Genomic DNA, 144179 nt, shown 5'->3' on the forward strand with positions numbered 1-144179 from the left:
GAAATGTACGAACAAAATATAACATTAAGATACATTGGATTAAGGCACATGTGGGTTTCCATGGTAATGAGAGGACTGACGCACTAGCAAAAGAAGCCACACTTGGCAACTGTAAAGAAATTAAACTGCAGGGCTCTAGAAGAAAGACTATTGGAATTTTATACAATAGTATAAAATATACAATAGTATATGAAAAATGGAAAAACAATTGGGAATCCTAGGAAATTATACGAAAAAAAAGAAGATTAAAAAAGAAAAATTATATGTATACTATACAGATTTATAAAAGGAAGAAAGTGCTATACTGATATAGATCTGAATCAGGTTTTGACTGGACATGGTCGTTTTCCCGTGTACTTGAATAGATTTGCCGTGCAGGAAAATTTGCAGAATTCTTTGTCGGCTATGTAGAGTAAGAGGTGATGATGTTTACTTCGTTGAAACCTGTGTCCTGACTGCTAATATTAGAGATAAAATGGAAATAGAATTTCCAAAAGATCTTAAGGACTATAGTAAAATGCTGTTTTATTCCAGGGAAATAATGAATATTATCCACGCACAGAGATACTCAGCTGAAGTAGATGTGTGAATGATATGTATCTCTTTTCTTTCCTTTATGTATCGTTTTATTACATATTTAACTATTTAATATTTCTTTTTTTTCAGTTCGCTTTTATTTTGTCGGGCTGGCTTCTAAAGGCTTTGCGGCTGAATCATCGGCCGGGGAAGCTGGGGGGGCTTCGCTCTTGTAACATAGTAACCAGACTAGTAGGGCCACGTACTCTTTATAGATGCGCCTTCATTCAACATATAGAATGATCCCTGAAGGACAATGATATATCGAGAGCCAGGAACAAGGTATCGGGCTCCAAAAACCGTCCAAAGAGATCTATTTACTTGTATGTACTTGAAGGCTTAATCGTATGAGCTGGGATAGCAACGGACGGTCGCACCGACCTGTACGTGATTCTTTGTGGTTCCCTTACAGCAGTCCGATATCGCGACGAAATTCTAGACCCCCTTGCATCTTTTTATTGCTGCAATGGGTACTTGACGTTGTCTGCAGCTGTTTCTTTGGCCTTTTCGATCACCAGTAACGGAGCGGTAAAGTCGCTGAGCACTGATAGCTAAGTCTGGGGTTTGTGTCTCGGCGAACGGGATAGCTGCATGGGTGTTTTCTCCATGTGTAACGTGCATACCAGCCAGTTTCCTTTAGAAAGTCTTCCGCGAAGGCTTCATTTTCACTTGGCAGATAGACGTCTAGAGCATTGTCATAATCACATAAACCAAACCATCTTTTGTCCTTTACGCCTCAAACATTTCTCTGTAGCATCGAACTGTATCGTTTATTGTTCGGCGAAATGTAAAGCTGCGTTCAGCTTTGAAATCCATTCCTATTACATTGAAGAAATTAAATAATGAAGAACCTGCATAAATGTATGTATGTTTCTCGCATTGTGATAAAACAACGGTAACTAGAGCCATCAAATTTTGAATGACGTAATTTGAATGACTACTGCGAATATGGGCATCTATGAGCCAAAATTTAAAATTTGGAATTTGTTTTATTATCGATTTCATATTTTGTAAAACTTAAACGAATTTTTGATTAACAACCTCAAGGATTTCAAAGCCAGCAATGGCAACATTGTGTAGAAAATTATTTTTTATCTCCAGCGCATGAGACTGTGTATCGGAAATTCTAATATATGCTCAATTTAAAATTATTTTGCGATATTGCTTTTGAACCGAATTTTATGATTTAAGTGCGAAGAACATGATATTTAAGAAGTAAAGGTAACACACAAAATGTTAAAAAAACGCCCTTTTGGACGTAATTTAAAACCTGAAACCTTATAGATTTTTTTTGAATATTCTGCTTATTGCGGTTATTAAGAGGCAGCAGATCATGTGTGCGCAGCTTTGCGCGAAAAACTACTTCCATACAAACAACCTTCCAAACAACTTCTTGAGGACTATAATTTGTCAGCAGGGCGGAATTCTGTCTTTTTACTAAAATAAAAAATATTACAATTTCTGAATATTCTAATAGTTCATATTGAGAATCGAGAAACAAATGAAAAAAAAATAAAAATAAAATTTAAAAACATCAATCAAATTTATTGAAAATATGTTAAAAAAATCTGAAAGCTTTCAGATTTTATATAGTTTATGTGGTACCTTTATTTAACGTTTTATGTGTTACCTTTATTTATTAAATATCATGTTATTTGCACTTAAACCATAAAATTCAGTTCAACAGCAATATCCCAAAATATTAGAGCATATCTTTGAGTTTCCGATACACAGTCTCGTGCGTTGGAGATAAAAAGGTTTTTTTTTCCTGTACACTGTTGCCATTGCTCGCTTTGAAATCGTCGAGTTTGTTAATTAAAAATTCGTTAAAGTTTTACAAAATATGAAATAGATAATAAAATAAATTGCACACCAAATTTGGGCTTCCAGATGCCCATATTTGAGTGGAGGACAATATTCAAAATTTGATGACTCTAGGTATCGTTGTTTTTTCACAATTCGAGGAACATACATACATTCATGCATAATCTTCATTATTTAATTTCTTTAAATATAATTCAGGGCTCTAATATTTGTTGGCAACAATTTGAAAAGTGAAACACCACAAAATGCTAAAACGAAATTAATAGCCTTTCTGGGCTAACGCCCTTTAGCCTGATTAAAATAAATTAAATAAAAAAAAAATAAATAAAAAGTCTGAAAGGTTTCAGGTTTTAAATTACGTACAAAAGGGCTTTTTTTTAACGTTTTGTGTGTTACCTTTATTTATTAAATATCATGTTCTTTGCACTTAAACCATAAAATTTAGTGCTATAGCAATGTCGCAAAATAATTTTAAAATGAGCCTATCTTTCAAATTTCCGATACACAGTTCCGCGCACTGGAAATAAAAAAGTTTTTTTCCCGTAGAGTGTTGCCATAGCTCGCTTTTAAATCGTTGAGTTTGTTACTCAAAAATTCGTTAAAGTTTCACAAAATATGAAATCGATAATAAAAGAAATTTCAAATTTGGTCTTCCACACGGCCATATTCATAAGAGGATTAGGTCATTCAAAATTTGATGGCTCTATGTACAGTTATTTTATCACAATGCGAGAAATAGACATACATTTATGCAGAATATTTCATTCTTTAATTTCTTCAAATATAATGCAAGACTCTAACATTTGGTGGCAACAGTTTGAAAAGTGAAACGGACATTTATAGTGATTCAACGCAAAATCGCAAAACGAAAACCATAGTCCTTCAGGGGAAAAACCCGTTTGAATTAATAAATTCAATTAAATAAAAATAAAATTTTCATGAACACAATTTCTCGAGAATCACGACTCACGATTTTTTTTGTACATCGAGATTTCTCTCAAAGCTAACAAGCACCAAAATAGGTTAGAAATAGGCCTAATCCTTTATGAAAATGGTAAGTTAAAATTAAAAATTTATGTATTGTGTTGAAACATAAGTAATGGTTTTTTTTAATTTAAAAATTTTCATTTTGACAAAACAAAAAACAATAATTTAGTCAATAATATTTCAGTTTTGGACTTTCCCCATAGACCCAAGAGGTCGAACTATAGTCACTTGGCTACAACCCATTCGTCCGGCTGTTTCTAGGGTGGCTTGACGCGTCTTCGTGCAAAAGTTGATCCAAACGCTCTTCATCAAACTCATTTGGTTGTCCGGAACGAGCAGCGACTGCGAGGTCGAAATTTTCATTTTGAATTTGGCAAACCAATTTCTTGCAGTTCGTTCAGGCACTGCACCTTCTTCACACAATTCAAAAATCTCTCGGTCTGCAGCATAGGCGCCTCGATTAAACGTAAAAAGAAGAATGTGTCAGAAATGCTTATTTTTGTCGACTTGACACTCCATTTCAATGATCTGAAAAATAACAAAATTTACTGAAAAATAACAAAAATTAGCTCAGGGAAAAAAAAAATCAAATACGCCATCTTGAAGATAGAAAGATTCTCTTTTGAATAACGTAAAACATTATGCCAATGTATTTTCTTTTTACCGCGTAATTTTAAACACAACATAAACAGCCATTACTTATATTTCAACCCTATAGCTGGTTGGTTGCTTTTTGAAGAGCACTTGAGTGCTAAGCTACCGTGATGCCCTCAGAGGAGATGTTTTTAACGAAAACTGCATCACATTTATCTTATACATAGAGAAAATATGAAAACAACTATGCAGTTAGCCTCCGAAAAGCGATTGGCTACAGGGACGTTTTCTAGGAATTCATGTGTAATGTGAATATGAGCTAAACATCCTTACAGTGTCTTGCCCCAAACCATCGATTTCAGGTAGATAGCTTTGGAGAGCACTGTAGTATTTAAATTATTTAAACCAAAGCTGGGGTTAACAGGTATAATTAACTAATTGACTGGAATAAATGGGTAACAGACCTGTACTGATAGCTAAATAGTAGTATCGAAATGATTGATGTAGTAAAACACTTGCAGCTTATTCTGGTTCTAGGTTGAACGGGGTACACGCATCCCCTGTGTTTCCGCATTCCCCTCCCCTGGTTCCTCATTCACTCTTTTGCTTCTGCTGTGGCTCACCAGCGGCCAAGTGGTAAAGTTGCTGAGCACTGATAGTTCGACCGGGCTCATAATCCCGGCGAATGGACTGGCTTGCATGGGCGTTTTGTTCCCCATTGTCTAACACGGATACGAATTTATTTCTTTTAGAAAGTCCTCTACGAAGCCATCTCTAATCTTAGGCGCATAGCTTCGCATGCTTCGTCATAATTAAATAATCCAAACCTTCTGTTTTGTGCTTTCTAATTACTTTCCGGATACATGCGTAGCTTCATCCCGTAGTTCTAGGTATTTTGCGATAAGAGTCACCATTTTTTGATAATCTTAAAACGAGCTTTTGCACGTCAGTACTTGTTTCTATTCGAGGTTTAATATTATCTTCAGAATTAAAAGATTAAAGTAAAATAAAACAGACTATGTGGAGGAATAAGCAATAGTTGTCCACAATGATGATGCGGTTTGGTTTATGTGATTATGGCAAAGCCTTGAGGTCTATCTGCCTAAGGCAAGTGATACTTCGTGGAGGACTTTCTAAGGGAAAATGTTTTGTATGCGCGTTACACATGGGAAAAGCTACGAAAAGGCCCATGCAGCCAGCCCGTTCGCGGGATTCGAACCTCGGACAGAACTACCAGTGTTCAGCTAGGCCGCTGGCTAGTTGGGCACACCTCTAGCCTGCTGGTGGGCCCCAATGATGATATAAGTCTACCCTTAAACTTTTAGTGAAAAAAAATAAAGGTAGTTAAACACATTTTTTTTTTTTTTTTTTTTTCAGAAATGCGTACTTAGATTTTTAATCGTAAAATTTATGTGATAATGTTTTTGAGTTTCATTAAATGATCATATTTTAATCTAAAATAATTTTACGTATATAGACAATCAAATGCCCGTATTCTATGGGTAACCATAAAAGTTTTATAAATTTTATGTCATTTGCTTGGCATTTCCCAAGCTACGTCCACACTTAAAAAAGAAGTGTATTCTTAGTTTTTGAAATCACTGTAGCTGCTACCTGGTTCCTTTTAGAATACCTTTTATAAAATAATCGTTTCACTTAGACAGATAACTCCAGCATTCCTTTTGCGACAATTTAATGATAGTGTCAAATAGTATATAATTGTTTCGTTTACTACCAGAATTACAAGGTGGGAAGCCCCTCGTAGGATTCTCTGAAAAGCTCTGGTAAAAGCGGAATTAATTCCCGCTGTAAACCAGAATATGCAACGAAAGCATCAAAGCATCAGAATTACAATTACAGAAAACCTTTCATGGTTATAATCTGCAAAATACATTGAAGGAGATATATGAATTTTTTTCTAGCCTACTAATTTATTAATAATTAAAGAAAGGCTTAATATCTGTTAAAACGAGTAATCAAATCGTTTTCTTCTTTAAAATGTTCTGAGGAAAAAAAAAAAAATAATGAATTTTCAGTGCATTAAATTTCCTTTTCGTATTGTTACATAAACTCTATTGTTAGATAAACTGTCGTAGATGTAGCTGTAGTTCAGTAGCTAGAAAAGTTTGAGATGCAATATTGAAAGGGTGTGGTTCGATCTAGACTGGATTGGGAATTCTTTTCAGATTCCCATGAGTTTTACCTGCACTATACTTAACTGCACGGCAGTTATCTTCTGACAATTCTTTCTGGGAATAAGTTAAAACTCCTCCGCATATGAAATGCAAATACAAGAAAGATAATTTTAAAGGTTAAATAGGCAAAAAAATAGTAAAATATTTCTTTCGCTATTAATAGCAAAATTTTAACGCTCAGTACTTGCTTTCACACATATCATTTATTGGACTCATATTGACCATCATATTGATTGTAGGCCTTTCAGATATCATTACAATACGACAATAGTTTGTAAACTACTACAGTATTGAATATTGAAGCCCAAATTAACCTAAGGGCATTATTGAATTTTCTCAAATAACTAAGATGAAGGACACTAGGGCGGCCTGCTTATTGGGTGTACTGCCTTCGTAGAAGCTCCTAGGTAAACGCATGCACATGAGAAAATAACGAAAATCTCACGCATCAAGTTCGTTAAACCACAAAGAATAGAAATCATGGCAGTGCAGTTGTATGTCATAGCTTTTGATACTTTGGTATGGTTGGTAAACTTAACATGCCAAATGTAATTTTTCTCTACAGCATTTTATAAAATCCTGGCAACACGTTAATTATTTGTATCAAATCAAGTTTTACAGGAATGAATATTTAATATGTCTTTATTTAACATAATTAAGCCTTATAATAAAATTTAATTTATTTGTAGAGGCATACATATATAGGTTTTTAATTTTAAATGAAATCACATATTTTATGAACATTGTTGTTTTTAGTATCGTTATGAAGTTAATATTTGAGTGTTAACTGTAATGTTAATCTAAATGATACTGTACAATTGTTATTCAAGGATATTTTGACATATTCAGGTGCACACTGTAAAGAAAGGATCTTCTCTGTTATAGGACAACACGCCCCAAATAATTTTGAAGAGAAAGATGTATTCGCTAACTTGATACTTCCAGGTAGAAAACATACTTTCATCATCATCTCATTTCAATTTCAGAAAACATTTCTAGAAATAAAAAATATATCTCTTAGATTAGTTATTTTAGTAAACGAAGAACGAATAAAAATAATGCTCTTTAAAACAAATTATTGACAATACTTGCTTTATAGCAAGAACATTATTATAAGAGATAAGAACAGTATATTTAATTTAACAGTGACCATGTAACGTTGGAGAATCTATCTTTCTGAAAAATTGAATGTTGTAGAGAAAATTGTTCTATAATAAAAAAGATACGAAATGGATGCTAAAAATATACGATATGCTTTAAAATAAATGAAATTAAATTTTAAGTGAAAGTCGTTTTCTGAGACAATCTTTAATTCAGATTTGTTAGAGGTTATTGTTTGCTATTTTTTGCACGTAGAAACACTGAAAGAGGAAGCTAAACTAAAAACTGTCAAAACAATCTCTTAAAATACGAGTATTTTTTATCCTTTCCGATCAAACCTCGAGATGTTCTGGGTCAGAGATGTTTTACGGCTGTGGTAGCGAGCTGGTATATTCTCGGCAGGTACAGTCGAAAACCAGTATGGAAGAAAAACATGCTAATATAAAATATAAAATTAGGTCAAAGTGCAACTTCAGACTGGCATAAGTTTTAAATAAAACTTTATCTATTTTAAGTGGGAATTGACTCAAAAAAGTAATCAAAGAGAGAAAATTATGCTATTAAAATATTGAAAGTGTTGGAAAACACTGGACTGGAATTAGCATGTGTGTAAGTAAATTTTTGTAAATGTGCAAAGTTCCATTTAATCAAACGAAGAAGTTTACTGAATAATTTTTGCAGAACGAAAACATAAGATGTATTAATAAATCAATATAAAATTACGTTTATTTTGACGGATTTTTTCCATTCTATAGTAATTTTGGCTATGAAATTAAATACACATAGAATATCCAACACTTAAATAGTAGATAATACGTATGTAGCTTAAATAAGTTAATTTAAATAAAACTTGCATGTCTTTATAAATGATAGATGGCTGTTCAAAAACAATTTTGACTATGCTTATTAAAAGTAAGATGGAAAAAGGCTAAGAAGACAATAGACAGAATGAGATATGCAGTTTGATCATAATAGTTTCCACATTACAACATCTCTTGTAACTTAAACTATTTTTGTAAAAATTATTGTGTGCTATTAAATTCTCAAATTCCAGTTATATTAAAGAGATGTTGTTATATTTTCATACATCAAAATTAGAAATAGAAATTAAGTGAAATGTTAAATATTATTTCAATATTAATTCACTGACATAGCTTCGAAACTTCGACTTTAAAAATTCTGAATTTTGCTTAAACGTTTCATATATTGCTAATGTAGCTTTAATTGAATATCGAAATTTTAAAGAAATTATATTTCTGGCATTAAATAGATTGATTGAATTAATTATGATGAAGAAAGTGAAGGCGAACTGAAATCAAACCCGTAAAAAATGGAAAATATTCATTGGAAATTAAACTAGAGCTACAAAATGATGGTAGAAACTTTTTATCCAGCCAGTCACTTTGTGCACTTATGAAATAAGAGAAGGTATATGCCCATAATCACTTCATTCGAGAAGTTTATAATATTCTCAGTTGTGTTTTGTGAAGCAAAGGAACAAATGCTTAAAGGTAATTTAAAGGTAAGTGCCTCATTTTTATTTCATGGTGCTCAAGAAAAGTCATTAAAAAACAATCAGCTATTAGGGAAAAATTTTACGTCTTGTGAGAAAACTGCACATGTCTATAAAGAAAACTTAAACGAAAAGCTCCAGCTCTATTATTCTCGTTTAAAATATATTAATTCAAGTCTCTTTCTTTCTAAACTTATTACAGAATCTTAAGAAAGCAGAATTTGCTTCTTTCGAATTGTAATGTATAAAAGCACACCTTAAAACTCATTTTAAAAATACAATATTCGCTCCCAGCAACTTGCGTGATTTTATCTTGAATCAAAAGCGACGGAACAGAAAAGTATAATGAGTTGTGTCACGGAAAATTAGAAGAGAGAGAGAGCGGGGATTTGAATAATTCGAATTTCTAAACACCGCCAAGTTTGGCGATCGGAACGTTCCATCGAATACTTCTAGAGTACGCCAAAAGCAATCAATACGAGATGGAATAAGACTGTTGGCCGCTGTGATGAGCCAATGAGCGTTTGTCCTAGAAGGTACAGTGTGTTCGTATAGTTGTTCCTGCAAAAGTGCTTCACGCGTCGAGAATTGGGCCGAATAATCGGAGCCCATCAGATATCTTGTTGGTCTAACAGGTGGCGGGGGAGAGGTTCCCCTGGCAAAGGACGGGTCGGGATGTCAAGATGCCTGGTGGACGGAGGGGTCTCGTCGCACCGCAGAACACCTTTCTGGAAAATATTATTCGCAGATACAACTCATTATGTAAGTCACTGATCCTTCATTCTACATGATTATTGCGTAGCATTAGTAGCTCTAAGTGTAACAACTAAACTATTTCTGTCGGGGTTACTTCGATTTCTTTCGACCACCTGTAGTTGAGTTTGTTCTTAACGAAGAAATACTCATTCAGAGTTTTCTCATATTTCTTACCCGATCGATGAACGGCTATCGATCGTTTTGTCCTAGTCGACCTCCGTCCCTAATACTTCCCCTCGAATGGAGAAAATGTCATAATATTATCCTTTCGGACACTTTGCTTTCTTTCGCTGACGAAGGTTTTCAGTAACGAGATCGCCGCCTGTTGCCGGGCTTCCTTGACCTACATTGCATCGTTAAAAGCAATAACGACACCGGAATTCCGTCCTGTATCGCATCCACTTGGCTACCCACAGCAATTCTGCATGCACCTGTAGCACTTTTATTGATTAATAAAAGAATATTAATGTTAAAAATAATACACATTTAAGAAGCTATATAACATGAATAAAAATCTTTCAACCACTGTTTTTATTTACCGTAAAAGACAATTTTTTGATATTTATGGATTTCATTTTTTTCGTTATATTGTTCCTAACCATGTTATTAAAAGATATAGAAGCCACCTTAGAAAATATTTTACACTTTCAGTATTCCCTTTGATTATTGTTTTAAGCTATAACATCTCATTAAATGGCTTTCTAAGCTGTGTAAAGTAACAGAAATTTCTTTTGAAATTGTTTAATAAGCAATCTCAGCCCAGATCTTGAACGCCATTTGAAAGCTACAGAATATTTTAAAATCTGATTGCATTCTTTCGAAAAATTTATTACTTATTTTAAATAATTTATTATCTCATGTAAATAGTTTAACGAAATAGTTTCTGTAAACTTAAATCATACTTGATTACAATACATTTTAAATATTTCCTCAGTTGTTTGTTTTCCAATTTTAATTGTATTAATCGCATAACGATACACGTGTTCAGTGAGAGTATCAAAATTGAATAATCAGGAAATTTTTTTAAAGTTTGCCTATGAAATAATTTAATGATTCTCTTTTAAAAAAATACTTAATTTAGTATGACAAAAAGTGTAATCGTAGAATAAAGGCCGTACAAAATCCCATAAAAAATAAATTAGATATTTCCTAAAAATACCGATTTGCCAACGATAATGAAGGTTACATAAGAATAATATGCAATCTACAATTAAATAAATGCTCATTTTATATCCGATTACATTTGTTAGATGTAATTAAGATACTTATTGTTCTAACCATTAAAACATGTTTATATAAAGCGGATTAATACCAGAAAAATGATTCTTACTCAATGTTTACCGAAATGAGTTACTGGAGAATATTTTATTATAAAATTAGAAAAATAGGAAGAATGATGAGAAAATAACATTTTTTCATACTTATTAGAAACTAAGTTTCAGTAAATAGTAGCGTTCATCTATCTTAAAGCTTCCAGATTAAGAATTTGACTTTTTACTTCAATGATATTTGTTGAAATATTAAGTTTCGATTTGCAAAAAGTCGTATAATTCTTTATATTCTCAATTTTATTATGATTGCGTTTTCAGAGGTTTATAAAGCTAGTGCTAAGAACAGCAAGTAGTTCAAATTGTAGATGTTTTTGCGTTTAAATCTTGTAGGTTTCGTTTGTGAAAACAATGTTGTAGTCATGCAAGCAATTTCTGAAAAGCTATTTTCACCGCAAAATGCGGAGTCTATTGTTTAAATTCGTCTCAAATGAGTATTTTACAATTGTTGATGTATAATGATGAATTTTGCAGTTACATGTTTTTAGTAAAGTATCATAAAAATTATAATCCATTATATATTATACAAAGTTCATTTATGGTAAGTGATTTAGCTTTAAAATTATATCCATTTCATCCTGCAAGCTTATTTTGTTTCAGATGAGAAATTCACTGTTTTTTTAAGTGTAATTTAGAAGTTTAGATTAGGGATGGTTTTTCCCTTTCCCAGTTTTGAAGTTTCTTTTTCCTCTCGGTCAAACTGACATTAAGGAACTTTTAATAAAATCATTAGCAAGTTTTCTTCAGGAAAAACATGTTTTTTAATCGACAGTAACTAATGTTTCAATGAACTGTATAGTTTTTTTTATAAAAAAGAGTATCATATATCCCATACCAAAACTTACTTTATCCTTTCGTTTAAGATACTTCCTCCCAGTAAAAACATTAAAAAAATAAGCTTGTGAATTTCACTATATGTCTGTTGTAATTTATAAATGATATTTTACATAATTTAATATTTTAATAAAGCATTTATGGGTTAATCTTTGGATTATGGTAACTTGGCGAAAATTTGGCGACCAACCCTGCTACAGCAACCTGCTAGTTTTTGTTTGGACGCGATTTTGTTTTCACAAAGTAAAGGCATTCCCCCCCCTCAACATTTTTTTTCCAACAATCTGCTAGCCGAATTACGCTTATGCTAGAACTTTTCTGGAACAAAAGTGCTTAATCATGACGAAGATTAGGTGCGAAATTGGGAGAAAGGGCAGAATCGCAAACTGCTTGCCGCGTTTTTAAGAATTGCACATACACGGTATCCATGTACACGTCGACCTATTTTCACTTAAAAAAATCTCAGAATTGCACAAAAATGGCATTGCGCACACTCTTGACTTTATCCATGTATACTGCTAAAGTCCTAGCTAGTAACCTTTATCGTCTTACCAAAATGTCGCCAAACTACCTGTTACCATATTCCAAAGATTAGCCCAAAAACATTATGCTGAGGTCCTTGGTTCTCAAAATTAAGCTTGTTAGTCAGTTTGCAAACTAATGCAAAAGATTTCACTGAAATGCAAAAACGGTGCGAAATAAACTGAATAGTTTATACCTAATATAGCCCACCAGCGGCCGAGCGGTAAAGTCGCTGGACACTGGTAGTTCGGTCCGAGGTTCAAATGCCGCGAACGGGCTGGCTGCACGGGTGTTTTCATGGTTTTACCCATATGTAACGTGTATACGAGCCAGTTTACTTTAGAAAGTCCTCCACGAAGGCATCCCTCCCCTTAGGCAGATAGCCCTAGTGTGCTTTGCCGTAATTAAATACACCACCACCAGTTATACCTAATATATTTGTCTTAATAATTTGCTTGTTGAATATCACTGAAAATGTATGCAGAATCTTTTAACATAACATACAGGCAAATATCCGTGGATTTCATGCCTCAGAAACTCTTTCAGGAATGTGATTTTTGCTGAAGTTAGAATAACATTATAAATTTTATTCCTCTTGTTTTATTCTTCATTGTAAAAGTAATAACTCCGAGAAAGCACTTAACTAAAGCAAATGAAGTAGATTGTCAGTTAATAAAAAGTGTAATTTACATGATGAAATACTATTGAACCATTTGAAAACGAAAGCTATTTTGATATCTTTAGCTAGAAACAATGATAGAGATGTCACGTTTTATATGAATTATTCCTGATTTTAGATACAGTTTTATCTTAAATATAATTTTTTAAGTCTCGTCAATTAATTCCCGATTAGGATGTCTTAACCGAGGAAAGAAGTCATGCTTTTGAGCGTGGGCTTTTGCGCATGACTTTTCTATTAGCCAATAACCGAAATAACCACCCTGTTATCATATTTATTACTAGAAGATCCACCTAGCTGATAATCTGGAAATTGTTTGATAATTGATGACAGATAATTTGCATTCAGTTCCAGCTATTTATAATAAATATGCGATGCAATGGGAGTTATTAAAAGCACAAACAATATTGATAACTGAATAAAAATACCCCAGCGTTTAAAGCCCGAAAGACTAGTAATAAAAAATTCGCATATTTTTGAAAATGTTTATCCTAGAAACGAAGCATCAATAACAAAGCTCTCAAGCTCGATCTAAACGTGAGATAACGTAGTTAAACTTCGAGTGCGTATTTACCGTTTCCTGAAAATATGTTTTCCTTAATATTTTTCTGTGTAAACTAAACATGAAGATGGTTCCGTACACAAAGGCAACTCTTAGCTGCAGAGTTCTTAATCGCCATTTTATAGTCTTTTACGCTGTTTAAATGAGGATTAGAGCAAAGACACTTAATGCATTTTAGTTCGCAGTTTCGGCAGTTATGTAAAACGAAATTATTGAGTCAAATTTTAAAGGCGCGTTTCTAATGAATGAATGAATGTTATAATAAACTTTGAATGATGTTTGATTTAAACTGATATTTTAGTTTTAAAACGAAATTGAGGCTACATTCGCTAAGGTAATAGCGTCTGGGCAACATTGGCTGTGCTATGTTTGTCGATAAAGTTGTTACCTGGGAGCTTCGAGATAACGTGAATTTCTGGTAATATGCAGTAACTTGAAAATCGAAATAATTATTCAGATTTCATGGTATATTTACAAATCGGGGATCATAGATGAACTTTTCATCTGTCATTGGACAATTGCTCTTGATTCCAAAGCTCACAGCTCTTGATTCCAAAAGGGTGGGGAATTGAAAACTGAATCTGTAGCACTTGGTGCCATTTTGCACATTATGCTGTGTGGAAATTTGCTTGTTGCGTGCGTTTCTGCCGTTAGTTTTATAATTTTTTACTTCATGGTAATCTCAAAAAATCAATTCAAAATTTCTGCAAAGTTTGTTTAATGATACGAAACAGTAGACTAGTGCGTGATTTGTAGGATCGATTGAGAATAAATGTGAATATATCCAACATGAAAAATAAAATGTGATTGTGTGAATTGAAAGAATCATAGATAAATTTCATTTGCAGTTTGTGAAACCTCTGGTTGTAACGTACAAAATATATACAGCAGAATGAGAGGAGAATACATGGTTTACTGGGGAGTCATTTGAGAACGGGAAAGATACTGCTAATTTCATATTACTGGATTAGTTGTCACTCGACTACTAGTTGTTACTTGGATCTCGGATGTAGGTCTAAGCAATCGTATTGTTGCCAACCGAAATACTTTGAATCGAGAAGTCTATGGGGAATTTTGTGATGATCTGCGTATGCTTGGGGTATGGATGCTGTTGGAAAAACGATTAAGGAAGCATACGTGTGAAAGGGGCAGAAAATTGGTGTTCGGTGGGATTGAAAGTGGGAAAAAATAAAAAAAAATGCTTTTTCTCTAAGCTTGGGACTACTACAATCAAAGCTGGCTTACGTTTCATTTAAGCAGTTATATTCTACGAAGTAGAAATCATATTTCTCTTTGGAGGATGAAAGTTCTGACTTAGGGAGTACCTTGCTGCTAATGGTAACTTTTAGACTGCCAGACAGTCGTGATTATATATATATATATATATAAGGGCAGGTGGGGTGTAATTAAAAGCTCTATTCAGATATTGCGACAAAGAGGATTTTGAGCATTATTTAGTGAAGCATGTATGATGGAAAAAGTAAAGAAATAAATCATGAAAAATGTTATTGGTGTTTTATAAGTAATCCTCCACGTAGAAAATATTAAGATTAGATAAGTTTAGTTTTTATCATTTAGACATTAATAGACATAATATTATATTATGCGCTATTTTAAATTATTTCACGATCATTATTTTATGGGCAGCAGCCCACTCGAAAACTAATTTCAAGGTTTAAATAATTAACCCTTTGCGGCACAGTGTGTCCGGGTTTGGACACATCTAAAAATTTCCTTCTGTCCGCACAGAAAATTGAATGAAAAAGGATTTATAGGTTACTCTGAACTTTCTTTATTTATAGTAGATGGCAGCTCAACACAAACCAGTCCGTATATTTTAGCCATGTTTAGTTTTTTAAGACCCTTATTTTTCAAAGAAATCTTCCAAATTTTTTTAGGGTACAAAAGGAATTGTTTGAAAAGAAATTTCTCTGTTATTTTTTTTCGGTGTATGCTAATTTCCTTATTCTATATTAGTTTTAAATTTTTACCTTGAAATCTTGTATAAAATCAAACGGCGAACCGTAGGTGTGCTCAGACCGGGCTCGCCGATAATTTACGACAACTGGAGAACCTGTATTCTTTGTTTCTCCGCATCTCATTGGTCAGTTCATTGACAACAATGCTTATTTCGTCACTCTTTTCGAAGCTCTATTCAATGAAGAAGCTATTTTCGAAGCTCTATTCAATGAAGCAACCAGTGTGCCCACAGAATTAAAAGATAAGTGCTATCTTCACAAAATTTTACTTGTGTACTCTTCTAGGCCTAATTAGACTGCCTACCTTTTTTTAAATCAAAACTCCAATTTTAAAAGGTAGTGTGCCGGAAAGGCTCGATATTTCAACTACCTTTTTCATTTTGTCTTGACTTTATGTGAATACTTTAGTATGTATTATATCGTTATTTCATAGCATATCGCGGTAACAGTATCACATATACTGTTATATCTTCAAAATAACTAAGTTCTATATTTTATTTTAAATTATATTAAATGTGATAGTTTCACTGCATTGCGAAGTATTAATTTTGCTGTATTTTGAGATTTTCGCCTGAAAGGGAAAAGCGTTTTTAAAGTTTTTTATTTGTTGTAGTTTATTGCTTGGATAATCCATAGACAAAACATAATTTATTACTTTTACTTCTTTAAACTTCTGCAAGAGCGCATTTTGAATTTTATGCACGTTTTCATACCCCGGGGAAAGAATTTCTGAATTTACGTTTTTCTTATTTTAGCGACAAAGCATTTTTACTTACATTTTCTTTTCGTGATTTCAGCGATCGGGCATTAAGTATTTTCTTGCATATTTCATTTCTTCCATTTGAGTGATAAAAGGTTTTTCGTCTTTTTCATTCAGATTTTTTTCTCGAATCAGCAGATACAGCGAATCCACCACGCACAATTCCAGATGATTTTGATCATCTAGGAATAAATTCAACTGAGAAAGGTGACATCAACTAGTTTATGTTCATCCTCAAAAGCACTGGCCGCTTTCAGAGAAGATTGTCTTTCGGAGATGGATTCACTGTAGTGTGAAACACTGAGCGCCAAAATTAAGAAATCTAATAATCGAATTGCATTGTCAAAAGAATAAACCATTATCTTTATTAATTTGTCAAGGGCGCGCAACGCTTTTATCACTTGTGATAAAAAATTGTAGAGGAATTTTGTAGGAAAATTATTTAATCTTTTGTTTCCATTAAACTATATTGATAAGTTACTTTTTTCTTTTAGTTCATTAATTATTTTATGAGTCTTAAATAAAAACTTATAATACAATTTTTTACATTTTTAATTCATTTATAAGACAACACAATTAGGAAATAAATAGAAAATTAGTAATAAATAATTAAAATTAGTAATTTTACATCCCACGATTTTAAGTTTTGACTGATTTTATTTGATTATAGCAAAATATATTATGGCTATCTATCTGAGAGGAGGGATGCCTTTGGGGAGAACTTTCTAAGGGAAACAGTTTTGTATCAATGTTAAACATGGAGAGGTCCACGAAAATGTCCCTGCAACCAGCCCGTTTGCCTGGAATCTAACTCAAGTCGAACTACCAGTGTTTAGCGACTTTACCACCCGGCCGTTGTCAAAGCCTACCAACGGCCGGTAGACTTTGAGTGTGGAAAATGAAAATCATTTAGAACATTTAAGTATTTTACTGTCGTTTTGTAATATATTAGTTAAAATGATCAAGATCGTATAAATGCAGAAATGCAATATTCTTTTTATTTTGAAACATAATTGACCATTAGAATTATTAACTATCAGCTTCAAGAGGAGGAGCATTACTTAAAATTTAATGCAAACTTTTTTCATATATTGAACTGAATCAACTGAATAATTTATTAAAATAATTTTTTAATAAATTATTCAGTTGTAATTCTATAACTGTATTTTATACTCTGTAACTCTATTTTCCTACACTTCAGAAAAAAAATTATCGCGAATTAATATTTTAATGAATTTTTATAGAGCTCTACATGGAGGAGAATAACTCCTATGTAAGAAAGTAAAACTAGATAATAAAATAACCTTGAATTAGTGTAGATTTATTTAAAATCTGCATTAATCTCAGATTTTTTTAACTCGTCTAGTTTTGCCCATACAGATGTTCAGATGTTTTCTCATATCTTAAAAGATTTTATTTTTTGCAGTATTAAAAGTGACTGCTTTAATTAATAGACAATGTGGTAAAGCTTTTTATTGTTGATAGATTCCAGGTTTCGTTATACTCATGTACTAAGGGTTGGCTGTGATATGTATGTGTACTGGAAGATTGAGTATCTATATAAAGTTACTCGCTGCCCTCACTCTTAGTTGATCCTAACGCACAAAAAATGTTTCTTCTTTTCATACTTACAGTGATGTATAAAAGTGAAGATACATTTTGAATTTTTCCCCAAAGTGGGAAAAAATTGTGAAATGCATTACTTTTATCAAAATAATTATCATTTATATAAGGTTTGGAACATTATAAAGATGACTACATGATGTAAAATAAAAATGAATGAACTTGTAAAAATAAGCAGAACATTCCAACCAATAAAAATTAAAGATAAAAGTAAAAGCACAGTGAAGAAAATAACGGAATAAAATGTAGTCAATAATTTTGTGGTGAATACTCTGTTTCTGATAACAGCCTTGAGCTTAATTGTCATAGAATTCACCAATGATTTGGTTGTTTTAGAAGAAATTTTATTAGATTTTTCTAGAAGAAACCTTTTCATATGGTGTACATTCATTACCGTATTTTCTTATCCTGTTGTCAACTACTCTCCATAAATGTTCGAAGGGATTTAAATCGGGGTATTGAGCTAGATGACTGAGAGTATGGGGTGTAAGATACAACAATTACAGAGGGACTATATGTGCCGAATATTTGGGACCATTGTCCTGATGAATAAATGAAGCTTACGGGCTGTTGCATAAATGAAGATTACGTTTAATGATATTTCAGATAGACATGCCTGTCCATTATGTCATCGGTGAACTAAAGATTGCTGTCACTCGCAACCGAAATGCCACCCCATACCATCACACTTTTGCCCACTGTTTTCCTGCTGTTTGAACATGCTGCTCTCGAATGAAGTTTTCGGTTGTCTAATAACTAAAACTTCTTCCACTGCAATGAATAAACAAAAATTTACTTTTATCGGAAACAGTACATTCGACCACAAGGCACTATCTTTATTCAAGTGCGCCTTTGCAAAAGGTGGATATTCCTTTCGGTTAGTTTTGCTGATGTATGGTTTTCCTCTGGCAACTCTAGATTTGTAACCAGTCCAGTGAGAATTTAGCGGAGAGTTTTTGGATGAATTACTTTATTAATGTCTTCCTTGAGTATTGTTACAATAGCATTTGAAGAAACTTTTGGACTCACTTTAACAATATCGACAACATTACTCTCTTCTCTACGAGTAAGCTTTCTTGGGCGACCACGTTTTTGGTGTATTTACGACGTTACGAGATGATTTGAAATTTTTTATCACAATTCCTACCCATGTATTGACTACTGTTCATACTTCACCAATTTCTTCACATAATTTTTTTCTGATTATAAAAATGAATGATTATTTTCCTTAATTCAATCCCAGTTTCCTCACACTTACTAGCCATTTCAAAATTTCGAAGAATTAAGCAGAAATAGTTAAGCTTTCACAGATATTTCAGGTAACTAACACTATTACTCGTCTTATAACACTCTTATTGGTATGTACAGAATGAAGCAACATAATTTAATTTGAATAAAACTCAACACTGTGCTTTTACTTTTGCCCTTCATTTTCATGGGTTGAAAAACTGCGTTTATTTTCTGGAAGTTTATTAACAATTTAACATTTTGTACCTACCTTTATAATATTCTAAAGATTATATAAATACGTTATGAAAAAAAATAGTGAATTTAACAATTTTCCCCGTTCTTTGAGAAAAAGTAAAGTGCGCTTTCACATATGTCCATCACTGTAAGTCGTGCCGTAAGAATAAAATGCTGAAAGTGGATAGAAGCCTGATAGAAAACTTGTACTTTCAACATGCATAATCTGTACTTATATACATATATGTATAATGCCTACCCATTCATTAGAAACTTGTGCTAATCGCAAAGCATACCTTTCCAGAATGTGGTATTTATTAACCCTTAGCGCTCCGTTGGCTCCGCTACGGAGCCGTCCGTCATTTGTTCCGTAACTCCGTAAGCTCCGCTACGGAGCCCAATGTTTTTAGCATGATGAGGCTTAAGATGTTACGGAATCGTCGGCGTTGGCAATTGTTATCTGTAATTAAAACGTGCTCAGTCTCGCCACTGTTACGATTGAAACATTATTTAACCCATTTTGTGGTTAGCAACATGGAGAAAATTAATTATTGTGATGAGAATATAGAGTTGAGTGATAGTGAAGATGTGTTTGATTTTTCATTGTTAGAACATATTGCGGAAGACAATGTTGATTATAATTCTGACACTTCAAGTAGTGGTTCCGAAATTATACTACCGAAGAGACGACGAATGGTAGTTATTGAAAGTGAAAGCGAAGGGTCGCCAGAAGACTTAGATGAATGGCGCGATGTACGGAAGAATTAGATATTCCGGATAGAATACATTTTAGTGTATCGCCAAAGGTGAATTACAAAATTTAAAATTTACTTTTCATTTACAAGAAGAAGGTGCATATGTATAAAATAAATAAAATCAAAAACATTCACAAGCACGTGTATTTCTTCTCACTTAAGACTCCTTCTTCACACTCGTTCCGCTGCGAAAATGTGCCGGAGTTGCTGGTAGGCGGTGGTACAAAAACGTGCATAGCGCTAAGGGTTAAAAGTGTAGTTGGAAATGATTTTCCTTTGCGATGAAATTGATCTTTCTTTAATTGGAAATGTTTATAATTTTAAATTAAGGAGTACTCAGATTCTACTTAGACATTATGGACTTGCGCAGTATCATCAATCGGTACCTCTTTTTTTAGTCTCGTTTTGGTTTCTGGAACAGGCAAGAAGGACGCGTATCTAGGCCAATCAAATCTGGAGTAAGTTTGATGGACACATTTTTCTTTCGGTAGAAAGTTCTTGAACAGAGCCAACTGAATGTGAAGAATCGCTGTCCATGGTTCAGTAACTATCGATTATTTTGACTCAGCCCGTGACCGTTTCTCTTATAACTTTGTCCTTCACTCGATACCAAATCTATTTAAAAACGTCTCTATGGATATTTGATTACTGAATGCAGAATAATTTATGAGCAGTGTATCGAACACTAAAAATTTTGTCGAGTTAACGCGTGTTGTTATAAAAACGATAATTATTTTAGAAAATGAATTCGTAATTTTACAAATAAGATTTACTATAATAATAAATGGTGAAATTATAATTAATTCATTCGCAAAATTGCCAAATAAAGCCCAAATTTGTAGTATTAGGTAAGCTTTAAATGAATCACACAAAACGTCTATTGGTACCTCAGTTGTTAAATTGTCAGTTATCAGGTTCTTAGATTACGACAAAGCATACAAGGACTACCTTCCTAAAGAGAGATCTGCTTTCGGTGGAGGACGTTTTAAAGGAACTGGCAAATATTTGTGCTACACATGGCGAAAGGAACAGAAACCCTAAGATTTGAGCACGAATCGGCCTATCAGTGTTCACCGATAGACGCCGGTGGACATCAAGTTTTTATTTACAGAAACCATTAATTCAGTTTACAGTTTATCAAATGCAGTCATCTAAAATTAGCTAGCTATGATCTTGAATTTTCGAGGAAAGTTTGTTTCCATCCTTTACTCCCATGATGTTTTACACCGTTAACTTCAGCAGTAAATCTGGGAAACCTTCACTAGAAATTTACTTTTAGTATTTAAATGAAATCTTAAAATCATTTCTAATAATAATTTATTACGTCAGTACAGATGAACAGATGAATCCAAATTGACTTTAACTGTTGGAAAACTTAGATGTACACTTCAATGACAAACATGTAGTTCCGATAAGATTTTCAAAATTTCATTTACTAGTAGGAAAGAGGAATTCATATTTTATGAAAAATATTTTATAGAGTTTTGTGTTTATATAACATGCAAATGAAATTAACTGTCACTATAAAATACGTTATCAAAGTGTGTTTTGAAACAGGAGCTGGCATTTTAGGTAAATTCATATATTCTTTGCTTATCTCACTTTAAAATATATTATGACTGTTTTCTAAATTTGTTGTATTAAATACAGTGAGTCAAAGTATTTATTTAAAGGAAATGCTTTACTTAGGAAGCGGAGTGCTTAGAAACAATAAAATAGGGCCAAGCAAAATCGAAAATTTTTAAAATAAACTAAAATAACGTTGAATAAATAATAAATTATGTACTCCTTGTGTACAAAATAGCGTTAAATAATTATACATATAAAAATAACGTTAACAACTAAACTAGAAATAACGTTAAATGAATAGCAGATTATATACATTTTGTGCAGAAATGGGAAAATAACGGTGAAAAATATTTTTTTAGAAAATTCTACAAACATTCTTTAATAATGTGTTAGATCTCCTTTTCTTTTCAAGACTTCAATGAATTCTCCCAGCATAAGTTTAAAAAAATTACAGAATTTTTTTTCCATTTTTTCTCATTCAATGATGCATTTCTCGTTAAGTTTACATCTACTGAAAATTTTAAATTTATTAATTCTGTCTTGCAAAATGCGCCCAAATGCATGCAATAGAATTGAGGACTGGACTCTGCGCAAGCCATATTATTATGCATGGACAGTTATACGAAGTCCAACATTTGCAAATAAGATCTTTATGCTTTGGATCATTGTCTTGGTGAAGCTTGTAACGTGACAATATGCTCATTTTTTCTCTGTACTGTTCTGTGAAACGTGACAATATGCCCATTTTTTCTCTGTACTGTTCTGTGAAACGTGACAATATGCCCATTTTTCTCTGCACTGTTTCTGTGTAACGTGACAATATGCCCATTTTTCTCTGTACTGTTCTGTGTAACGTGACAATATGCCTTTTTTGTAAAAGCTCAAATATTTCTGTGTAACGTGACAATATGCCACCTGTTTCGTTTTAAAATGTTCAAATACACGAACTTATTTATTTTGCCATCAATAAAATGTAAATTTTTAATGCAGAAAGCATTCATACAATCTCCAGACCATTTGGATGTTTCCTTCATATTCTATTGAAGAAGGAAGTTTCTTCATTTGAAATTTAGTACTGGGTTTTTCGACATACTATCTGCCTTCCATCACTCCCAAAAATATAAATTACTTTTATCTACAATATAACCGCATTTCAGAAAATGTGAGGCTTTTTAATGTGGATCTTGAGTGATTGTAAGCCTGTCCTTCGATACCTTTTCCTAGGAAATGATTTTCTTCTAGTTATTTAGCTATGAAAATTACATTTTATTTTAAGCTATTTCTAATAATTTCTGCATTAGCTGACTTGCTAAGCATTCGCTGGGCTTCTTATGTCAGTTTGACTGCACTGATTTTAGGATTACAAATAATTCCTAAGGATTCATCTTTCTTCGCATTTAATGAAATTCCCTGGGCGCTTTGTTTGTAGTTTGTTTTCCGTCAAATTTGTTTGTGGTATTCCGAGATTATATTATGAGCAATAGATATGCTAACATTCCATAGTACATCGATATTTTTTCATTTATTCTTCTGCGATTCCAATGAAATGTCATAAGTAATCAAACTTTTTTTCCATTCATGTTAACAAAGTGGTTCCCCAACTTTTATTGTTTCAGTTTCAAAATTATTTTTCCAGGTGTTTTTTTCAAGAAAAGTATGACAGAATTGGCTTTTTATTATGTTTGTTACCACAATGCTCAAATGCATTTTTTATCTTAATTTTATATTTAAATACAAGATATTTAAAATATCTAATTTATTTATTAATGTTGTTCATTTATTTTTGAACTGTCAATTTAGCATGGGTTTAGAAAACTATAAAAGTATTTAGTTCTGAATAGCAACACACATTTCAGTTTGCTAATTAAAACTAATTAACATTGGAATAATGAACAAATTATCTTTTTGCACTAAAAGGAACTTCACTATAATTACTTACCTCTCATTACATATCTATGTATTACAAATCATTAATTTTAAGTGACTGTACGACAATACAGTTAGCGTAATTATTCTTTTCGCAAATAGTTAAGTCATTTAAGTTCAATAAGTTTATGAACATATAATGATATTACAAAAATAAAAGTATCAATTTACATTTTCCTATTAAGAGCCAAAACTCACGTAAATAAAGTAAAAAAATTCTTCTTCATCAAGGGCGCACAACAATTTGTTACGTTGCAACTGTCGTGGAATTTGCCTTACTCTATTTCTGAACACAAGATGTCCAAGGCAAAAAGAGGCTCCTCGAGGAATAAAGGAATGAGTCGCACTTTTAAGTTTTCGCGGACGACTGGTCTTCCCGCGGCCGGGATGTCTGTGAAGATACGCCGCATCAGCATTCTTATTCACCGGGAAAAATGGACTTCCGGACCGCGCCCAGGATTAAGGGCCGCAGGAAGAGGCCGAAGCCTTACCTCTCCCGCACTTTTTTTTTCGTAATTTCAATAAGTGGAGAAATTCCCTCCCAGCCTTTCGTGCAACAGCTTTTAAAACCTCGACTTCTCAAAAATAAAAGCCGTCTCTAAATTCACCATTGGCTCGAATTAGTTATAAATTAATCTTTGTCCATTCTAATCCTTTCTTAAACTCTCTCAAACCAACGAGAAAAGGGTAAAGTACTTACGGAATATCCCGTCGACCACAAGAGACGACGGCAATCGCGCCAAACCAAAAAACCCATTTACTAAATACAAGAAAAAACGGTCTATTTTTATTTTTCTTTCAAACTTATGGCCTTCATAAAAAGGCTGTATGCGCAAACTTCTCTCAGGTAATTATTCCAATTTATAATAGTCTTGTCACTTAATTCTAATTCGTCTTTTCCCCATTCAATAGTCAATTCTCTGCGCCAACTATAAGTGAATCGAGGACCCACCAGCGGCTGAGCGGTAACGTCGCTGAACACTGGTACTTCGGTCCGAGTTTCGAATCCCGCGAACGGGCTGTCTGCATGGGTGTTTTCGTGGTTTTCCCCATGTGTAATGTGTATACCAGACAGTTTCCCTTAAAAAGGTCCTCCACGAAGGCATCCCTCCCCTTAGGCAGATAGCCCTAGTGTGCTTTGCCATAATTAAATAAACCAAACCAAACAATATAAATATTTCTGATCATAACATTTAACAAAAAAGGACTCACCAAACCCAGCGTGTTTGAAGAAGACCATTTTTGGCGAAAAATGTAGTAATGTAGTTTGGCGTCTTTTCTTTAATAGGCAGAAAAGGTCGACGGGATTTTCCGTAACTACTAAGGGGTAATAACTTATACCATTTTTTCCAAGAAGAATGTCTTAACACTTCTAAAGATGCTAAAACTTTGCAAACTTCAGTCAGTAATAAACAGTTTAGAAAAGTTTGCACTTCAGACGAAGCCGAAATTTCGCGCATCTTCCCTCGAACGATACACGTGAAAGTTAAGGATATAGCTATTCTCGTGGACCTTTGACCCTGAAAATAGTGGCAGCATGAGAAAAATCCCCCACTACCAGCCACACCGCATTTAAGAGAAAACTGAGCTTAAATGATAATACATTAACTTCATTAAGATTTAATACACAACTATAAAATTCATTATTGAAGTAGTACATAACTATTCCCATATCAAGTTCATTATACATCATGAATAAGCGATATCATTTTACGTCATTGTATATCAGGGTTCATATCAGAAAACTAAGTCTGGAGTTTTCTCGTTTTACGCTCAATGAGTTCCAAAGTGATTAATTATTATGTCATGCAAAGCATATGTTATCATCCTTAGAATACATATAACACAGGCCCACCAGCGGCCGAGCGGTAAAAGACGCTGAACACTGGTAGTTAGGTCCGAGGTTCGAATCCCGCGAACGGGCTGGCTGCATGGGCGTTTTCCTCATGTGTAACGTGTATACGAGCAGTTTCCCTTAGAAAGTTCTCCACGAAGGCATCCCTCCCCCTTTAGGCAGATAGCCGTCGTGTGCTTTGCTATAATTAAATAATCCAATTCAATCCATATAACACAATAGCTGAAAAATTGAATTAATAATTTGAAAATGACTATTGAATACCTTGTAAACTACTATATAGGCGGCCTAGTCTTAATTTACTGTTTAATAATAAATACACATTGTACCCAAAATTGATTGAATAAAAGGAATTTTACTTGTTAATTAACCTCTAATGCATTTACCTTGCTATGTACAGGCTTAAAACTATGTTGCAGAATTGAGCGAACACCTTGGATTTCAACTACAACTTTCCATGGAGGTTTTATGAATGCCAAATTTAGTATTTTTAGAGGTAATTTCAGATACTATGGTATGCTTAGCGAAAGCTTACTGAACGACATATCGAAAGCTTGGGTACTTAAGTATTATCCTGTCGATCGTAAAACTGTCTCCAAGCAGTGCGATATAGCGCCAGTTTTGGATAAACGTGACGCCATAACATCAATGCGTTTCTTAGATGTGAACTGTATTGATTCTCGGTAAGCCACATTTTGTTTCAATAAACAAGAATATAAATTAACTGTTTTTGTCTTATTTTTCCCGTGCATTTTGAAGAAAAAAATGATTAAAATTTGGGATGAGCCTTCTACAGAACAGCAAGTGGTGGATTATTTTTAACGTTGTGGGCTTCTACTATCAACAAAGTGTATTTAATGGACACGATATGGTCAGCTGAGTATGGCCGTCAAAACAAAAGCAGATTAGAACAGGGTAAGTTTGTACTCATAGCATTCTAAACAGAGCTTTCGATAAAATCGGAGAGCCTAACAAAATAGTAGAAATTAATAAAAGTCTTTTTACGAATCACAAAAACGAAGCGGGTTGAATACTGATTGTATGTTAAATAAAGAAGCTTTTGTTCCTTCAGAACTCCACAGTAATGATTGGGGCATCTTTGCCAGCTTTCACGGTTCGATGTTAGTCAACTTTCCCAGTCGACGGGATGTTACGCAAGTACCTTGCGATATCTTTGCCAGCTTTCACGGTTCGATATTAGTCAACTTTCCGAGTCGACGGGATATTACGCAAGTACCGAAACTTGGTTACTTACCTACAGCATGACCCCTCTCTGAGGGGCCAGAGCGGAAGTTGAACCTCCGCGCCTGGTTCTGAGGAGTGGGTGGACCTGTATATGCGACTGTAGGTAAGTAACCAAGTTTCGGTACTTGCGTAATATCCCGTCGACTGGGAAAGTTGACTAACATCGAACCGTGAAAGCTGGCAAAGATGCCGCAATCATTACTGTGGAGTTCTGAAGGAACAAAAGCTTCTTTATTTAACATACAATCAGTATTCAACCCGCTTCGTTTTTGCGATTCGTAAAAAGACTTTTATTAATTTCTACTATTTTGTTAGGCTCTCCGATTTTATCGAAAGCTCTGTTTAGAATGCTATGAGTACAAACTTACCCTGTTCTAATCTGCTTTTGTTTTGACGGCCATACTCAGCTGACCATATCGTGTCCATTAAATACACTTTGTTGATAGTAGAGGCCCACAACGTTAAAAATAATCCACTACTTGCTGTTCTGTAATTAAGTCTCGCGAAGACAGAGAAGCCTAATACTTACGTACCTACAGCATTATATATAAAAAGAAATAATTATAAAAAACCCTTTAGATGACGTTTATTCTCATTTTCAAACATTCAGCAAAATCAGCAAAGATGTGATTCCTGTAACCCAGTGAAACATGGAAACACCATAACATTCTCCAAATTCACGCCAGTGGTCGAGCAAATGCAATCGTTAAACGCTGATAGCTCGACCAACGGCTTGGCTGTATGGGAGTTTTCGAAGACTTCCCCATATGTAACGTGAATACGATTCAGGTTTCCTTGGAAAATCTTCCGCGAAGGCCTCTCTTCCCTCAAGGAGATAGCGGTAATAGTGTGTTTTCTTGTAATCAGTCAAGCTTACCTAACACGATTCAAAATATGTCGTCAGTACTTGAAAAAGCTCTGGAAAACTATTACATTACAAGCAAATTAGACTTGGAAGTGATGTCGCAATAAGAATGAGATAAAATATCTCAGAAAACTGCAAAAGACGTTGTACAATTCATGCCAAAGGGATTTAAAGTTGTTATTCATTGCATAAAATAGACAAAAGAATATTATTGTATAATATTGTAATTGTGTGTGGATTATAGCAAAATAGCGGGGATGAGCAGAATAAACATACATTAATTGCCTTTAAGTAAAGTATATACACAAGTTAATCCCTCACTTTTTGCGATTACTCACTTTCAATCATTTGAATAGCATACTTTCTCCAGGTTAAAGTAAGCAGTCGTTTGAAACGTAAATTTTTAGTCTCTTCATACTTAATTCATTAACATTAAGAGTAAATGAAACTGAAGACTCGCAGGAAATGTCAGTTCTTATTTGAAAGGGAATAAGTTTAACTGAGTACGACAAAGCACAGCAGGGATATCTGTGTAAGAGGATGGATGTTTCGTGGCGGAATATCTAAGGGAACTGACCTGTGTATACAAGTACAAGTGACGTGGGCACTGTGCCTCTACCATACTGGTTAATCAGTACAGCACCACGTCCACCATTAACTAGAACAGCTCCAGATGTCAAGAAGGGGGCACACTGGCACCTCGCCGATTTAGTATGCATTGATTATATTTATAAATACAGGGTGTTATACGTCGTTCAAGATACATATTACAAGATTTCCTACGGTGACCTTGATAACAATTATAATTACCCGCACAAATTATAGTTACACATATTGTTACATTAAATAATACTTTGACAATATATGACTTGCTTAAAATATACCTTGAAGTACGTTTAAAATATGCATATAAATATGAACACTGATACGCATGATATAACACTGATTATATATGTTACCGTGAAAGACCGAAATTGGAGAATGTCGACTTTCACCAGAGAATATCAATATTCACCAAATACGTCGGTGAAAGACCGAATATTTCACTACATTCTTGTATATTCGGACCCTCACCGGTGTATGTCGACAATCACAGATATGCTCTGGTGAAAGTCGAAAAGAGAGCTCATAAAGTACCATAATAGTTTAAGTTGTTGCAATAAATAAGATTTGAATCACATAATTTAGTAAGTTTTTTATTACTGTTATTTTATTTTCTCATTTAGAACGTACTGTATAATTAAGTAAGTTTTTAACTTCTATTATTTTCCTTTCTCATTTTGAATGTATTGTGTGTTTTAGGTTCTCATGTTAAGTTCTTATTTCAAGTCTCAAGTGCGTTAATTCGCGACTGAATTACGGAGAAGAAAATATAATATTGTTATATGTTCAACATTCACCATTAGTACATAGTGAATGTCGACATTGACCGGTGTAAGTCAGAAATAAGAGTATTTGGAATTTCGGACATACACCAAGAAACTATGTGAATGTTGACATTCACCAGTGAAAGTCGACATTCTCCAGATTTCGGTGTTTCACCGTAACATATACATTACATATATATGCAGTAGCTACTTAATATAATACAGGGTAAATACATTACATTATGCGGTTCAGGATACATTAGCACATAGTAGAGAATACAGGACTCGTCGCAAAATGTTATGATCATAGTAATTTGCCTTGGATATATAAAATCACCTATAACTTGGATTACACATGCATAGATAAGTAAAGAAATACTGATACAGGAATAAAAAAATATATGTACATTAAATGCATGGAGACGCATTATGCATTAAGTATATAGTACACGACCTGTGTATACAATACACAACTTGAACCTATGCATTTACATTAAGATAGCGGTAATAGTGTGTTAGTGTAATAGTTACATTAGGTATCATCGGGCCTTGCTAACTGTTCTCCTCAGTTTAGACGAACGGCCTGGTTGCATGAGAGTTTTCTCCATGTGTAACGTGGATACGAGCTAGTTTTCCTTTAAAAGTCCTCTATGAATGCACCTCTCACCTTAAGCAGATAGCCCTTTCTTTGCTACAATCAAACAAATCGAATCAAAACAAACTGACCCAGTTTTAACGGAGAACACATCGGGGGGGGAGACGAGCTGTCAGAGACTCCTCCACCTCTGCCCCTTCCTCTACCGTCAACATCTCGGAAGGACTTTCGGCCCGCCTGCCGTACAGAGCGTATACAGCAGTCATCGTCACTAACTACTATACCAGCTGGGCGACCGCGTACGGTATACATACTTATGCAACTTACAGGAATTTGGTCCTGGATAATAGTCTTAGTTTTCAGAGTTCTTGACCTCTCTGCCATTCTTAGGCTATGCAAAGAAACAAGAAAAAGAGAGATGTTTGACTCAATTCTTTGAGATGCAATAAGAGATGAATTTTATGGGCTATCAGTTAAAAAATTTGTGTAGATGAGATACACCATAAATTATACTTGTTATTCGAAACTGTCCAGTGTATGATAGCATCATGGACAAATGAATACTAAATGATAGCATTCAACTTACCCCAACATTTACTCTGCTCCCCGTATAAGCACAAACGAAGAACGCTAGTAATTAACAAATGTATAAATATTACTACCTATTTCATATCAGTATTATAATAAATTTTAATAAAATCTTATGTCCCACCAGTGGCTGAGTGAGCAAAAACAGCTGAAGACTAAAATTTCGAGACTAGCGGACGGGCTGGCTCGGGTTGTTTTCCAATGAGAAATTAAAATACGAACTAGTTTTCCCAAGGAAGGCCACGGAGGCATTCCTCCCTTTAGGCACGTAAAACTTCCGAAGCTTTGCCGTAATCACGTAAATCAAACCAAACTCTAAGGAATGTCTACTACGAAGTCATCTTTGCAGAAGGAGAAAGGCGGATTAAGCGGCTGATTGCCGTCAGGGATTCCGATGTTGAAAGGGGCCTCCCGATCTCAGGATCTACTCGGAATATAAGTTTTCTAAAAATTAAAAATAATCGTCCAAATTGTTTAGAAAACTTAACGTAAATATGTACTTGTACATTTTTATTTTCTTGGTAACAAATCTGAAAATAAAATGACCATTTTAAACTTTTTCACAATTCGCCTTATTTTTTTTTCCTTCTTGGAAAATGCCACTTTTTGAGACTTAGAGGTCAGTTACAGAGATTAGGTGTTGCACTTTAGGGAGGTGCATATTAGGGAGGTGGCTGCTCTGAAAGTTTTCTAATGTGTTTTATATTTGACATGTTTCTGACAAGACATATAGTGACAAACAACCTTCGGTACTTGTAGATTAAGTCTGATGGCGCTCATACATAAAAGCCGTGAGTTCGCTACCTCAAATCAATACTTGATCGACTCTTTCCTAATAGCTTTTGTGTAGTATGTTGACTGTATTCCTTTTCTTTAAAATTTTTATTCGTTACTTTTACGTTGCATGTGCGGAAGGCTTTGTTCATACGTAGAAATATTTAAATATGTTTCGCGAATGAAACAGTGTTTGGTAACTTTTGCTAACTGCAATTAAAATCAAATTATGTATAGCTATTTTTCAAGACAAAGGAAATGATTTTCCTCTTGTTCAAATATTTCAGCAATTCAGCTAGATATTTTCAATTGGACTAAAGTTGTCCTCGTTGGCTAGTTAATTATATCAGTTGTCTGCACTTTTGAAACTCTAGTTTTTTTGATTCAGATGCATGCCACGAACAAGTATCATGTTAAAAATACTAGTCATTGTCAGTTAACGGTGTTTGAATGAAATGAACGTTTCATAGATCATAGTTTTAGCATGTGATAATTTGATTAGTTATGACAATGTCAGATTTTCAACCATATCTCCAAAATAAGCCTTATGTTGTCACTTTTCTTGCTTTACTCCATATTCTCCTAATTTACCTGCAGAGAACTTTCTTGGATTTTAGGTGTGAATCAAGCGAATAACATGTCTCCTTCGCGACCATTCAGATTGAATTTTTAAGGGGGGGGGGACAATTATTTTCTGTTTCTCTGAACGTATTATTACAGTTTCGATTCATCTAAAACTTTCATCTTCATATTTTTCTTTGTTAGAAAATGTTTTTGTTCGTTTTAACGAGATTAATAGTATTTTTTGCTTATCTTGAAATTATCGGCAATTTATAGCATGAGACAGGTTTTGGTTAGAAACTAACCTCACTGACGTAATTTATTTCTGTTGCTTAATGTTTCTTCTTTATAATTCAATTCACATTTTATTAATGTCCTTTTATTTTTACTGCTACCATACTTCATTTACATAGCAGTTATTGCACAGCACTAACAAGAGATCTATTAAACAATTTAGCAGTTTACCTCTAAGATATCATTTATTAAGGTAAAGTAAGATTTTTATTGTTTATTTCCTCCTTAAATTCTCTTCGGCATCTACATACAATACTCCTTTAAATAAGCAGCAAAACACTGTTCTATAATATGTTAACTTTAAAATAAATGTTACTGTGAAAGACCGAAATCTGGATAATTCTCTGGTGAATGACAACATTCACTTTTGTCAATTGGTGCATGTCCGAAATATCTGGTACATATCCTCATTTATCACTTAACAACGGCAAATGTCGCCATTCGCCATGCACTGATGGTGAATGTTGAAAAAGAGTACTTTTGTTACTTAAAATCGTACTTTATTATTAAAACTTTAAAATTTTAATTTAATTTAAAATTTTAATTACTTTAAAATTTTAATTACTTTTGTTACTTTAAAATCGTACTTTATTATTAAAACTCATGATAAACTCAAAACAGGAAGAAAATTAAGTAACAGCACGCGCAAATCAAAGGTTGAACGTAAAACGAACAGTACACTCTGAGAAAAGAAAGTAACATCCATAATAAACTTACATAATTATGTGATTCACGTTATACAGTCTTATTTATTGCAACAAAAACCCGTAATGGTCCGAATGTATAAGAATATAACCAAATATTCTGTCTTTTACTCATGTAATTGAAGAATATAGATTTCTCCATTTCGGTCTTTCACGGTAACATAAACACTTCAGAGTCAATTCTTTCCCTCAAATCCTGACCCATAACCATGAAAATGACTGCTGCAGAGAAACAGTCGAACCTCCTAATTTATTGTAATCCTCTAATTTCCTCTGTGCGGTGATGATACGCGTTGCGATCGTAAATGAGGAGAGATCAATACGACCTTGAAGTGCCTATTTTAAAATAACCCTATAAATTTTATTCATAGTTATTTTTTACAGCTCCGTTGATTCCAACATCGTCCTTTTTAAAATATAACTTAATAAAATACATTTTATTCATTATTTAAAATAGAATGGTTGTATTTATTAGCAAATATTTTTTTTTAAATCGTTTCTTCCTGCTAATATCGACTGCTCGTACAGAGACTGAAATATTGTTACATTTAAAATATCGTTACTGTTTGTATGCGGTAACGCTTGGCATCCTATCCATAAAATACGATTTTGTTATTAATATGCACTGAAATCCGTTTCAGCTATAAAATTACTGTTAAGTGGATTATGATTAGCATTTAGAAAACATAATAGTCAAAAATTAATAGGAAAAATAAATTATTTGACAGGATTTAAGTACCTATTAGGTGAACGGACAGATATGTAGAACTACATTTATAAAAATACGGTTAAGGAAAAGGAAATGTTGAATATTTGTGAACTAATATTTACATTAAATTTATAAGCATCTGTAGCAACTATTTAAAATAAGATATATAGTAGAAGAAATCAAATCTGCAAATTACTATCATCACTCAACTCTTTGCTTATAAACGAATTTACATTTTCAGAGGTGTCAATTAACCAAGCGCAAAAATTAGGCTTTTTAAGAAGTTAGGAGAATTTTCACAGCAAACAAACGTCTCTTCCTTTAGTATATTTTAAGATTAAAAAAGTTAAATGAAACTACCAAATCTCCCAAAGTAACCATAATACACTGCCGGAGAACATTTCCTTCCGTCCGAGCCGATAAAGTAACACATTTTTTTTTTTACTTTTATTGATCGTTTCGCAGTTTAATGAAAATCCAACTCACAATTGCGTTTTCAAACTTCTTAAGACTTTTTTTCCCCTTAAGACGAATTTTAGAATCGCATGCATACATGTAGGTTTTTGCAACTTTACTTATTTAAACGCGAAGGAAGAGAACATATAAATGAGGTGAGAATGTTTTTTTAATCAGCAGTTGGGTTTTTGCAAATTTTGATCTTTTCTCTTTTGGTGCTTGGGCTAATGTTTACTTGCCTTACTTCTATCCTAAAATATCGTTTTTAATTAAACTAGTTCATCCTGAAAATTTCAACGTACTACTTTTAACAAAATATTAAAACTTAGTAAAATAAAACATTTTAAAGCGAAGGAGAGTTATTCTCATTCAGCATGAACCATTTCAGCTTACTGAAAAGCATCCTTGAGTGTTATTTAAAAACAGCCAGTAATGAAGTTGCTAATTTCGCAGAATGCAATTAATTATTGGTTGCTGAATGACCTGGCTGTAAGAGCTGTTTGTACCTATTCCGTCTGTAATTTTATATACAGATTAAAAAGAAATCCTCCATGAAGGCAGTCTTTTTCATAGGGCAGACAGTTTAGTATGCCTTACCATGATTAAATATTTACCTTTTTATTTACAGCTTTTAGAAATTTAAAAAGAATATATTTTCTACAATATTCGTATACTAGTCAAAAATTATTTTCAGTTAAGAAAAATCAGATGTGGGAATTGAGCAAACGAGAACTAAATTTCATGTCTCTAAAGAAAGTTGATAATGATTTATCAATACTATTATATTCATAATGCTTAAGAAAACATGACCATATATACAGACGATACCTACATTTAGAGAATATTTTAAGAGTGATTGACTTGTATTCATATTACAAATGAAGAAATCGTCGAAAACCCCATGAAACAGCAGAAACCAAATGCCGTGCGGTTAAGTCAGGCTAATTGATCTAAGCAAAGAAACTTGAGTGATACTGCCAATGAGGTAGGATCCCTTCGTCAAGGAATTTTAAAGGAAATTGGCTTCTATAAAGGTTACATACGAAGAAAACCGCAAAAAATCTTATGCAACCAGCTCGTTCCGCTCGTCTGAACCAGGGTCGAACTACCTATGCTGAGTCAATTTACCATTCGGTCACTGTGGGTAAACACCCCAGTATATTTTACCAGTTTTAGTGACATTTAGTGACATAAGTACCAGTTTTAGTGACATTATCCAGGATTACCACCACTATGTTTATGAGAGGGAAAGCTTAAAATATTAAAATACGATTTGCAAAGATCATGAAAAATATTCATTAAATGTGATAAGTGCATCCAGATGTAGTGAAGAGTATTTTAATAAAAGAAAAAATTAATAAAAGTTATATGAATATGAATTAATAATTATAAATTTTGCTAAGAAACCGCTTTGAATTTTATTACCTTTTTTTCAACCATAACTTTTTAATCGATATAGATCGACATCTTCCAATTTAAAACATAGTTTGGATTTTTTTGCAACTTCTTCAGAAACAAAGCAGCCTTGCTGATTTATTTGCACAATTGGCATATGAATGGAGAGCGCTTAAACTATATTTTGTGCTCAGTATATGATAAATCAATAATGCAACTGTAATCTTCAGCTGTATATATTGAAATCTTTAGTTTTCCAGAGAACATGAGAGTTGTATTAGCTTTTGAAATACATTCTATTTAAAGCATTGTATATCTGTCACGAAACGTCCTACTTATCTTGGTGTCCCAGATTCTTGACGCCAAAATCAATTCTTTTCCCACATGAATATTACGTTTGCCTCTGTGGGTAACAGTTTTAAATCAATAAAGTAAGTTCTTTTTCTTTTACACCAAGATAATCTGAAATCACTATTTGTTAGCAAAATTTTTAAATTTCAGGCATTGAGCTGTGTAAATTAGAACGCAATATCAATATCTAAACAACAGGTATATTTTAGAATACATGGTTTCAATTATTGGTTAACACATACAATTTTGCACAGAAATATTCTGTAGAACTAGCAGATCAACCATATGAAATTAATTTTATTATATGGAAAGAAAGTAATATGAAAGGGATCCAATAAAAGTGTTACGTTAACCGTCAATTCACCCACAGTTGACTGTGATGTACAGTTTAAAAAATTTAATTCTGCTATCAAATTCTATACAAATGTCTGGCCGCCAGCATATCTGTGAAATTTTATATTTCAAGTTAAACGGAAAGGGGGACATATTATTATTTCTGAATGGTTATTTCTGAATCCGATTCTAAAGATTTTCTAACTCTTCAGAACTAAGTTCGAATTCTATAGAATGTGAAATTACTAACAAAAGCAACGAAAAGGAAATCTATTCTTGGCCTCTGTTGTAATATCTTGTAATATCTAAATACTCCTATATTAAAAAAATGTAGTCCAGTTCTATTAGAAACGTAACAAATGATCATATTGTTGTGTGCGTAAGGGTTCGTAATAGATTAAATGCACAAGTCCGATAAAAGGTTAATAAAATTCATTATTATCACAAGTCCGATAAAAGGTTAATAAAATTCATTATTATCACAAGAAATATAACAGAACGCTGAATTTTTCCTCAGAGATACTCTTACACTATCACGAAATATAATCAGTAGTTATACTTTAAACTACTAAAAGCGTTAAATAGAAAGCAAAGCACAAAGAAAGCTAATCCGATCTCTCACTTTACTCTAAACAATAACAACAGCAGCTAACTAACAACCGAGATGAGATGTTTCCTGTCTAGCTTTTTATAGCTTTAAATCGGTCGTGAGAGAGTCTAGTAATTTCTGTTTCTCGAGAATTCTGGAAAGCAAAAGAGTAGAATTACAGTTACAGCTAACACAGTAGTCAATTACATTTATTCAATTTCAATATAAATAAAAGAGATATTCATTTATTCAACGTTAAGTGTACATTCTCTTATATTTTTACTTTTTCTGCGTAACTTTCTCGTAAAATTTATCACGCGTTGCCTTGCACGGGGAACAAAACAATTTTAATTATAATTCTACTAATATTAGGTATCTAAGTGTAAAATTTATAACAATATAATTATCTTCTAAGTAACATTCCTGGTAAAATACACATTTGTTTCAGCGCTTTGACTTTTCTGGAAGCGACCACCAGCAGCCTAGCGGTAAAGTCGCTAAACACTAGTAGTTTTGACCTTGGTTCGATGTCAGGAGAATGAGCTGGCTACCAGCTCGTAAATATATACGCAAATACACATTAGAAATACGTTTATTTACCAAAGAGGAATTGAATAGCTACAGCTGCTAAATACTCATGCAGTCGATCCCCATTATAACAATTACTAGGTATAGCAACTATTCCATTACTATGACCGACACCAAAAGTCAAATAGTTAATTAATTCCTTTTAGAAATCCCTCCACAAAGTTATCCTTACTCTTAGGCAGATAGCCCTTGCGTGCCTTGCTGCATTCGAATAATCTATATCTTATGGCTTCAGTAATGCAGAAATTTAAACTCGCAATATAAAAGACACTCTGAGTGTTTAATTTCTAAATATCTTCAGAAATGTGTACTATTAACAACAATGGGATATGGTAAATTGCATTTTAATAAAAAGTAAATATTAAGCCTTATTTGCACTTTCCTGAAAAATTTTCAATCTCATGCTAGCTCGTGCTCTTAATCTTTACAGGAAGTTTCACTCTACACAATGTTTGATAATGCATAAACTTCGTAAGATAAGTTATTTCCTCCAAGCTTACAGAATTCGATACTTTGGGGAAGACGCACTATCCATTTCTAATCTAAAAATCTGGGGAATGATACATTATTTCAAACTTGAATTTGACATCTGTACATGAATTAATAATTCAGTTTCCAGTTCGAAAATAAAATTTTCCGAAGTGACATTTTCCATATTGGAAATGTTTCCTAGTAGCAAGGATTTTTTTTCCAGCTGAAAAAATTTTAACATTTCAATCTTCAATCTTTGAATGTATGTTTTCTTGTTGCTGATAAGACTGAAAATATGTAAGCAACTACTTCATATTAGAAATATGCTTATTTCCAAAGAGGGGCGTAGTAGGTACAGCTGCTAAACACTCATACGGTCGACTCTTATTATAACAATTACTCGGTATAGGAAACATTCTGTTATAATGACTGGTCAGAAAAAGTCCCCATATGATGAGTTTATATTAAGTTATTTTCGTTACTGCGATGATTCGTTAAAACATCCTTCATTATAAAAAAGTGAAAGAGCATTATAACGAACATCAAATGTAATTTGTTCCGAGTTTAATTTCTGGTGACTCGTCACGCGGAGTTTTTGTGTTTCGTCGTGTATGCAGTTTCCTTTAAATATTTTCCACAAAGTTATTCTTCCTCATAGAGAGATAATTTTTTTGCTTCGTTATAATCAAATACTACAATCAAAGTCAGTCCACGTATATTTCTTAAGTCAAACTACCGAAATTTCAGTTAGCGGTTAAAGACCGTTAATAGTGTTAGTTCCTCCCGGTTTCGAGCTGAGATGAACAGGCTGGTTTAATGATTTGCTTTCGTGATTTTCCCCATGTGTAACATGGATACGAGCCAGTTTCCTTAGAAAGTCCTCAACGAAAGCATTCCTCCCCGTATGCATATAGCCCTTGTATGCTTGGCCACATTCAAACAAACATTTCTTGAAGTGTTGGAAGAATACGTCCTTTGGGTATGCCATGGACGTCCAAAGAATAATAGAAACATATATTTATATCTTGATGAGAGGGATTAGCGGATTTAAAGAGAAAGAAGTCTAATAAGGTGGTTGTAAAGAGATAGGTTTTAGATTTCAGACCTTAAGCTTCTTTGATTAAAAACGATTTTTTTTCTCAAAATGCAGCATCACGCCGAACGGATGAAAGATGCTTTACCTCCCTTTACACCACTGCCTGGGGGCCAACCAGTTGTTTAGTGGTTAAGATCGCTAAACTACTGGATCGCTACTAGGAATTCGACTTAGATTTTAACATCGGCGAATAGGCTGGCTATATGGGTGTTTTCGAAGAGTCTATTTCAGTTTGGAAGCCCCCCTCGTAGGCATTCTTCTTTTAAGCAGATAGTTCTAATATATTTTGCCATATTCAAATAATCTGCTCCAACAGCACGAACTGCGCTGTTCAAGTCTGAGTAATCTGGGTTATGACAAAGCACTAGAGCAGGATCTGGTAAAGCAGGTTGGTTTTTTTTCTTTCTTTCTTTCTTTTTGACAAAATTGATAATGCCTTTCATCATAGAAAGAAATTTCTTTAGAAAAAGGAAATTATTTGATATTATGATTTAGAAAGTAACTTAACAGGAAATTTATACTAAAATGTTCATTAGAATCCGTTTATTCTAGTTAATTCCGGTAGAAGTAGTTTTGACGGTACCTTTTTTCTGACAACAAGCTATTTTCTGCAGTCGAAGGTAAAAAGAAATAATTAAATCATATTAAACAACAGTACTTATTACAACAAACTTATATATTTATTAAATTATGAATATAATTAAATCAGATTCAAACAATTCATTTTGTAATAATGAATAGGTACAATTCAATTAGTAATGCAGAAAGCTATTGTAAAAATACTACAGGAATATGAGTGCTGTTCCAAAATTCACAGGCAAACCAAAGTTTTGTAAAAACATTCGTACAAAAATTACCATATACGCAAGATAAGTGAGAACAGAGTGCAAAAGAATAAAGACAAATAGATTTTACATCTTCCTGTATATCTTCGCCATGGGCTGATCTATCAAGTAATGTAAATAAATTCTGTTTCTGAACTGAAAATTGCATAAATATGTGAAATAAATCTTAAATCAGGAAAATATAAATTAAATCAATGTGTATTAATCAATCCAGCCACTTCAGGCTGTAACTAGAAAAGTACCGAAGCTGAATTAAAATAATAAATTTATGTATATATTGTAATATATTTAAAAACCTATGTTATGTAAAACAATGAACACCCCAACATGTTATGTAAAACAATGAATGATCGTCTTTAAATGTTTTTAGTTCCGTTTCAACGCTTGGCATCATTATAAGTTTCACATAGTCTTGATTTGTTAGGTGAGGATAATTTTCATGTCAGAAGAAAAATTTGCTCATTTTTATGCTCATCATTTTAGATCACAGTATTATTTTTAATGCTTTTTTCATGAAATAATAAGTTTCATCTTGAAGTTTTTATTTTCATTTAAATCATACAAAATATATAGTGATTACAAAAAAATGTGTTGAAAATGTTGATTTCATTACAATTATTACTTCACTTCCTGAACTAAAATCTCACAAATGAAATAACAGACGAATATGAATAGCACTATAATTTAAAGCATAGGAGTATTTACAAAATACTACAACTTTAAAAAAATTAAATTAATAAAGCTCACAATACCCTAAGAAAAAAGCTTTAAATTTTCTGTTTCGGTTATATTACGAACACAAAAAAATGGACGCTGAAAAATTTTCTTATAGTGCTAAAAAACATTTAATTGAATTTCTGCAAAATAATTTTATGCTTCATCTTTGATGATTTCGCTTTTGGTGGTGATATAGAAATTTTCTATTAACCCTTTGAGTACATCGCATTTTTTAATCTTGGTTATCCAGCTGAAAAACGTAGATATTTGAAGCCAGTCCTTGAACAGATTTATTTCTAAGTTCACAAATTTTTCAGTATTTTTATGCAATTTACTGATTACTTTTTCCCTAATATAATGTGTAAATAACTCGGTTCAAAGATCTAAAGATGACTAATTTTGGGATTGAAGAATTTAATATCAAGAAAATCTTCTAAAGCACAATAATTATCCTTCTTGAATGAATCCATTTAGAACTATTGCCTAAAACACACTAAAATATCTAGAATGCATATAAGATACAATACACCAATATTACGAGCTGTTGTTTCTTAACAAAAGGAAAAGTATCTGTATATACTCGTGTACAAAGAAGCCATCATGACGAAATACGATAGAAGACTTTTTTACTTTCTTCTATAATTAAACTGATGTAAATGAAACATGAGAAAAAATAGAATATACTATCGTAAAGATTTTTAGAGGTAACACGTTTTTAAAAGTCTCAGGGTTAATTAGAAACCTTACGATGTTTCGCATAACCTTAGAACTTTAGTAGGAAGCTGGTGTCTATTCAGGTTTTGGCATAGTTCCGCCAGAGGTTAGCGTATAAACGGTGAAAGCAGAAAACTCAGGAATATTACCAAATTTAATTTGTGGTGAGGGAGAAGAGGTAACAAAGCCGTCATATTCCGTCTCTCGATATGATCTCGCGAAGACAAAAGTAGAATGAAGCTTAGGCTGATTAGTTCTTGTATGATCTGTTTAGATTAAATAATCCTATCCTAATCGTGACATGATCATTATGGACGTTGAGAGAGCTTCAGTCCTTGTTATGGAGAACAAATTTCTCAATAGAAGACATTTAGGTAACTCCACTCTAGGTAGAAAATTAGGGAGATGAGTGGCCAGCGAGTTCAAGACTGTTTCTGCAATTGTATCGCGGTTCATAGGCGGCTTTCAAAACGACACGCGCAGCTGTTGTAAAGACTGGCAGTCGTCCCCCGAGCACATAAGCTCCCACTGAATGATCGCGTTATTGTCTTACAGAGCAAAGGGATGCGTCTATCCTTTGCCTTGTACGCATGCCGACATCAGATAGCCGATACTGTCGCAGTCCAGCAGGTGGAATCGTAGAGACTAGGTACTTCTATTCGTTATAGCCAGACGATTCCATAAATGTGAGCTGTTTACTTAGCGTCCAATACGTTGTGTCAGTTTCGAATTTATCAATAATTACTTGAAGATAAATAATTTAGAATAATAATTACTAATATTTACTTAGTATTTACCAATTCAACAGTTATAGTTGAATTAGTAAACTTTTAAAGTTAACGATTCATCTAAATTTAAAGTATATAATAGTTATTTTAATTTAAACACGAGCCTGAAAAGTGGCTGCTAATAATACTTTTGATGGAAATGAATATACTAAATTTTAAAGAAGTTACCATGACTGATAAACATTATAATTCTAAACACTATAAAAAAAGTTCATAAATACCAACAATGGCATCACTAATGTATACAGATTGTTAATTTTTTCATTATTATTACGAAAGAAATTACGTAGCTGTTCTAGATCTGAATGATATTTATTTGATTTTTTTAAATTGTGAAAAATAATCAGTTTATCTACTGAAATTTCCTAAATATCAATTAAAAAGTGTCAACAGATTTTAAGAAATCCTTAACTAAGGTAAAGTTTACGATTTGTTTCTTCATTACATGCTGTTGCAATTTTAATGTAAATTAGCCTTTAATAAAGCATTCCTTATTTGATTAGCATTACCTAACACAAGATGCAACAACGAAATTAAACTCGGGAAGGGGAAAGGTTATATAAAGTATATATATATATATATATATATATATATATATATATACACACACACACACACACACTCACTCACACCTAAAAGAATGTTTGACTACCACTGATAGGGAAGTCGTAAATGGCTACGACTAGAAAAAAAGAATGTTTGACTACCACTAATAGGGAAGTCGTAAATGGCTACGACTTAAACCGCCACTTTCATTCTATTGTAAGCATGGTCTGTTTCTTTAAAATACTCACTTCAACACCGTTGATAGCCTTCTCTCATACGTGTGTCATTGCAGCACAGCACTCATGTTCTCACTTCATTTGAAACTGTAGTAAGCCTTCATTCACTCGCTTTTCATAAAGCGCTAAATGGAAATGGATTGAGTCAAAAATTAGGCGACTCGAAACATCTGTCGCAGCTGTCGTCCATATGGTTACGAAATTAGTAGACGATGCAAAAAGACCCTGAAGTTTCTATTTTAAAGAAATAAATTGTAGCTAAGGTGATTTTTGAAGTACTGATCCAGTTAGGATGTAGGATGTTCCTCATTTTACATGACAAATTATTTTAAATTTGGTACCTTTCCTGAACCTCTCATTTTACTCCATTTTATTTGTATCTTGGCGTTTCCTCGCCAAGATACAAATTTTAAGTCAGAAGAAAATGAGTATTTAAAAGGACGAATCTTGTAGTTTATTCAGAGTGTGATTTTGCTAGCCAGCGTACCTTACTAGTTTGTCCTTGCTGTTACGTTGAGTTGCTGATGCGCCTTTTTGGCCATTTAATAAGTATAACTCTGGGTAGATTGTCGAGTCAGCCTAGTTAGACTTAAATTAAATTGTTAGTCCAGCACTACTTCTTTGAATTTATTGTGAAACTATTCTTAAGTTACACCGCAAGTCGCCGGTGTTATTGAAAGCACGAAGTGCGTGCAGAGTTTCACGAATAATAAAGGGTTATTCTACCCTTCTTTTGTACTGGTATTAGTTTACGCCTGCACGAGAAGTCGCCAGGTTTCTTAGTGAGATCTGCCCACCAGCGGCCGAGCGGTAAAGTCGCTGAACACTGGTAGTTCGGTCCGAGGTTCGAATCCCGCGAACGGGCTGGCTGCATGGGCGTTTTCGTGGTTTTCCCCATGTGTAACGTGTGTACGAGCTAATTTCCCTTAGAAAGTCCTCCACGAAGGCATCCCTCTCCTTAGGCAGATAGCCCTCGAGGCTTTGCCATAATCACACACACACACACACACACACACTTAGTGAGATCTACCAAGCTTTATGATAGCAAAGTGGGTTAAATCCCACAAAGAAAGACACAGAAGTTTTGTAATTTGTTCAAGTTTCATGTTGATTACGTAGATTTCAATTAAAATGGTTGTTATTTTAACAGTAATAAATATTCTTCGACTTTTGTGAGTATTAAATATTATATTGTACTATTACTTCTGCACTGTTAGAATATGCAAAAAAATTCAGTATTTATATTACCCTAATTTTTTATTAAGCATGCTTTAAGTGCAAAATATACATGAGACGCTTTTCGGTACTAGAATAACAATTTTATTTTCTTACTCTATGATAAAAGAGCAAGATAAACAAACCAAATTAAAAGATAAAATGAAAAAAAAAATAAATAAAAAATTTTGGTATAAATTTAATGTATTTAAAAAAATAATCGTACTGTTCGTAATTTCTGCAATTTTAAAATGTTAAAAAATATATTTTAAAAGAAAAATTCACGTTTTAGGACCTAATACCTGGTTGTCTATAAGTGTCGTGGCTCGAGGCATAAGCAGAGGAGTGTGAGTAGTTTACTTAAGCTCCGTTTCTACCAGCGCTTGCTAGTGGTCGAAAGGTAAATTCGTTGAACACTAGTTCGACCGTAGTTCGATTCCAGGAGAACGGGCTGGCTGCATGGGTGATTTTCTCCATATGCAACGTGGATACGAGCCAGTTTACCTTAGGAAGTCCTTCACGATGGCATTTCTTTCCTTAGGCAGATAGCCCTAGCATGCTTTGCCATAATCAATCCTTTTAGAGTTACAAACTAGCTACGACAGAGTGTTCCTAATTTACATTATGTGTAATACAAATATATGAAGGACATTAAAATATGAGCAGGAGAATATTAGCTAAACATTATTTATTGAGCACTATAAAATGACACTCACTGTTGTAATAAAGTCAGTTGGCACTGTAATATACATCTTTCAGGACTCTGAAATTTTAATTCCATGAAAATCAAAATCTTCTAACTACATGCTGAACTATTCTTACACAGGGTCAATAACCTGTTCATTTTAACTTCTAAAGTTTTTTTTTTTAAGTGGACCGAAAAGACGAATGCAGATGTGCAAATTAAATATTTTCTCTTCATACTGAACAATTCAAGGTATTAACCAAACATGCAACATTTTTTTAACTTAATTGGCTGTAAAATATTAAAAATGGAAATATTTTTCAATTAAAGAATAATTGCTTTTTTATCATATAACCTTTCTCGTAAATATTCCTGACCTTTCTGTTCTGAAATGTTACTCAAAAAATAGTTATCTTCAAGGAGCTGTTAGACTGACACTGAGTGTAACTCCTCTTATTATGGTGAGCTTTCTTCCTCTACATTGAAATGCTTCAAATTTTTTAGTCTAAACCTTATTCATCCTTTACAAGTAAACGTACTTCAATTTGAACGCAGAATTTTTTTTACCCATTGTGCATGGCTTACCTAAAAATAAATCTCGTGCTCAGATGCGGAAAAATCTTCTTGAGAGCCCTTGACATTTAAATAAATGCGTATTTTTTTAAGGGGATGGGGACTCATTAGGATATTTAACATTTATTTTTGTTAGTCCTGCACAATGTATCTACAAACTGGTTTGAAAAGTTTTTTAAATGTGGTAGATACCATATTTTTAAAAAATTCTGTAATTTTGGGTTACAAAATAAAATATTTGTGCGTATATTCTTAGCACAAAAATATCTTGTAATAATTAGCTTCAAAATGATTGCAAATTTAAGATACGAATTTTTTTCTTTCATTAAAGTTATTCATTGAAAGGAGATACCTGTGTTTATATTGACAGTTTTATAGCATTTAACCCGTTTCGAAGATCATGAAAATAAAACAAGAAAATAATTACGTTTCATTGCGTCATTTGACTTAACATGCAGACAGATTGCCATTGAAAGATCAATGTTCTCAGCCCTTTTGTAAGAATTGCCTCAATCGTATAATCCTTATAAGACTCTTAACACAAGGCACGGAACTTTTATGAACAGTTACCAATTTGCACAAATGAACATGAAATGAAGGTGTAATTATTAATGTGTAAAAGTAAAGGGTTTTTGCTATGACTGAAAATGTTTTATTCAATAAAGTATTTATTTATATTTAATCATATTTTTGTGCAATTCAGTGAATTTCATAGCAAGTATGGATGTTATTTTCTGTTTATGATTGCAAATAATTAAATTAATTTGATTCATTCTAGCCTAAGAAATAATGACTATGATTAAAAGAGATTAATATTTTACTCAAAACTTTAAAACAGTTTTCTTTTCAAATTTATACTTAAAATCAAGCAATGATAAATATGCAAGAATTTAATGATTAAATACGCCAGAACAAGTTCCTTTTCTTTATATTTCGCTTTGAGGCTTTGAAATTTAACTATGGGAAACTTTTAAATTTGATTTTTATAGCCGTTATCACAGTCTAATGATCTCTTTAGTTTTTATTTAATCATTGTAAGTCCTGGTCTGTTTAAAAAAAACTGATTTTTAACTTAATAGTATTAAAAATAGAAAATAATACATAAAAGCACACTAGTTAATGTGGACTAAGGTTTAGAAATTCACTGATTTCGGGAGGTTTCTTGCTGAACTTATATTACAATTACATTAGCTTGATGTATAAGGACATTTCATCATTGATAGTTTTTCGGTTTTTCATCTTACCCAAAAAGTATCCGTTAAATTCCTTTATGTAGTTTGTCATATATCTTAATCTTCCCAATTTTTTAAAATATCAAACTATTCAAATATTACTATAATTTAGTATTCCCCTAAATTGCGTTTTTCATGTGTGGTGTATGTTTAAGGGACGTGTAGAGAATTGTTTAAAAGATGGGAGGTAAGTAACGGAGCGCCTACAACCAACCTTCGCTGTAACACTGTTGAGATATTAATGAAATCAAAGCATTCCTATGATAGATCAAGAGCATTTTGTGCCGTTTGCATTATAATAATATAAATCAGCAGCACTGTTTGGAATCCTTTAAGAAAATTTACGGCTTTAAACTGTGTTAGATTCAGTGATACTAACTTCACCGCAAAATAATTATTTAGTACATAAAATTTATAAGCTTCTTTAGAGGGAGAAATGTAAAACGAAATTTAAGAAGCCCTTATGATATAATTTTAAAAATTAATTAAATTGTTAAAAATTAAAATTTTCAAAAATTCATTCTAGGTTGAGAAATAATAGCAAAAGGTTTCAAAGATACTAACTTTTTAGCCTCAAAACTTATTTCATTAATATTTTATGATAATAATCCACCAGTAAATAAAATATAACGTAACAATGATTTTATTTTACTTGCCTACAAAAATATAAATTTTAATTAATTTAAAGCAAAACTAGGTTTAAGTCATTCAAAATTACGTAGATAAAATCGTTCAAATTTTTAATTAAAAAAATCCTAAATAATCATAATTCTAGCATGCTCTAAGGTATTATTTTACATATATTATTCATTAAAATGTTAAGAACTATCATCCCATTCGTTATATCCAGCATTATCTTATCTAGGGAATTCTAACACAAAAGAAGACAGAAATAATGCAAATAAAGAGGAAAATATTAATAATTTTATATTAAAAAATGGCATATTTTTAGAAACTAAAATTTTTATTTTTGATGCATAAGATTTTTCTGAACATCCAATAGCAGTATAATACACTCATGTCCATAAATTAAGGATAGTGCAAAATCAGGCAAAGGAAGAGTTAGAAGCAAAACAAATTTGACTTATTTGTAAAGCTTATTTATTAAACAAAAGGTAAAGAGCAAAAAAAGATGCTATATGTTTGATATTATTAAAAAAATTAGCGATTTTTTCTCCCTGGAGCAAATTACAAAAAAAAAACCTATTTACAAAAAACCAATATTACATGGTTGGTATGATTATTAATACATTGTATGTCTCCCAGACGATGCAATATAGTCCGTACAACGCCTAGGCATGCTGAGTATCAAATTATCGATCTGATCTTGTGGGATATTACACCACTCAAAAAGCAATGCTCTCCGAAGTTCCGATAGACATGCAGGAGGAGGTTGACGGGCTGCAACTCGTCGGCCAAGCATGTCCCACACGTGCTCTACTGGATTAAAGTCCGGTAAGAATGCTGGCCAGTCCATACGGGTGAAATCCTCCGATTGAAGGCATTCGCTTACGATGTTTGCACGGTGAGGACGGGCGTTGTCATCCATAAACACAAATTGTGCGCCCCGAAACAAACGTACATGTTGTTCCAGAATGACGTCCCGGTAGATTGGCTTGTCATGGTTCCATTTTGAACATGCAGGTCAGTTCTGGAACCCAGAATAACTCCACCCCAAACGAGAACTCCTGCACCACCGTAATGGTGTCGTTCAATGATGTTTTCTTGGTGGTAACAGGTTACCTGGAGCTCTCCATATGAAAGTCCGGCGAGAATCAGACTGCAAGCTAAACCTGGACTCGTCGGAAAACATCACACAAGCCCACTGTTGTAGTGTCCACAATGCATGCTCTCTACTCCAGGCTAACCGCAGGCGACAGTGAGTTGCAGTAAGTGGAACGCATCTGACAGGTCTACGAGCATATAGACCAATCTGCCCTAAGCGTCTGTACACGGTCTTGAAATTGTCGTACCAGTGGCTGAAGAGATCTGACGAGACAGGTCTGAGGATGTGCTCCGCCTGTTTCTTTTGGCAGTAACTGCCAAATACCGGCCCTCATTCGGCGTTGTAACTCTGGGGCGACCTGTGTTGTAACGTCTACTCACATTACCATCATCTTGGAATCGTTGCCAAAGCCTGGAGATGACACTCTGGTCAATTCCAAGTTTGTCTGATACTTCCAGTTGGGTACGCCTACATTCCAGAGGGCCAATAATTATACCACGTAAAAAATCATCCAAATGCGTCCTTTGTGTCACAACTATTCGGTTATTGCACTGAAATGCTTATAAGGCGGCTGCGAACAATTTTACTTCTTTGCCTGTATTTCTTATATACACTCTCTTACACTCTCGTCATTGTGACGTTCCATCGGTGTCATCTGGTTACTTCCTGAAATTTGCATATGATTCTTGAAAATATGTGTAGTGATTTTACAGGTGATATATTTATTTTAGAGTTCGATTTCCGCGTGACTCCGAATTATCCTTAATTTATGGAGAGTAAATCATGAGTGTAAATCATTATATCACTTTAAAAATATCGAAAATTCTGTCGACGGAATCATCGACGCACATAGCATCCATTGTAATTAGGGAGAGGACGAGGGTCGATAAAGAAAGGAATCGGGGAGGTGTTGCATGTGTTTTCAGTTAATAACATAACCTTAAAATATAATTTTAAATCAACCCGATATTAAAACTTTAAAAGTGCCTTATAACTTTCCACACTCCACATTTCTAGCGCCAGTTGTACAGTTCATACAGCAGTCTTAAAACTTTGCAACTTAACGTAATCACCTTCTTTTCAGCTGATTGCAGTTTTCTACTGGCCAACGCCCAGATCGTCGACTTTCCAATCGTGTATTGCTCTGAATCGTTTTGCAAAATATCCGGTTATAATCGTGCCGAGGTGATGCAGAAGTCTTGCCGCTGTGCATTCATGTATGGTGAACATACGGACAGACAAAGCACCGCAAAAATTGATCACAGCCTTGAAAATCACAATCAGATGCAAGTGGAAATTCTTTTGTACAAAAAGAACAGTAAGTAAATGATCTTGCTTTCCCTTTATTTTATATAGAGATTTTGTTATTTAGTGCTAATATCTCTAAATACTGGAAGGCAATTTGTTAGTTAGCCTGTTGATTTTAGAAGCTGAACATAGCAAGGAGTATGAATGAATCGAAATTTAGCTGTAGTGTATTATTTTATTTTTATTTATTTTCTTTCCCTTACAGCAATATCATTTTATTTTTAATAGGCAGTTATTAACATATTTTGACTTTGCAAGTGTAACATGTCTCTATTGCTTTCTAATAAAGCAATAATTTTTATATCCTTAAAAACTGAAATATATTTGTGCTTTTATTATTAATTAGTTAACTCCCAAATATGATTAGCTTACTGTATGGCATCGTAAGAGTTGTATATGAAAATATTATTTAATAGTACCGTTCTCAAGAAGTAATTATTAAATCCAATTCTGATGATTTAAACTAATGAATTCTATTAAAAATATACTTTCTTAAAATTTTAGTTGATTGTTTATTAATTTCATAACAATTCCTTAAGTTTTGAATATAATTTAGAGCGTAAGGATTATTCTGAGAATAATTTAGAACGTAACGATATTTATTTTTGCTATATTATTTAAATTTACAGCAAATAGAGAACCAAATGACGTAGGTTGTTTCTTTTCAAGTGTGACGAAATGTTTTTCTTCCATAGGATCTCCACTATGGCTACTGTTACATGTAGCACCCATCAAGAACGAGAAAGATGTAGTAGTGTTATTTCTCCTCACGTTCCGAGACATCACAGCCTTGAAGCAGCCCTTAGAGGACGATGCATCTAAAGGTGAAACAGTTTTAAATCATAATTTACTTTATTTCAGACTTTTTAATATAAAGTTCTGAGGAAAAAATTGCAATTAAACAGTGTAGGATTTAATGGCATATTATAAGGAATATTTAATAGATAGAAAACATGGCACAAATATTGTATGTCATGTATTTAATTTTAGATACTAAAACTCTTGATAATATATTTATGTGTTTAAGCTAAAACTCTTGAAAATGTATTTTTTATATGTTCAGGCTAAAACTCTTGATAATATATTTGTTTTGTGTTCAGGCTTTAAGTTTTATGTATAATGAAATATCTTCAATGAGTAATTTAATATCTGGTTACAATGAATTAAAATTGGATAATTATTACTGAATTATTAATAACTGTGTCTTATTTATTCAACATTATTTTAAAATTTATTGAAAACTAACAGGGAATACTGAACGGGTGTTCTTGCCATCTATGAAGCTGACTAGTAACTGAAATTTTTTTACATCTGTGCTTTTAATCTCTGCTCTTTCGAACTAATTATGGCCTTTGTAACTTAATTTTCGGTTAAAGAAGTTCTACAATATTCCTTCTTTTTACAACTCTGATAAAGTGCTTTTTTTAATTTCTTTCTCTTCCTCCCCTTTATCACAAACTAATACAACTGAGATTTTCTTGAATTATATACAAAGAATTTAAGCAAAGAATTGGTACTTTCAAAAATTCTCCAATAAAAATACGGATTCAAAATATGCGACTTAGTTTTATGCGATTAATTCGTATATTTTGGATTATTAAATTGCAGAGTCAGCTCCTTAAGCTGAACTACTATACCAATTCCTACTAACAGCTGAAATTTTGGATACTTACATAATTACAAATTTATAAAAAATAATGCATTTTCCTTGACTTTTGGGCCCACCAGCGGCCGAGCGGTAAAATCGCTGAACACTGGTGGTTCGGTCCGAGGTTCGAATCCCGTGAACGGGCTGGCTGCATGGGCGTTTTCGTGGTTTTTCCCATGTGTAACGTGTATACGAGCCAGTTTCCCTTAGAATGTCCTCCACGAAGGCATCCTTCCCCTTAGGCAGATAGCCCTAGTGTGCTTTGCCGTATTCTCAATACACCATCTTGACTTTGATTGTAGGTCTATTATGAAGCTCAGTGATAATCTGCTAATTAATTATTAATCCCATATTTTGAATTCTTAACATCATTAGAGCTAAGAATTCAAAACATTGGATTAATTGCAACAGAGATAAGAAGTGGATATCAAATGTTTTACTTTATATTTTGAGTTCTCATGATATTTTGATAATATTAAGATACGTGACTGAGGATACAAGATAGTGGTTTGTCTTCATAGATTTGCTTCTTAAACCTTACTGGGTTAGATGGATATTTTATTGTATAACGGAACATGACCCGTATAAGAACAAGAACAAACGATGTGATACTCTATGGACTACATGATAAATTTAGTCAGAGAATGCCTAGATATATCTTACCATACGCGTAACCTGATATTTTAAAATAAATAAAGATCCTAATGAATTCCATGAGGTGGCAAAGCAGACAGCAGGGAAACATTCCAATATTCCACAACTGCTATCAATCGGAGACGATGGCTTTCGTTTCGATATTCCATAGGTGTGTGTATATAGGGGTGGGAGTAGACGATTATTAGTCATTTATGGATGAAATACCTGATCTAAATAGGAATCCAATTATGTTGATCGACTGTATGTGGTTAATGGTTTCGACAATCCTCCTCATCGATATTTATTTTTGCTATTATTCCTTTGTCTGTAGTTTCCGATTATGACGAACGGTTAAAGTTATTGCTCGTCAATGTCTAGAAATCATCACTCCCGACTCTTTCGTTCTGAGCCCCATCAGTTGCTCAATATCTACAGTCATTGAATATTCATACTATATAGTAAATTAGATTTCTGAGGGTTCAGCAGTTTTTTTCAGTGTGTAATGTAAATAGTAGCCATTCTTATACAGGCATTATTATCTGCTCTGAAGACAAATTTAGTGTGCTTTGCAATAAACTTAAGATCGGGAAAATGGAGTGTTCTTTTCAGTATTTCACGGTGATATTTGACAGCTTTTGTCTAGTAATACCTATGAATTGATTTGATATGTTTATTTAAACTCAAAGAGATATCTGCCAAATAACACTTGAACTATATGCATGTGGTGAGACATACATTTGCGGAGAATTTTTTAGAGGGCACTAGCCGTTATTTACAGTACAAATGTAGAAAACATCGTAAATTAAGCCCATTCAACCATCAGGTATAGAAACCTAAGCGAACTCCCAGTAATCCGCAGCTTTAAGTACTGTTCCTAGTAGGCATCCCCCACACCCAAGATTTATGCAGCTTTATTGTCTTATGAAAATTAAGATTCATAAAATTATATAATAGATTAAATCCAAGTAAAACGATATGAATAGCTGCAGATTTTATTTTAGCAGAACGTTTTCAATCATTCTTGAAAGAGCATATGCTAAGATAATATAAAATCTATGTCAGATAACGTTGGCTTTCTCGCAGTCAGTCTAATTTCTTTTGCTATTCTTTCCTATAAATAATATTTTTTTTTACTTTAACTGATAATCCTTATCTAACTGATTCAACTGATAATGCTTATTTTATTTCAGTATATATGTTTTCTTTCCTGTGAAGTGTTACTTTAATTTACTAGTACTCTTTATTTGTGCCTTTTTTATTCACTTTGCTTTTCCATTACTTTTCATACTTACAGTAATTAATTACGATACTTAAGTATTAACGCAACTTCTTGGCACAATATGGCGATTATTTACAGATGAATTAAGTTATTTACAGAAGATTATTTACAGAAGATACTCAAAGGATTAATCCCTTGAGGAGGTCAAGAAGCCCCTAACTCCACAAAGTTAAAAGTTACTCATCAGGTGCAAGTTGGTGGTTTTCGCGCCTTTTTTCTAGAAAGATCCCCAAACTATCCATATTTATTGTACATCGATAAATATTATCAATATGTGAAAAGGAAACATACTTTAGTAACTTAAAATACAAATTTGAATTATTAAATACACGAAAGAAGGAAAAACATATTCTTCAAATCTTTCAGTATTTTTTGCGCTACTCTCCCGAAGTATACAGCGATCTGTTTTCGCTTAAAAAATTCAGAGAATTTCGGAAACTCGGCTTCGTGCAATCCTCGACAACAGCGGCTATTTAGGAAATGCATTTCCTCATTGTTCCGTTTAGAAAATTTTCAGCAGAATTCTGTATTCCTGCAGAAATTTTACCGCAGTTTCTTCCATTACTGGTAAATTGTACAAACTCATATTTTAAAACTAAATTTAAGGCAAAAAATATCAGGATTTGCTGATAAAAAACATTGGAACTTGAAATACGAGAAAATAGAACGCATACTAAAATGGCGGGGTGGCTTGACTGAAGTACTGTTATGGACACGGTTATGCGCATGGTTGTCAGATTCTGGCACCTTCTGAAAATTTGGCGACTTCTATTGAGATGGTTGCGTTAATACATAAGTACCTTAATTACTTGCACATTAGCACTTATTACTAAAACGAGCAGGCTTTATTTTCAAACTTATTTCTTTCAGGGCTGAGCAAGTTCGCACGACTAGCGAGGTCTGTGACGAGAAGTCGATCCGTTCTTGTTCAACAGTTTTCGATGCATCTGCCGACAATAAAGTCGGAAAACACGAAGCAGTCACAGATCGCGCATGTAAGTTTTAAATCAATATTATTAGAGTTTTCATTTTATAACAGTAAGCTGTAATGAAGACATATTGTAAACATACCATTTTTAGTGTCATTAGAAATACTTGTATGTTGCCATTTTAACAAGAAAGTTTCCATTTTTATCTTAAAATAGGATAGTGTTTGTAAAGAATATTCTATTTGCTTGGAATTCTAGACCAACATTAGAATACAGAAAGATTCTGATTATTTTTCGTTAAAAGTGATAATACATAATGTAATATTTAAAAACATATTAATATTCCATATTTATGTATATATGTAAGATAAAAATATGAAACTCAAAATTACTCATTTTAATTTGACTAAGTCTCCTTCTAGTAATCAAAAATACGCATTAACGGCATTTGCACACTTAAAAAAAATCGCTTAAAAATAACCGCATTATTACCATCTGTAGTGCGCAGAACTCTTAGTGTAATCACAGTTTAAAACTTAAACAAAGGATTCCGATCTATATAGTATAAGCCCTGCTGAAGTACACATTCACTTTTTCTACTTGCTCTTTTTTTGGCTAGTTCATATCTTTTCGCTTAGCTGTTTTTTCTGTTATTTAAAAATGTCATCAACGTGTATAGAAATGTGGGATGATTGTCACATTCATATTGACCTGTAAATCAAGAATAAATGTCCTAAGAAGTTATTCGTCAAGCAATAATGTTATGTGGGGAAAATCCAGCTATTTGAGGTTCCCTTGACAATGCAGCATAGAGAGAGACAGTGACTCTGGAGCGCCAAACGACAAAGCTGGGTACAGAAGTGGCACAATGTCACCTTTTCAAACGACTCCCGGTTCTACGTGCAGTGTTTTGATGAGTGCATATATGTCTGGAGTGTCAGAAGAGATCACACGTCGCCTGCTTGCATTCGATACCGTCATAGGAACCCTGCACCTGATGTGATGGTTTGGTCAGCCACTGGATACACTACACGCAGATTCTAGTTCGGATCGACGGTACTTTGAACGCAGATGGGGAACATATTTGACATCTTATGTCCATTGGATGTGCCCTATCTTTGAGGCCCCCAAACGCTATGTTCTAGCAAGATAATGCTAGGCCACATGTTGCACGTCGTGTTCTGACCTTCCTTAATACACAGGGTATTCGATTGCTGCCCCTGGCTTGCACAGCCTCCAGATCTGTCACCCATTGAAAACATCTGGCCAAGAGTTGCTGAGAGATTGTCCCGCCTACCCTCTCCAGCTAATACGGTTGTATGAAGTGTGGCATATACTTAAAGCAACATGGAATGAGTTGCCCATTTCTGTCATCCAAGCACAGTTTGACTCCATGCCTAATGGGGTAAAGGGCGTTTTAGCTGCCAGATGTGGCAGCTGTTTCTAATTTCGCACCTCTGAAAACCTCCAAAATGCTTACAGATTTACTCATTTTGTCTTCATGACATACTGTTTACGTGAAATAAATATCTTTTTTCACTTACTTTCCTTCATGGTATTGTAATTTTAATGGCCAGCCATGTAGTAATTGCTTATAATGAACCTCTCTATACTGCGTCATTTCAAAATTATTAGCGGTCATAAGATTCTTATGTAACACTTTGACGCAAATAACTTACACAAACCTTCAGCCAATAATAATTTTAGAACCTAAAATTAATCATTATTAACTAAACTAAAATTGGATGTAATTGATTCTGCGTAAAGATTTCACTTCAAAAACATAGAAGTTACTTTCTGCTTCTGTTTCTAGTTAGACATGCTGACATATCCTCCTCCAAACATTTCAAAATTATAAACGGTACTTATGTAGTTCTTCAAAAACAGGCATGCTTATAGCTCCTAGGTATGAATGTTGGCTTATTAAAATGTTTATCAGTGTAAATAAAAACGAAATATTAATTTTGGCAACTTCTGAAAGTTTCCACTTCTATTATGCTTTAACATAATGATTTTAACATTTTCCAGATCACCTCGGACTTTATTCTCTCCCTCCTCTCTTTCAAAGAGAAAAAGGGTCTGCAACAGAGGAGCTAGTTTAGAGGAAAAGTATTAAAACAGTTAAAAAAAATGGAAGAAAAATATTACAGTAAACGCTTAACTATCCGGCATTCAATTAAAAGTAAAGCTCAAATAACGGGAATATTTTAACATTTTAGAAAAAAAAATTTCCTCTGAAAACTTTAGTAAATGAGAGATTTGAAAACCCGTTATGGATCTCGATTTAGGTATATACTGACGTGAAACATTGTGATTTAGCACTAATAATGGATAAGCACAACATCACAGTAAAGTCTTAAGAAGTTCGTTGCAGTTTAATGTAGACTCGATTTATTCTTTCGATAAGCCGCTTTAATTTTGGCAAAGAAGAATATAAGTTAAATTTTTTCCTCGCATTTTGAAAGAAAATTGTTAATGTTTGAGACGGCATCCTGTAAAGTATTTTTTAATTTACAGGATCAGGTATCATGAAAAGGCTACGATATGCGACTTTGAAAACGGATGAACAATGGCGATGCAACCATTTAAGTGTTTTTCATGCTATATCCGTAATTTGTATCTGTTTACTATCTAAGTAAGTAAAGAACGATCTGTTAGTTTAAACTTCTGCTGAAGTGATTAGCAACATTTCCGCCATCTTTCCTGATGGATAGGAATTCATAATCGGATCAGATGTTTTACTTTCATGTTTAAGGCCTACGGAATATGTCGGATTTTAGGTCTGAAATACAATTTTCTTTATAATCTTATAAAATTTTAAATGTAGTCTTTTGATATTCAGATTGGTAACAATACTTTCTTTACAATTTTAGAGTGAAAAATTTTCCCATTTATTGCGCTTTTCTAACAGGACTCCTATTGTTTATGCTCTCAAATATTCAGAAAACGGCATTTCCAGAGATTTTCGCACAGTCGAGCTTAATAATGCAGAACATAAGCTTTGAAGGTTATATTTTTTAAATAAATAAAATTTTTAGAATTCTATTAAAAATTTCAATATTCAGCTCAATTTCAGAAAGTCCTTGTTTTTCAATCCAAATAATTGAAATCTTCAGGGAAGGTTTTTCTTTTCTTAGAACATAACAAGTAAATTTTTTCCATACTTGTTACTAAACTTGATACAATTTAACAAATATAAAAATTTTATAACATGAATTTTCATTTTATAAATTACATTTTAACATCATAAATAAAATTATGGTTACATTGTTATTTTATCTCATTTCCAATTCCGTAATTAATACAATCTGGAAGGCTCCATTTCTTCAAAAATAAATATTTCCATCAATTTGGATGTATCCACTTTGACTGACTAGTGTGTAACTGTACCTGTGGTCAAGGGACTGCTTGGCATTTATTTGAAAAGGCCTCCGTTCATAATATGAGGTAACTGGCCACTAAGACTTGCACTAAAGTAATGCATAATAAAAAATTTAATTCTGTTTATACATACTCTTTTGCAAACAAATCGAAGCACCATGAAGGAAGTGGTTGTTTTTGATGAAATTGAATATCTGTATAGCTCATACACACATAATAATGTGATTAAAATGTCAAGGTCATACTACCTGTTCACGGCTCACAATCACCCATTAAGTGTTCAAAATAGTAGTTGTTCGAAGAACCGCTCCTGTCGTCATTGCATGCTTGAATTCGTCAAGGCAAGGAGTGGTAGAGGTTCCTAATGTCACCCTGCGACACATTCTGGCAGGGGTTCATCAGTTGTCGCTCCAAATCTGCGACATTTTGTGGTACCTGAATCTGGCGGCCTACCATGGTCCCAGACATGTTCGATTGGTGAAATGACTGGTGACCTTGATGGCCAAGGAAGAGTATCTACCGCACGAAGACAGTCCAGATATATGTGAGCGGTATGTGATCTGGCATTATCATGTTGAAAAATGGCCCCAGGATTACGTGCCGTGAAGGATAATGCAACCGGCGGCAGGATAGTATCAACATATCGTTGAGCTGTTAAAGATGTACGGAGGATGACTAAAGATGACCTGCTGTCATAAGAAATAGCGCCCCACACCATCGCACCAAACATTATAAAGCTGTATGCCTTTGTAAGACAAAGGCTGCTTGGGACCGCTGACCCCCTCCTCTCCAGACAGACACGAACGTCATCTGCTTCAAGAGTGAAGACGTCATCTGTTTCAAGAAGTGAAGCGGGATTCATCGCTGAACACTATACGTTGCTAGTCTGACGGCAGCCATGATGATCGGCTGCGACACCATTCCAGACGACTCCGCCGATGTTGTGGGATCAAACGTCTTAAAGGCCTCTATGAGCGTAACCCCGCCTTTGTGCTCCTTGGCCTTCCAGAGCCTTCATTTCGTCGGCAATTTCCTTGTAGCAACCATTGCTGCCAACATCTTTGCACAGCAGTGTCTGTATACTGCAGGTGGCGGCCTGTTGCTCGGTATGATCATCCAGCTTCACGCAACCCTACAATGCGACCACGTTCGAAGTCGTTTAGTTTTCTGTAAGGTTTTCGATATCGTCGTTATGGCATCTTTAGTTGATTCTTTACGGAATTACAATAGCAGCAACAAAAAAAGATAAATTTCCGCCTCTGTTACTGGTTTTATACTTTGCGAAATTGGGCCCTAGAAATGCACCCTATGATCGCAATTCATGTTTATTTGCCTTGCAATTTTGATCATTTTCATGTTCGATCAAGATGTTTTTGTATACCAAATTTCGTCATGATCGCAAAAGTCCTTCTTGGTGTTTCGACGTTTTTGAAAAATAGTGTATATGGAATGAGTTTAATGTTTTCCTTAATTTAGAGATAAAAATAATATCCTTCAACCTTTTTCAGAGAGAGTAAAAGCAACAATTACACAGAATAAAAACAGGTCTTTGATCCTAAACTGCTACTCCCTCAACATGCTCTGTTCTTTATATACCCCTTACACAATTGTAACATTACACAATCGCCCATTACACAAATGTAACATTCATTGAAGATATTTCAAATTAATTTTCCCTTACTTTTAAATTACATTTATTACTGTTTTATTACAATTATTCATTTGCATAAGTTATTAATATTTTTATATTCATATAATTATAATATTGTAATATTTTCTGCATTATGCTGAAAAACACTTATTAGTTTCTTTGTAATTATAATAATCATATTAAAATTTAATACCTTTCTAATTCTCTAACTATTTTAGACATTTTTTAATTTGTTACTAAATTTATTTAAAATTATTACAGAAAATAAAATTGCTGAAGCCATAAATTGTTTAATATAATATTTTCATAAAAACAGCGTGACATTTTCAAAAGAGTATTAATTGTAATTTTCTATTATATAAAGGTACAATAATTGAAGGAACAATTACTTATTTCATGGTAAAAAACTTTTAACATATTTATCAAGATAACAGCATAAATTGTATTCAAAATTTATGTATCGGAAACCACTGAAATTATGGTATTTTCGGATTTTTGAAATAATATATGTATTCGTTTTCCCAAACTCTTGCGGTAGACGAACGTAGCAGAAATGACGAAGCGTCGAGGAACTGAAAAAATACTTTTCATGTAGTAATTCAAAGCATATTTTTTTAAACACTATTAACCATAATCGTGTTGAAGAATTTAGAATGAAAAATAAACACACTTGTCTTAATTCTGTAGATGAACGTTTTGGCGAATAAAGGATCTTTCTACACAAATGTGGCATCCTGTCGACTCTAAAACATGTGATATTTTTGGATGAGAAAAGATATACTTTTATTCATGGCCGATGATAGTGATAGCTTGTAGATGCGTAAATGCGTAGTTGCAGCAAAATGCAGCTGTCACGTTGTCTAACGTACTTTATTTCTAGATAAAACAATTCTTGAGAAGCACATACTTATTATGATTTACACATGGCAATGGGCCCAATCTTCGTACCCGTTCTTAATCATATTTGTAACTTTCCTACATCTGACGGTAAATACGATGGTTGAAATAGAGAGGTGAGCGACGACATTTTAACTACACAGCAAGCAAGAGAAAGCCTCGGAGAGAAGAAAAAGTTATGGTTCCCTAAAGAGTTTGCATTATCTGGATTTAATATTAATAAAAGGTTTCGGTTCTGATTGAAACCTTATTCACTGAAGAGTTTATGTAAGTGTCTGCATCAGTAGCGTTATGTAAAATCATATGACATGGATTAATTTGAGAAATGATGGATTTAGAGAGATTTATCAGAAGCAGTTACTAGTTTTAAGGCAAAAAAAGGGAAAGTAGCCAAACTAGAATGGAAAGTTATGGGACTACAGCAAATTAAAATTGGAATTTTCCTTTGCATACTTTTTAACCTTTTAACTTTTTTGTATTAGCGAATAATATAATACAATTTTAAATTAAAAGAGGAAATCATATGAATTAAAAAATAGGATAGGATATTTAAGGAAATTTGATACAAGCAAGAGTCACTTTAAATGTGCAAAATAACCTAACGAGCATTTTATAAACAAAGTGCACTGAAAGTCTTAGGTTTGTAGCCCAAAATAATTACATACTTGAATAATAACATTTATATAATGCTAGAAACTGCTAATGATTTCGGTTATTATGCCAATATTTTTTTTAAATATTTGAAGTCAAGCTAAAATGTTAACTTCAGATGCGAAGGATACCTGAGTATTCGAATAAAAAAAATGTAAAAACTTATTTTGTTATATAAATGCTCGAAAATTTTTTTTTCTCCTCAGACACCATAGGGATGTTCACACTTTCTGAAGAACACCTGCAATAAAGTTCGCCTTCTGTTCAGAAATCTGAGAGTTTATTTCTAAATTCTGCTTTCCGAAGCCAAATTTTAGCCAAAGTACGATACAGAAAAATTTCAATCGCATATTTTAGAGCACCAAATTTTTCCAATAGAAATTCTGCTAGTAACGCACTTTTATCCAAAGATTGGGCCCCTGCCGACCAAGCATGGACCAAGGATTATGGCCACATTCATTGGTAATTTAACCGTTTCATCATCGAGAACACTGCCCAGGATGCAAAACATGGGACGACTGATACTACACCCAAAACGTAAGGGGAAAGATAAAACACGTATAATCATGCCTTTCACGGAAGTTGAATTAGCACTTCGGGTTCGGACTGATAATCATTCTGCATTAACCGCCATATCGTCTTGACCGGCTTTCAAACAAAAAAGGCAACCTCAAAACTTTGTTATAAAAGTAATACCCTAATAAGTATGTAAAGTTGATATTAATACTTTTTAAATAAATGCAGCTGCTTGTTTTTAAATTTTAAAATTAATTACTTTAAAAGAGAAAATTACAAATTTGACTTTATGTTCAGAAATAAAGATTTCTTTTAGTCAGAAACAAAGACACAATTAAAAGAAATGCAGGAGAAACAAACGCCCGAGTCAAACGGAAGTTAGTTACTAAAAGAAATGGTAAATTTAGATTAAAAAAATATATTAAAGAAAAATGAACTGGCATAAAATCAAAAATTACACGACGAATAAAAGCAAGGGAATAAAAATATCAGATTAAACAGACACGAGAATAAACTGGAGCTAATCTTTTACATTGTATATTATAGAGAGGTAAAGCGTGGTTCCAAAGAGGTTAAAAATATGAACAAAATGAATTAAAAATTGCAAAATTACATACTTACCTAAGCTAATATAATCAGAAATATTAAGTGGAAAAGAAAAAGCTAAAATTAAGTTAAAAACTAACGACCAGTAAATAAATTATTAAGATTATGGAAGAGTTAAGGAATTTTATACAAAAAGTTAGAGAAAATTAAAAATAAATATCTAAATAAATTTATAGTTAGCATATCTTTCTTATTCCTCCTACGGTGAAGTCATTCAGTGTGACTAATCGGGGTCATCCAACTGAATGAAAAATGCTTTGATCCCCTCAGAAAACATTCCCACATTCGGAAGAAGACATCTAAGAAAATTTCTTCCTCCTTCAAAGATTTGAGAGGTTAGTACTAAATTCTATTCTTCGAAATCGATACATGGCCTAAAATAAATATATAAAGTATTTTCATCTTCCCCTCTACGTCCTCTCGGGGTATAACTAGCAGTACTTTCCGAATAGCAACCGGAAGAAGAGAAGTTCGAATCTCGGAGAAGGCATTTCTGACCTATCATGTTTCTAACTGTTAAATAACCCTACAGGTATGCTCGACTAAAAGAGGCGGTGGATGGTAATTTGTCACATATTAGATCTGGTCGATTGGGCCTCGCTTTTTTCTTCCCAGTCAACTGCTAAGTGAAGGAGAATATGAAGTATTTTCACCTTCCCCACTGTATACTGCCGTAGTGTAACTGTTAGACTATCAGCGGAAGATCTGGCGTTCGAAACCCGATGATGAAATATCAGATTTTCTCAACGTTTAGAAACAAAATATTTTCAAATTAACTAAAATATTTCATTAATAAAGAGACAAAAATAATTAAAATGAATCGAAGGCAAAATGCTCTGCTTGACTAAGGAAATGTATGAGAACTTAAAAGATTTTGTCTTCTAGCTATTTTAGTATTGTGTATCTTTGCGGAAGACCAACAAAAATAGTTCTAAATAAAGGGAGCAAAAATGAGAAATGTTAAGGAAGCAATAAAGTCAGATGAATTTGAATGTAAAAAAGTGAGTATGAAACAGAAATAAGCGGTATGTCAAAGTATGGAAAGGGGAAGGAAAAACCATTTCTATGTATCTATTATTTATGTGATTCTGTTGAACGTTAAACTTACGGTAAAATTCATTTTATGAAGAAATTGTTAAAAACTCAGAGGAAATCTTTTAAATTGATATAAATTTCAGAAAACTGATAACCAGAAGGAACAAGTAAGTAAAAAAAATATATGGTGTTATCTACAAGAGAGAAATGAAAGTTAAATTCTACAGGTAAGAATTTAAACCATATATGTGTGATTTTGTGTTAATATAGATTTAATACTAACTGAAACGTTTGTAGAAATAGGAAACGAACTTAGGCATTAAACTTATTTATAATAACTATAGAGATATAGTGATAGTTCATAAAATTTAAAAAATATTAATTCATAATTGGGATTAAATTATGCCAGAGTCAACCAGAGGAAGACTTCAGCGCTTTTCAGTTTGTGAGTGAAATCGTAACTTCAGCGGGGGTTCCGTGCTTTGCTGTGTAACTACATCACAGTATTAACTGAAGATTCTGTTGAATCGAACCATAATATTCCGCGATTTATCCAAATCGATGACATATATTGCCATAAAAGCACATAACATAAATGCAATCATGATAAGTAGGATCATGCATGATAAGTAGGATCTGAAAGGCAACAGTGAGTGGAGGCAAAGGTGGTCATGAGGATCATAAATGACACCGCATTATAAATAAAGGAAGAGCTGGAGAGTGTAAAGATTCTGTTGTTAATGCAGCCTTTTATATAGCAGCTAGTAAAACCTGCATAAGAACTAGTTATGCAATCTTATCTTCAAAAGAGCAAAATACGCGGGAAAACTTCACACATTGGGAAAAATAATCACTCCCATCTAAATCCGATCTCGTTAAGAAGAACCGTATTAGTGGACTTTACCAGTACTCACTAAACTTCGCTGAACATTCAGGGGATACTGGCTCTCCTTTTTTAGGTGAAATTATATTTAACCGAATTTGAAGCCCGAGCCATAGGAGCAGTTTTGTCTCACATGAAAGAATACCACTCAAAATACGTTTTTCCTTTACAACCATGCTTTAATCTATTACTATGCCTATCATTAGTTTACTCACCTGTCATTTGCTTTATTATTTATTTCAATACGTTATTTTAAATTATTTATTTACGATTCATTTAACTAAATTTGTTGGTATTTTTATTTACTGCATTATATTTTATTTAATTTTAATTATTCATTGTTTGCTGTTTTTTCATTTACTTCTGTTAGACCTTTCATATGTACCTTCGTAGATCTACGTCACTTCTAATTTTAGAAGACAAGTCCTGATTCGTTTAAAATTAGAAGTGTGATATCAGTTTCTGAAAAACTTTAAAATTTTACTAAATATATGTATAATAACTTCTATGAGATGTTTGTGAATAACATAAAATACATACGTTCATATTTTTACGTGTACACCTAATTCTATATTTACGTGATAGATAACGTTCCTGAAGAAGACGTACAAAACATTTGGCATAGAAAAGACTTTATAAAATTGGTTCTGGATCTAAAAGGTCAACAAAACATAGCTTAAAAATCCATCTGAAAATATTCATTTTAAGTTTATTATTTTATTTCGAGGAAGAATACCTGTAATGAAAATGTCTTACATTTGCATTTAAAATGAAATGATTCTTCATGGGGGGGGGGACAACTTGTTTCACACGCAAAAATTAATTCATTTTCACTTTCTGATAACAAAGTGCGCATAAGTTTGAGTACGACTGAAATAATATCATCAGTATTACTAGAGTTTTGGGGGACATCGTTTTCCTTTCTCAATGGCATGACCGGTTTTTATCCGGTCTGGTGATTTTTGTCACTGAGTATATATTAGCTCGTAATTTAAAATATTTTTCTTTCTTTAATGATGTTAATATCACCTTAAAGAATGGAAGTTTATGAAAAGAGAAACTAAAATAAGTAATTCTACAGATTTAGCTAATAAATGCTCTTTAAATATAGATCTTCATGAACAGATCCAAACAGCCGTGCCACTCGGAGGGTTTCCTTCTGTGATCTCTTGATCAAAATCAATACCGGTCTCTTCTCGTATTAATATTTCATAAGTTTCAAAAACAAATTCAGTTATTAATCTTTGTGTTCGTGTTCTGGTTAGGCTCCTTTATAGCTTAGGCTTATATAAGTTTGGTTATGCTTTGTAAGAGGCTGTCAACAGCTTCAGATCATGTGAAAAAGCTCCCAGTGCATTCCGCATTGTGGTCATATTTCACAAAATGGTCACTTAATTTTTTTGGCCAGTTCTAGACTTTCTTTTATTAAATCTGGATTTCGAACTAAATTATCTTCTTTAGTAATCACTATGTTCTATGGGATCAGGAGTTTCAAGGGCAATCTAATATTTGATTGTTGCTCAAGGGCGTTGTTGATTAACAATTCATTAATATCTTCAAATGATAAATTATCGAATCACCTACCAGAAGCAGAGAGGTAAAATCGCTCAACAGTGATAGTTTGATCCGAGTTTCGAATCCCACGAACGGGCTGGCTGCATGGGCGTTTTCGTTGTTTTCTCCATGTAACGTGTATACGAACTAATTTACCTTAGAAAGTCCTCCATGAAGGCATCCCTCCGATTAGGTAGATAGCTCTCGAATGATTTGATATAATCAAATAAACCAAACCTAGATCATCGAATCCTTCTCCACCAGCTGGCATAGAATTTAGGAAAAGAAAAAAAAAATAGAAATTCGTTCGGATGTCTCATGTTAAATCAAGCGTAAAAAGAGAATGAAATATATATTTTGATTTCATGTTAAGCCAGTTTCGTGCAAAAACAGAATTAGGTGTACACTGTTTACTTCTGAAAGAACTTCTTTACATCAGTGTGACTTTTCAATTTGTGCATCTTATTTTTCAGATGATAAGTTTGAACTCTGAAGTTCTCCCCCAATACCGTCAAGAAGCCCCCAAAACTCCTCCACATATTTTGCTTCACTATTGTGCTTTTAAAGCTATTTGGGACTGGGTGATATTGTGTTTGACATTCTACACGGCCATTATGGTGCCGTATAATGTGGCCTTCAAAAACAAGACATCTGAGGACGTTTCTCTTCTCGTCTTGGATAGTATAGTGGACGTCATCTTTTTCATCGACATTGTGCTCAACTTTCACACCACTTTTGTAGGACCCGGAGGCGAGGTAGTCTCCGATCCAAAAATCATTCGTATGAACTATCTTAAGAGCTGGTTTATTATAGATTTGTTGTCCTGCTTACCTTACGATGTTTTCAACGCATTTGATCACGAAGAAGATGTAAGTGGTTATCTTAATGCAATGTTTGTTATTTAATTCTCTTGCAAAATGCAATTTTTCTAAATGTAATTAGTACACTACTTAAAAAATTTACTTTGTTATATAGATATTTGAAAAAGAGAGCTACAAAAGTTATTTCCTTAAATATTGATCCTGTATCCTAATTTCCAGTTACAAAGTTTGTAATTGTATGTTAAAGAAACAGCTTCAGTCGCAGAAGTAGAACAGTTTTGGAAATGGAAAATTTAGCTGTTGATTCAACTTCCGTAGAATCCAATTAGGGAAACATCAATTATGCTTTAATAGATTGAAATAAAATATCCTCATCTTTACGCGTAACATTCTTGAAGATAGTACAAATCCAATTTTCTGATTTAATTCACTTTTCAGCGTATTATTTTGATTGAAATTAATTATTCAGTCTCGTATTGGAGAATAACACTTTGATTAGGTAAAATAACACTGGTTCTTAACTTTATAGCTGTCTTCGAGAAAATACTAATCATCCATTCCTCATTGAATTGTTTATGTAATGCGCGAGACATTTCGCCATGAACTTTCTAAGAAGTACTGAGTACTTCATTTTAATGTCGCAGAAGTAGTTTATGTTCCTTTCTCTCATGAAATGCTTCACAAAAAGTCTTTTTCTTTTAAAAAACCCATCTACCTATAATCTGGAAATATTCTCATAAACTTCTCTACTTTAGTTCGAGAAATATTGTAACTGGAAATATCTGCCTAGGATTTAAGTAAATAAGACATGTAGCCCTCTTTTCTGAACAACCTGCATGTGAAAATTTCTTACTTAATTTTATAAAAATTATCATTTAAGCTTCACTTGCATTTTTAAAAATAGATTAATCTTTGCATTCTTCAAACCAACTTTGAAATATTAAAAAAATATAACGCAACTTTTGAATTTAATTTTATATCTGCTAATGATGGCTCTGAAATATCTGTCCTGAAATATTTTCTGCCAACAAGAAACTATGTAATCATTAAAAATAACGAAATTTTAAATTATCTGAAATACATTATTTTATTTCAATAATTGGGACACAGACTTGTAGCAAAAATCTGCTTATAATTTCGTTTACTAGAGAAAAAAACTACCGTATTTACTCTCGTATTTTTCCCTTAGCTTTTTAAGGTTCTGTATATTTTTTATGTATTCACTTAATTTTAGCTAGTTTAAGGCGTTTAAAAAACGAGCTTCCTTTGATTTTAAAAATATAACGCAATATTCTGTCAACTTAGTGATTGTTTTCGTCTTACTAATTGATTTTCTCGTGGATTTTGGCTGCATGATCTGTTAGTGATGAAGCAATGCTACTGAAGAACTTCAAGAAAATGAGGATATCTAATGTTCTGTATGTTGTTGATGGCTCTGAAATTCATTGTACGTGGCAAGACGATGACAGTGGTGACAATGGCGACGATTTGCAAGCTGTAGCAGACGACGCAGACAGCATCTCGAGTAGCGTTAAATGATTTCAGCTCTAGGGAGCAGCAAACAATGATAACAAAAGAGGATGAGATTCAAGTGGAAATGAAAATATCGTATTAGATATTGTAATGTTAATGTTACTATGCATTCTTTTCGAAATCTAAATTTCTCTTAAATAAATAATATTGTGATAGTTACTGGCAGTTATCCATGAATAATTTTCATTTGTTATGTTATTATTATGACCTCATTCTGTGGAAATTTACTTTTTCGCATAATTTTCCTCTCTCGATTTTCGGACGACAAAATTAGTAAAAAAAGGAGGAATACGCGAGTAAATACAGTAAATAAAAGCATTATGTGGACAAAAATTTGGATGCACTTTTACGCTAGAGAGGACTAGATTTCAATCTTTCCATAAAATGAAAGACTACCAATTAGAATGGTTATTAAAAAGTTTGACCGGATTTCAAGTAGCTTTATTTTGAAATTTACAACCACAAAATGATAAGTAAAACATGCAGTAAAAGCTAAAACTGTCGAAGTTTTGCTTATTTACAAGCATTTAAGCCTTCCTTTTTTTTATAAAAACAATATGAGGATGATAATGAGTTACGTGTCTTACGTATTCTAACAAGTTCTTTCTCTAGTTGTAACACCGCTTTTATTGAGAGTTTATCGGATTCTAACAAGGCGACTCGAACAAAATCTTTCATTTATCGCCGAAATAAAAAACAACTTACGTGTTATAAGATAGGGTGATATGGGAGAACACTTATGGAAAAAGGATTCTTCAGTTTTAGCTCTCTGCTTTGATCGATTAAACATTAGGCAAAAACTTTTTTTTGTTTAAAAAGTAAAGCATACAGTTTTATTTAAAACAGTTTAAAATAAAAAGTAAAACATACAGTTTTACTTCGTTATTTTAATGACTTTCTAAAATTCAGACTTTCGCCTGTATGCTAAATGAATACACATTCACTCATAGGTAAAAGTATGCTTATCTGAAATCCGGTCAATAATTTTGAATAACTCTGCATTTACAAACTTAGAAAAGTTGGCAGATTATCGTGTTATTAAAGTTGAATAAATAATATTTGTAGTTATTTATTGAATGTAAATTTTATTTTATCTTGTGAAGCTGTAAGATGTAACATATTTTTATGAATCTAAATCTTAGCTGTAGAAGTAGACTTTAGATATAATTTTAGTTCTGTAAAATTTAGCGTGTATTTGTGTATGAAATGTTTTAACTGAAGTTTATTTATTTAAAAAATTATCTTTGCATGTATGGGTATCTGCTTATTAAGTATAATTTACCTTAACATTTCTTGGCATTACTTATGAAATGCATGAGAGCTTCTAATTCCTCGGTTAATATTTGGCAATATTTGGCACTGACAGTAAAGTGAAAACTTATTCATAAAATTCAAAATTTTAAAACTGCTTTTAGTTTTCTAATATATAAATTAAATATTAATGAAAACAAACTCGTAACTTTCGATAAAATTAAAAGATTTGTGGGGGCATTTTCTAGAAAAAAAATAATTAAAAATTAAGGAAGCAGGGATGCATTAAATGGTGATGGTTATCTCACTCTTTCGAACTTAAATATTTCGCTTTTATAATTTAAAAAATTCAAAGCCGATAGGCGTATTAAGAACTGGCGTTTTTCTCACAAAAGGCGAGGAAAACGAAGGGCCTTTTGATTGTTGGTACCAAGGCTCTCTAAAATGCACGTTGTGTCCCAGTAGCAAGGCATCGGGAGCCTGTTCAGCGCCTTGAAGGTGGTCCGGTTACTGCGTTTGGGTCGCGTCGTCCGAAAGCTTGACCGCTATTTGGAATATGGAGCTGCCATGCTTATTCTCTTGCTCTGCTTCTACATGCTGGTTGCCCACTGGCTGGCGTGTATCTTCTACAGCATTGGACGCAGCGACGCCGAAAATGGGGTCTCCTACAGCTGGTTGTGGAAATTGGGAAATGTGACACAACAACAGTTCAACTTCAGTCGAGTAACAAACAAGGACACTGTGAAATACGAGTTAATAGGAGGGCCACCAAGAGGAACTATGTACATCACAGCTCTGTACTTTACAATGACATGCATGACATCAGTTGGCTTCGGCAACGTCGCAGCCGAGACCGACAATGAGAAAGTGTTCACCATTTGCATGATGATCATTGGAGGTAAGAAGTTTATTAATGTTTTAATGAAATATATCGTATAAAATACCCAGTGGGGAAAGCAAAGTGTTACTTTAGGTTTAGACCTTTTCCACATAGTTAATAAGTCATCTGCACTGGAGGTGAAAACACCGTTTTATTAAACATGCAGAAGCGGTGCCATATTAAAGGATGCTAAATTTAATATGAATGAAAAAAAGTTTCTTAAAATATTACACTAAATCACCAAAATATTTGTCTAAAACATTTCACAAGATATAAATTAGCATACATAAACAAAAGACTATCGTTAACTGCAGTTTCATTGAAGTTGAATCCACCTTTACCAACACCATACAGATATATAGTGAACGCAGTAAAAGTGGTAGTGCCTTATGCAGAAACTGAGGGTAGGTGAGACTTAGAACCGCCTTCGACAGGAATGACATAGTACTTAATTTAATTACAGATTCAGAAATGAATGCTTAAACTCATTCGGTCCTCAGTTTGAGTTAGTCAGAAGCTTCCGCAATTTTCCTACATAGCAATAGTGGGAAAACTCGTTCCAACCACCACTTTTCTCCTTCTTACCAAGCACTCAGTCTTTCTCATGATGAACTGAAACTTCTATTGCGCTGAATATGGCAGAAAAGCTTTCGTTTCAGTAAGTTAAAAAAGGCCTTTAAATTACTTCATAAATTATAATTTTATATTCTTATTTACAAAATCCCTTATATCCCTGGGATTTTTATTTGGCCCAAATAGTTTGAACTATCCTATTCGTAATTTCGCGAACGATGGTTTTGCCTTCTTATATTTTATAATTCCATTGAATTTAAAACTAAATTGTATCTATTTGGAAGCAACAGAATTAGCCAACAAATATCAGATCAAAGATGCTTGTCCAGAATTTGTGAAGGAACCATTTTTTTTATCAAAAGCATTATTTAAAAGACGGAGCTAAATTACTTGTATTTCTCACTCTATTCGATATTCATTTCATTCTATCCACGAAAACAGAATATTTTCACTGTCTTTTATAAATCAGCTTATGTGCTTCATTCTATTTGTGTGCCAAATTTGCTCATTATAAATAACAAGGTTTAAATTCAGCAGTTTCTGTGCATTTTCAATAACATGATCAGAAACTGAATGAAGGGAGTATAATCTTTTCCAGAACAGAATATATAAAAAATTTAGGAATGTCTCGAATGTGAAAATATCCCATCTCCTCCTCGTCATGCACATCTTCATTATAATTTGTCTTAACTTTTTCTTGATGGGTTTTAATACACAAAAATAGCCTGCTAAAATGAATAATGATCAAGTAGACCAATTTCAGTAAAAATACTACACATACTTCAGTAGAAAATATTTTATGTAAACTGAAATTATTATATAAGCAACGAAGAAGTTTAGAATACTTTTTGTTGCACTTAAAATTTTATTAGAACACGTTAGATCAACTTGTACTGATTTAAGCTTCCCTAAGAAAAGCTACTTCTGTTTTCTCTTTTCTAATATGCCGCCTTTATGTTTTCTTGCTGCTCTATATCTAACAGTACTCTGCAATTGCATTAACATTCCAACGATTTTGACCACTCTCGTTTCTTTAATATCTTGGTTATTGTCTCTTACTTCCTAATTTAAGTTTTTATAGGGGGGGAACCTATCCTCAATTTAAAAGCGAAGTTTTATATCTACTGAGCAACTTAAAGATTTGAATTGTCTTAGGATATCTTCATCTATGGCTGCATAATCAAGGGCAATTATTACCCGAAAATTAATATTCTTTAAAGCACTTCATGCTTCCTTTTCTAACTTCATAGCTAAAAAATTTGAAATTTTCTTAAAGAATTTATTTTCTAGTGTAGTTTATTTGAAAATGATTTCAGACACTTCAGAAATTGGTTCGTTAGATCTAATCGCGTGTGAAACAAAATTTTAATAAAAATTCTATTTCTTTGAAAAGCTTAAGACTAAAATGGGCTAATCTTTGGAATATGGTAACAGGTAGTTTGGCGACATTTTGGTAAGGCGATAAAGGTTACTAACTAGGACTTTAGCAGTATACATGGATAAAGTCAAGAGTGTGCGCAATGCCATTTTTGTGCAATTCTGAGATTTTTTTTAAGTGAAAATAGGTCGACGTGTACGTGGATACCGTGTATGTGCAATTCTTAAAAACGCGGAAAGCAGTTTGCGATTCTGCCTTTTCTCCCAATTTCGCACCTAATCTTCGTCATGATTAAGCACTTTTGTTCCAGAAAATTTCTAGCGTATGCGTAATTCGGCTAGCAGATTGTTGGAAAAAAATGTTGAGTGAAAAAAAAAAAAAAAATGCCTTTACTTCATGAAAACAAAATGGTGTGCAAACAAAAACTAGCAGGTTGCTGTAGAAGGGTTGGTCGCCAAATTTTCGCCAAAAAATCGCCAAGTTACCATAATCCAAAGATTAACCCTAAAATGTTCTTTTTTGATGTTTATAGAATTTTCTCATGGACACAGTTGTTGTTCTTACTTTGCTGAAATATTACTCAACTGTCCCACTCATGTATGAAGCGGATTTAAAATTAAGTGCTAATGCTAAAAGTTTTGTTATAATTTATCAGCTGTTCAAGAAATGTACCTTCAAACGCTTGCTCATGTTTTAAATGAAATTTTGTATTCTAAGTTCAGTATACATCTTAAAAATGTAGCGAATAATAATAATCTTCAATTAAAGGATAAAATCCTATTATTAATAGCTGCATAATTATGCGAAGGTATTTTAAGTATGATAAAATACATTAACATACAACACATACAAGATGCATGCATCAAACAGATTAAGAATCGGTCTGAGAAGTTCGCATGTTTAATTGTAAAACAGAATTATTTGAAGTATTGTACACAAACTTCATAATGGTTTTAACATAGATTTAAGCGATATTGTTATAATCGCAAACACGTAAAAGCAAACTATATTAAAAAAATGTAAAACTCTTTCTTTCTCTCCCCCCCCCCAAAAAAAAATTGAAGATTAACTTAAAAGCTATCTTCACACTAGTTGCTGGGATAGTTTTTTACTGAGATGTTTGAAATCTTAAGAATATCAAAAGGGAGCCCCCATTATAAGGTTCCGCTCTTTAATTCTCTTAACTTTGACCCTACTGGGACAATCAGTTGAGATATCGCCTCATTTATGTAAGTAACAATAAAGTTCGAAGAAGGTTTAAGCAAATCTTTTTATTTAAACTTAACGATGTACGGCTTGTACTTAAAATCTCCGCTTCTTGTGAGATTCCAAGGTCACATAAAAATGTAATTTATAATTAAATAGTAATTAACTTCGGAGATTTACAAATGCACAGTGCAACAAGCCTTGCGTCATGTCTAACTAATTACGCCAATAACGCGGCTGGCGAAGAACTAACGCCGAGTAACGTAATACGCAGAGCTGGATGAAAAAATAGTACAATGGTCATCGTCGCTGCCAAAGATCTCTGCCTTTCAAGAACTCTGATCTTATGTACGTGTCTGTCATTTATATTTTGGTAAGAGCTAACGAAAAGTAGCAGTGATAGTAAAGTTCAAATTATAAGAAAATTGATTAATTAAACTAAATACCCTTACATCGTGTCTTTCCCTTCTCGAAGAGAAAGGCGCAAAAGTAAAATAGCGATGAATCTGAACATAGACTGGAGCTGAAGCTTCTTTCTGCAAAGGTGCTGTATACCCAAGTAAAATTACTAAAATGAATTCAAGCTGTTTTCGTCTTTAATGAAATCTGACCATGTGAGATAAAATTTTGTGCCTGATGGAGCGTTCACATAAACACTTTGTTTGGGTATAAGTGACATAAGCTGAACTGCGTTGCTAGGCAACCAGACCTTGCTGCACAAGGAAACTGGTACAAAGATTTTATATAACTTTTAACTACCAAGATTTATGCCATCTTGGTACAAGAACCGATTAGTCACAGTGAAGCAACCAGGAATTAACATTTGGTTGAAGATTTCGCTGAGTCACCTGCACATCCGTACATGTGCAACTTGACTTTCTCCGACTAGCTGTGGCTTAAACCGTGTTCCGCAGGTATGAACAGATTTACTTTTACGCCTTTATGATAATAATGACGGCTAGACCTAGATGTGAAGATTCACCCCTGAGATTATTCTTTCCATACCAGTATTGCTTGTTCATATTATTTATGCAATATTAGCTTAGTACCTAAACTTTCTCCTTGTTTCTTTGTATCAGTCGAGCTGTAAAAATGTATTTAACTACCTTTATTTTTTAAAATTAAAAATTTAGGGATAAGCTTGTATCACCATTGGGGCCCAGCAGCAGCCTAGAGGTGGGCCCAGCTAGCCACCGGCCTAGCTGAACATTGGTAATTCGGTCTTAGTTTCGAATTTCGTAAACGGGTTGGCTGCATGGGCGCTTTCATGGTTTTTCCATGTGTAACGTGTATACGAGCCAGTTTCCGGTATAAAGTCCTCCACGAAGGCGTCTCTCCCCTTAGGCAGATAGCCCTCGTGTGCTTTGTCGTAATCACATAAACCAAACCAACTTTCTTTGCAACTTCCTTTAGAACAGTGGATACGAGAAAATACTATCAGGTTTTCCTTAGATAACCAGTTGCTCCAAAGGAATATTCTTTAAATATTTTCTTAATCTTCTTTCAAAAGCATAGCTTAATCATTATTATTTATTACTTTATCAATCATTATTAAATGTAATAATTTGTACGATATATTAGATATCTCGTATATTAGAGTTATTACATTTGAAACTAACTCCAGATAAACTGAGATTAAAAAGCAATGTTTCCGGAGCGTTTTAGAATATTTAACTTACATAGATTTTTGATAAATGCATAGTATCTTTTTGATAAATGCATAGTATCTTTTTGAGAATGCTTTTCTTCAACTAAATGCTTGGTTAAAATTTTTGAACATGTTACTTCAAAATTCGCTTAACTTTTTAGACATTTATTTTACTAAAGAATAAACATAAATATCAAAATAAATGTACATGTACGAGCAGTTGCATAAATTAACTGTATTTAAAATGTGTTAATGCGGACTGCCCTGTTATTTAGCGTTTTGAAAATAATATTCATTCGTTCTCCTGATTTTAAACAGTGTGAATATTCTCTTAATTTCTTCTTATATATGAAACGTTGAAAAAAAGGAGAGAGGTAGGAAATTAGTTGAACATTCATCTGCAATATTTTGCGTGACTTACGTGCAAGTGAGCAGTTATGTGATACATGGCTTTGCATTCTAAATACGAAAGCGAGCTGTTCAGAATTTTGATGTACTTTTTAACCTAGTGTGTGTCACAGGCATAACCTGTTGCATGTACATGTTTTTAACCTGTTGTTTGTCCTTTTATTTTATCAGTTTGATGATATTAAATCAAGCTCCTTATTTATTTTAATATTTTCGTATTTCTGTAGAATTGTTCTGATAAGTAACAAGTATTTCTCTTCTTACAGCCTTACTATATGCCACTATTTTCGGTCATGTGACTACCATCATCCAACAAATGACTTCGGCAACTGCGAGATACCATGAGATGTTAAATAACGTTCGAGAATTCATGAAACTGCATGAAGTTCCAAAAGCCCTAAGTGAGCGTGTCATGGATTACGTTGTATCAACTTGGGCCATGACAAAAGGCATTGATACAAGCAAAGTATGAATCTTTTTTTGGAGGGGAGTTGCCATTCTACCTATCAGTGTTTAGCATCACTTAGTTTTCACTATCAGTGTTTAGCATCACTTAGTTAGTCACTTAACTGTTGTAATTAAATAACTAGATGGAAATTAATGGGGTTTTTTATATTTTTTTATTTCTAAGCTTAATGTCTTTATTTTCGTAAATAATTAAAAATCTTTAATCCTTTTTGCCATCTGTTTTGAAAAACTATTATTGAATGGAAATTAACAACGTTGCCTCTTTGTAAGCGACTAAAGGCTAACGTTAGAAGATAAGTCAGGTTAGCAACTTCGAGTATTTCCAAATAAAATAATGATGCATTTCAAATTTAATAATATTTTTATGACACGTATTACATTTGCGTCCTCACTTTAATGTCATTATATAATTCTTAAAATATGGTGCGAATATATGACATAATGAAGATCTTGCTTTATGGTTTAAAAGCTTCGTTATGAATATCTTCCATACTTCATTAATTTCCCTTTTTCTACTATCTGTAAACTACTTACTACCTGTAACTATTTACTAGATGTAAATATTTACTGTTTAATACACAGTATGTAATACCATTCCGTCCTAACTTATCCTTGCTTATTATTTATACTAATAAAATCCTTGCTTATTTCTTTTCATTATTAGCTCGGAGACTGTTTTTTTTTAACTTTAAGTGGCTTTCTTATGTAAATTGATATTTTAACGATTTAGGATACATTTTACAATTTGTTTTAAAGCTTGACTCACTTATGGGAACATTTAAGATTGAAGCTGGAAAAAAAAAAAAAAAAAAAAATCAAAATTCGAGAGTAAAGGAAAACCCTTCGCATATCTGATGAAATCGATTCTCAGAATTAATGAAATCGTAGCTGAAATGATGCATAAAAAATTGTATATTAGAATTATTACATTTGAAACTAACTGCAGATAAACTGAGATTAAAAAGCAATGTTTCCGGACCGTTTTAGAATATTTAACTTACATAGATTTTTGATAAATGCATAGTATCTTTTTGAGAATAGTTTTCTTCAACTAAATAAATAAAGATTTCAGTTTTCGGAACTCCTGATTCAAATTTACTTAACTTTTTTCTTTAAATGAATGAATCAATTTTTCTTTCTTTAGGTGTTGAGCTACTGTCCCAAAGATATGACCGCTGACATATGTGTACATTTAAATAGAAAAGTATTCAACGAACACCCTGCGTTTCGTTTGGCAAGTGACGGTTGTCTTCGAGCTCTTGCAATGTATTTCACAATGGAACACAGTGCTCCAGGTGATTTATTATACCACACAGGAGAAAGTATTGACACATTGTGCTTTGTAGTAACAGGTTCTCTTGAGGTCATCCAAGACGACGAAGTTGTTGCTATTTTAGGTAACCCTCAATTATGCTTTGTTCTTAATGACATTCTTTCAGATTTAAGACTATTTTTTTATGCATGACATTTAAATTAGACAGTAAACAGAATACTAAAAGCCACAAGATAAATTATTATATTCATTTATTACTTTAGACCAAATTCTAAATGGTAATTTTCTGATACCTCACAAGCTATTTGTACGACTTTGTTCTTCTAAACTAAATGCAAATGTATGGACTTCAAGTAAAAATGTGTAATAAAAGTGCGGATTTTATAAGGATAGCAGTGAAAGTACGAAAATGAACAAGGATCACATTTATTTGTGTTACAAGTTTAATTATTTGATAAGGACAATAGAGAGATAACCTGGGGAATAGTTTAAGATGGTTACAGATAGGATACTACCTCGAAAGCAAACATCGCTAAAAATGTGAGATCTTATGTGCTTGATCCTACTGTTTAACTAAGGTAAATGTACAAATGTTGAATCAAATGTTGAGTACAAATGTTAGTCATTTAAAGACATTTAGTAAATTAGCATCGAAACTGTACAGAAACGAAACACAAATACATTTTTATCAATATTCAAGCTATCAAAACTAATTATATTAAGGCACAGACAAAATGCTCAAATTTTAGTAAACAGTTAAAATTTTTGTCTTCTTTATATTAAATTTGATTTAGCTGTTGCCATTACGAAATGGCAACTCAGTTACATTAGATATGGAAAAATAAAGTTACATTTGCCGTATATTGTTATTCACATAATTGCTAAAAATAAGATGCTGAGCTGATTCCACAAAAAGGTATGCTAAGGAAACATTTTTAGTATTAAATAAGTTTTAATCTTAGTTAAATTATAATTAATTTTTCACAGCTTACATTTTACTAAAATGTATTTAATTCGTGATCGTTTACTCGGGATAGTTTCCAAACAGTTCCAAACAGTTTTTTTCTGAAATATGTTAGAGAATTAAGTGAAAAACTTTTTTCAATAATAACAAAACTTTTATTTTTTGTTAAATTCAATCTCTTGAATACATTTTAAATTTCTTCAACCACATACTACATTTTTCTGAATTTCATTCTCATTCTAAAACTGGCACAAAATATTTCTCCTACACTTCAGTTTTTATGGTATATTTCTGTGCTCATTCCTCAGAAGCAGAAGTTTCAGTTAAAAGAGACTTGCTCGAAATTTTTCTAGCTGTCTTCTCTTTCTCTCTCTTTTTTTTTTCAGGCTTCCCCCTTTTTTCAGTTTTATTATTTTTTATTCTATTTTCTAAAGAACTGAAGCAACTGTAAAGCCATAATCATAGCGAATTTCACTCGCTCTCTAGTTTTTCTTTTTTCTTGTCAGCTTCTATTTCTGGCTGGAAAAGAGCTCTCTTCAAAGGAAATGATACAGTTTTATCACCTTTCGAAGTTGTATGTTATTTATATATCCTTTTACCACATCTTTTTTTGTGTTACCACACAATCTTTTTTTCTTTAAGGTGTCTTAAAGTTTATTGCGAATTAAATATATACTATATGTAGAAATTAATTGTTTATATTTTTTGTATCACTTCTTATCTGGCGTTGGTTAAATTTTGGCCTGTCTGCAGTGTGATATCAGGTTGGTTTTTAAAAATGTCTCAAATTACTTTCCTCGTGATAATATAACTTCAAATTTTTATTCAGATGTTACTATGCTAAGTATAAGTGCTTGCTTTAAAGCAAGAAATTCACCTCTTCACATAATGTTAATTCACAGAACACTGTTACTTTCTTGACTTTTAGAATATAAGATGTACAGACTTTCGTGTAGCTACTTTTGCTCTGTTCAACTTCTTTTGTAAAATTATTTCAGCACTATTTTATTGCTTACCTACTGAATAAAGATTTTTTTCTCAACTTCTTTTATTGCTCTTAATTTTTTTTTTCATAATTTTGCTCTTATCTTTCACCAGTTACCCTGCCATAAAGTATAATAAATATATCAGCAAGATTAAATGGGCTACTGAATTACCAGTCGTGACTCGCTTTGGGTTATATTTAACATAAAGTTAAATGAATTATACAAAAGAACTTACATGAGCATAAATTTCATTTTATGCCTTTAAAAATTAATGCACGAAATATTAAGCATATAACCAAATAGAAATTTGCTATTTTAATAAAATTATGTATACTTTTATAGAAAAAAATAATATATGAAGATTTATGTGTTAAAAAAGCAGTAAGAATGTGCCAAAAATCTTCCTTTGTTTGACAGCATATAAAAAATACCTTTTCAGATCATAAGCCTAGTAGGTTGCAGAGGTTCTGCTTTTATAAAGTAATAGATAAAGAAGTCAATCGACAAGCTGCTTCTCTGTTAGCTTCTAAAAATGGCATTAAAGTTCATTTTTAGTTTACTTTTTCAACTTTGAAACTTGTGGCCCTCTATAGGTATTCAAATATATATATTTTAACACGAGCCTCTCGGTGTCCTTGCGGTTTAAGCTATAATTTTACCTTGGGCTCGACTTGTAGTAAACCAGCGTAACGATTGCATTTAAATTTTGTAGTTATTCCTATGTGCAGCCTACAACAATGCAAGTCTGCTTCTAATAGACAATGATCCTCCGAAAATACACTTGTTAATAAAATGTGTAACATTAAAGATTTTTGCGGTAATTAAATAACCTGACCTATATATTTTGGAAAACATTTTTATTTTCGCTGTATATGAATTAAAACTGAAAATAATTTACTTCATTTATAAGTTTGTTTTCCCACACATGTTGTTAAAGTTGCTGGTTTGCTTTGATTACTGTCAGATAAACTCTGAATTGTTCTGCTATTCTAAATAAAAATTCTAAAATCAACATATATATAATTTTCTTTTATTCTGTCGTATATAATTTATTTCGTTTTAAATTTTAAATAATTAAAATTATATCATGGAAAAAAAAAAAACTCTTTAATCACATGCCCAAAATTCGTCTTAGTTATACGTTGAAAATATCTCAATAATTTTGCCTCTCCACTACTAACATCTGCTTGCGATATTTCCAAGCAAGAACCATTACAGTATTTAATTATTAAGAACATTTTATATGTGTTTTTAGATAACAGTTTAGATGTACATCTAAAATAAAGAAAATAGTATTAGCTGAAGAGTGCTTATGACAAAATTATCTAATATTTTACAGGCAAAGGTGATGTGTTTGGTGATGCCTTTTGGAAAGAGCCTACAATTGGCCAGTCATGTGCCAACGTTCGTGGTCTAACTTACTGTGATTTGCATTCTATAAAGAGGGATAAGCTCCTGGAAGTGCTAAACTTTTACCATGCCTTTGCTAACTCATTCGCTCGTAACCTACTTCTTACTTATAACCTAAGGCATAGAGTAAGTATGACTATAAGTAACATTCTGGGTTTTTGAAAAATATTGAACCTTCTTACTTCATCATCCGAAGTAAATATTGATAGTTCTTTAATGCAGTGCTCCTCAACCTTTTCTCACCTGCGACGCACAAAAAATCTTTCTGGAATTTCGTGGCACACCAAAGAGCTCCGAGTTATCAAGGAAGTGCCGAAAAAATTCAAATGCTGACACACTTACAATCACACACACACAACCACACAACAGTGAAATATATAAAAACATTTAAAATAGACATTATTAAGGAAAAAGTTGTCATTGTGTATTAAATACATGATAAAAAATTGCAAAATGTCAAATACATCTATTTGATTGTGGTTCACCTATATCCTACTCATGGCACACCAGTGTGCCGCGACACACCGGTTGCGAAGCACTGCTTTAATGGTAATATCACGATTCAATAAGAAGCGTGTTCTACCTTTATGAATTTCAATAAATGAAGAATATCGTTAAAAGTACCATGCGTAAGCAAGTTCCTAAAAAGTGATACAAAATTCTTGACGAAAAAATATCCAAAAACTCATTAGAATCACTATACCTTTTCCAAATCCGTTGATTACTGTCGTACAAATGTTTGAAATCATTTCTCATCTCACGTACTATGTAACACATATAGAGGCCAGTAATCCACACCAAAAGGTATTTCGATAGGCATTTATTAAAATCTGCGATTATGAGGATTTGTGTAGATATCAGGATTGTCTCTATTCCCATAGTGTTTAGGAGATGGAATACAGTTTTCTCCTATATTGCCCAGACTTTTATGATATTTCATTTAAATTTTCAACTAAATTAAAATTCGAATGAACTATTATGATATTTAACTATTTCTGATTTAATTCACTAATACAGAGCAAACACCAAATGTTATAATGCCAAGTGAGATTTATTGCGACTCCATGACGAGATTTTGCACTAGAATTAGGTATAAAAGTATAATCACTGTTAAACTGACCTTACTTTTCTTTTAACGTTCATGATGAAATATAGCAGGAGAGATACATCCGAAATTATTCAAAAACTTTAAGCTCAAGAAACACTCGGAAAAGTTCAAGGGAATTTATAAATAAACTGTCGGCAATGCTGTTATCTCGAGAGTTTGTTTATATCGGTATGCAATACACGAAGCAGATACACTTAAGAGTTAACCAGGGTAAATGATTATCTAAAATCAAGATGTACAGCTCGAAAGGCTTGTCTTCAGTATTAATGACTCTTTCATTCATTTGGAAAGAGACTTTTTTCATCCCCGAACAGCGGGCACTATTTTGTCTTTTTTCGGCATTGGTCACTCCTAAGGCCAGAAGTGGCTATCACTTTATTATGGAGGCACCTAATAGGTGGGTCACCTTTGCCTCCTATGAAGGGACGGAGAGTTACAACCATGCCTTCTCCGAGATTCGAATCCGGTCCCTTTGGTGTCGCTGTCGGCTTCTTTAACCACTATACCCTCTGGGCGGCATGGAAAGAGACATCTCATTCTGGTTTACACTGCTTGTCCACAGAGGCAAATTATTTAACAATAGGAAAGGAATATACGCCTACTCGGGAGAAAAAAGAATTATCCCACATATTGTAAATCTGCATGCCATAAGATTCTGTTGATTCCCTTGCATTCTTGCATTTTGTTTATGGCCTTTATAAATAGCTTGTTTTATCCTAAACTAATCCTGGCATGCCGAAATAACGGGAGTATAAAGAATTATAACCTAGCATTTACATAACACATATCTAATCACGTGGGAGATTTGTGCCGACTAAATCTCTATTTGTTGGCATATTGAAGTGTTGGCAGTGAATGGTTTGTGAATCACTTTCAATGAAAGTACACGAAATAGTGTGAGATAGTCCCTTCCCCCCCCCAGAATTTGTGTTGGAAGAGACCTTCATTAAATTAAGAGCTGCTGTGTAAGTACTGATTTTTATAATTCTGATTCTTTCCCTATAAATATCTATGGAGACGAGGATTAAGGCCATTCCTGTTTACTCCTCGATTAAATGGAAGCGATTCTAGTATTCTAAATTCTAAACATTCAACAAAGGAATACAGTAAACTTCTTCTGATATATTAAAAAGTACTAAGAATCTCAAATGCGTACGAAAATGCATAACTATTCATATAATTCAATTATATGAATAGTTAGCTTGCCTAACTGGTAAAAAGAAATAAAAAGCACAATTTTTACAGACATTTAAACATTTACAGATATTTGAACAGACCTTTTAAAATGATGAGCCTTAGTTGAAATGATAACCTACCGTGTTGAAAGAACGAGATTAGTTAATATAACTTGTTTTTTTGTTTCCGGAAGAAAAGTAATCAAAGCTTCAAAGAACTTAAAATTATCTATAGAAACCAGAATTGGAAATAGTGTGAGGTTCCCATTGACAAGTTTGGACTTGTCAATGGGAACCTCACACCATTGACAAGTGTAGCCTTAAAATGAAAGAAAAATTTAAGTCTGTTAGATATAACCTTCAGAGGCTACACTGGCTTTAAATGCGATAACAACAGAAACGAGCTTTCATTACAGTTACTCCAAAAACTGAGGATGTACCAAACATTTTCTAGATAAATGAAAGTTTCAATTAACAAAATTTGATTAACTTCAATCAGTTTTTAATTCCATAGATCTAACAGATAATACAACAAGTTAGATTTATGTGAAAAGCAAAAAATAGCAATCTAAAGCAGAAAGTAAATGAAATATTTTAAATAAGATGTTATAGAATTTTAATTCCAATACAGGAATCCTTTCTATTACTTAGAACTTATAAATGGCAACGTTAGCAATTAGTAGTCTTTATAGTAGCTACCAAGCTTCCTCGCATCGATTTCACAAAAATATAGAATTGTATTTGAAGATATTTATCACGTTCTTCTAATGAGGTTTGTTTCAAATAATCTTGCATGACAATTTGTTTTTCGTACCTATTTGAAGACCGAACACACTTTTCAGACTTTTATATCTGGAAAATGGACAGAGGAGTGTAGTTATTGCTTAACAATGCCTTTAAATTACTAGATACAGTTTTATATACATTTGAACCCCTCTATAACGAACTGTAAGGGACCGAAAGTTTGGTTCCCTATATCCGATCCGATAATAAAAATAGATTATTTTATTAAAAAGTATAAAATTTATTTGATGAATCGCAAAAAACTAACTTTTATTGAAGCAGCTTGAATTAGGGTAATATTCATTAATTTGCAGGACTAGTTTCGAAGGTTTAAATATATAACCACCTTCAGCTGCAGATGTGCAAATGACGAAAGAGAAACCAGGGATAAGAATTAACATTGTCACATCCATCAAAAGAATAGAAATTTTAATTAAAAAAATAACATCAATATTTAATTACAATTGTTATTACATGCAGTTATAAAATTTGCTGTTCGTCCTTTACCAGTGTCACCAAACTTTAATAATTTTACATGACAAATTACTTAGCATAAAAGTTATAATTCTGATCATTCCCTCAAAATGCACATCTTCCTCTAAAATACGAATTGTGAATTATAAATAATTATTTTATCCACAAAATACTAAAAGTTAGTGACAAAAACACTTATGAATTTACCTTTAACCTTTACTCAACTTAAGTACAAAAGTAATTAATCTATAATTGTTTCCTGGTATGTTGGAAATTGCAGGAAAACTTTATCCATATTTTTGTCTAACAATTGAAAAGACCTCATTACTTTTGGACCAAATGTTCATCTTCCTTTCATAGATCTTCTTCAAACAGTTCTAGGCCCACCAGTGTCCGAGCGGTAAAGTAGCTGAATATTGGTAGTTCGGTCCGAGGTTCGAATCCCGCGAACGGGCTGGCTGCATGGTCGTTTTCGTGGTTTTCCCCACGTGTAACGTGTATACGAGCCAGTTTTCCATAGAAAGTCCTCCACAAGTCATCCCTCCCCTTAGGCAGATAGCCCTAGTGTGCTTTGCCATAATTAAATAAACCAAAACCAAACCTTCAAACAGTTCTGATATCCTTCCTGCCTTAACAATTGGCATTTTAGGAAAAAAGCAATTTTCATATTTTTTAAGCATCTTAGCTTCTGAAAGTTTGTAGTCACCATAAGTCTATGAATATTGCCGTTCATAATGGCACACACTCACACACGAAGTGTGATTCACACTTTTGACAATTTTCTGCGAGTGAATCTTTGGTCTTTAAATTTTTAACGTTTTGTTTGGCATCATCTTGTGCAACAGCTAAGCTTCATCGACTTTAAAAAGGCTTTTATACCTACTGGAGAGCGATATCAACCCCAAGTACACTTTCTTCCCCATTTTTGTACATCTAATTTTGAAAGGTTCCTCGATTCCCCAACAATTTTCCCTGAAGAAATGGTACGCTTCTTGAACCTATTCAAACATGCATTTAAGCAAAAGCAGGCAGAATCATCAGCTCGCATATTTTCAGATTTAATTAAATGTCTTCCATTACTTTTCCTTTTCTCTCAGCATATCCTTACTTCAGCTTTCGCCTTTTAGCTCCTCAATCTGTCGGTCTTTTTGAGGTTTCTAATTACTTTCTGAACACAAGGATGATTTAGACCTTTTTAGAAGCTTCGCTAAGAAAACTGTGTTTTATTTTCAATAATCTTAAAATGAACTTCGTATGTAAATAGTATTTTTTTCCTCAAGACTTCCTTATGAGGTCTCTTAATTTTCTTTTTAAGAGCCTAAGAGCAAAGAATCAGTTTTCTAGCAGTCTTGATTAGAATTTACGTTATTTGCATTGACTTTTAGAAATTGGTTTGTTTCAAGTTATTTTTATGCATGTTCTCAATATTTCATTCTTAAGATTTGCTTAATAATTTTAGAAGCTACTAAGTAATCGGATTTGAATTACTATTTTACTTTATTTTTGTATATGGATACCTGAAATTTTTGGACATTTAAGATAAACTATCAAAATTTGCTTATTTTATTATTATTGTTTATAACTTACTAAATTGAACTCAATATTTTTTTACACAAAATTATTATACTTTATTTTTGGAATCTCTATAAATTCAACGTCAGTGATATTTTTCACTTCTGGGCGAAGAAATACATAAAATTTTTATGATTGTCTCCAAATTGAAAAAGTCTGAGAAAACATGCGGAGGGGACCGAAATAAGTTAGTCCTGGATTTCTGATGAAAAACATTGACGATAATAGGAATTTGACTATGTAAACTGTTTGTCATTTTAAAATCTGGTTTGATTTTACATGCCATTCATTATTGGACTTTTTACGAGTCAAAGAGAAAACTTAGCGATTTGTGAAATTTAACCGTTTTACGTTATAACGGGATAAAAAGGAAATGCGACAGCGACCGGTATGTAGTATTTTAGCATCGGGAAAGTGCATTACCCTATCGGGTGCTGTCACATTCCATTTTTAGCATCGGTAAAAACTTTCTCCCAATATTGTAATATTTTTCTTTGATTAAAATGATTATGAGAATGTTATTTCTACTCAAAGGAATGAAAATTACATTTATCGCCTGAATATTATAGTGAAAGTAAAAGTTATTTGACCATATCTAAAAAACTGAAACCAGACAGCATCTAAAACTATGATAACGTCCAGCGGCAGATTCATTCGATATTAAATTAAACAACCCATTTTAATCTATGACTCCAAAGTTATATCAATATTTTCGTTCTGTATATTTTTTTCTAGCTAAGGTGATTATAGCATAAATTTCATTATTCCTCTATTAGTGTGCCTATTTTAAATGGAGCTAAGTAAAGATTGTCGTAATCAAGTATATCTGGAAAAACATATAAATAAAAATGAATGATGGTTGCCTCAAGAAACAAAGAAGATGAATTATACGCGCTGTAAAAACACTGTGAAATATAATAATGAAGTTAATAAGTAAGTAAACTTGATTATCCAATATTGTCCAGGAAAAGGTCAATTCTAAAAGATGGTAGAACCAATCTGGATTTAAAAATTGATTAAAAGGCTCGAAAGGCATATAAAATGCAATTTTTTTAGTTCTTAGGTCTATTGTTTATGAAATCTAACCATTGAATCATTTATATATAACTTGATTTGTTTTATCAAGATTGGTTCCACATCTTACTTGCGTGACTTCTTTTCCAGCAATATTGTATTCTGATATATACAAGAAATATCCTGCTTCATTTTACAAAGAAAACCGAAGTTTTGTTTAAGTGCTTTTTCCTTAAAAATGTAGTTGTATTTCATCCAAAGCATCGAATTCAGTCTACATTAAGTCATCAGAAAAAAGCGTTAGTGCTCACACAAATATTTCAAAAACATAACAGAACCATACTGATGGTATTTTTTCTCATTATCCCACCCTCCTATCTATTTATCTAAGATTGCATTGTATTTTAATAACGACAAAGAAGTAAAAATGTTTATAAAGAACATTAAATAGCATGCTAGAAGATTAACAAAAGTCTTTTTATTTATAAATTATTATGAATGTAATGTGACCTAGCCCATGCTAAATTTAGTACTTATCGCCATCACTGCATATCAAAAGTACTTTTCCTGACGATTCTCAGTAAATTAAAGCATGTTGTACAATTTGATAGCGTTTGAAATATTTAAATGTTGTGTTTCTTTTCTTAGCTTATCTTCAGAAAAGTGTCTGATGTGAAGCGAGAACGAGAGTTAGCAGAAAGACGCAAAAACGAGCCCTTGCAAGAGTTGTCTCAAGACCATTTAGTACGTAAAATCTTCTCAAAGTTCCGACGCAACGGATCTCATGAGAAGAGCAGTGACGTAGAAAAAGGACTGAACATTGAGACAATCGATTCTCGAAATAACTCAAGGCTTGCACAAGTGAGTGAAAGTGGAGGCATAAAGTGCTCTACTAAATGGACTGTGACTAGAGATCCAGGAGATGATAAAGAAAACGCTCCATCGGAAAATGTGCCACAAGTAAATAAGAAAGACGTCCAAAGGACTGTTAATCGTTCTTTCTCCAGATGGTCTCGGGTTCTTGCCAAAGAACCAACTATCGAAGAAGAATCTTCACCCCGTTCGGAAGATGAAACTTCAGTCGAATATCAAAAAATCCTTGCCAATTTAGTCGACTTACGTGTAGATTTAAAACTAGAAATGCAAAGACTAAATTCAAAAATCTGTCATGTTGATGAGCAGATCGGACAATTGCTTCGTCTGGTGAGGCCTCGAAATGAGAAAGTAACACATCCGGTGCTAGTTCTACGAGCGCCAGAAATTCAGAGGAGCCAATCCTTGTCTAGGAAAGACTCGTTACCAAAACGAAAGTCAAAGGAGGTTGAAGCAGTTCGAGCAGCCACGCTCGATGACGACATTCAAGACAGAGATATGTTTTCCAATTCAGAAAAAAATAAGCAGCAATAATTGAGATATCTGTATGATCTTTGATATCTCACTGTTTGATAAAAAAATTTTAGCAATCAACCATCCGAATGAAGTCAGTCTTCCGGTTCCGAAGTTCCTCCTGATAGTCCGAGTAGATCTATTTTAAAACGGAGTTCTGCAGAACGGTATTTAAAAGAAAATTTTAAATAAATAATTTGTTTATCTTTTTAGGAGATAATGCTAAGTATTTTGTAGTTCAGAGAAAAATTAGATACGATGAAATATTTTTAGTTTCTTTTACCTTCCTTCCTTATAATCACAGATTTGTAAAGCAAAAGTAAATGGTTATATGAAATGCTTTACTATTATTTTAATAAAAAGATTATAAGGTAAGAGATGTATATCAAAAACGTAATCATTTTCTGAAATACTCATTTCGCAATTGATTGACTATGCTTATCCTATTTCAGGGAATTAATATGCTTTACTTTTTCAAATGTCAAAGCTCAGGTTATTTTTTCTTGCGACAGGATAAAACTAAACTTGCGCTGGTTTAATATATTTTATTAAGTGGAAGAGATAACGAAATATTTTGTATGAAATTTCAGATCACTCCTGCGACAAATACATAAATTGCGTATGAAGCAGCTACGAAAATGTAAATAATGTGGTAGTTTGTTAAAGTTCATATATTTACAAATGAGCTTCATTTAGCATACAGAAATATTTGAAAGGAAATAATTTTATACTTCATATTGAAAGGAAATTGTTTTTTTTTTTTTTCTGAATGAAACTTTTAGCTACGCTGATTTATTAACTCATTTTATACTGCATAAGAAAGAATATACACGAAGAGAGTGAAATGTTTTGATACTTGATTGTAGATTAAATGATGTAAAAGATTCTTTTAAAAAGACCAATGCAATAATACTATTTTTACGTAATATTTTATTACCAATTTGCTAAAATTTTTATCCTGACATGCCGCTATGTGTATTGTATTTCCCACTAGTTTTTGAAGAGGAAACTATAGATTACTTTTTAACTTATTTTTCGAATTTAAAGTATGTGCGTCTCATTTTAAATAATCTTCAATATTTTAACTTCTGATGTTTTGTCACTAAACGAAATAATGATGGTGTATTTACTAAATGATAAAAAATTGGATTTTCGTTAACAATAAATCTTTTAATGAAGAGTGCTCTAACCGTTCTGCAGTTCTCAGTTGAACTTTTATTTAAATAGCGTTGAGTAGCAAGTTTGTTGCACTTAGACATCTCAATAGCAGTAGTTTGTTTTCGCAGTCATATTTTTGCACACCTTGAGCAAACTATTAGAGACCAACTGTACCTTCGGTCACTGGGACTGAAATCATTTTCCAGCCTTCTGTAAGAATACAAATAGTTTATTTTGTATGCTTTTAGTGGTTATTGTAGAATGTTGATTTTGCAATGCTATGGAAAGTTGACAACGTAATGATATTTTTATTATGAACGAAGCATCTTGGTCAATTGTACAGACTGTTCATAGACACCACTACCTATAAGATGCACTATTTTGAATTATTAGGCTCCAGTATGAATTTTACTGCGCATTTTATATTAAAGATTAAAGAAGAAAGTATGGTATAGTTTATTATTCTTATACACTTTTTTTCACACAATACGTTCTGGCCAATTCTCGATTTGTCAAGTAATATAAAAAGCGTTCTAAGAATTCATTATTAGTTACACGTTTTTCTTATTAGTTAACACAGAAAATGAACGAAGATAGGAAACTTGTACATATAATTCCCATAACAATGGTCTGATAGAAGTAAACAATTGAAAAATACAGGAGGATTTGTTATAGCGTGTGTAAGTTTCTAGGAGGTGTAGACGAATGATTAGATCAGCAATTTTTTAGGGTCGGAAAGATCATCATCATGTGCAAGTCCACAACAAACATTATTTTATTAATCAGAATGTAATAATTGAGATATTAAGAGATATCGTGGAATATGTTAGAAGTTTGAGCCACTACCTGCAGCACAAGCCTGGCATCGGTGCCGCATAAAATCACGGGCGTTGTGAAATATTTCTGGTGTCCTTCGGACAGCCGCGACAGCTAAGGAGGTGCGTGCGACAAGACTTTCCTCACTGCCCCATTGTCCATTGTATATGTCGTACACCAGACTCTTATGTAATTCCAGAAAAGAATAGACAGGATAAGTTCAGTGATCGTGCATTTCAATGTATGGGACCTCCCACGCCCAATCCACTGTTGCCCATATGTCGTATTTAAGTGCTTTCGAGCATAACCGCTGAAATCGGCTGGGACGCCGTCATTCTGGAATCGTATATCCTGGCGCAGGGACTGATGAATTTGTTGATCATTTAACATTTTAGCCAGAATTCCTCCAAAACAAATCTTATAAAGCCGTCCATTTAAACGAACAGGCAAGAGATATAAGGCTTGTTAAGTGGTACTTCACAATACCAGATGAAAGGCTGATAGTAAGCCGGTGTTGAGCTACAGGTGTTTCTGTATCATGAGAACTCTCTGCTGTCCACACATGCGAGATATACGTATTGTGACAGCCTTCCCTGGTGAAGTATACTTCACTTGTGAATAAGACTGAAACCGCAAAAAGTGGTTCACCGTACTCTAGATACTGCAGTAGTTCTAGGCATTGCTCGTGGTATGAGTGCAATCTTTCGGATTTCCAGACGGTGGTTTGGGGAAGTGACGAAGTGAATTCCGATTGTTCGTGTACTGGCACGTGAACTGTCTTGTATAAGACGAAGCTCCATCGCTTTGATTTCAGGGGTCCATGCTATTCGACCCAGGTTCGTACAATCTTTTTCAAACAAATCGAAGCACCATGAAGGAAGGGGTTGTTTTTGATGAAATTGAATATCTGTATAGCTCATACACACATAATAATATGATTAAAAAGTCAAGGTCATACTACCTGTTCACGACTCACAATCATCCATTAAGTGTTCAAATTAGTAGTTGGTCGAAGAACCGCTCCTGGCGGCAATGCATGCTTGAATTCGTCGAGGCAAGGAGTGTAGAGGTTCCTAATGTCACCCTGCGACACATTCTGCCAGGCGTTCATCAGTTGTCGCTCTAAATCTGCGATATTTTGTGGTACCTGAATCTGGCGGCATACCATGGCCCCAGACATTTTCGATTGGTGAAAGGACTGGCGACCTTGCTGGCCAAGGAAGAGTATCAACTGCACGGAGGCAGTCCAGAGATATGCGAGGGGTATGTGGTCTGGCATTATCTTGTTCGAAAATGGCCCCAGGATAACGTGCCATGAAGGGTAATGCAACAAGCCTCAGGATGGTATCAACATACCGTTGAGCTGTTAAAGTTGTACGGAGGATGACTAAAGATGACCTGCTCTACTAAGAAATAGCACTTCACGCCATCACACCAGGGGTTATCTTGTATGCCTTTGTAAAACAAAGGCTGATTGGGACAGCTGGCCCCGTCCTTTCCAGACACGAACACGGTGGTCATATCTTCGAGTGTGAAGCGTGATTGATCTCTGAACACTATACGATGCCAGTCTGATGGCAGCCATGAGGATCGGCTGCGACACCACTCCAGACGACTCCGCCGATATTGTGGGGTCAAAGACAAACGTTGGAAAGGCCTCTATGAGCGTAACCCCGCCTTAGACAAACGCCATGAGATGGTGGACGATACCACGGGAGGTATAGACGTGGCTGCAGTGCGTTGAATAGTCGACAATGATACCTTTGAAGCGGTTTGGGCCTGGCGAACAGTTATCCTATCTTGTCTTGAATTTGTGCTCCTTGGCCTTCCAGAGCCTTCATTTCGTCGGCAATTTCCTTGTAGCAACCATTGCTGCCAACATCTTTGCACAGCAGCAGTACGCGGCAGGTGACGGCCTATTGCTCGGTATGACCATCCAGCTTCAAGCAACCCTACAATGCGACCACGTTCGAAGTCGTTTAGTTGTCTGTAAGGTTTTCGATATCATCGTAATGGCATCTTTAGTTGCTTTTTTACGGAATTACAATGGCCGCAACAAAAAAAGATAAAATTTCCGCCTCTGTTACTAGTTTTATACTTTGCGAAATGCGCACTAGAAATGCGGGCTATAATCGCAATTCCTGTTCATTTGCCTTGAAATTTTGATCATTTGCATGTTCGATCAAGATGTGTTTTCATACCAAATTTCGTCACGATCGCAAAAGTCCTTCTTGGTGCTTCGATTTTTTTTGCAAAGGAGTGTATATTCTTCGATGCAGCCATGCGAACGTCTGTTGGTTTAGAATACGTCTCGTCGAGTAGCACTCCAAGTATAGACGCACAGCAGCTAGTCCGTTATAATCTGCAGCTCAGATGCATATCTGCTAACTCCGCATTTGAGAAGCCTTCCATCCTACTACTTCTGCAGGCAGTTGTCGAATGATGGCTTTACCACAAGTTTCTCAACAATCCTCCCTCGTGAGTTAAGATTGCATTTCCGACCCTGAATTTATATCTGATTCCGATTAGTCCCTGAATAACCTACCCCTCCTAGTAGTTTGTGCACGCGGTAGCGATCCTCCTGTACATATCCGACTGAAATATAATTTGTAGGTAAAACTAAATACTTTTAATTGTTTTATCTACGTTCACGTTTAATTTATATGATAGTGTTTAAAAAACAATCGAGGAGACATTGAATTAGACTTCGAAATGATGCTTCTTTTTTATTTGAGGGGGGTTGAGGTATAAATACAGAAATGTGGTCTGAATATTATTTCAAGATTATATAGCCAGGCATTTAAAATTAACAGATTCTATGTAAGAAGGTAGTTAACGAAAAAATTTGAATCCTAAGATTTAAAAGGATATGAAAGTATAAAAGAGCTTACGGTTGGAAAAGTAATGGGAGTAATCCTAACCTTTTCAGAAATTCTGAAAATGGCGCCCAGGCGGGAAATTGCTTAGTGATTTTGACTCCCTTAGCGAAGGTACCGGATTCGGATCTCGGAGAAGACATTGTCACTTCATAGGAGGCAACGACGGCCCACCTATTAAGTTGCCTCCATAATAAAGTGACCACCGCCTCCGCCCTTAGTAGTGGCCAAAGCCTACAACGGCTAGTTCTCGCCATCGGAAATTAAAAAAAAAATATCTTAAAAAATGAGTTAAATAGGTGAATTTACAGATGTCCCAAACAACAACTAATTACTGGGAGTTAAAGTGATGTTAAAACCAGAACTAGTAACTGAGTAGGAAAACACTTAACTTCGTTAGTTGTATCCTGGGTAGAATTATCGCCGAAGGCAACAAAATGGTTCGTACACATGATTTTTTTTTTTTTTTTGTAAACACGAATTACTTATCTTTTCGGAAAACCTTTATGAATTATTTCCTCATAAGTGGGGTACTTGTCTAGCTTTCGATTGCTTAGTTGTCAATAGATCGTTTTATTCTTCCTGTTCGCTAATTTCAGAGGAAGCAAAATCATTTCTGCAATGGAAATGGAGAGCAATGAATACGAATTTTTAATTCGTGTTAGAAACGATGCAATTTAAAGATAAGGAAAAGCTACTTTAAATTGTTTACTGTTGCATATAAATGATAAATGGAAGTAAGGGAAAGTAATTTCACTATACAAGACAGACAATTAAAAATGTGTTTTGTTGGCACACAGCATGTTTTGTTTCTGGGATAATAAACTGATTATTTTAAGATATTAGATATATTTACTTAATAACAGCTTTGAAATGTTTTTACAGATAGAATGAGATACAGATCAAATGTAAGATCATACGTTAACGAAATTCAAATTATTCTTTGAATACATCTTTATGTAAAATATTTAAGGCCATAAAATATACCACAAGTAGGTGCTGTGAGTGTTCATGTCGTTCAAAAAGCTCGCCAAGATAAGTTTTTAACGGTAAGTTATCATCATAAATCTCCACTCCCATTGCAACATTTGAGAGTTCTGTATCTGTGCACTATACATCATTGAAAGAAAGTACGAAACTACGCGCATCAGAATGTTTGAAACCATTAGAAAACCTTATTAACCTTGTCACGGACAGGAAGGCGTCTGAAAACGATAACTAGATATTATATTTCCTTAAATACTGACACTAAGAATGTACTTCTAGTTTTAAAGTTTCTCTTTGATACTTGCTCGGTATAGTGGCTTAACAGCAGGTGATAGTTTTTCCTACTCTTGCCTGTTATTAAGAGAGTCCCATAGAGGCCTGACCTGCAGTGCGATTGTAAAAAATTTCTCTGTAAGAGTTAAGTACCTGGCATGGAGATAACAGATTGAAGCGTTTTGCTTCTAAATTGAAGACTGGGGATATCTGAAGACTGGTCGCTATCCATGCTGGTAGTCTCTCAGAACTCGCGCAAAGACACAATATCAAACTGAATAGTAAAAGCACTAGGGAATTCTGCATTCTCGTTGGTCAGCAAGTTTGTATGCAGCAAATGAACAGCGTAGGGCCTAACAAAATATCCTTCTCGAGAATGTTATGATCCAGGATTTCTCAGAGTTTCTCATAATAACGTAAAGAATCTTATGAAAATAGCTTCGGCGTAGTGCGTGAGAGGATTTTGTACAAAATGCAGCTTAAATTTTGTACAAAATTTAACATTTTGTACAAAAATTCCAGTTTGTAAAATTTTAAATACATTTAATTGGGTTTAGAAAAATTTCATATATTTATGTGTGAATTTCGGAAAAAATTCGAGGCGTTTAATTCACTCAAGTCATTTTCATTCATTTATTTTCATTCATTCAAGTATTCAATTCATTTGAATGAAACGCATCTTCATACACAGAGTTTCATCTATCAATCGCTTTTTGCAACCATTTCCCATCTTTCTTGTTGCTTTCATAACCTTGTACTTATAGAAGTCTCTTGGCTTTAAATGTTAAGAAAGCCTAAAGAAATGCCCATAGTAGAATTTGAATTCAGTAAAAACAAGCTAAGAAAAAAGAGGTTTCCGATAAGAATGCAAAGATGGTGGAATCATTGAGACAAAAGTTCAGCCAGGCAATAAAGCTGGACACTTCTTGACGAACAAAGTCTGATAATCCACAGAAGACGAGAAAACGGAAGTTCGCTGCTGCTCCTAAATTGGTCACCTTCCCAATGGCACTGACAGCGGACATAGCTACTTTGAAAAGGCTCAAAGGTGCAACGCAGGCTTCTTCCTCTCTAATATCGGTCTATATATTAATATAATGCCAACTTGTTGGTATAGTGGTAGTGAACTATTTGTCATTGACTTGGGTCTGGGTTTGAATCTCGCAGAAGGTATGTGTTTGTAAATGTATGATGTCTTTGCTGCATGAGGGCACTTAAAATACTGTTGACCCGAAAGTTCTGTCGAGAGGCTTAGTAGTAGGGAGAGAGGAGTGGGAAGTCTTCAAAGTGGTCCGACGGAGATTTTCTTTGTCAAAACTGTGACGAAGCTTAGCCTTTCTCACGGCTGTTATTCGGTTGCCTTCGTGCTGCATCCCGAGCAGCGTTCGCAGTAACAAGAGGCTATGTGACTAAAAGGCTTTGGCCATTCCGAAAGAATGCATTAAGCTGCAAATGTTGGACCATTTGAAGCAACAACAACATATTAATAGAATGACATAATGTGAAACTGGGCAATAATTTTCCATTTGCGAATACAATCAATATATTCGGGAAAACGTTTTGTCCTTCATATTTTAAGAGTCGAAAAATATTAATAATAATTCAGTTCATTTAAGCTGAAACGTTTTGCTTTTCGGTATTGAATTTAGTGTTTCTTATCAGGCTCATTTAATACACAACTGGAAATGAAAACGCTATTGGAAAAAAATTGCAGTAAGATGTTACAAACTTACCCCTCTATACGTACCAATTTCTTGTACATAAGTGATGTTAAAAGAAAGAGAAATAATTAACCGGATCCTCAATAAGTCCCGTACATGATCCCCGCACATTACATCTATTATCCAGAAGTTTCAAGTTCGTAAAGCCAAACTATACCCCTTAATTGCTTGAAACAGTATATTATCTATTGACAACAAGTTACTCATTTACAAGTCCATTCTACGTCCGCTTTTGTGTTATGCAAGTCATCCAGTTTGGGCATATACTAAAAAACCTAATAGGAAAAGATTGCAAGTCTGCCAAAATACTGTTCTACGACAACTTGTAAATGCTGAATGGTATGTAAGGAATAATATAATACATGAAGAGTTAGGCATTGAGTTATTGCGCACTCATTATTATAACTTAGCCAAAAAATTTCATGAAAGGCAGCAAAATATTGATAATCCCAGTATTAAAATCTGTCATTACGACTATAACAGTATGGAAAATATGGATAGGCCTATGGCCCAACTAAATGTATGAATCATGTAATATGCAACTCTAATAATTTGACCCCATATGTGTTTATTTATGTATTTATTTATGTATTTATTTTCATTCCTCTTTTCTGCTATACTTCGAATTTTCTGTCTGCATTCTCACTTTTGTGTATGTTATAGGTATATGCATAAAATTATTCAAAGTTCCTGTCTTAGTATTTGATGTTTTGTATTTGATAATTCTTAATGGATTCAATTTGCCTATGTTTGCATTACCTCATTCTTGTCACAGTCACCAGTTCTTCGACCATTGTTATCAATACGTTAACAAGTATTCGTATCTGACCTTAACAAAATTATTTTTTTTAAAAAAACCTAGTCGATTTATCTTTCGGTTATTCTATACTACCTTTCGAAATGATAAAACTGTTGTACAAGGGGTAGAGCCTAGGCTCAGGCACCCTGGTGTCTCAAACACCTATCTACAGAGAGAGAAATAATTAATCTTTCTCTCAAGAGTTCACCCGAAATCTTTTTATTACGTGCGATCTATCTGCCGATATCGTGTAGTAAGAACCATTTTTCTTGCTTTGTTTGACGAGATTTCTTCACAGAACGAAAAGTTAACTTTTGTTAAAATGAACAGGCAGATATATTACTAGTTAAATAGAATCCTAAAAAGTTCTTGAATTTGTCAAACCTCAAATCTTTCATATAAAAATATTAATAAACAAAAAAGAATAATAAAATTCATGTTATAAAATCAAAATCTGTAGTTTGTGTTTAGTGAAGAACACATTTAAGAATGCACATTTTAAAAATTTATCTCCGCTTACTAAGAAGGCACAAATGAAATTTTGAAGTCAAAATTTAACGTCGGAACTGATGCATCTTCTGGAACTAGACTACGGGCACAGAAATATATGGGCTCATATTGCAGTGATTTCTTTTTAGTTTATTTGATTATGGCAAAGCACACAAGAGCCATCTGCCTAAGGGGATGGATGCCTTCTTGGAGGGCTTTTTAAGATGAATTGGTTGGTATTCATAAAAACATTGTCGCATAGAAAGAGGTGTACAGTGCTTCTTGCTAGTTGAATTTAGCACAGTAATGAGGGAAGGGAGAAGATTACATACCTTGAAAAATAGGCAAAGGAAATAAAATTTACATTAATTTTGAAGTAAAAGTTATGGGACGTAAATTCTTTATAGATACTTCATTAAAGGGATTTGTCTGTCTGAATTAAAAATAGATTAGAGGTTGTGTAGACTCAACTTCTTGAGGCTATGGTCTGGATAATAGCAATCAGTTTTTTTTTAGTGTCCTTAATTATTACTTAAGTATATCATATGCACTATAACATATAGTAATAGCTCTTATATAAGACGATACTTCTCCTTAAAACATTTTTCTAAAATTATACACGGCTTAAACGCATAATCAAACATTTAAAAATAAATACTTTATCTCTTATTAATTTTTCATTAAAATAAAATACATATTTACTTTTTCCCCCTTAAAAGAAAGATGTGACCATTTAGGTGGTTAGGGAAGTGTTTGACAAGTACGAAAACAATCAACAAAACTGACTACTGAATGTAATAAGGCAATTATTTATTGAAATATAAGTCCGGGTTCCTTCGAAAGAAATGACAACGCAACGGGACGTAGAGTATCGTCGAGGTACCCTCATTCTGTAAGGAAGTCATAGTTGACAAAGAGGAGGGACTATTAAATAAAATGGTACCCCAGATCATAATTTTCTGTTTTTGGGCTGGGTAACTGTCAGGTTAGTACTTCAGAGTTGTCCTGGACGTCTCCACAAATGTCTTTGCTGGTCATGGTGGCTCAGTTCGAAGGGGGGGGTCATCGCTGAAGACAATACCAATCCAATTAGCGAGATTTTAAATCAAATGACCTCAGTAGCACTGCATGTGCATAGTGAAGGGGCATAGTGAAGGGGCAGTCAGCACAACAGTGAGAGCAGATCCATGTTCCCTGAGTCGCCTATTAAATGGCCTTGTGGCCACTGGTGTCCTAGCTACATGTTTGATAATAACGATGTTGCAACAACCGCTCTGTTGTCTTCCTAAATCGAACACTGTCTTCTTAATGTTCCGCTTTACCTTGGTTCTACCATTCGTACCAACATCATCGAATTGGTAGCATCACTCCGGCTTTTAAATGTTGCGTAGTCCAATTTGATCACCCTGCTCCTTTTGGACTGATTTAACGTTCTCCCTCAATGGATGACCTGTGCTCATTCTGAGCACGAACTAGTTCACGTGGCTTTAACTTTGAAATAAGCAGATCGAATCAAATTCGAGTGGAAGTTATGCCCAAAATTTGGAATTTCTTCTCTTTATACGCCATCTAGGCGCTCAGTGCGATGCTCTATAACTTCAGTTACTCATTCATTGGCCGCCTAAATTTAATCATTCTCAGGTTGGATCAATGGGTATTCGCATACGAAATTTCGGTACAATGAGATGATTCCTTTTCGCGGCGTCATTTTCCCTTTAGAGCAGGGGTGAACCTTTATGAACCAACGTGGCATTTTTTTCTAAAGAAATGTTTAATGTGGCCATAGACGTGCCCTCAAGTAGGTTTGACTTGGTGATTATTGGGAAAATAATAAAAATAAATACTAATAACTCAAAACTTTCGTCAAGACATAGCGATATGAAAGGAGTGGTGTTAAAATTATTTTTGTTTTTGTTCATCTGTTACATTTCCGGCCAGTTTTAAGATGCTTTGTTTTATTGTGTTTCTAGATAAAGGAGTATCTTTGATGCGCTGAATTATTTTATCTTTATTATGAAAATCATCAAAACGTGAGGACGCGCATGCTAACCAGGCTTCCTTGAAAAACTCTCCCTCTTGAAAAAGTTTACTACGCCGAGCAATGGCAATTGCAGCCGAGTAACTTGACGCGCTCGTATGACAATTTTTGCCAACATATTTAATCATAAACGTCGACTGTTTTATTTATGTCCGTTATTGCACTTGTAATTAATTCCTTTTACTCTGGTTCGCTTTTTTGAGAAACGGATTTGTGATTTGTTTCAAAATGTCGTTTTACAGAAGATGTTCTACATACCACTGTTCCAAAACATAAAACACACATCACTTTGTCATCTTTACTAATCATGCCATATTTCTTGGTACACCAAGTTTGAAATCCTCTGTTACATTTATTATCTTGCACTTTTTGTTTTTTTGCTTAACTAGCCAAGTTAAATAGCAGTTAAAAATCATAACTATAACACAAATAAACTAAATAAACTTTGAAAGTTACGAGACAAGACACAGTATGCGTAAATAAACTATGAGTCATTAATAATTGTAGTTCACGGCGTAACTAATGCAAGATATTAAGGAATGAGCACGCTTTCCGCCCGCCGCCTCACCCGATCACTCCGTAGTGCAAGCTGCCTCGAATTTCATCGTAATACTTCATAGTGAACTTTGTTATTTTTAATTAAAATGCAAACCGTTTTGATCGGTGACGTGTTCAAAATATTGTGTCTCTACACACGTGTCATTGGTTCGCGACCCCTGCCTCAGAGCATATATCAAACTCATATATATATATATATATATATATATATATATATATATATATATATAAATGATGAGTTTTAAATGTACATTTAATTTGTGAGACACCTTCAAAAACGCAAGGTGGACTTCTGTGTAATACAGTTTCATTGTCTACAAGTTATTTTTTTCTTAGCCATGCTGCATCCCAGAGACAGAGAGGTCTGATCTGTGTATATTTATAAGATTAATATGTAATTAATAAGAAGCAGCATTTCAGGATAACCAGAAATTATTTTAAAATATATGCAAGCTTTTCGAATGGTAATTATTTTGAAGCAATGCATTCAAGATTTCTGCAAATAAAGACTTCGTGAGTCCATCATAATCATATTTACCTGATGCTATGCATTTCAGTTTAAATGGTTTTAATGTTATTATAACATGTTTTTCATACTAAAGTAATCCATAATAATGGAAAACTCTCATTGGTAACTTCATTACTTAAGCTGTTTACTGACGAGTTCTCCCGTCTCTTAGTGTTAAGGCTTCATCTTTTACAGAGTGTAATTATCTATTTGAAAAAGAAACTTAACTACAAACCATCGCAAAAATTTTATTTCTAGATACAGTTATATGTTCAAGATTTTGTACATTTATCTTGCTTTGAAGTTCTAGTAAGTCATTTACATGCCTCATAATTTCATAAAATGAATGTCTGAACAAGTTTCACAGTTTCTGAGCTCTGTATTGTATTCTCGCAAAGTTTCTGAAAGCTAGTACAAAACAGTGTAAATAGAGAACTCAAAAATCATGTTGCAGAGAAATTACATCAAAATGAAGCACTGTATTAGTCAGTCACGTTACAAATGAAAGCAACTAAATAAAAGTATAAAAATACAAATAGGATGCCACTGTCTTCTTTATCTCAAGACGACTAAAAGAAATTTCTCTTCATTGGTAAAAACAATACTGTTGGGTGGGACTGAATTTTGAACCGATTGACAGAGTTTGCTCTACTGAGTCTACTGTATGAAAATTTGATGACGAAAGTCAAATGGACCGGAAGTCACGACAGGAAATCCTGGCTCGAGACAGTATTGAAACTGGTTGCAGAGTGCAGCACAAACTCATTGTCTGTACTGCCGCGGGTGATGTCCCCATCTAGATAATTGGGTACCGGACGACTGGAACCGCGACATTTGCAGATATCTTGCAGCTCGTGTAACATCTCCAGGAGTACCATCCTCTGTAGAGAGATTAAGAAGTCATTAATCAGATTAATCAACAAATATATGGATAGATAACTTATACAAAATAATCAAATTATGGCGAGTGATTCCCCTCTTCCCTTCAGAGCAGTGCTAGAGGAGCATAATTTTTTACAGCTGAATAACCGCTACCCTCCCCATGCTTTTGAGAGAAGACCATGCTTTGGAGCGTAGTAAGTATTTTAAGTGTTACGAACATGTAAAGGTCTGTACACTTACCCTTAATCAACAATTCCCAATGAAACAATCATAAATTTAATTATATTAAGTTATAAAGCATCAATTACCGAAATAATCACTGAAATATGATTTTATGTTTCTAATAATCTTTTGTATGTAATTTAATAAAAACTTTTTTGAAAGAAATCTATGCATCATACGCGTTCTACAGTTATATTAAAATTTACAGACTATAACACTTTTATACACGAATTTAATAGTTTATAAACGATAGCATAAAAAAGTGCATATAATGATAAAACATGAACAAGAAATATTCCTTGAATTCATTAACTTCGTAAGTTAGGATGAAATATAAAATAAATGGGAATATATTTGGTTTGCTAAAGATTTTATATATTTATTTTAATGCAAGAAATAACAAAGAAAACGATTGTTTAACTTAAGAAGGTGAAATATTTCTTCCAGAACTAAATTAATTCATGCTTAGATTAATTCATGTTAATTAATTTATGCTTAAAAAGACATTAATGTAGTATAATTAGAAAGAAAAAGGAAATCTTCATCTCGGCAAATGTGTCACTAAATTATATAAAAAAATTCTAGAATAAGCAAAGTTCAGTCTATGCAGAATAATCTTGAGCTGCTAGAAAAGTTCTCGTCGTTTCACAACTCGACAAAAATATCTCTTTATCAAAATGTTCTTGTAATTTTTGCTGTAGTGTTAGGTAAACGGAGAGCATAATGCAACACAAAAAGTGCATACAGATTAAACACATCCTTTAAGAATAAATTTTGATTTGCCTTTAGTAAGAAAAGCAAATCCGCATCTGTATGCTTTATGGCTTCAAATCCAGGCTGCGTTCTGTTACATCGAGTTCTGAAATTAACATTGCATTCTAGGAGGTATTCGGTGAGAAGGCAATGCAAGTGTTACTGGTTTAAACGCGGAACGACAATCGCAGTATCAAACTTGTTTACCGAAAGCCTTTTTTGGATGTCTTTCGACAGTAGATTTTTACAGACTCAAATTTAATTCTGCACAGCTTGCAGAGATTTTAGGAATGCATTACATTAATGCGATTTACAAAATACGTATACATTGCTGCAAAGCAAGCTCACTCATAATCGAGGTGTGGAAGCCCTTACTTTTCCGCCATGTGCACATCTTATTGCATTCCATCGGGTTGAAACATAGAACCTCTACATCTATGAGAGTCATGTGAACTTGAATGAAGAGGTAGAAGCCTGGTTAGGTCTCAGTCAACACAAGGATCCACTTGTAGAAAGTAATTTTGTGTACTTGATGATATTCATAGCGTAATTTTTTAACTGCTGATTCTGTTTGCTACTAGAATCATCAAACTATACTGTTAACAGCCACATCATCAGTTTGGCAAACTCACGATGTGTTTATAACCCAGTGCTATTTGATTTTTACAAGACTAAATGTAGATCGATCAACCTATGAGGTATTTCTCCCGCCTTCCTAGCGTGACTTTGTGGTCTAGTGGTTCTGCACGCTGGGCCGGTATTCCAGAGGTCCGTGGTTCGATTCCCGGCGAAGGCAATTGCTCATTTTTCATCTCTCCGGCTTTTACAATTAACCTAATGTCTACAAACCATCCAGACATTACTGCAATTCGACTGTGAAATTATCCACTGTGCACTGCATGACCCAGTCTTTTCACTATAACAACTTTTATTTTTAATAACTACCCTCAACAACGCTTTTAAAAGAAATTCAGGGAATCTTAGTTTCAATGGTATTTAATTTGTTGACTTACACGTAAATCAGCTATTCAGCAAAGACCTATGCGAGACACAGCATGCGCTAAGAAATATTTTCGTCAGCGTCGTACAATATCCTGAGTAGCTACCCGAGATACAACATTCAGCTACGAACCTTCTGTTTAAACTAGTGCTGGAAGAAACTCGTTCCTCTGAAAAGTCTATATGTTCCTGTAAAGATTAGTCGCTAGATGTGGTAACCCATAACAGTCTATTACACATTTTCCGCTTGCTAAACTGTGCTTCTAAGGAAGAGGTCTTCGTTAATAGAGTCGAGAAGAAGAAAATTGATATGCTTCTTCACTTTTAAGCCAGTTCAAGTGCATGAAGACGGAATAAGAAATCGTTCTGAACATACTTAGGAGGTCATCGATAATGACTGGGCTTTATTGGGAAGGGGGAGATTTACAGTTTGGGACAATATAAGCATTCTTGATATGCTTCTATAGAGCCAGGCTTTCCAGCACGCTAATATTTCTTAAATGCTTTCCAGCACGCTTCTGATTTATTTAAGATTGCAAATGATAACGTAAATTATACTCTGCGATTGCTGAAGATGAAATATTAACAGAAGTAAAAGGAAAAAATAACTTTTTATATCTAACTTATAACGAAATCCGAACTTGCTGAAGAGAGCAGTACATTCATTTACATTAAAGTCATAATCTAAATTGTACATTATACTGCGCTCCAAATATTGAGGAACAAACACTTTTTTGTATGTAGTATTAAAAAATTGGTATTCTTATAAATAGCACAATGATTTTCTTTACGTTTTAATATTGTTTTAAATTATGCTTTTTGATTTAAAAACGCACAAAGTAAAGTTTTCCATAAACTGCATCAGAGTTTTTATTGAAATGAATTCATTTACAATAAAGAAAATTTGTAGGAAAAATTGGAAAAATAAGTCTTATTATTGAATACATCTTCCTCTGGCCAAAGCAAAATCTCGATAATATGGTCTTGATAAGAACAGTCTTTCTGTTTCCCTCTAATATTCACATATGACTGATACGTAATCGAGAAGGCCATTAAATAATGAATGAACTTAAGTTGGTCGAAGAATCCGAACATAGCCTTTTATTAAAAGGAAAGAATGATTAACAGCACTAGTATACACTATGATTATCAAGAATTTTATCTGATACCTCTGAGCATTCATATGCAAAAATGTCAAAAATGTCTGCCCAGACCGTGTAACTGCTACCTCAGTAATTTTCTCAGTTTTATGGTTCCTTCTTCTCTCCAAAATTATAGCAAAATGCAGTCAGTTAATATTATTAGGGTAGGGTTAATTATTAATATTACTGATCTATATAGTTATCGGCTCAAAATAATCAGCTGTATAGCTCAGATTATATTTTTATTATTCTACAATATTCAAATATTCTATGGATTTGGCTACGAAAATTCAAAAGGGTCTTCTTTCATAAAATATAAGTATATCAATTTTTCTTTTAATAGTAGCAGCGAATGCCCCTTCTGTTATTACAAAATGCTCAGCTACTAGTTAAGAAACTTTAAAAATTGTAAAAAATCTGTCTTCTTGCAGAAATAACAACAAAATTCTTATCAGGGTCATTTGTAAAATGTGGACGACTCAGTACTGGTCTCTTTGACTTTGAAATTTAGCTTTGATAACTCCATAGTTAGACATCCTGCTGTATCAGTCTCTAACAGACCTGTTTTCAGCTACCAGAACCTTCTGTTTAATTGACGACAAGCTATGTAATGTTTATAAGATGTAATTCTTGTAATAAATATTAAAGATTCGCCAGTGCTTATTAAGAAACATTGAAAGATGTAGAAATATTCTACTTGTTTATTTATTTACAGTCTACGGTAAATAATAAAGCTCCTTTACTGAATGAGTAATTACTTTATTAGAATAAGAGTTTTTATTATTCTTTTCGCAAATTATTTCAAATATGTGTATATTTTTTCCAATGTCATACAGAAATAATTGTCAACAGCAAATTATTAAAATGTTATTTTGAAAGCATTTATCACGCATTTAAAAATACAAATATTATATATATATAAAATAATCTTACCTTTAAAATGCTTCTCACTATGAGAAAGGCTTTGCGTGTAAAGAGAAAAGGAGGAAGTTAGATTGGGAACTTAACATTTCTCTGTTATACCTTCGTAATGGATTATGATAATAAGAGCAAAACAAACATATTACAAATATTTTCAAAGAAGCAAAGCAATATTTCTTTCATTAGAAAAATGGTCAGGGAATCCCAATTGTAAAATGTTTTAATAGTTCTGTAACCATATTTGATTATTATACATAATACTGTTATAGTTTTTATATGTTAGTTATGAGTGAAATATTAAGTTGCATCTTATCTAGAATTTTTTATATGGAGAATTCTAATGTTCTGCTGGTTAGTTTTTTAATGCTAGTTAGTTGCACTCTCATGTTTTTTATTACCTTGAAGGATTAAATTATATATAGTCAACTTGAAGAAAAATGGTATATTGATCTTTTTCACTGAAATTTGATATATAGAATGCCTGCAGCGATAATTGAACTCTTCTTACAAATTTGCACTAAAAAAATCTTCCCGAAAATTCAGAATGCATTTGAAAGGTAAATTTTACAAATGTCATGTTTTCAATTAAAATATATATCGAGCGTGAGACGGATGAACTGAAATGAGAAAAGTAAAATACCTAATTAAAGATAAGGCAAGTAGATTAATATATAATAAGGAAATATTTATAGACACAAATATATATATATATAAATATGTATGTACATAACAGATATTTACTGTAGTGACGTGAAAAGGAAAAGAAATGGTATTGGTGATTTTTTATGATGGTTCGCAGTAAAGATGGAAAGTTAGTCATGGCCGTTTGATTCAGTTCTTTATATACGGCGTAGCATTACTGATATAAACATTAAGGGAATGCGTCTAAAATATTTAGCCTCTGGTCCGATATTTCAAAGGCAACCAGGTGTCCGCGCTTGCATGTGGTCATACAATATAATCAAAACAAGATCTAGGTAAGCATACAACATAACTCTCAAGGTAAACTCGTTGTGGGATGTCGAACGTAGTCAAAGTGGCAGGTGATATCACAGTGCATTGAAATAAAACATCAGTTTCCGCTGTATATTGGGAAAAAGAGCGATTCTTTTTGGATTGCGGAAGACGCAGAGCGCTATTTTATAGACTGCCTCTTCGATTACGGATCGAGCTGGCAGCACCAATTCTCATTCGCTTTGACGATGACTCGCAGAAAGAATGAATTCGTATGGTCGCACATGATAATGAATCACCAGCAGTTTGCATCCGTTTTGATCTCTGCCTGTTTGTCAATTTGTGAGATACAAGCTGGGAACAGATCTTCCATTTACTTAAATCTTAATAGACAATATCATTGCTCACCGTGTTTTTGTTAAAGTCCACTTCCTTCTCCATCAATCGCAGAATCAGGCATCTATCTCGTACCAGCATGTGTCGGCTCACTTATCAGGGTCAATGTTCCTTCTTACCTTCTTCGGGAACATACAAGGACCTGACTCGGAACAGAGAGCTTACTAAAGCTATGTTCACTAATTGTGGTAAGTAGACAGGATACACATGAAGGGTATACAAAACCCTTTATTTTTCTCTATATACAATAACTTCCGTACTTCGGAATACACTGACCCGCCACTTGGGGTCTAACGTAAAAGTATAAAAATAAAACTAAACTCTAATTTAACTTTAAACTAATAAACGTGGAAGATTGGCCTTATATTAACAGGAAGGCGTATGTAGTACAGATAACTGAGAACACTACAATACGTTTACAAGTTATCAAGAGGATTAAAACCTCTGGCCTGGAAGGCAACAAGCAACTGCGTAACTTCTAAGGTAAGCGGCCTGCTTCGAACTCACTGCTTCCTCTCTCTCGCTTGGCAAAAAGCCACAACTTAAATACTTGGCGTTCGCCAGACAAACTTTGCATAAAAACCTTAACGCTTATAATTCTGGCCGGAAGTAGAAAATAAGAAGTGATAGTAAAGATTTAAAATAAAATAAACGTTAGTAAAACTTAAGATCCTTACACACTGATCATGTGAAAGTTCTGTTTGTCAACAGTGAACACGGATATGGCTCATCTTCAATCGTTTCGTTGCGAAAGCGTGTGAAACGTCGTAAACATATTTTTTGCTCACGGATTCCATCTCGTGCATTTCCAATAACATTTCATGCTTCTGTATCGCCGTGTACTCAAAATTATAGCAGAAAATGATGTTCACTCATTGCTCCATTGCAGTCTCATCTGATTACGTTCGACTTCCTGTAACAAGTGTATCCTTTTACTGCCATACTACTATATTCCATACTACAGGCCGCTTCTCGACAAGTCTCCGGTCTATGTGAGCGCACCTAGCCCGTGCTGTCATTGAGATATCGGACCACTCAAAAAAAATTTTAGGCATCCCACGTATGGCTCAACAGACATGCCTTCTATTCAATTACAAATGCAAGTTTCACAATTTTAAAGTATTACGAGAAAAAGAAGATGCTGCGAATTACAGCGTAACAGGACAGAGGCAGGAGTGAAAAGAACATTTTTTTATGTTACTGATGTTAGATTAAAAATGATGAAATTACTTTTCTCAGTAAATAGCCTTGTATCGCATTATTACTAGCGGCTGATAAAAGTTTCGGTTTAATTATAATTGGATTAAAAATTAATTTTTGCTTTTACTGCTAAGTAAGTGTGTGCTTCGTTAACACTGTAAGAGAATCATGATAGGGACTAATTTTGAAATGATGCATTTCAGAAGATTGCTATAAACCTTTCACTAGTTTTAGGATAGAGAAAAAATTGCCGAATTAAAAGTTAGACTTCAGGGGCTTAATTTTGTTAAAATTTTGTCCTTAGGATATATATCAAATAACTTAAAAGTTTAAAATAATTATAAAACATTTTTAAATATTTCTTTTTTAATATAGCATTTATGTCAATGTAACCTCAGTGCACATTTTGTTATCCAAACAATTGAGATTAAGCATTGCTTTCTACACTAATCATAATTTAAATTAAATGTTTGTTTTAGTGTGTAATGATAAATAGCGTTATACTATATTGCTGAATATTAGTAAGGTCTCAAACAAAACATTTCAACTAATAATTTTTCTGCATTAGGATATCCTTTGGGATATTTTGAAGAATAATGTTTATTTAGAAGAATTGTTTATGCAAGATTTGCATACGATTTCTTTTGGTATTAAAATAATCTTTAGTAGTATATGATGCAGAACTTTATACAGATTTTGCTTTCACATTAAATCATACATTTAAACTTCAAGTTTCATTTAAAGTTCACATGAAATTGGCATTTGCTTTCGAACGTTCAGTTAACATTTATATTTGGTCCTTGAATTGGGTTGATAAAACAGAATATTTTCCTTGCATTACATGAAGTTTTCCCCTTAAAATTTACTAAAAGGAAGCAATATGATCACTTTGGAGAAATAATGAACATATGTGAGCTCTGAAGAAATCTAAAGTAAACTCACCCTTTCATCGCGGGGAATCTTTTTTGTCCTCCATATAAATTCAAAGACGGCAATGATGGCAGCCATACCTAGTCCTGCTAGGAGAACTACAAACACGCCGCCTACGCTAGGAAGACCCAATTCATTAGCAGAACTCGGCTTTTTAACATCCTCTTTGCACTTAACCTCTTTTTTCCACCATCTTTCCTTCAACTCATGTAACACGCCATCTTCTTGCAATTTCAGTATCTCGGTTGATATATGTGTTCTATATGGGGAACCTAAAACAGTTCCGTTTGATTAGAATAAGTTGTATTTATATGTGGTTAACTTATTATATCGCATTGTATAAGAAATTATATACCTCACCATTTTTTACTTTGAAATATTCAATATTCTTAGATATACTAGATAATCATCAATCGCTAATCAATCCCTAGACGTGCAGTCAAGATATAAACTCCTTATTCCGGCAACAAAGCGAAACAAAAAAGAGAGCGACATAGAAACGAAAAGAAATCGTTATTCCCTACAATTTTTATTTTTCATTTATTATTATAATTGTTTACTTTAAAAAAAAGTTAGTATATTTAATTGGTACCAAAAGAAAAAACATTTTACTCATGCTTTTAAATCTACCGCATAAATTAGAGAAAATGTCAGTGACGTGCTGTGAATGAAAGAAATTAAATAATGCTACTGATAAGGAAAGAGTTTAAACCTTGAACTCTAACTTTTTTTGAAAAATGTATACTGTATTTACTTTTATATTCCCAAGCTTTCTCCTATTAATTTTACAGCCAGAAAACATTTAAATTATTATACAGTTGTAGAGACATTAGGTTATGTTTTAGGAAGCAGGCAAGATGAAAAATTAGCAACGCCTTCGCCGGACATCGAACCGCGGACCTCTCAATTACGCGCCGAGCGTGCAGACAACTACAACACGAAGGCTCGTTAAGAAGGCGGGAGAAATACCTTATACAGTGACCCATAAAACTATTGAGGCTTAGGAAGCTTTTAACTATTTAGTAATAAAAATTCAGTTATGACTCAAAAACTAAATATTTTTATTGCCTTCTGTTCTAAATATCATACTAAATCTGTTATGGTGAATACCTTTAAATAAACCAAATAAATAAAAGAAATTGTTTAAATATCTTATCTTTAAGTACGAAATTAAGATTGAAAAAAGTATTGGTGATTTGCAGTACAACTGTTATATGTTATTCTAGCAGCCATTTTTTATCAAAGGAACCCTGCAAAAAAAGAGTTTCAGAGTTAGAAAGTTCAGGGACTAGGTTGTTAACATGAGTTGAATAAATACCGATCATATTTTAGATATTGAGAAACTTAAAATTTTTAAAGTTTTTTTTTGGAGTCTCGAAACATTTGAGAGAGGAAAAAAAGGTAAAAAGAAAAGAAACCTAGTGTTCAAAACATAATTTAAAATAACTTAAAACAAACTTTATGGAACATCCCCCCAATAAAACATCCAAAGAGTTTCATTAAAAACGAAAAAATACTAGAAGGTTAGAAATATTATGGGCAATCCTAAAACCACTGTAATTAAATTTATTTTTGAAGTCTTTTCATCAGCTTGAGTTTTTCCTTCCACCAGCCAGAATTCTTGTTTTTTTTTCGGCCTTGTCACCGTACTGCCACGTCTGCGTTGGCTTATGGTTGGCCGTCCTACGCCAATTTTCTCGCCGCACTACATTTTTACCGCTGCCACAAGGCTCCCAGCCCTCCGATTCCTTAGATTTACTTAGCCCTTTATTCTGCCTTTCCTTGTTTCTCAACTTTTTTGCCATTGGCACTTTTTCATCAACCGGCTCTCTGCACCTCCTCACCATTTCTATTCCCAGGGCTAACCTTTCTTCTCAAATTCTTTAACCCTTCTTAAACCTTATCCATTACTTCTGCCTGGATTCCGTTTTCTCTCAGAAATGGCATATCCTCGCTATCGTAAAATTTCTTGACCTGATCAATTAAACACAAAAATTTAAAATGAAACTCAAAAATGGTCGTTTTGGTTTTAAAAAGCTTACAATTGACGTTATTTTGGAAGTGCATTTCTTGCAAAAAAGTAAGTTACAAAACATGGCAACATTAACCATGGATGAAATGAGTACAGTTTTAATGAGTATACTAAGATAAACAGCTCCTAGCGTGCCTTCGTGGTGTAGTAGTTCTGCACGCTGGCCGGTATTCCAAAGGTCCGTGGTTCGATTCCCGGCGAAGGTGTTTGCTAATTTTTCATTTTGCCTGGTTCCAAAAATAATCCTAATGTCTCTACATTGGCGCCCGAACTAAAAGGGTGTTGGATGATAATTCTCCTCACCCAGGATTTGGCGATTCGGTCCCCTAAAAACCCCAGTCGCTCTTTAAAGAGGGGGAATATATAAGATATTTCTACCACCTTCTTGACGAGCGCCTTCGTGGTGTAGTGGTCTGCACGCTCAGCGCGTGATTGAGAAGTTCGCGGTTCGATTCTCGGCAAAGGCATTGCCTTTTTTTTTATCTCTCCTGTTTCGAAATAATCTAATGTCTCTACAACTGTGACTCTTCTTATCGGTGCCATCTTTTTTCTAAATTCTTTCTGTTGCGATTTTCTTTCAATCCCGTGCCGATTTCCATCATTTTTCTTCTATGGCAGAACTTTCCAGCTTTTCTCAACAGGCCTATATTCATAGTTTCTCGGATACCCCCTCCGAGTCTTTCGATATTCCACCTTTATATGTCTACTTTCATATTTAGTTGCTAATTGAAACAAGTCATTTATATGCTTTAAGGGCTTCTTAATTTGAAAAAAATCTTGTACATTTGGAACAATAGCGGGATTACTATCTCCAAGATTTTACGCTCTTATTCATTCCCGTACAATAACTTACATTGTTTTAATTTTCGTAATATAAACTTAGTTAATTCCTCGCCCTCCGTTTGAAATCGATTATACAACTCCACCCTGTTTCAAGGGCAGGAATGCCTTCAAAAGAGTTGTTTAAAAGATTCATACGAATAATTCGGCGCACCGAAAGTGAATAACAACGTTTTCCGAATAAATTTATAGCAGTTCAAAGCTTGCCTTTTTAACATAGATGGGACTATCACTACCTTCTGGAACACCGGTGTAGCGTACAACGCAAAATCAGTTTCAATTTCTTCTAAAAAGTGCAATATGGATCCTGTTCCATCAAATAAAGCGTTCGGCTTGACAGTCGCCTTTAACACGTCTGTTAAGCGCCTACATTATTCTAGTCGATCACTTCCTTGCCTGGGGCTAACATGCTTCTATCTAATACATCATAATCACATGGTCTTTTCACCGTTACGACTTTATCTTTCGCAACTCTTTATACCACCAAATTACGTTACATAAAATAAAAGAATCTTGCAATAACTTTTCTACAACTTACCACGCGGGCGTCAATTACAAATACTTAGCTAGTACAATTATAGTCTCAATAAAGTGTTACCTGTGTTCTGCGAGGTTCGGCCTAAAGTAAACCCTGAAAGAATAGACTTTCTTCCTATCGGAAGTAAGTCCAAACTCTCCCACTTCTATTCGTAAAATTATACACTTTAGAAAAAAATGCATCCTATTCATGAGGACTGTGACACCACGTGTAATCTCTAAGTTTAGTTTACAAACAGCGAGGCGGTGTCCAGAAGACCAGGACAAGGTCAACCAAGAGCCATAACGACCAATTTCGACAGGTATTTGGTATTTTCAGTAAATTTCCAAAGGATGTCTACTGCCATACAACTGTCTTGTGACCTCGCTCAGGAACATGACTTTCAAGGAAGATAATTTCCAAAAGATCCATGAGACAGGACTATATGCCAGAAAGCTCGCTATTTGCATCTCAGCCAATTCTTCCCACAAAAGAGAGCGTTTACAATGGTGCATACAACAGCAACACTGGACACTGCTTCAGTGGGCTAATGTTCTCTTCATAGATGAGTCCAGATTCAGTCTACAACCTGATTCTTGCCGATTATTGATATGAGGAAACCTGGGAACTGATACTATCTCAGCAACATCATGGAAGGGGACTATTATATTGGAGGAGGAGTGATGGTTTCGGTAGGGATTATGTAAGAAACCTGCTCCATCATGGAAAGGGACTATTATGTTGGAGGAGGAGTGATGGTTTGGGTAGGGATTATGTAAGAAACCTGCTCACCGCTCCATGTATTTAACACTGGTTCCGTGAATGCCCAGAGGTACAGGCAGGAAATCCTAGAGGCATATGTGCGACATTTCAGGGGTGCTGTTGGCCTTGAGTTCACTTTTATGAACGACAGTTCACGACCACATAGGGCCCACCTTGTGGATGGCTATTTGGAAAGCGAGGCTATTCGCCGAATGGATTGGCCAGCCAGACCTCCTGACCTTAATCCTATTAAACATACTTAGGATGTTCTTCGGAGGACTACTGCAATACGCCATACTCTAACTAGAACCATTTAGGTGTTAAAAACTGCTGTAGTGGAAGGGTGGGTGCGACATCCACAGGCACTCTTGAATTCTTTTGTTAACAGCGTGGCTACTCGTTGTGCAAGTCAGATGCGATACTTTGTACAGATAATGCTGTATTGTCATGTAAAAGAAACCATTGCTCAGAATAAAAAAATTCCTTCCTAGCTTACTTTATCCAGTATCTTAATGAAAAAAGCCTTGTGAAAATACTGATTAATTGATTGATTTTCAGGTATAAATTCATGGTGAATAAGTCCTTTGTAAACAAAAAATCCAATCTGCTTCACCTTAGTCTTTGATTTCGATATCCGGGCCTTTATTTTTTTTTGTATTGGAGTAGACTCTCCTTTCCACCTGTACATTCATATTATTTCTGAGTCGTTTCGTAGGCGCCCGCTCTCATTTCCCGCTCCACTATAAGAAACCAGCAGTTGTCCTACTCCCAGTAGTTAGTAAATCTTCACAGCTAGCTTTTCTATCTTCGTTTTGCTGTTCTGTAGAAATCGGAAGCACAAATCTAGTACATATTTTCCTCATTTACAGATTTTCTACTGAAATTAACTTTAAGCTTTCTTTAGCTATCACAAGCATGTCAGAAATTTGCTGAGTTTTTACATGTCGATCAGCTTTTGCCAAATAAAGAATTTTCTCTATTTTCCGCAGTCTTTGCAGTTGAAGAGCGCCCTGTCTTTGGTTCATCTTTAACGATTTCGTGCCCGCATTTAAAGCGATTGTACCATTCATACACTTGTGTTCTTGACAAAGATGCATCACCATTTACTGTTCGAATCATCTCTAATGTTTCGGTAGCAGATTTACCGAATTTGTAACAAAATTGAATGTTAAAAGTCTTTCTCCATCTCGAAGCAAATTTTTATTCGATGTTTTCTCAATAAATCAAAATGACTCCATCGTCTTGATACGCAAACGACAAAACAGCGAGTTTGAACTAGCTTTAAGCTGAGATGGCACTCTTTCTGAACATACATTTGCTCTTTCGCTTTTTTTATTTTATCGTTCGGTCTTTTAATTTGTTCAGCTACTTTACGGGAGCACCTTGTATTTTAAATGGATTACTGTTTGACTTCTTAGAAGATAATATTTCACTAAATGATTTGTCACCTATGTGGTTACAGCATGACTGTGCTCCAGCACGTAAATTCACAGTACCACGCAATATTTTGAGAAGTACATTTGGAGATAATATTTTTAAACATGGAAGTGCAATGGAATGACCGCCACGATTACAGAACCAAAGCTCTAAGATTTTTTTCTCTGGGTTTTTTAAAAATCAGTGTTTCTGATTAAGGAATCAACAACTCGTATAAACTTGATCAAACATATATTAGTCACGAACGCATGTTTAACACCAATCATGTTTATAGAGAATTCAAGAATACTTTATTCTATGGACATAATTATGCGTGTGAGCTGAAGGCATATATTTCAAATTAATATTAAGCTCAACTAATTTAGTGATGTCTTTGTTTTGTCTTAGACTTTCTCATTTTATAATACACTCTTGAATTATAAGCATGACTGTTTTTCTTAGCATTAGCACAAACTGTGCATTTCAGCATTATGAACCACGCATTTTATTAATTTTTTTATTTTGCTATTATGTATTAAGAAATGTAGCATATTTGTGAGGCAGATTTGTTTTGTTGTTATTTTTATAATTAGTTAATTATTAGAGCCGCGGCTTTCAAACTGGCTGCCGAGACAATAATCAAGAAAAGTAAAATTATGAATAAGAAGGCATGAAAGTACTTAAAAATTGAAATTTAAGTTGTCTTCTATTTCCACTTGTGTACCACTGTTTGAACGTGTTAAGAATTGTTCTCGCATTTCAAGGCAGAAGTAAAACACGCCAAAGGGTAAAACATAAAATTTGTGTAGCAACAACGTTGTGTTGGGAGTAGATTTTACTCAAGACTCTAGCGATTTCGAGGCCAAATAGATATACGTCCCTCTTCATACAAGTGAACATACAGGGTTGGTGAATAGAACTTCAATATTTTCTAGAAACTTTTCATATGCACAAACATTTATTTTCTGATGATATTAATACCATTCCAGTCCTTTCTATCGCTTTTAGAAGACTAACATCTTACATTTTCATGTTTCATTACCATTTTACTCGACAGATGGCGCTGCGTCCATGTGCGCTTGACTCCTGTAATTGCTTTCGATATAAACACAGTCATTGATCGTCACATTTTGCATTCATCTGAGGAACTATGATTTTTGCTATTTGAAATTATCTTTAGTACCTTCTTAATGTATGTTAACTCATCTTGTACTTGAACTGTATGTTACACCACCCCACGAAGTAAAATTCTACAGTGGCAATGTGCCACTTTTATTATTCACATCGTGTTTCTGTGACACCTTTATAGATATATTTACTTTCAGGATGCCATATAAGAAGACAACTGGCAAAACGCCTGCAAATTCATGCAGGCTGGGCCCAGTATAACAGCGGTAAATGGAATGGAATTGCAATTCCACATTTTGCCATTCCACCTCCTAGTTTGTCCTCCTGACGCACCGTCAGCATTCAACTCACTGCATCGCTCGTAGTAGCAACTTATGTGACGACAGCCGGAACAAAGCGAGCAAATTTGCAAATTACTCGCGGCTTAACATCAGAACTGGAACTGGAACTGAACATTTTGGCAGAATTTTTGTTGCTCCTCATGAAGAGTAACATATGTTCGATCACCCTCATAGTCGATAGAGTTTTATCCCAAATGTTGCTGTTTTGCCTAATTTTAGGCTGTGTATTTTCTTAATATATTTTGGTATTCTTTTCGTTTTTTGATTTACTTAGAGATGACCAGATTAAAGCATTTCTTTTAATCTTGCCGAGTTACATTCCTTTTTCTCAAACCTGCCGAAGCATGCTTTTTCTTACAATGAAAGCATGCTTTGGCAGGTTTGATTTTCGTAATTTTTTAATTTTTATTTTCAGTTGATCTTGGGGCTATTTTGATACCGCTTAGTTACCAGCAGTGGCGTAAATAAGGGTATGCAAAGAATGCCGCCGCATAGGGGCCCGAAGGCTTAGGGGGCCTTGAATGTCCTGCTGAACTACATTCACGTGGTTAAATTTAAAAGAAGTCGAATTCTTTTATAAATACTATGGCCAAGGGCAAAGTGCCTTCATGAAAGTTGAATTCAATGTCGGGTATCATATTTAAATGGAACTAAAAAGTCGGGTATCATATTTAAATGGAAATATCCATTTTGACCATTCTCAAATCCATTTGGACGTTTTTTTGGTTACTTTATAAGGTATTTCTCCCGCTTTCCTAGCGTGCCTTCGTGATGTAGTGGTTCTACACACTGGGCCGGTATTCCAGAGTCCGTGGTTCGATTCCCGGCGAAGGCGATTGCTCATTTTTCATCTCTCCGGTATTTCCAATTAACCTAATGTCTCTACAACTTCTGTACGTACGGACAGAATAAAAGGCTCTTCCTCCCAAAATGGGTTTAAAATGGATTCAAAAGGGATTGTTTCGGGACATTCACAGATACGTACAATAATAATAAAAAATATGAAAGCAAACTTCTAATTTTAATCGGCTATAACCACTTTTATTTTTTATTTCACTTGGGGACTTCATTTCTCTATCTTAAAAATAGCGCTAAAAGTCTAAAATGATTCATTCAAATTAATCATGCGATCCTACATAACGCATAATGCAGATACCTCTTTCCCAATCAAATAATTGCTCAAAGCTTTTTTTAACTCGAACTGAAACTTTTGACTCCCTCCCTTCTTCTTCTGAATTCCTCTGTCACTTTTCGCTTACGCGTTCATCCTGATAAGAAGCTTCTGCAATCATCTATGCTCGCTTCTGTGGCCATAGTATCCAAAATGTAAACGTTCTGGAAATAGGCACGAGTAGAGTGCCAAGTGAATTGGGGCCACAAATGGGAATTTAAATAAAAAAGGAAATTAATTCAGCTCGACTTGTTTTTCTTTAATATTGATTAAGTATCTATGCTAAAAACATTGCTACGCTTCTACGTCTCAGTGTTCGTACATCAGTGCTTCCAAAATTATGCTATCATTACATATATAGAGAGATAGATAGAGATACATATGTATCTTATGTGAGATGTGTAGTTATGTGAGATGTGTATATCTCACATAACTCAAAGACGATTAGCCGTAGAACGCTTAAATTTTGTATATGGGACTGCTGAAATATCTAGTTACACATTTCGCTTTTTTATTGCAACTGTCAATATCTATTTTTCTCTCTCACTCTATATATCCCTGCCCTTATCAGGCTTAAAAGTTCCTTACCTTTATTTTCGCAGTCTTTGGTCGTAGTCATAGCTTTCCATTCAGAAGCGTTTTAAATGACGAAAAATATTTTGGCAATGTCAAATTTATAGGGGAAAAATTCGACATAAAACGAAATTTAAATTTTCCTCCGGTCTCCGGATCCTTATATTTGGGATAGTTTTATACTCATGAAAAAATAAATTACAAGAAGTTTGACTTCAGTGCAACAAAAACTGACCGGGATATTTAGTTGAAAATTAGCAATTTTTGATGCCATTTTCTTCTTGCCTGCAGAGATCGGTTAAATAAATTAGAATCATTCGAGGAAATAAGTTTAATTGAAGAGCAGCCAAAAATGTGTATAATTTAATAGGCCGTACAAGAAAGTCATGCAGTGTCCATACCATTTTTAAATTATTAATCAAAATCTGATGAAAATCATTACAAAAATTTTGGCTCCTGGCAACATCGATTTTTTTTGGGGGGGGGGAGTACTACCGTGACCTTCGAGAAACCTTTGTTCTCGAAGGCCATGGTACTACGGGGCCCAAGAGATATTTTTTCATAAAGGCCCAAGAGTTCTAGTTAAGCCACTGGTTACCAGATATGTATATCATACGAAACCTCTTTTCTTTGTCATTTTATCTAAAGTTTTTCTATTTCGAGTGCTGTAGTTACCTGTCTCTCTGTATTTTATTTCTCCTTTTCTGAATAAATATACTATAGTATATATACATTATATGATAATAGTTGCATATAACTATATTAAATTTAATTTGTTGTTCTCACCAATGGGCATAGCAATTCCGTAACCTTTTGAGTCGAGAAGGCCTCCTATTTGAGTTAGGTCGCAGTCTTTCGCTGTATGATACTCAATAGTTGTCGACTCCATCAGAAATGCGTAATTCCCTTTTTTTACTCTTTTTATGCCTTCTTCATTATTATTCGTGAATACGCTTGGTTGAGCAGATTGCATAACACTCCACATTTTTTTATATGGTTGCAAAGTAGATTTCTGAAAATTTGAGAATGATTTAAGCAAATTCAATCAGCTACGAGCGAATAAAAGGGGGGGATTCATTAAATAAAATTACCTCGAAAAACTGTCTTGTCGAGCCGTCTTTGACGCAACCATATGATATGTCAGCTGACCGTGCTAGATCTTCTGCGCTTTCGATTGGGCTTTTCATACGCTCAGAAGTCAAAAATGCAGCTAAATTTGCTGTGTACGAAGATATCATGATGAGCGTAAAAAACCACCACAGTGCTGCCACTGTTCGGGTTGATGTCGCCCTATTAAAAGCAGTTGAATCATAAGACGGTAAAAAAATATCTCAAACAAAGCTATGTAATATATCGTTATTAAAATGATATTATTGAAAAGTAATTCTTAAATTAATTTTAATTCTTAATGCTACATGTTTGGTCTTTAAATTAACTCACACTAAAAACTATGCTTACCACATGTATAATTTTTTTCGTTGCGTATTTAAACAGTAATTTTTCTAAATAGTATAAAATTAATTATTGCGATAGCAAATAAATATAATTCCAGACAAAATTTTCTGTTCTTTAATATTTGGGGGGGGGCAGGAACGACCAGATACCTGCCGATTAAGCACTGTTCGTGGCTTATGGCGAACTTACCTTCATTTTTCTCTCTCATCACTAAACATTTTGCCCGGAGTGCACCTCAAAAAGCGACTAACATTTCATTCTTAAAGTGAAGAGACAGACAGTGCTCAAATAAACAAACTTAACATGGAAGTCGAACTCGTTAACCCTGTGCTTTGGACAAGCTATCAACCTCCGTTAATTGCTCTACCATCTTGGGCAATTTTGCTCATTTGCATTTAACTTATTAATAAATCTGTTTCATCACGCAGAAGTTGCTCGTAGGGGAAATACATGACGCAAAACAACTAAGCGTTATATGGAAAATCAGAAACATCTACTCTATTGCAAACTGCAGAGTGCTTTCGTCCGTCAGGATTCATCTGACAATCTGAGAGATCTCTTGAAAACTGAATTTCTGTCTAAACTTTTTAATAGACAAGTAAATGCATAAGGTGCAAATTAATTATACAAGGTACATATTGTTTTCTTTCTTAGATGGTTCAGTTAAAATTGTAATGACGTATATTAAATTTTTTTAGATGTCTAATGTCAGGTGTATGCTAATTAATTAAACATATATATTTAAATATACAGAGCTTGCCTCTAGTGTTTTACCTTATTTTTGCTAATTTTAAACTTAGTTTACACGACTAAACTAAATGGAAATTCTATTTTAAGAAAAATTTCATTTTGTTCTGGACTTCATAGTTAAAATTAATTTAACAAGTGGGCTGTATGGGTTTTTAAAATTTACGAACAAGGAAAGAAAATATCAATGTTAATAAATATATATACTAAACTTAATTACTGTTTAAACAAAAATTGCAAAAAATACCTAGGCGCTATATCAGAGCCTTGCTGCATCAAGGACCCGATTGTAAACCAGAAGCTATTTAGAAGAGAAAATGTATTTTCCAAATATTCAGTCTTTGGGTTGCATGGATGAGGGCTCACCCACTCGTATGGAGAAAATCGAGCTAGAACAAATAGTAACAGACTCACTCCTAAGTATGCTGTCGCCATATAAACCCATACTTCAAATGAAAATGGAGCCAAGAACGAGAATAGCTGCGGACTGTTCTTTGTCGGCTTTTTGAAAAGAATACTGATTCCGAGGTTCATAAAAGGCATAGTGAAATCGACTACGCTTTCGCGATCCACAGTTATGGTTAAGTCGGCGATTGCAAGATCCACTTCCTGAAAAGATATATAGTGTTTTATCTACATGCAGGTGCATATTAATAGAAGGAAAATAATTATATAGATCATTTTAACATAATATGTGCATTTTAAGTTACAGCTTATAATACAATAAATAATAAAAGTTTTTGAAATGATTACTGCTTTTAAAATTTTAGGCAGCTTCTTATAATGCAAGTTGGTTCTTTTTTTTTTATATGACATGTTTATTCTATCTTATTGTTTTACACACATTGCCTTATTAAACGAAAAAAAAGTGTTTAAAATAATTTGTAAAGTATACATATTTAACTGCACAACTTTCATCTTGTTTAACTTTTCTATGCTTCCGACGAATTCTGGTCTTCGTATACCGACAAATAAAATTTAACTAAAAGGTTTATTAAAACTACGTGTTGCAAACGCATTTAAAATGTATGATAGCTTATCCATCGTTACATGCTCGAGATACAAATGTTATCGAGATACAAATACTTAAACAATATTTGAAATACAAGTAACTTCAATACCAAATCAGCCCGGTTCCAACTATCCAGCTCTTCTAGCCCTAAGCGCTAAAGACTAACATGTAAAGGCTAGCGCGATAATGTGAAAGCAGAAAGCCAATCAGAAACGAGTTCTGTTGCGATATTTTGGAGGTTCCCTGAGTTGATCCAGCTTCAGCTTTTGGCCACTTTTCCAGTTAGTTTTATGTGACTATACGAACAAATAATCACACTGCTTTGTCTATCCTCTGACTGATTATCCTATATGAAGAGTCGTGTATCCCACTCAAATAACATCTTTCAAAACAAAACGTTTTGCTGCAGTCTGCACAGACGTTGGCGTTCATTTTCGCGTTATCGCTTTTCTTGCAAACGCACCAGTGTGAATTTAGCTTAACAATTACAAGAAATCACTAATCCAGATTGGCATGCAAGTGGACGAGTTGCCGATCCTTGGGCTAATTGGCAAAACTATCTCTCTAAACAAACTACAAGTTTGTTTGCTATTTAGACCAAACTGAATTTGCACGTTGGTAAAAACTGGCGAAAGAAATAGATGTTACAGAAAAGAAGTAACATAAAAATAACGTGCCAGATAAAACGAATCTTCCAGTTTATAATAAATGATTCCACATTTTCGGAATTTTATACTTGTAACAATTTTTCTTACGTAATTGTGGGGATTTATTAAATTTGTTTAACAGTTATTTTATGTTGAAGTAACTTTACTGTCGCTCTTGCTTTCAACTCACACTTTCTTGCCCGATTGTAAAATGATCTAGAGCGTGAAATTAGAACGTGTTCTGCCTACGTTGCTATCTTGCTTTCTCTAGCGATTAGATTTCTGTGCCGTTGTGCACTTCTTACTGTTAAGCTTATTTACGCCGACTTGCCCACCAGCGGCCGAGCGGTAAAGTCGCTGATAGTGATGAGTCGGTACTACCGAACCGGGTATTTTGTAACGGGTACTTAGTTGTAACGGGTACTGAAAATCGGTACATCCAAGTACCCGTTACTTCTGTACCGAAATCGGTACTTTTTGGTATTCGTTACTTCTGTACCGAAACGGGTACTTTTCGGTATTCGTTACTTCTGTACCGAAACGGGTACTTTTCAGTATTCGTTACTTCTGTACCGAAACGGGTACTTTTCGGTATTCGTTACTTCTGTACCGAAACGGGTAGTTTTCGGTATTCGTTACTTCTGTACCGAAACGGGTGCTTTTCGGTATTCGCTACTTTGTAACGAAAATCTGTTCTCGGTATTTCGGTATTCGTTACTGGATGATCGATGAGAGTTCAGCTCACTTCGGTTTTGGTACGAGGACAGTAGTATCTGGTTATATTTGCGAAATGGTGATATGCGCACCTTGTGTCCATGAATGACCTTGAAATAGGGCATGGAATGGCAAACGTGAAAGGGGGGAACTTCCGTTCCGTTCGTCACCGAGACTAGAGTTTGAGGTAGTATAAGTAATTGCCTTTGTGTGCGCGGGAGGACGAGTGTGAAATAGTGGAAATTTTTCGAAAGGCCGTTCGTTGTGTGCGTGTGTGGGGGGGGGGGAATAGTAGCAGTTGAAGTCACTGTCGCCGGCATTGCTCGCTTGTGATTGGAGTCGGTATAGTCAGAAGGGAAAGGGGGGGAGCGCTAGATGATTTGCAATCCGAATTGTGCATGTTTTAATTTTTCATCGTTTGTAGGAGAAAAACTGCGTGGATCTGAAATGATTGATTTGGTAAGTTGCTGTTGTTGGATTGGTGAATGGAATCAACTACCAACTAGATTACTTCCTTTTCCTCAACATATTTTTAGCATAAATCATGAAAAATATTTTTCGTTTGCTTGCTTAGTAGGGCAACGTAAATCATATGATCCTTTTTAAATAAATATGATCCTTTTTTATCCCGCTGTACCTACTTCAGAAAATGTCACAGCATCTAGTGGATCACTAAGCCAATCAACATAAAATACAGACGCAATTTTAAACTTTTCTAATGAAAGAACAAAGATAACTGACCCATTTATGATAATTCTTCCCCCTTCTAAAAACAGATTTTCATCTCGCCAAAAACTAAACCCAGGTCACGTGCCTAACGCAGGATTGCCAACGCCTGCTTTACCCCCCCCCCAGTACGTGACCACGCTCCGCCGATAGGAAGAGAAGTGAACTTTGAACTGGCAGTCCGAATCTTTTTTTTTAACTCCCTCTGGAGCTTATTTGAGGGGAGAAAAACTATCGAATGGAACACCGGAAATTATCCGGACATGTTTATGTAAACATACATGTCCCTCCTTTTCCCTTAGAAAGTCCTCCACGAAGGCTAACTTCCCCTTAGGCAGATAGCCTTCGAGGCTTTGCCATAATCACACACACACACACAAACTTTAATTTACGCAGACTTTCGAGTCACAACCAGCCTGCGCGGTAGTTAACCTGGAAGCCTTTAGGCTAAATTTAACTTCATTTAATTTTAAATTAGTCATTATCTTTTGAGTTAAGCTAAAAGTGTTGACTTCTGTAAGCACGAGTTGGTGCCACGTGTTAACCTTATTTGAGTTAATAAAGGGCTCATAACACCCTTCTCCTCACTTTGTCGTACTTTAAGACTTTGGAATAGTTCCCTAAACAGTCTGCTAACTTCGAGCTTAGTTTATGATAGCAAAATAGACGAGACATAAACAGATTTTATCAGCGCTTAAACATTTCCGTTGTCTTACCCCTGTTAGTAAGACTTAAGTCAGTTATTCAAAGATTTTTTTATCCTCATTAAAATAAAGCCTGCGAAATGTTATAGCTTATGCCTTGATCAGAAAGCTAAGTAATTCAGTTGGACTTTGTCATAACGTTAGATGGACTTTCAAAAATAGTCTGTAAAACCCTATTCCTTGTAGCTGCACCTCTAATCCGATTCACTTTAAAAGAAAGGACTAAATATATGGATATTTCATACTTCTGATCCTCGCGTGTAGAATAAATACATGTTAGGCTTATCAGGCAGAAGATTTTGCGTCAAGTCCTCTCAGCGCAAAAACTAGCGTGTGGTTTATCATAATGAGGCAAAAAAAGGTACCTTCGTCGAGAGCTTTCAACTAGCTAGTATTTATGTTATTTAAGGGCAAACCTTGAAAACCCTGTGCAATTACCCTCTTCGTTGGAATTTAAATGCGAGTGAAATTAAGAATACTCAGTCGTGTTATCTATCTACTTGGTCAGTGTTGGATTTGCCATAGGAAGTGCCTATTCTTCTCTTATATTATGAGGAAAAGTTTTATTCCATGATAATTGATTAGCATCTTTATAATCTTTTCATTTTTGAAATTTACTTTAAAATTATGGGTAATGATTACCCTTTTTATTGCTTTTAAGATGAGGCTTATATCAGCATATTTATGATGGTAACATAGTAGCACTTGTGAGTAGCACATGCATTATTTGATTTGCATTTAGTAATATTTAAAGTGTTACGAATTATGCAGTTGTATACTTGCCTACAATGTAAAAAGTAATACAACCAATTTAAATATGAAATGTGTCTTTAAAATATCAATAAACAGTGATATAACATTAATAAAACAAATTTGATCAAAATACGTATTTCTTTAATTCAAATTACATGATATTAAAATTCAAAAGCTAACTGACGCCACTTATATGACTGAAGAAATGAATATAAAAGTGGGCAGAGAGATAAGTTGTAAGGATTATGTTAATTTTATTAACAGTTAAATTTTAAGTTAAAGTTCCTTTCCTGTCAAATTCTGAACTTCAACTTACTACTTCCGGCCAGAACGTAGTTTTGGAAATTGCTGAATATTTAATGAGAAGGAGCGGTAGTTAAACCACGAAGTTACTTACCGAGACAGTGACGGAGGACGGGGACGCCTGGTGTTTAACATAGGTAAAGAGGCGTGTGTCCCACGCCCTCCCCTATCTAGGAATAACAACTCCCTGGGGCCCCGTGAGGCTGCCTCGGGAGTTTATAATACAGATCTAAAGATCAATACATGGCCAAACAGGGGCTGAGGATTATTGTTTGACAATGGTTGCGTGACAATAACTTTGTGGGTGTGCATGGCTGTTGGAATAACACAGATACATAAAAATATATAAAACAAATACAAGAATAGATACATATACAGGCAAAAACAAACAAATACTAACAGATACGAACATAAGGATGCATTGATATTAAGATAAATATGAAGAGAGACACATATGTAAGATACAAGAGTAAAAACAAGAGTAATAAATACTTATAGAATCATATGTGTATTGCTGGTATCCTTGAGGTTGCAAATGTGCTGTGAGCACTTAAACACAGAGATGAAGCTATTAGTACCGGATGTCGAGTTATGGTGCCAGGAGTTAGTGTTAGAGTTCGCTGAAAGTACAGTCTGCACTATTGTTCAAATTTGCAAGAGTTCAGGCTACACTAAAGTTTAGTGTACACTGTGGTACTAATAGCACTAAATTTGGAGTTTGGCACAGTCACTAAGTTTTAATGCAATTGCTATAGGTTGGTACAGTGACTACAGCGCAGACACTATGTTAGGCACAGTAATTTCAGTCACAATGGTTGCACAGTTACTATGACTGTGAACAAGTACGGTGTAGGTACTGATCTTCACTGATGTGTGCATTCTTCCCCAAAGTCAGCACGGATCGACACATCGTAATCGCTCCGCTGACACGATATATCACGGGACACGGCCCATTCCCCAGCTACTTCCAAAGGCACAACATCTCATCAACAGATATATGCGTCTGTGGAGCCCCAGGCAACCCAGACCACTATCTTTTCACCTGCCAGCTGACAAAAGACCATCACCCCCCATGTCCAACCATGAACAGAGATGCGTACCACCGCTTTATCATCACTCACAAGCCAGCCATAACCAAAATCTGCAAAGCTATCACTCAAATCGGGGCAATGGGCCAAGATATCTGCTCACCGCAATAGACCAGATTAAACACGATCATCTTTTCGTCCCCCCTACTGACTATCCAACCTTTTCAAAAGCTTTTCACTCAGGGGCCACCCCCACAAGTTGTTAAACAAAAGCTCCCCACCACCAAGCCTTCAACTTTATGTGCACACGTCAATCTTCTTTAGAACTTACCTTACCGGTGTGCTAGCAGAGTACCAACTGTGTCAACTCAAACGGCCGAGCGTATAACAGCTTTGAGAGAGAGAGAGCGGCCAAAAAGGCAGACGCGCGTAGTTCAGAAACTCTGTTTCTCTCTCTGTCTCGGTAAGTAACTTCGTGGTTTAAATACCGCTCCTTCTCATTAAATATTCAGCAATTTCCAAAACTACGTTCTGGCCGGAAGTAGTAAGTTGAAGTTAAGAATTTGACAGGAAAGTAACTATAACTTAAAATTTAACTGTTAATAAAATTAACATAATCCTTACAAAGTATACTACACGAAAACATTTAAATATCTTCATTAAAATTGTGAATCGTGGCCTACTAAATTACAGATTCAAAATGTGGTTTAACAAACTGGAAAATAATACAAACATATGAAAATAATAAAATTAACAAAAACGATATTTTCAAATACGCAGATTATTGAAGAAATTTCGTATCACATTTGACATAACTTAGCTTATTGTGCCAAATTGTTTATACAAAAGTGCGATTGCAGTTGCCGTTCTGACATTTTAATAATGCTCTTTGATTTAATAATGCTCTTTGACATTTCTATTATTGATTTCTTTCGAAAATCTTAATATTCACTACTTTTAACTATTAATGAGCTTTTTTTAAATATTTTTATAATTCAAATTTTGTATTAGATTTAATAACAGTTTAAAATTTGAATTTGAATTTAATATAATGCATTGACTTTTGTCAGCAGTTTTGCTTTCATATTATGCACACTTATCTTAAATTTGCTGATATTTTCCGTACTAATGAGTGTGAGACTTGTGTGAAGCAAAAAGAAACTCATAAATCCTCCCTTGCATATCACTGTTAGTCAAAATATCCCATTTTCGGTTCTTTATTGTCAGAATTATCCCAAAATGTCTTTCTTTATTGAGCTAGATTTTCAGAAAAATACATCCGTAGAAATCTCTGAGTTTTGATTAATGATCCCAATTCTTATACCCTTTTAGTCAGCATTTCAAGAAATTATTTCCTAGTTGCTTTTCTTTTCCATTTCTGTCAACACATGGTGCCAGTGACTTTGTTTTCTATTATTCAACATAAACTACTCGAAATGTTTTGTCAGTTGTTTCTCATATCGGCGTATATTCCTCTGGTGTTATTTTCACTCCCGCAGCTAAAGACGAAGGTCCTGTTTAACGGTCGAAACTATAGTTCTGCAAATTTCCTCATGCCGATTCTTGTTACTCATTATTAGTTTCATTAACATTATTGATGCTCCTAGCAATCGTATTCTTAAACTACAAGACTGCCATAAAAATGGGATCAAGGTTTCTCACATTTCATTCTAATTTTTGTATTTTACAGATATTTATCTACATTAGATTATTCTAAATGCTCTTTTACTCGTAAGGCTACTTCCCAGTCAATGAGAGCTTTGTCTACAGTTCCTTAAATATTGCTTAAATATTAAATACTGTAAAGGATCGCAAGATTAAGATCGAACAAATTAACGGAGCTTAGCAACTCAAAGAACCTCAAAAAAGTTATTTAAAAAATAAAATCCGTCACTGGTGTACCGCGCATTTCTTCAAATCTCAGCTAAACAATAGTACTACGTTTGGTTAAAATAAATGCTTTACAAAATAGTATAGTAACACAATTCAGAATTTCTGAACGTTCACACTATGAACTGATGTAATATGTGGAAAAATTTCCTTGAATGCCAAGCGATTGAAACTGAATTTGAAAACGTATATAAGATAAAAGTGTGCTTACGTTTTGATACTCATGGTACAAAAGTCGTCTCCAGCACCTTTAATGTCGGTCTGATCGACAGAAAATAATATATCAAAATAAAAAATAATAGTCATTCTGCAGTAACCGCCTCCAAAAAAAAAAATTAAATTTAGCAGCCCCAAAATTTTGCGATTATCATACAAATTATATAACATTACATTTAAATTTTTAATTATTTCTATATATAATTTAACTGCGTGAAACTACTGCACCTATGCTTAAAATGCTGTCGGCAATCATTAATTTTGTCATAACAATTGAGCGGATAAATCACAGTTTTCCATTTAACTAGTCACCAACAATAAAATACTATTGACGATAAAATCTAATACGCAAACACTTTTTATGAATTAAGATACACACAGATATAGTGTCCGATAGTATTTCATGAAAATATTTTAGAAATAAAGATACTAGGATTAAGAAGGTACTTACTTGATTCATTACTTTCCCGATCATTCCATCCCATGTTCCATTTTCCTGCTTATTACCATAGTTGTCATCTGCCACGATTTCGTATACATACTTGCATTTCAGCCGAAGGCAGATGTGATGAATCAAATCTACACAGTATCCTTCGTATCTCTGATTGCCAGTTAAATAATCTTCCACTCTTACCATGGTATACGGCATACTCTAGATAAAATTTTAAAAAATGTTAAAATTATATCTGCATGCCTGGAGAATAGATCACATTATTGGAATATCGCAAAGCACATGAGGGCTGTCTAAATAAGGGAAAAGATGCATTCGCGGCCACTGGTGCTATCCTGAAGAATAGAAAGCTGTAACTAATTTTCAATGAAATGAAATGTAGTTCCAGCAGATATCGAGTAGATAATGCTGTTGAACACTCATATTTTCAGCCATTTTTATTCGACCTCAAGATAATGTAATACAACTGATAAAAGTGGCTGTAATTCACTTAAGATTTTAAAAATATAAGAACTAAGTTTAATATCTGCGTAATGAGGAATGAAAAAATGTCATTCTGATCTTGAAGAAATGGGATAAAGGTCATCAGATTTTCAAAATTTCCGAGGATTTCATCAATTTCAAAACGGCCTGTTCCTATGCATATATTCATTTATCTTAAATTTTTACATCAGCTGCAGGAGTTTCTTTCTCCTGCAACTGAAGGAAAAGGTTCTATTCAGGCCTCCGAAACTAGTCCTGCAGATTTATGCAACTTACTCTGATTCTTGCTGATTCAGTATCTCCAGCATCTGATGGTAAAACGTCGAGATTAGGATTTAAAAAAATTATCATACTCATTTTAGCTTTTATTTATGCTATTATTTCTACAATTTCAGCGGAAAAGCTGCTAAAATTGAATGGTTATATCACAGAACAAAATTATCTGATGAGAATAGAATGAAAACTAAATTAGTATATAAAGGCAAGATTTAGAGTCTTGATTCCATAAATGTTTTAATTAATACTGCAAGTTTCAAAAACAAAAGTATTTTTTTTTTAAATTTTAGTTTATTTTACCTTACAGAAGTCATAATTTGGAGACTGAATTTAACTTTAGATGCATGAATACTTGGAGAAGGGGGGACTGAGTTTATTCTCGGGTAGTTAAGTAGACACTGAATTGCCCCTTTCTTAATTTAAATAAATAGTCCAAATAAAGTTTCTTTGGTTAATTCTTATGCAAAAATATTAAACTGGTTTTAGCTTGTCACGCCTTTTAATCATACCTGAAACGTGAAGGACATCAGGTATGTACTTGCAACATCCATAAAGAATTGTTATTTAGGTCAGGGGTTATATGCCTAAATGGAAGGATGCCTTCATCGACGGTTTTCTAAGAGGAACTAGCTCGTATCCACGTTACAGATGGGAAAACCCCAAAAAACTCCCATGTGCCCATTTGCCAGGACAAGTTATCAGTGTTCAGCTATTTTACCGCTCTACCGTTGATTTTGGTTTTATTAATAAATAAACGTAGTCTTTTCTCAGTGAGAAAGTACATTTATGCATCGTCTGCGCATTTATATGCAGCATGAGTGAATGTAACCATCTACTTACATAAATTGCGTTAACTAAAGTTCTGAAATATCGAAGGAAAAAAATTAATTTTTCTTGCACATACATTTCATTCTCATTTCAATTCCATATTCTGCAAAATCCTGTATGAACAGCCTTTCTCATCTTTGCATAATTAAATTGCTGGATTCACGTCGACATACTTTTTCAAGGTTAAAAAGGAAGTTAAGTATATTCAGGCAAGAGTAGCCGTACATTGATGACTATCAGCATTTAGTGTTTAGGAGTTTGCCGTTGATGTTTCTGTTCTAGTGAGGCGTATTAATTACACATGCATTTGAAATATTATTATTAAGCTTATGTAACATACTGAACAAGGAATAATATGTTTGTATTTCAGAAACAAGTGTGTACTTGGAATATTTTTTTTTGCATTATTAAGGCGGCACATGACTAATATCTTATTTTTATTTTTTAAAAATCATTATCTGATACTGTAAGGTTTTATTTTAATTTATGCGCAACAAGGAATTACAAGGAGAAAATATACTTTAAATTCCCTAGATGTTAAATTTGCTTTTAAAATTAATTTATATATATATATATATATATATGTGTGTGTGTGTGTGTGTGTGTGTGTGTGTGTAAGATAAAAATATGTAACTAAAATTATAAATTAAATTATCAATAGCCCTTAATACCTCTTTTTAATTTGGGCACTTAAAAATAGTAATAAAGTTTTCAGGACTGCGTAATTTCTAGATCACTCCGTGCATATGACTTATGAACGCTGATAATGTAGCTAATTCGGAACTTAAACTGAAAATTTCTCTTAGTAAGCTGTCATATTGGAATAACTGCGCATTTCGCTTCTACATTTATTCTCGACAGCATGCTGCTTTATGCTTTTCTGCCTATCGCAACAATATGCAAAATGTAACTGTTCTGAAACAGACACGATTATTGTGCCTACTGAATTGTGGCCGCAAAATGTTTAATTACAATAAAAAACTATATGATTTAAATCTGCTGCTACTGCATCTTATTGCATCTGTATACCTTCTCCCAGTTTCTTCTTCATTCCGGATTTACTATGTGTGTTTCAACATCTGTCTGCGTCATTCTCAAATCCTTGCACACACACACACACTCATATACGAGTATATACGTATACATATAAAATTTTTAAACTGGTATAGCTCACAAAATTGTAATACTAAAGTATGCTCAATGTTGTTATTTTGAATGTTATTGTTTATGTTATTCTGAAGCAAATTAACTATTTAAAGAATGTTATTCTGTGTTTCTCCTAATTCCAACTCTATTTTTGCTTTGATCTTATATTTAATATTAGTGTTTTCTTTATATTTTTATAGATTTCAGAATTTTAATATTTGTTAAAAGTGCAACAAAAATTTAAACAAATTAGAGCACTACTTTTTATGATAACAATAAACGAAAATTTAATCTTATAACCAACTTTTACATTTCAGAGAAAGGCAAGATCATGCGATTTCGGTAAATCTGCAAGTGTTTGTATTATAAAGACTTCTACATATCAGAAAACATTCGAATCACCACTAAAGGACTGTGAATAATCTGCTGTAATTTCGAAATCTTTTTAAATCTTTCTAAATTCTTTTTAATTTTTTATTATTTATTACTTTTTGTAGTTTAGAAGAGTAGTTCTTAAACTTTTTTCTTTCTCGCAGCCCTTTAATAAGACTATTTAAAGAATGTTATTCTGTGTGGTGTGATTACCACTAACTTCCCCCTTCAGAACCTATGATCTTCCCTCCAGCAATATATTTTATTATTACATCATCTTTATACAATAAAATTAATGTGATCCAAAGAATGATTAAAACTGCTCTGAATGAGGTCAGAAGAATATAATAATAATAAAAAAACAAGACTAACTACTACGTTATTCAATTCACATAAATAACACATATTTTCAAACTAAAACATAATATTATGAATTTAATAATTTATAATATCAGCTTCGGAAATGAGTGTGTTTATGAATTACTGACTATTGATGAGATATAGTCCTATACTCTTAAAACTTTAATCATTCTTGAAATGACGTTGTACCACAGTAAAATTTAAGCCTATAATATATTTAAAGTTAATCAATGTATAACTTCTTTCATACTAAAATTGAGACTCTATTTAAAGAACTTTGCACTTTTAAATGCAAATGAATAATACTTGATCATATTATATATCTAAAAATTTATGACCTAGTCATTGTATAATCAATATGATATATTACTGTATTACATACTAAATTTACAGGTTTGTTGAGTAATAATTCTTCTTCATACATATGCTAAATTTACAGATTCGTACAGATTACAGAATGAACTGGAGTTTATTGTACTAAATCATTACTATATAGTGCACTAAATCATTACTATATATATAGGGTGCATAGGAAAGTCCCTTTAACCTGAAAATTCTTGCGAGCGGAGAGAACTATGCAACTGAGGTAACGGTACAGTAATGCGACTACGCCCGATCTAATGCAAAAGACAGCAGCTCCTCTAGTGGTGAAATTTGGAACATAGGCAATGAAAATTGAAAATGAAAAGAGAAAGAGCAAAATTTCTAATTACAAAGTTTTAGAACAGCAATTAATTAGTTTAGAGCAGCAATTAACTACTTTTCCAATTTTACATAAACAACACTTTATGAACTGCAAAAATTAATTTTAAGTATAACGCCATTCAAATTGTTTCGAATGTCACATGTACCACAGGTTGGAAACCTCTGGTTTAGAATACCTTTTTTCCCTATCTAATAGGATAAAATCGCCTTTAAGATTTTCAATACATTAAATTTCTACAATATTCGATGAAAGTAATCTGCTAATATCGAAAGATCTAATCTTTTGTAAACAGAGTTTAAAACTAAACTCCTTTTGCTCAAAACATTACTGTTTGTAATGTTAAGTGCATAATACAGTGTACTCTCGATTATCCGGGCTAATGTCGAGGAAGTAGTCACGGATAATCCAAACTATCAATTTTCATGTTTATAGTACATGCTTATTTCTTAAGCAATCAGTAATCTTTCTCTTTGAGAACGTTTAAATATTTGTTGAATTACATTGCGAGTTTTCCGAAGTGCTAGTTTATCATTGTATTGGAAACCACTTTGCTGAAGAAGCTGAGTTTGAATTTCCAGCTGAGTTTGAATAGAAACGATTCCTGTCTCGGAACTAATGTAATTGTCCCACCCCCTCCCGGTATGTTCTTCGTTTATATTTTCAGTATCACTTTGTGCCTCTTCCGTTCTTGTGGCACCTGAAACGCATAGTACTTGTAATATGTTCTTAATTCATTTTTAGTTCTCAAATTTTAAATCACATTTTGAAAGAATAAAATATGCACAAAAATAAGCATGAAACAACACAATCTCAGTGATCAATCCAAAAGATGCCTTTATGCGTGTGCAGAACGAACGAGAGGTGGTCACAATTCATCCCTTTTTTAGAGTATGTTCGAAATTCCGCGTGTTTTTTTTTTTTTTTTTTTTTTTATTTATTTTTTTTAAGAGTGTGTGTGTGAGATTTTCGAGCATAACTTTGAGTATTCATGCGTGGGCACTGACAGGCATGGACAAACCGAATAATCCGCACACGGATAATCAAGAGTAGACTGTATTCGAAACATTTAAATATTAAACATAGTTCTGTTTAATATTTAAATATATTTGTAATGTCCATCGGTAAATAAAGTATCTTGATATCAATAACACAAAAAGCATTTCTTTCCTGCTACCAAATTAGAAGTTTAAATTAAACTCTGTTACAATAAGTATTTTTCAACTCGTATATACAATTAATTTATAAAGAAATCATTTCACACATTTTTACGCTTTGAGATATTTCATTTCTATTTGTATAATGCATACATTAATTTATAATTTTATGATCGGTAGCAACCTATAATTGCTTTATTTTCAGACACAATTTCGTTTGTAAATCTTTACGAAATACAATCAAATTATCATTTGCTAATGGTTATACGAATTTACTAAATTTCCTATGCAGAATGAAAAATATATGCTTGGAATGCTTCGAAAGGGAATATTAAACCTCCTGAATTACTCTATGCTGATTTCTATGTCTTAGTTTGCATTTTAAGATACACATTTTCATGCAAAACACTTTTAATCAAAATATATCTTGACATAAATTAGTTTCCTTACCCTTTTAGACATGACACGCAGCGTTATGTTTTCTAAATTCTTTTTGGTCTCCGATAAATCACTTGAATAATTCCTAGAATATTGTACTTCTTTCTCGGGATCCCATGTTCCCACCTAAAATGTTGAAAGTGCCTTTTGGAGTTAATGGAAACCATCAAAGTACAAAAAATCTTTTCAAAGATTTTTTTATAACAGAAATTCATACAAGGATTTACTTTTCCTTGTAAATGCTTTCATAAAATAATACAAGATGCATTCCTTTTGTGTGATTTTTACTCATTCATAATAAAGTGGCTTTCAAACACATTGAATTCGAATACGCAGAAACTAACTCCTCCATGTAGTTCCAAATTAACAATATAAATTGTTATAACATTCTTTGGGCCCTAGTAATGCATCCAAATTTTATATCAATGAAGGTTTGAAAGGTAAATGGAATAAAATTTAAAAGATAGTTCAAATTTCATTTATTTATCCATAAATAAATTCAGGTAAAGTTTCGAAAGCAGCAAGTGAGAAGCTTAAATTTGATTTTCTTTTCATTTATTTTCTGCAAAATCACACATTTTGTCTTAAAAAAAAAAATAAAAGGAAGGCAAGTATTGTAATTATTCTTTAAAATCTGGAAGAAAATAAATTATCTTTTAGGAAAACAATTTATTATACTTTTTTGCATGTAAAACAGACAACAGCCTCTGAAATAAATATTTAATATTCATTTAATTAATTTCCTTAATTTAAAAAGGAAGAATGCAAAGCAGTTTAATGTTAAACTATGTTTTAATACCATAAAAAGAAGTTTTGCTACATTGCTCTGCATCAGTAGGATAAACTAGCATAATATGTTTCTGAGTATCTAAGACAGAATGTAAATGCTTGTAAATCTGAAAATGAAATGTACGGAAATTAAAAATTAATAGATTAATAATTAGCTTTTTTACTTCCTTGAATATGTAAGGCAGAATGTAAATGCTTGTAAATCTGAAAATAAAGTGTACGGAAATTAAAAATTAATAAATTAATAATTAGCGTTTTTACTTCCTCTTTGATCTAAGCTTTTAACAGTTTTACTAAAAACAAATGAATAATAATTGACCTATTGTTTGCTTTCTCTTCTTTTACATATTTCAGGTGATAGAAGCATAAACAGTATATACTGTAAATGTATAAGGTATTTCTCCCGCCTTCCTAGTGTGCTTTCATGGTGTGGTCGTCTGCACGCTGGGCCGGTATTCCAGAGGTCCGTGGTTCGATTCCCGGCAAAGGCGTTTGCTAATTTTTCATCTCGCCTGCTTTAAAAAAAAATACCTAATGTCTCTACAAATGTTAATTATTAGTACTACTCTAAATCTGCTGCTTTTGCATTTTTAGTTTGTTCATTACATTGCAATTTTATTTTCATGGTTACTTGAAAAATAACCTTGTGTTGCTCCTTAGATTTTTTCAGTGTTTCGCATTATTATCGCATATGCTGAAAATTGCTCTCATCGTTTTATCCCACAATCGATACTATGACACTCGCAATAAGGTGTTGCATAAATTAAACGCAGCAAAGGATAAAACCTCTTATCATCACCTTAGATTAGGTTATTTTATTTAATATGCTAAAGCCCACGATAGCTGTTTTCCATAAGAGAGATGACATCTTGAGAGCTTTCTAAGGAAAACTGGTTTGTAGTCTAATTATACATTGCAAAAACCATTAAAACGTTAGGCAACCACACTGTTTAGGTAAACAGGTAAAAGTACATGAGGCACCAGACACTTCACTACAGAATCGAACTGGTTTTGCCCCGATACACTAACCAGTTAGAGTATGAAAAACTGAAATTGATTGCATACTTTTTCTCCTAAGGTACACTGGAGTTATACATCGAAGTTGTTATATTTAAACATAAGAGGCTAAAAACATAAAATTAGGCAAAATTACATACTATAACAGAAACCGTTTGGTATACAGATTACAATATTGGATTAATCCAATATTGTAATGAGTATATTGAGTTGATATTTTGGAGATCGTCGCACTGGAATTTTTGCATTTTTATGTATGTAGATAAACATATGGGATTTGATTTTGCTAATGTATTATAACATCTGCTAATATTTTGCTAATACATTGTAATATCTTGCTACGTGAAGATATTTGTTACAGGCAAGACGGTATTGAGCTCAGATCTTTCTGTCCAATATCCATAGTTTATAAGCTCAGCTCAGTATATTTGGTGTTTTGAAGCATAATGGAAATTGATGTTATCCGGAATCAATTATTGGGAAGTAGCCTAGTCATTGCTCTTTCCGCTTTTTGGTTTTTGGTCCTAAGGTGTGACTTGGCGTAGGTATAGTCCTAGAGCACAGGGCTTTAGATGCGTTTTCACGATTTGGGGATATAAATGGCGTTGAAATATCACCAGTCTGTTGAAGTTAAGGTATAAATTGGTGGGTTTTCGAATGTGCAGTTGTAAAAGAGCAGAAGAATAGGTAATGGTCTGCAGCTCCTGTCACTCCACAGATGTAATTGTCGCTGAGAGATTCCTTTAAAGAAAATAATCTGGATATAGGCTATGATCGGTAAGGTAATAAGTTAGGAAGGACCTTGGAATTTCTGATTTCTGTGGCGATTTTTGGAAAGAGCTGGTGAGTGCGCCGGCTTGTTGTTGCGTTGTGCTACTCTTTTTGCCACTCGTAGCTTAGATGTTAGCACACAATGGTCTTATTCACGCGTCTGCTAGTGATCCCAAACTTCTTTTTGTTTCGACCAATATGCATATGCCTTTTTTGTACTCTAGTTTAGTGTGATTTGCATCTGCAATATTCAAGTTCTATATGCCAATATCACAGTTTTTAATGCGCATTTTTATATCTATATAGCATATTTTTCTTGGAAAAATATGAATATATAGCATATTTATATCTATATAGCATATTGTTCTTGGAAAAATATGAAGCAACCGATTGCATGACATCATAACCTGGATTTTGCAAGAATAGACTACTGTAATTGTTTGAGCCACTAAAATCTTCAGGTTGTCACCTATTTCTATTTTTACACCATATCCTTCAAAATGTTTGTGAATTTTTTGTTTAATAGGCTAAGACAAAGCCCACGAGGTTATCTGCACTAAGGTAGAAATGCTAACGGCAGAACTTCTAGTGTTCAGCCGTCTTTTTCTTTCGGCCTCTGATGGACCTCTTCAGCATAAAAATCATAGATCTTAGCTTAAAACTAAATCTGGTCTTTTTTATTATCAAACGTGTATCACTAGCACTGGTTGCAAAAATAACATTTGTTTTTCCAAAGGACATACGCTTTAGAAAGACTAAAGTTACTTTTCGAAAGTTTTTTTAAAATTTTGTATCAATGATCAAGGCACGTCTAGTAGTGCGTAAGTTTAATCTTCCAAGAAATAAAGACACCATCTCCCTACTAGCGACGAATTTTCCTGTTTCATCAGAATTGTTTGAGTTTAGAATGGAATAGTGGCTCCATTCTAGAATAGTAAAATCCTGCTTTACCAAAATTCTGCTCAGAAGGAATCCGATTTATAATCAAAAACTGTGAAGGAAATGATTAACATTGAATGAAAGCTAGTCATTTCTACTTTCCTCATAAATTTAGCTTCTGCATTGTTATCTTTACCTAAAGCTGGAAATGCATTTTGTAATTTAAAAAAAAGATCTGAGTATGCAAAATGATGATTTGAAATCTTCGTCCAGGATACAACCTATTAAGTGCCTATATCATTGAGGGTTGTGTCAATCAAAATTTACTAATATTTCCTTCACAGTGAGTTATATACCGAAACATTAAGAGCACTACAACTGAAAATATTAATATTTAAATAAACTATGATAAAATAGATTTCATGTCACCATTCCTATTGAATTTTTATCAATGCATGAAGAAATTTATGAATGGACTATAAATGATGGTAACAAATTTTAAGAAAAATAAATCTGAACTGAAGAATGTTTAGAACTTAACTGTTATTTACGTGAAATTATCAATTCTTTTTTTAACTGCATTATTTTAAAGACTATTTGTATCTGCATCCCTGTGTCAGCGTGCATGTAAATACACGCGTCAGTATTTAAACGGCATTATCATTAGGTCTCCCTTTACTTCATCAATGGAATACTGGATTGATATAGCGAATACCTTAATTCATCCTAAGGGCCTGTCATGATCCCAAGTGTCCCCAATTTTAAGCCTTTTCATAGAATTAATATAAAATGCATTAATTCGTTCTTGGACCACAGAAGAATGTTTATCTAAATTTTACGAAAGTATATTTGAACACACGTTTATGATACAAAACTAATAGATGTTATTAAATCACATTAAAAAGATAAGCACTATATTTAATAGATAAAATAGACGAAAACGTAATTTAATTTTACCGTATCCATATGAAAGAGAAGTGAGAAATGACGAGGAAGAGAAAGGGAAAAGACATTATTGTTTGGATGAAAAGTTTCCTTCTAATAAGTACGTCTCTCTGAAGCATCTGCTACTTTGTTTCAGTGCTCCTCGACTCTGCTTCAGATTCCCTGTGCTACGTTGTTGCTAGGTTTTAAAATATTTCTAGAGTCAGACATGGCTTTGTCAATGAAAATGTTTATATTTGCTGTTTTATCAGGGCGTATCGTTACATGAACAATTAACACTTTACCTCCCCCCCCCATTTTGGTCAAAGATCTAAGATCCTCTTTTTTATTCCTTTTCCACTGAACACATTAGTCCATTTTTGTTGGTTCTTCTGGAGATTTTCCAGTGCATTTTCTTTGAGTTCGTTTTTATGATTCTCTAATAACTCTTCCAGGTATTCAGTGCTAACGTCCAAGCCCATGGATTGCCTACAGACAAAATATCATAAGTAACGAAGAAGAAAAAGTAGGTGTTGCAAGCCTTCAAACTCTTTCTGCTGCAACACAGCCTGGCTTTAATTTTCTTCAAGCAGAACTCATGGTCTTGCAAGTCACTTGCTACGAGACTTATATTCTGAGATTTAAGAAAAGGAAAATATTAAAATGATAGTTCCAGAAGTCTCTCAAGTTAAGTCTGTGTCACAGAGTAGCTCGAAACAGCGAAAATTATTTGTTGAGTAACTTGAGATATTGTTCGCCATCCGAGATATGTTTTATTCAGATAATTTGTTCGTGACGAAAGGCTCCGCTTTAGCTCAAAATTACACCAGTAATAAAAATCAAGATTTAACATTCTTTTTAATAACACATGTATATTATTTTGTTTAGCTGATGTAAATATAAAATATTTTCAAAATGTTTTAGTTTTATTTAACACAGCCGTTTTTATTTTTTTAGGAAAACGAGCCCGATCATGGGCTATCAGGTAAACAAACTTTAACCGAATTAATTCCACCGAGTTAATCCGGATAAGTGGCATTCCAGTAAATTAAAATTTCTGGGCAAGTCTGTTAAAATTCTTTTACAAATTACTGACAGTTCTTGGTTACTAGATCTCACTTACACATTGCGTTTCTGATTTATAACCAAAATGGAGAAAATGAAAGTAAAAAAATTCTTACAGCAAGTATGAAAGCCGAGGGATATAATGCTTACTTTTATCGAGTTTTTATTTTGCATAATGGAAGGACTATAAATGCTAATTCTCTTCTATTGGTTTTGTGCTTTTGCATGCTATCAAATTTCAAAGTGCATTATTATTATGTTTTCTTCGTATGCGACGAGTTAAACCTCTGGTTGGATTCAAACATAAATTAGTCTTTTATTTTAAGTTTAGATTAGTCTCTAATTTTGAGTCCTGTTGCAAATGACAGCAATTTTGGATTGACCAAAAACAAAAAGTTATGTAAGTATCGTAAATAATATTACTGTGAAAAAAACCTTCTTATATTGGTTCACCAAAGCGATATAATATTTGATATTGCTTAGGTCGTAACATTTATTTTGTTATACCAAAAAACTTTAAACGTACAAAATGAAGTTGACTGCCAACCTCAGTACCTTGACGATTCCCTTCGTCTTTAATTCCAGAAGATCTAGTGTGAAATTGCTGCGATGTCCTTGATTGTTTATTTGAATATCACCCGTCAGTCCTTTCATTCGGACCTAGAAAAATCAGTAAATTTCGGTATAGAATAAGTTATGCAATATGTGTTTCTCAAATATGAATGAAACTTTACTTTTAAATAAAGCAATTTCATATATTAAAACATATTATAGTGAAACTAACTTTGATTTCTTATTTTTGTTTAACAACTCCTGCAAAAGGTATTGATCATTTCATTTTACTGAGAAATCCGTGCACCGTTAAAACAGAACACTGCTGCTAATCTACGCACAATGTGAGCTTCCACTTATCTTTCAAATTACATTAAGACATTCCTTCATTAAAGAAAGACTTTCAAAAACATTATGCACTTCTTAATAGCATTTTGAGCTTTTGAATGATATCAACAAGGATTTAATAGGATATTTCCTCTTCATGTGCTGTTCCTTCCACTCAGTTGTTTGCATTGCTATTTGCAAGCAGAATGCTAAATTTTTATGAAAATTCATTATTTCATCAATATTTTTCATAACAATAATCAATAAAAAGATTTAACCGCCATATATCATGTATGTTGGAAATACAATTACTTTATAAATATTCTATTTTATTACTGTCGTCGACAATAGAAATAACATCTCATTAAACTAATAAAATTTTCTGGAGACATACGGATATTTGTCATTTATATGTTTCTTCTTGTTTTTAGTTTTATCGAGCCAGCAATGCTTTGCTTTAGTCATACAACAAAAGTGGGTGTTATAGATTAGAAATGATTTTTTTTCATTTAAGAAAGAAAAAGGAAGGAAATACAGGGTGTCCTATAAATCTGTACACATCTTAAGTATCATACAAAATCAATAAACCGATAAGTGCGATATGCACCTACAGTCTTATCCGTAGAGGTGGATGTTTTTGGCATAAGATATATATTTGGAAAGATTATTGAAGTTTCTCGAAGCAAGAAACACGGAAAATCAGCTGTGTCCTCGCCGGGAATCGAATCATGTTTCTTACAAGCTAGCTGGCTTTGCTAGCTGGACGTATACCACGTATCTATACCATACCACGTTTATATAGTATACCACGTTTGCTAGCTGGACGTATACTTGCTACCACGTATACCATTAGAGCACGTACAAATAAAGATTGTATTCCTAGAGTGCGATAATATCTTTATAATTTTAAACTAAAACATAATTTATAGTCCTCAAAAATCGTTACTTGAGATAATTTTGCGATACACATCGCACTCTTATACACTAATTTGCTCGTTTATATAATTTTTGAAGGTGTTCAGGTTTAAAGAGCACCATGTATGTATGTTTATGATTTGCATTTCAGAAACGTCTGGTTAGTAAAATTCGAAATTCTTATTGCTCTTATTTTATTTAAATATGATATTTATGTTCGGGCAAAAATTCTTCATTAAAAAAGGATCCGAATTAAGCTTTGTGAAAGAACTGCCAAACTTCAGAATTCAGGGACGTCAATTTATGATATTTTTTCAGAGTTAAGTTGGAATCTGAAAAATTAGAGTTCACATTTATTATTTATTCAGTTCCTTTCACACTGTAAGGAGCTACAACAATTGAAATAACAGGGCTACTGACTTCATATTTATTAATCCCAGACTTTATTGCTTTTGCATAACCCCGACAATAAGATAATCACCGTTTAGGTGTCAGTTTCCCTACTGTTAAACCGAGTAGTAACTTTTATATAGATTATGACTGAAGACGTTGTGCAAACCAATCATAAAAACTGACATATCAAAATAATTTATTAATAGGATCAGATTGAATGAAAAATACGCCAATATAAAATTAAGTAAAAAAGCAGCTTTAGTTTGGTGTAGATTTTGAATAAAACTGTCTGAATTTCAAGCGCGATGAGTCACAGATCCTTCATCTTTAGGATCTAAAACATTTCTATAATAGAAAACATTTTTGATACTGAAAGACTTACTGACATACTGACTTATGTCTTATCGCCCTCGAAATCGATGGAGTTTTGTTCAAAATCTGCTCCAAACTAAAGCTTTTTTTTGCCTAATTTTAAAGATTTATAGCTTTTAATAAATTTCAGTGAAAAAAATAAATTAATGCATAAAAACACATGAAAAATGTCAGGCTTCTCATATTGTTGCAGTTATAAACTTTATTTCTTTAAATAATGACTTTTATATTGATTATGACTGAAGACTTTGTGCAAACCAATGATAAAAACTGACATATCAAAATAATTGATTAATAGATCAGATTGAATGAAAAATACGCCAATATAAAATTAGGTAAAAAAGCAACTTTAGTTTGGTGCAGATTTTGAATAAAACTCTCTGACTAAATTTGTTCGAATTTGAAAGGATTTTATAAAAGCAGTTTCAACTCTGTAGGAGGGAAAGGGATGTAAATATTAGATCAAATCTTTTACAAGAACTCATAGAGTAAAGATTTCTACAAGCAAAATATTTATCATGCTACACAAGAATATTTAAATTTTAAATAGTTCGGAAATATATACGTTATTATACGTAAATTTCCTGTAAACTGGTTAAAATTCACTAACGATCATCAATGTTTCACACAATATCGTATAAATGATCTCCCAAAAGTAGCGAATTTTAGCCTTTAGTTGCTTCCTAAATTTGATTGAAAGATTTTGAATTTCTGTCTGTAATAGGTATTGAAAAATGACCTAATCAGAAAATTTGTCCATGACACCTATACTCTAACATAACTCACTCCTATAACTTTTATGCTGTTTATAACATGATGCCTAAATGATAACAAGACGACTTACTATAAAACTTACATCGTGATGGATGTTTGTATCTTGCATTGCTGAACCAATTTCTTAAGTGAATTCGGAATTTTAAAATCATTCGTATCCAAATTTGCATGAAATACGCAGGAAGAGTGGATTCAAGAAGACAATATAACAACTCATACTGTTGGTTATATTATCTAATTTTTACTAGATTTTATTTTTAAAATTTCATCATCTCCTATCGTCTGCAGCCAATCAGGTCCGCGATTTGATAAAGCTTCACGCTTCCTTGTAAAGAGCACTGTCATTTGAGAGAAGTCTTGCATAGTATTCAGAAGCATGTGCCTGTGTGCCTGGACGTTCATGGAAATCAGTGCCAAAACCAGTTTCACCTACAGGTACTAAAATGACCTGAAGTAAGCAATTATTTCAAAGCAACATTTATTTATTTATTTATTGGTACTTTGTACATAAACATAGCTCTGCGCATTACTTTCGAAAGATATTTTGCAGAACCATGCTGCAAGCTGTTAACAATAATAAGTAAGTATATTTTATAAAGGATTTTATTTTAAGTATACTTACTCTTTTGATTGCATCTAGAAGGTCAGATCCGTAAGGCCAAGTTGCGGGACTATCGCAAGAAATACTGCGAGATGCGAGAGGATGCTTCTCTGCAACACTGTGTAATGCTCTTGCATACAAATTGACTGCATCAACTAGTAATGCTGTTTCCGTCTGAAAAATGTTAAGGAAATATAAAAATCCAATTTTTTAAAATTGTAGAAAGTTTAGAAAAGTTCTGTAATGGAAAGGTTACGTACCAGAATTGCTAAATTTACTATTAGCACTTTACAAATAGGCATGATATCTTCATTTCTCATTAATTTCCTTTTTAGAAGAACAAAGCATGCTTCTAAGAAGGACGTTTTAAAATTTTCTTAGAATCATTTGCATTTATTTGTTGTTTTAAACTTAAGTTATCTGCCGTGCGATGTTATATTTTCAAAAGTAATTCTATAAGTGGCAATACACCGTACCCATAAAAGTCCTTACCCGATTTTTTTTCGCAAATGATGGCCACACTTTCAATTAGGAAAATGTGTTAAATGCAGAAAAGATTCCAATTTTGGTATTTTTAAGTTTTCAAAAGTTAATTTTATAAAAGTTATGAAATTTAACTTTTTATAAGATCATCCTTGCTCTATACTTATAGTTAGAAAGCTTTCATGCTTCTTATAAAAATTAAACAAAAAACGTTTGACTAGCGTACGATTAATATTGATCAAGATATTTAATTTCGAAATTTTGGATATCTGATGTTATTTCCAACTTGCCGTAGTTAATAAATGGTTAGTTGGTTTATAAATAAATTAGAATTATTCGAGATTAATTTTCCCCCATTAAATATTAAGTAGTGTTCTTTTATGATATACTCAGTGTACAACATTCCTTAATTTATAATTTTGTTATAATTGGCAGTTCGAAAAGATTTTCATATAATTTACAAGTTTTAAAACCCTAGGCTACGTTGTTAATGTGAATTGTCATTACTTTAGAATCACTAATTAATCAGAATAAATTAGTTTTGAAGTCATGCAAATAATGTTACGAGTTGGCTACATGCCGGTACAGTCTGCCGGTGTTTTCTACAGCACGATACAGCATGCCGGTGTTTTCTACAACACGATACAGCATGCCGGTGTTTTCAACAACACGAATTCTATGATTCTGTGAATAAGCTCTCTTAGTTTTGAATAAAAAAGTACTGATCAGTAATTTTCATGACAATTTGCATGAAAGTGCTCATGAGTTAATCTATTAATATCAGAAAAAGTTTCAATTAGACAATTAGACAAGTTGTAAGAATCTTACGTTTTACTAACGTTTATTTTATTTTAAACCTGTACTGTCCTCTCTTATTTTCCACTTCCGATATGTATATATTTAGCAAATTGTACTTGCTAACGCTTAAGTATTTAAGTTGTGGATTTTTGCCAAGAGCAGAGTTTTTAGATGGAGAGAAATTGAGCCGCCTTGCCACTGCATTTCACGCGAGCCTGCAATCAGTTGCTGTCCGCCTTTAAGACCAGAGGTTTTAGTCCTTTTGAAAGCTAAAGACGTATTGTAGTTTTCCGCAATTTGCGTACTACATACGTAATAATTTAAAAGGCCGGTCTTAGTGTTAGTCATTTGTGTAAAGTTTTCAAAGTTAACTCTTATTTTTAGTTAGTTGGTAGTTCGTATATTTTTACGTTCAGATCATAAGTGGTTGTTGGTCTTTGTATTCCAAAGTGCGGGAGCGCCTGTAATGTCGTGAAAAATAAAGGGTAATTGAACTCTTCTCATCTTGTCGTCTCTTATACATTCCATAAGATATAGTTTGTAGTCAAACTCATTGCCTCGTGGACACTTCATGTTCCCAAAGCAGATAAAGAGAAATACAAGTCCTGATAAAGTATGTAATTTATTTTTAATTATATATTCTAATGCAAAGTTTCGCTCTTCAGTTTCTCCATTGAATATGATATCTAGCCTTAAAGTGAAATATTTTGGTAGCTTTTTTTGTCATGCAAGAATTAAATCTTCTGTATTTTGTTTTTTTGTT

The 144179-nt window shown here is 33.5% G+C and overlaps 2 protein-coding genes across 4 annotated transcripts in view; one reads left to right on the forward strand and one right to left on the reverse strand.

Annotated features, from left to right (window-relative positions):
• Positions 1–9290: 9290 nt before the first annotated feature.
• LOC118191641 (potassium voltage-gated channel protein eag-like) lies at positions 9291–88571 on the forward strand. Its single transcript, XM_085809813.1, has 10 exons — positions 9291–9552; positions 48745–48978; positions 49664–49792; positions 53402–53526; positions 65108–65503; positions 68705–69137; positions 74599–74798; positions 75945–76197; positions 79363–79559; positions 86208–88571. The coding sequence occupies exons 1-10, from the start codon at positions 9474–9476 to the stop codon at positions 86964–86966; spliced, it is 2805 nt and encodes a 934-aa protein (XP_085665939.1). The 5' UTR covers positions 9291–9473; the 3' UTR covers positions 86967–88571.
• A 10825-nt stretch (positions 88572–99396) lies between these two features.
• LOC118191622 (glutamate receptor ionotropic, kainate 2-like) overlaps positions 99397–144179 on the reverse strand; it is a 65586-nt gene continuing 20803 nt past the window's right edge. The window contains exons 7-16 of one of the 3 annotated variants that reach the window (XM_035362456.2): positions 142157–142309; positions 138757–138861; positions 132769–132882; positions 126994–127194; positions 118797–119158; positions 117439–117637; positions 117134–117359; positions 107580–107839; positions 104100–104128; positions 99912–100049 (exon numbers count right to left, since the gene is read on the reverse strand). In XM_035362456.2, coding sequence (XP_035218347.1) covers positions 104117–104128; positions 107580–107839; positions 117134–117359; positions 117439–117637; positions 118797–119158; positions 126994–127194; positions 132769–132882; positions 138757–138861; positions 142157–142309 — 1632 coding nt within the window. In that variant the 3' untranslated portion in view covers positions 99912–100049; positions 104100–104116. Of the gene's footprint in view, positions 100050–104099; positions 104129–107579; positions 107840–117133; positions 117360–117438; positions 117638–118796; positions 119159–126993; positions 127195–132768; positions 132883–138756; positions 138862–142156; positions 142310–144179 lie in introns of all 3 variants that reach the window. The other 2 variants (XM_035362449.2, XM_035362461.2) reach the window with 2 other exon arrangements.

The sequence above is a fragment of the Stegodyphus dumicola genome, chromosome X2 (assembly GCF_044657685.1).
Source record: "Stegodyphus dumicola isolate Sdum_Otavi_A_Nest chromosome X2, ASM4465768v1".
NCBI lineage: Eukaryota > Metazoa > Arthropoda > Arachnida > Araneae > Eresidae > Stegodyphus > Stegodyphus dumicola.

Coding starts and splice junctions, on each gene's coding strand:
- LOC118191641 (XM_085809813.1), top strand. CDS start 9,474: ATGCCTGGTGGACGGAGGGGTCTCGTCGCACCGCAGAACACCTTTCTG. Junction 65,504..68,704: donor CATTTGATCACGAAGAAGAT/GTAAGTGGTTAT, acceptor GTGTCCCAGTAG/CAAGGCATCGGGAGCCTGTT. Junction 76,198..79,362: donor CGAAGTTGTTGCTATTTTAG/GTAACCCTCAAT, acceptor AATATTTTACAG/GCAAAGGTGATGTGTTTGGT.